Below are 144,179 nucleotides of genomic sequence, written 5' to 3'. Positions count from 1 at the left end.
AGGACAAGCTTTTTGTAATATGCAACATGATTAGCTTCCTTACGTCCCTCAGTGTGATTTTAATACTCATAAGCGGTCTACCTCTGTAATATCCATTCCTTCGTTAAGGACCACTTGATAGGACACTCCATTTAGTATCGACACTTTTTTTTTCCAAAAAAGAAGCCATGAGTTGTTATGCCTTTGGTTGCGCAGACATGAGGTGTGGACAATTCGTTTAAAATAAAGGATTGCTTTTTTTTTTTCGAAAATTAGACTTCCGAGGTGTTTTAAAAAAGGCCTGTGGGAGCTTTTAAGATGTCATTCATATATTCCCCCTATTTCGAATATCTTTTAATACAAAAAAGAAAAAAAAAAGTCGGCACTCTCTTGTTAATATGGCCACTAGATTCCACGTCCTTGGAGGAAGAAAAAAACAGAAATGAGAGAACGAGAAGCTGTTAAGATACTATACACAAGAGTCTTATGGTGGTGGCCGTACTACTGGCTACCATGGCCTTCCAAGTTTGCATGTCCCCACCTGGCGGGGTTCAGCATGATTATATGGAGGGTGGCCAAAATCATATGGCACGTACTGCAGGTATCTCCATCATGGCCCACAAGTTCCCCAATGAGTACAAGCTTTTCGTAATGTGCAACAGAATTAGCTTCCTTGCATGGCTCAGTGTGATTTTAATCCTCATAAGCGGTCTACCTCTGTAATATCCAGGATAGGACAGTCCGCGTAGTATCCACAGTTGTTTTTTTTATTTTCTCAACAGTGAAGCCATGAGTTGTTGAGCCGTTGGTTGCACTGTTAAGGGCATGAAGTGTGGACAGTCCACTTAGAATGGATGGATGTTTTTTATTTTATTTTATAAAATTAGACTTCTCAAGTGCTTATAAAAAGGCGCGCGGGAGCTTTTAAGATGGCACTCGCATATTCCCTCTATCTCGAATCTTTTTCTATACAAAAAGGAAAAAAAATAGTTGACACTCTCCTGTTAATATGGGCATTAGATTCCACGTCCTTTGAGGAAGAAAAAGCAGAAATGAGAGTATGAAAAGCTGGCAAGATACTATACACAAGAGCCTTATGGTGGTAGCCGTACTACTAGCCACCATCGCCTTCCAAGTTAGCATGTCCCCACCAGGCGGGGTTTGGCATGATGATGTGGAGGGTGGCCAAAATCATATGGCACATACTGCGGGTACCTCCTTCACGGCCCACAAGTTCCCCAATGAGTACAAGCTTTTGGTAATGTGAAACACCGTTTGCTTCCTTGCGTCCCTCAACGTGATTTTAATCCACATAAGCGGTCTACCTTTGTAATATCCAGGAGAGGATAGTCCGTTTAGTATCGACAGTTATTTTTTCTTATTTTCACAAAAAAGAAGCCACAAGTCGTTGAGACGTTGGTTGCACCGTTAAGGACATGGTGTGGACAATCCGCTTAGAATGGACAATTGTTTTTATTTTTATTTTATAAACTAAGACTTGTGAGGTGCTTATAAAAAGGCATGCGGGAGCTTTTAAGTTTGCACTCGCATATTCCCCCTATTAAGAATCTATTTCAATACAAAAAAGAAAATAAAAAGTCGGCACTCGCCTGTTAATATGGCCACTAGATTCCACGTCCATGGATGAAGAAAAAACAGAAATGAGAAAATGAGAAGCTGGCAATATTCTATACACAAGAATCTTATGGTAATGGCCGTACTGCTGGCCACCATGGCCTTCCAAATTAGCATGTCCCCACCTGGCGGGGTTTGGAAGGATGATATGGAGGGTGGCCAAAATCATATGGCACGTACTGCGGGTACCTCCGTCACGGCCCACAAATTCCCAAATGAGTACAAGCTTTTGTAATGTGCAACACGATTAGCTTCCTTGCGTCCCTCAGCGTGATTTTAATCCTCATAAGCGGTCTACCTCTATAATATCCATTGTAATATGCATTCCTTCGTTAAGGACCGCTGGACATGCTACTCCGTTTAGTATCGACCCTTGTTTTTTTATTTTCCCAAAAAAGAAGCCATAAGTCGTCAAGCGTTTGGTTACACCGTTAAGGACATGAAGTGTGGACAGTCCGTTTAGAATGGACGATTGTTGTTTTTTTTTTTTCGAAAATTAGACTTTCGAGGTGCTTATAAAAGGCATGCGGGTGCTTTTAAGATGGCACTCGTATATTCCCCATATTCCGAATCACTTTCGATACAAAATAAAAAAGTCGGCACTCTCCTTTTAATATGGCAACTAGATTCCACGTCCTTGGAGGAAGTAAAAAATAGAAATGAGAGAATGAGAAGTTGGAAAAATACTATACACAAGAGTCTTATGGTGGTCGTCGTACTGCTGGTCACCATGGCATTCCAAGTTAGCATGTCCCCACCCGATGGGGTTCGGCATGATGAAGTGGAGGGTGGCCAAAATCATATGGTACGTACTGTGGGTACTTCCGTCACGGCTCACAAATTCCCCTATTAGTACAAGCTTTTCGTAATGTGCGACACGATTAGCTTCCTTGTGTGCCTCAGCGTGATTATGATCCTCATAAGCGTTCTGTCTCTGTAATATCTAGGACAGGACAGTCCATTTAGTATCGATAGTTTTTTTTTTTTTTTTTTCACAAAAGAAGTCATGAGCCGTTGAGCCGTTGGTTGCACCGTTAAAGACATGAGGTGTCAACAGTCCGTTTAGAATGGACAATTATTTTTTTTTTCCAAAATAAGACTTGCGATGTGCTTATAAAAAGTCACGCGGGTGCTTTTAAATTGGTGCTCGCATATTTCCCCTATTTCGAATCTCTTTCAATACAAAAAGGAAAAAAAAATTCGGCACTCGCCTGTTAATATGGCCACTAGATTCCATGTCCTTAGAGGAAGAAAAAACAGAAATGAGATAATGAAAAGCTGGCAAAATACTATACATAAGAGTCTTATGGTGGTAGCCGTACTGCTGGCCACTATGGCCTTTCAAGTTAGCATGTCCCCACTCGGCGGGATTTGGCAGGATGATATAGAGGGTGGCCAAAATCATATGGCACGTATTGCGGGTAACTCCGTCACGGCCCACAAGTTCCCCGAGTACAAGCTTTTTTGTAATGTGCAACACGATTAGTTTCCTTGCGTCCCTCGGCGTGATTTTAATCCTCATAAGAAATCTACCTCTCAAGCGGCGGATTTTCACGAGGATCACGATGGTGACTATGTGGATTGCCTTTATCACATGACCTCAACGAGTTCGTAGGTTGGAGCCCCATTAAAAGTACAATGAAAGATAGTTGTTATGCATGATTTAGAGTTAAAACAACTCGATGTGAATACAATTTTCTTACATGATAAATTTAAAGAGAAAATCTATATGAGTAAACCAGAGGGTTTTCAATTTAAAGATAAGGAAGATTATGTTCGTCTATTGAAAAAGTCTATATATGATTTTAAGCAATCACCTAAACAGTGGTATAAAAGGTTTAACTCGTTTATTTACGGTGCAACTTGTCTATATAGGAGCAAATATGATAGTTGTGTGTATATGTGCAAACTTCCAAGTGGCTCTTTCATTTACCTGTTATTATATGTTGATTGCAACAGATAAATCTGATATGCAGAACTTGAAGGCACGGTTGAGCGCTGAATTTGATACGAAGGATTTAGGTGTAGCAAAGAAAATTTTAGGCATGGAAATTCGACAAGATCGAATAAAGGAAAAAATTGAATCTCTTCCAAAAAAGCTACATTGAAAAGGTGTTAAATCGTTTTGGCATAAAAGATGTCAAATTAGTAAATACTCCTCTTACTGCTCATTTTAGATTTTCAGTTAGTTTATGTCCACAATCAGATAATGATATAACATATATGTCACATGTTCCATATTCTAGTGCCATTGGTAGCCTTATGTATTCCATGGTTTGTACTCGACCCGACATTTCGCATGCTGTCAGCATGGTAGGTAGATATTTATCACGCCGAGGCATACTTCATTGGCAAGCTGTGAAGTGAATTTTGAAATATTTGAAGGGTACTTCTGATTTTGGTTTAGAGTTTGGAAAAACTAGTGACAGGATATATTGATTCTTATTATTTTAATACTTGATAAGAAGAGGTCTTTGACTAATACATTTTTACTATTGGAGGTTGTGTAGTATGTTGGAAAGCTACTTTACAGTATACAATTACTTTGTCTATTGCAAAGGCAAAGTATATGACTATTATAGAGGCTTTTAAAGAGGCTACATGATTAAGAGGCTAATTTAGCGAGTTCAGTGAAGATCATGTGATTATTGTCCATTGTTATAGTGAGAGTCTTACTAAGGATCAGATATATCATGAGAGGACAAAGCACATTAATGTGCGGTATCATTTTATTTAAGACATTCTTGCTAATGACTATATCAAAGTCTTGAATATTGGTACTTAAAACAATTCAACTGATATGTTGACAAAGCTGCTATACATCTTACTAAAGATTAGATATATCATGAGAGGACAAAACACATTGATGTGCGGCATTATTTTATTTGAGAAGGGAAGATTTTTTATTGTTTATGTAGAATTCAAGTCAAGGTAGAGATTTGTTGACTATTGTTGCGACCTACCCCTCGAGGGCCGCCTTAGGAAAGTAGGTTTAGAGGTACTTTACGAGACTCTCCCTAAGTGCATACCTCGTGTGACATTGTTTGTTTAAATCTATATATTCATTAGGAGTCGCCACTAGCCATTGTTAAGGGTCGGCTAGAAACCGTAAAATTGAGACACGAAAGCGTCGTCTCGATCCATGCCCAACCAAAGATTCTTAGGGATCGGGGACTTAATTACGCTAGTTTTTCAACTAATGCCCTTTCGGTAGCTAAACTTGACTATTTGTTAACCACCATATCAAGGCAGTCTTTCACTAATCGAGAATTTTGAATTTTCGTCCTCACCATTCTAAAAGGGGAAAACAATAATAAATGAATTTAAAGTACGCAATCAAATGAAATCAAAATGAATGTGCACAAACAACGACCTATCATTGTTTCTAAAATAAAACAATCAAAATTCCTAAGGTAAAGCCCTAAAGGCCCATTCAATTTTGGAAACAATTTTTGTTTAAACCTAAGTGAATTCCAATTTTTTAGCTTTTTCCACATTTTTATTTTTTTAAAATTTTTTGATTATTTATTTATTTTGGGAAAATGGACTACCCGGTCCAATTGGCCGGTCAGACCCAAACCCTAGCGGTCCGGCCAGACTCGCAATTCAGACCGGTCCTTAGGCCTAGTCCGACTTCGGGTCTCTTCTGACTGGCTATTAACAATTCAAGCCCAAGTTTCCAACTTCCTTTTTTTGTAATTCATTGTAGCCCAACTCTGAGTTCAGCCCGGTCACACCAAAATTAAGCCCATTTACCTGTCCTAGTCTCCGGCCCATTGTGCCTCCGCTCCAACCCAGATCCGTACCCGACCCGGATAACCGGACCCATCCCAACTCAGGTTATATCCGATTTTTCTGTTTATTTTTCTGATTTTTTTATTTGTTTTTCTTTATTCCTTTTTTCTGGTCTTCTTCCTCGATGGCTTTCTTCTTCATGCCTTCACCGAGACTTCCATCCTCCATTGCCGGAGCAATTTTTCTCCGGCCAACGCCGGCAAATCATCATCATGAACTCACTTTTTCCATTGTCCAACTACTCCAAATCACTATTCTACGCATACAAGTTAATCAAGCAAGAAAACTACCGTAAATGAACCCGGTTACAAATCCCGTTGAACATCCATGATCGAGTGACCTGCCTCCGGTTATTCCTCGCCGAAATCAGCCATTGAGTGATACATGAACACACAAAAAACACAGAGCAAAAAGAACAAAGAGAGAGAGAGAGAGAGATCAGATTTATCTTTGATAAGGATGAAAAAATGGCTGAAGTCAAACTTGAACAACGACAAATCAACCGGTAACAATACACCCATGTCAACGCGTCTTTGCATCAAACGAACCGCCAACTATTTTTAAACCGTATTCTCAAAGGCATTTTCTCGAACAAGTCATATGCAATCCGTGGGGGAACGGAACAAAATACAATGACCTCAGGTTGAAGATCTGATTCAAACGAAATCGGCCTGAAAATATCTACAATCGTTACCATTCATTCAAACAGAGTCGATTTCATCTTCATCTATATCTTTTCATATCGGTTCTTTTCTTTTCTTTTCTTTTCTTTTTCATCAAAGCAATGATAATCGGGAGAGAGCGAGACTACCTGGTTTATTAATGTTGTTTAAACCGCAACAGACGCTCGATTTGATGACTGAAATCCTCGCACGTTCGTCTACGAAACAGAACCACAAGGCTCAAGAACACTGAGGAGCTGTGGCAATGACCACTTCAGATGAGCTTTGTACGAGATTCACTTCTTTCAAGCTCCACCGTCGCGGAGTCAAACACGACGAGAGAAGAAAGCTTTTCTCTCCAAGAATCTGTTCTCTTCTTTGGAACCCTGTTCCAATCCGCGTGAACCGTGATCGGAAAAACCGTCGCGATGGCGGTGATGTTGCAGCGGTTTTAGGTGGTGACCAGAGATGGTGAGCAGTGGATTCCAACCGACTGAGAACGACAGGGAAAGAATCCAGATCCCCCCAGGTTCCCTCCTACTGCGTTTTCTTATCCCCCAGTGCATATGCGCGTGAAGTTGAAAAAACTGATTCTGTTAGGATTTATCCAGCTTAGCGTTCTGGAATTTTCTTGACGAAACCCCCTCGAGCTCTTCAGCTTCGTTCTAACGTACGTTCTTTGCTTTTTTGTTTGCAGATGTGTGGGAAAAGAAGAAGACCAAAACCAGATGGTGTAAATGTACTCCAAGAGAATGCTGTATTTTGAGACAAATGGATCAGCTACCAATTCAAACTCAAATACTGAACAGAATAAAAGAAAAATAGCAAGATGTAAAACAAAAAAATTACTGAAAAACTTGGCAAGTAGAGCACAAGCACTAAGTGAAAACATCTACAAGACAGGCTTCAAATCATTTGACCCGAGACCAACTGCAGAACGCACAGTTTTCATCTATTTGACTCAAGAATCATATTACTGATGCAGGTAAGAGCAAACACGACAAATGGCGAGTTCCATGCAAAGAGAAATGAAAGTGCAACCACCATTACCATATATTGGCTAGGCATTACATTTCGTAGTCTGTATCACAAGAAAATCTGCGATACAAGTTCAGACTAGCAAGAGACAGAGACATTCGTCCTTGATGAAGAAACTTTTCATACGCATCACAAAACTTAAGTCAAAATGAACTTCAAACCATCAGCTAAACAAATTGATGCAGCATTTTGGATGCAGGTAGACACTATCAACCCTAGAACAACATTCACATGAAAATACTAAACTCCCCCCCAAAAAAGAAAATGAAATAAATAAAAATGGAAGGCTCACGTGACACAAGATCAAGCCATCATCCGTCAACAGGGAGGTTCGGCCTTCATCACTTGTGAACAGAAAATCAAGAGCACTCAACCAGAGGTAAAGAAAATTATGATCATGCAATGTAGATCAAAGGACCAATAGCTTCAGGCTAACGTGAACTCTCGAAAGAAACAAGGAAGGAAACCAAGGGACGAGGAGTGAAATGCCGGTGACTCCTCAAACATGGAGTGCGACCATTCACATCAGAAGCCATTGATGCATCTTGGGCTGCTCAAACATCATTATTAAGCACATCCCTTCCCTCATTTAAGCTCAACTTCATGTTTATTTTTCACCTCGAAGGGCAGAAAAAAGAAAATATATGACAATTAGAACCTGATATTATTATTACAATAAGATATAATGTGTCCGACCAATATATATGATTCAAGTTGTACACAAGGGCCATCTTCAAAGTAGTAAACAAGAATTGACATGGAGAGAAATCGCAAGTAAACGATAGAACTAACAGGAGGTAGGGCGGATGGCAGAAATGCCTACACCAAAAAAGAAGATGGGGAGCGCAAGGCAATCAAATTAAACCTATTCTAGGCACCATCATGTCTTCATCACAATACCCAAACCTAAGTCAACTCTAATATTAAAAATCAAGCGTGACAAAGCTCAAAGAGGCATAAACCCAAACATGTCAAATGCACCAACAATGAGCATAATTGTACAAACACAAAGCTAATCGGGGAAAAGAACCAGCTGTATAAGGACAATTCAGTAGTGGAATAAGCATAGTGAGAAAGAACAATCGCACCCCACTTCGTAACAAACCAATTACCTTGAACACACACACAGATTGGCATGCTAGGATATGAAACATCAGGAGCGGGTGAAAAATGCTACTGCATGCTCAAACTAAAGGGGGCAGAGAGAGACTTACAGGCGAGTCGGTAAGCGAAACCAACCAGGCCGAGCAATCGGACATTGCCCTTCGTCGTTCCCCGGAGTTCCTCTACCAGAGAGCCTCGCTCATGGCGGCGGGAGGAGAGGGGGGGACGGCGCAAGGACGATGACGGAGAAGCTCGCCGGCTCCGGCTTCGCGGCGTCGAGGGTTGTTCGCAGTTTCCACACAGAGAATAACCGAAAGTGCATTTCCATGCATTCCATGACAAAGTATTGATGGTTGGGCCTACCCAATCAAGCCAGACCTGCCTTGGGCCTCTTTTTGCAAATTAGGGCTTTCAGGGTTTTGAGCCATTGACGGTTTTGCTTGGATTGGGCTTCTGGCAAGGTTAATGAGTATAGAGAAATGATATTACTTAATTTGTACATAAGAAAAATGTAATTTATGGGTACTTTTTTTCTCTCTTTTTGGTTAATCTCTCTTAATAAATATTAATGAAAGATTTGCTCTCCCATTAGTTGAATTGGGTGACTTAGACAAAGAGCCAATGCATGAAGCTGTAAATAGATTACTTAACTCTATGCCATGACAATCAAGAAGGGTAACCCAGGTGATCTCCCAGTCCAGTTTTCTCACATGGTTTGTTTATAAATGATTCATTATTAATTAATTCTAACAAAAAGGTGGACGCATTGCCTGTGATGAAAGTGAGAGGAAACATTAGTGCGTTAAGAAGAAGATGAATGGTTGAAAATTTGATCTATTATAAAAACTTGAGTAAGTCAAATGATATTCAAATCGAATTTGGAAAGTACTGGAGATTTACCATGTGTTTGTAGGGGTGATTAGGGAGGGAAAAGGTAATCAATTGTCCAGATGGATCAAGAGAAAGGGAATGAAAGGATTAGGAGGGATTTATGTTTTCAAGCGGTCGAACTATATAAGGAAGATCTTGGAGATTGATCCGGATGGATAGTATATAGGGTATTTGTACTTTTCATTGGTGCTCTTCTATCATCTCTTGTTCTATTCACATAAAAGGATATTTAGGTCAGAGCAGATTTGTAAAAGCTAACAAATCCCAAAACGGTGCATGATTTGGTCGTGTGACCTACGCGCAATACAGAGATTGTAGCAAAAGATTTTACCACAAACCAATAATACGATGAATATTATAAATTACACTAAGATTATTATCACACTCATGTATGTCAAACCCAAATTAAACTCACAAGCAAATCCTTTGCAAGAATTTTCAAGAAATTGCCGCTTTAATCTCATGAAAAACTCTCTCAAAACCCTCATACGGATCTAACTTTCCATATAATTTCTGTGTTGACGACACAATAACATATGTTTGAACTTGGGCCACATGAACCACGCAAAATGAAGTAAAAAAACTCTCGAGTAAGATCGCTCCATGTGCAACTATCCCATCCAACTAATTAAAAGTCCAAATCAAGTGTCGATTGAGAGATGCGTTTACTTGTTTACTGACAACTCCCCTCCACGACGCTTTCAGACCTCGAAAGGTTGACATTTCAAGGAGCAAAAAAACAAAGGACTTCGAGGAGAAGAGAGCAGGCGTGGAGGTCCACAGGGCGTTCAGTAAGTGGTGTAGCCGTGAGGTTAGTGGTCGCACTGATTGATTCTACAGATGTCTCTAATGAAGTGACAAGAACAAGACCTCTTGTAATGCACACATCGTCCCAATGACCCAGTAAACTTCGAGACGTCTCACCTTAATGGCCATTGTCATTGTATCTTGCACGCAAGAATCTAAGACCGCCAATAATTGCAATCATAGAGGAGAGGAGAGTTTGCTTCTATCTTTTTCTTTCTTCTTCTTTTGTGGTTGATGATGGTGGAAAGCTCTCCGTCCGCTCTAGCGCAGCGCGCGGCCGCGTGCGTTAAATTTGACCACCGTATAATAGATTTAGGACTAAATTGGCATAATTGAAAAGTTTGTGGTTGAATTTGCCGCAGCATAATAGATTTATGACTTTTTAAACAATTATCCCTTATGTGGCATGTTCCTATCAAGTGCTTAAATCGGACCATTAATTGAAATAAACATTTACAGAGTGCCGTAACACTTTATATAAGGATAAGAGCTTGAAAGATCATTTGGGGCGGCAACCAATTATAAGGAAATGAGATGAAATTAGTTTTGCACAAGTTAATGCAAGGTAAGGGTAATTACATCTTACATTATTTAAATTTACTAACTTTTTTGTGTTTTGGGATTTTAGTCATCACTAGACCTACGTGGGTTAATGATCGTCGCTTTGGTGGGGACATCAGTTCTAACATGCCAATCGAGCTTAGTCACGAGATGGATACAGCGACGAACCAAATGTTCTAAGATCAACTCAAGCATTTGCGACCCAAATTGCATTTACGTGTCAAGAAACTAACTGCAGAACAATTCAAGTTGCTATTTCTATACTTCATTTAATTGAATCACAAAATAATCCAAAGAATCAATACGGTTTTATTGTTGTCACTTGGGCTTGTTAGGATCTATTATGGGTAAATTGGTGTTCAATGTTTGGTGGGATCAACGCCCCAAAGGTAGTATCGTTAGATGGACATGCATATATAATTTGTAACTGTCAATAAAAAGATTTGAGAATTGAGTGGGGCAATTGCCTCGATCGGCATAACGTGGCTTCCTAGCTAATCGTAATATTGTAAGTTGGAAATACTTGCCGAGATCATGATCCATGATTAGATCCATTTAAAGCAAGTTGATTATATGTTAATAGTGTTGGGATACACATGATCACAGATTGTGAGGGAAAATTATCAAAAAAATCCTAAATTTATTACACTTGTATTAATTTAGTCCTAAACTTTTCGATTTGGCCAATTTAATCCTAAACATTTTTTATGTTTTACCAATTTAGTCCATCCGGTCAATTTTGGCCGAAAATCGCTGACGTGGACGTCGGCCGTCCTTTGTGGCACAGCCAGCGTTGATGTAAACAATTTTTTTAGAATTTTTATTTATTTTTTCCTTTCTTTTTCCTTTCATTTCATTTTCCTTTTTCTTTTTCTCTTTTTCTTCTTTTCTTTTCTTTTTTTTTTAAACTGTGATCAGCCGGGCTACTAGCAACAGGGCGAGGGCCGCAAAGCCCTCTCCAACTGCTAGCATGGGTCATGGTCCTCACCTAGATCTAGACGAGTTAATTGCGGCCCTGGCCGAGACCGCCTTGTCCAAATCTAGGCAAGGCCAAGCGAGGGCAAAAAAAATAAAAGAAGGAAAAGAAAAGAAAAGGAAAAGGCAAATAAAAAATAAATAAAAACTTTAAATAAATTTAAAAAGTTGTCCACGTTAGCACTAGCCATGCCACGTAGGCTAATGTCCACATCAGTAATTTCCAGGTAAAATTGACCGGATTGACTACATTAGCTAATTGTCAAAAGGTTTAGGACAAAATTGACATAATTGAAAGGTTTAGGACTGAATTGGCATAGATACAATAGATTTATTGACTACATTACAAATTGTCAAAAAATTTAGGGCTACATTGCTCAAAAAGATTTATGACTGATTTGGCACAAATACAATAAATTTAGAACCTTTTTTCGATAATTATTCCCAAATTGTGATTGACCTAGTCCCCAATAGACCACAAGATTTTAACCACGTCGAGAGGCTGGACGAAATTTCTATGATCCTTATACTTACCAATTCTACTTGAGCATATACTTGTATTTACTTCTGCAAAAATAAATAGAAATCAACAAAAAAAAATGTTCTCGGCCAAACTAACCAAGGAAATCGAAGCGGGTCTTTTTGTCCTTAAAAAGCATGGTCATAGCTCGAACAACCAAATCGTAAAACAATTGGGTGCTATCATATAGTTTTGTATTGGCTAAGTTCACAGATTGGAGATAAGCGGACTCAAACTACTGAACATCCACCACCCGGTATTGCCAAACGACTGCTAATACCACATATGCCGAGGAGCAAAAAAATAAACCTCCCAAGTAGGGGCATGCGTCACTATCCTTGACCGGAAACAGCAACGCAAGTTTAATGAAAATAGAGTACTAGATAATTTCTTTGTTCTTTTCCTTGTTGCCTGTCGATGTAAAATCAAGTTGACCAGGTCATTTTCACCGATAAAGGTGTTGAAAACTGCCGTGAATGTGAAACCGGTACGCAATCTCAAGTCCACCACAATCCATCTTCGTCGTTTTCGCCAAAGAGATGTTCGCAATTCGAGTCCTGATTCTAAGTAGATGACCATATCGTTTGAAGTTCTATCGCTATTCCTTCCAACCATCCCTTATAACTCTGCACGGTGGTGCCCCTTATGGTCATATTCATCTCGGAACAAAAGGTGGGATGGTAGACGATTAGCTAGAGCAGCAAGTGCTGTAGCGAAATTAATCGCAAAAGAGGAGAAATCGGTCGCATTCAGGAGGGGTGGACCATAACCCTTAATGGACCGAATCCTCGTCTTTTCCTTAGTACCAAGAGAGTACGAAGCGTTACAATTCATTCCTTAAACAGAACTCACGTCCCTTGTCGGGCAATTCTTTTGATCGCTCCATTTCATGATTGGGCAATTGTCGTTTGTGGTGATATGATTGTTGCTATTTGGAAGACTCACCGGCTGTTTCTTTTGTTTTCATTCTTGTTGGAGATAAGAGAGGAGTCGAAGGAGCGAGGAGTTTTCGTGCATAATACACAATCTGTGAAGAACTAATTCCATCGTTGTTTGATAGTTTCTTGACATGTGTGTGCATGAAATAATTACTAAACACTTAAATTATGCACGCTTATCAAGAGATTATTTCATCTTTCTTGTGTAATTTGTGTTTTGACATAGGTTGTTTCCATAATAAAAGTTCTCAAAAGTTTCGTCTGAAACTGTTAACGTGTCCCACATTAGTACTTATCTCCACCCAATTATTTAAACTTTTGGAGCTGGACAAATTTTAAAATAGCGACAATGCCAAGTTTTTTTTTTTAGGCACGCGTAAGACTCTCTTTTCATCAATTCCATGTTCGCAATTCAGTTTCCACTTGAGAAGGGGTGTTAAATTCGTATTATTTGTATACGAGATTTCTATGGGTCTCATTCCTCTCCTTAATCGGTAATGAACTAACTCGATAATAGTTAAATAGTTTCCCTCCACCTATTAACTTAAACTGTTGGTACTAGACGTTTTAAAATAGTAACAAAGCTAGGTTCGCTACTGACTTATTTCTCACTTGTGAAGCTCCCCATTCATCAATATCACATGCCGTTCACATTCCTAATAAGACCCACATCACATGTCTACAAGGTTTCTATGGGTCTTATATTTGTGTAGTCTCTTTCCACTTCACAACTAAACTTTTTAGGTTTAACATTCTAAATATAAATATATATATATATATACATATATATATAGAATAAAGCTATACATATTTTACAAGAAATATGACTGATTTTTATCAGCTATAAATTATTCGAGTATTTTTAAAACACGTTTTCTACATGTAACGTGAGATTTGGGTACGTATGCCGTTGAAATCTATGATTGGGCATCAACTGTATCCCAATACAAAAAAGGATTGATGCTAAAAAGGATTGATTGATAACAAAAAGGTCAAATTACAAAAATTATGTACTCATTTTGTATTTTTAAATGTTAACTGATGCAAAAAAGGATTGAATAATAAAAAATTCAAAAATAGCACCTTAAATTTCGGTTAATCATCTTTTTATGAGTAACGGACATCATTTCCTTTTATAATTTTACAAATAATTTTATCGATAGTTAATTTTTTACATTATTTAACTCTTTAAATATACATGACGAGTAACCAAAATTTGTCATTTTACCTTTTTTGTTATCGATGCCTTTTCCCCTTTTATTTAACTTGTGTTTGTTCTTTTTCTTGAGATACCTTATTTTACATCGAAGTGGCTATATTTATCAAAATCTTAACAAACTTCAATTGCATAACATCATTATATTAATTTAATATGGTTAAAGGCTGTAACAATGCATATTACAGGATATTGTGTAATAGCTAAAAGTTCTTGGACCCCCGAAATTAAGGCGGGTTTTATTTTCTGCTCAATTCAGCGTGCGGGTCCCTTGTACTGGGGTTACTCGTACTATACCTTTTCATTTCACAACTTTCTGCTAATCATATAGTACCATAATAAATACAGATAGGTCCACCAATCACTAATTTAACTTGTTATGATGTGGAGCTCTCTTAGCCGCTACCACCATATGCTCATGCGCGCCATTTAATCCAGCAACCGTTATCCGGCTTACCTACCGGTTTCGTCTAACACCGGTCCAGAACCATCCATGGGGGTTTACGACGTGGGGCTGCCGTTGGCACCCCCGGTCGTCGGGTGCATGGTGTAATTGTCATTAGGGTTTTGCTGACGAGTGTATTGATGGGTACTGTGAAGTAACAAATTGAGGGAGTTCTTTTGCGTTTGCTCAATGCGTGGACGCTCTCATATTACACGTAATTGATAGTTTGGAAGTCGGGGTATTTCATGTTTGACATGCTTAATCGACGGTCTAAAAGTGCTCGTTACCACTATCCTATTATATATCATGAAATGAGTATAATGTGTTCCTCTCGACCATTTCCATAAGTGCATTATGCCTCGCTCCCTCCCAACATATGATTCTATCTACATCTTTTCACTTGATACTTAGCATAGAATAAAATCCTTGCTTGATAAAAATAGACAGCTAAGGTTAACTAATAATAACCAAGCAAGACCATTCAAACTCAATGCCGGACGGCTGGGCGAAAGATAAAACTCGTATCCTAAACGCGGACATTTCCAAAAAAAAATCTCCGAAAATCGGGGCCTCGAAAAATTATGTCGATTTAGTTACAAACGAATAGATCTTGGTCGTTTAAAAACGTTTGAACCATTTGTTATACGACGTTAGGCATGGGAAGTATGACAAAGTACGATGCGAGGTTTTACGAACGATGTATCGGTTTCTCCGCAAATAATAGAATCACCAATCACATCTACTTTTTCCTACTGATTCTTTGGCAACGTGGACTGTCCGTGTTCAAAAAAATGTTGCGAGGGCTAGCCATCGAACCTACAGAGCTTGAAAGAGAGGCTATCACATTTGTTTCAAAATTATTTCCACCTTATTTTGGGGCCACAGGAGTCATAATCTTGTCGACATTGACACCAGTCCCCCTCCTCTTTCTTTCTAAGTTTTTTGGGTGGATGTCCTCTTTCCTACACAAACCATCAATGACCTAGTAACACACCATCAAGAATTGGGAAGTAGCGCCAATTGAACTTTGAAACTAGCTAATGAACACCACCTCATCAATGACCTAGTAAAACACCATCAAGAAGTGAACATGGCTGACTAGACAATCCAAAAAATAGACATTAACAAAGATAAACGAAGCACATGCTGATTGCCACTTCCTACGAACTAGGCTGCAAGAGAAATGAAAATACATAGAAGGAACGTATCAACACGTAGGCCTTGATTCCCTCCACTTCTTGCTGTTTTTTTCTTTACCTGCTCTTCGTAAACACACCAATATTTTAGCCCAAAAAATAGTGACCTAAGTTTAATGTCCTAACAGATTCGCCCTAGGAAAGCAGCCAAGCCACCATGGCGTTTTGCTTCTCCCGGTCAGCCTCCCCAATGCTTTGACTTTCCCAGTCTCCCACATCGCTCTCCCAGAGCCACGTCAGCATCTCCTGGCCCTGGCCTCCATTCCTCTCCTCCGCCGCCTGATCATGGCCATGTCCTTGAACAACATGGTCCTCCCAATCCCAATTCACACTATCATCCTCCACGCAAGAGAACCAGTCGCTGCCGCCAACGCTGCCCATCCAATCTCCGTCCGCGTTCGCCCTCGGTGGCGACGACTCGAGGCCGACCCCATTCTTTCTCTCCAGCCCGGAGCCCACTGCTGCAGCCTCCTCCTGATCCCCGCTTGTCTCGATGCTCATGTCCATAATCCCACTTGAGTCCTGAAGGAGGGCAAAGTCCACGATGTCATTAAAGCAAGACGACAACTCCACATCAATGCCTTCCAATGGTCCTACTATCATGCCGCCCTCTTTCCCCCTACTTGGGCTCAACATTAATGGATCACTCGGGTCGTAGGACAATGACAGCATCGTCGCACCATCTTCTCCGAGGGAATAAGGAACAATACCAACATTAACACTAGCCAAACTCTCTCTGCCCGTAGTTTCCTCATCCTCGGCACCGGTCTTGGTGGTGGACAATCTCTCTCTCTCTACCGGTGGTGTGGCAGGCGACAAAGGCACGTCGGAGTTAACACTGGTTTCTTTATTAGGGTTTTTCTTCGGCCTGAGCAAGTTCTTGTTCTTCTTCATCTCCCGCCTGCTGGTCCTCCCTTTCCTCTTTGGGGGACTGACTTTGACGAGGTTCATCACCATAGGCAGCGGCTCATCATTGGATGGTCTTCGAAAAGTGTCGATTTTTCTGCTTAAGTGCGAGTTCCAATAATTCTTAATCTCGTTGTCCGTTCTTCCTGGCAAGTGGCTGGCTATCAGAGACCACCTGCTCCCACCAAAAAAAGCCAATCGTTTCAATTGATACTGACATGCAAAAGAGGATCACAAAAAAGAAAAGAAAGAAAATGTTGAAGTTGACTGGAAAGTGGAGAAAACACAAAGGTAGAAGAGAAATCTAGAGAGATACGAGCATCATACGTGAAGCTTCGGCTTTAGCAAGCACTGCCAGCTACAAAAACAAGTTTTCTTTCTCTTTCCTGGCTTCCCACCATGTCATGTAAAAGTGCACGATAAGAACAGCCCCACCGAACTCATTTCCATGACGATCTCTGGGGTCCTACGCATTTTTAATGTACGATGTGATCCTTGCCCATATTAAGAGAAGAGAAAGCGACTCTTGCATGGCGTTTCGCTATCCATCGCTTGCGTGATTAGGCCGTTCTTACGTTCTCGCATCATTGCATGTTGAAAATAACTCTCTTGTCGGACTTCCGTAATTAGAGGAATGACTTCGCTCTTCTTCCTTTTTCCCTAATATTGGGCCAGCGAGGATGTGCGTGTGTATGACAATGCTTTGGCCACGTCCCTCTTAGCACTCGGCACAAAAATAAATGTTGCTTGACTTTATTACTCTAGTACGGTCAGAGTTAGACCACATTGTCACCAAACTTTCAAGACTTTTATTGCGCTTGAAACATGAGAAGAGTTCCCTACGCGAAGCGGTCGCGACAGGTAGGTGCCCTCTTCGAAATGAGAAAAATGTCGACACGGTTGCATTAACAAGCATTCAAAAAGCCTGGGCGTTCATTGTCTAATTGGTGAATTAAAACTTGAATGATAAGCACATTTCAAAAGATAAATGTGAAAGAGAGCTTTCTAGACTAGTTAAGATTTACTTTTTCTAGTTTGAGAACGTTAATATTCCTAATTAACATAGAGGAACGTATAGTATATATATGTACAATATTTATGGGTGTGTGTAGCAAGACATCTTAATCGGTTTTATTAAATGCTACTTCTTCTTAACTTCATTAATAATCTAAAAGGACTAGCTAATAATGCTCATGAAATCATTGCGATTTTCATTGTGTCGCAACGTTGTGATAATCCTTTGATAAGGGACTTTTCTTTTTGTCCTCTTGATAAGCGCTCTAGACATCTATTATGTTGGAATTCTGAGGAAAACATAAAATTTTACCAACAGTTAAATCCATCGGCTCGAAATTATCACCGCCAGGTCCTTTTCAGCACTATCAAAGGCACTGAAGAGAGAAAACACGGCCGGCAAAAAAAAGTTGACGAAGTGAATAGCCAACGGTACACGACAAAATCTCTGTCGTCTTTTTTCTTCTAGGGGAAACGACAGGATTTGTGTCATTTATCACTTTTTTTTTTTGGTGTGAATTGAGATATCACTTTATTTTTGGGCCCCGATATCGTACGGGAATTATTCAGTACGCCTACTAAAATAATAAAATTTCTTTTACACCTGGACATTCTGAACAACGAAGAACGTTTAACTTTTGCGTTCTTATAAATATCTTAAAGGTGACATTTCAAATGTACAAATGAAGCATCGATGACAACATCATTGGAAACGCAAAAATACTGCACTACCTAATTTTTCAGTAAATATTTTATGTGATAGTATTTTACTCAAACGGTCATTGATACGAAACTCAGAATACATTACTTGTGAAAATTTATACAGCTTCTGTCCATTCTTGCCATTAGCGCTGGCATTTACGTTCTCTTCTTCAGATAATATTATTTAGGTGCCTCGGAAGCATCGCTTTGGTCGCGCATTGCGCTTAAGAGGTTATGCGACATGATTGGCTCAGAAGGAAACACAGTTACATCTAATCCTTCTTTTCCGGGTACTGCTGGTTCTTTCCCAAGGTAAGACACTTCACACTCTCCAAGGTAACAACAACGGATGCTTTATATTTAGGGAAAAAACCACCAAAAACCCCAAACTTTACCATTTGTGACACATTTACCACGAACTTTTTTTTGTGTCATGAAAAATCTCAAACTATGCAACTTGTGACACATTTACACCAATATACTATAGCCTAGGGCATTTTAGTCTTTTTCCCTTTTTTCTATTTTTTTTCTGCTTTTTTTTTCTTTTTTCCGATAGGGGCTGCTCCCGGCGACCTCGCCGGCGAGGGCGAGGACCCTCGCCCCGCCCGGGCGAGGCGAAGGCCGCCCGCGCCTGGGCGGGGGCGCACGCGCCCGTCGGGGGCGAGGGCTTCCTCGCCCTTGCCTGGGCGGGCGAGGGCCGCCCTCGCCCAGCGCCGGCGAGGGCAACCCTCGCCTAGGCGGGCGAGGGAAGCCCTCGCCCGACGCCGGCGGGCAACCCACTCCCGCCCGGGCGAGGGCGCCATCACCTCGCCTCGCGGGCGAGGGTCCCTCGCCCGGCGCCGGCGAGGCGAGGGTCCTCGCCCAGACGCCGGCGAGGTCGCCGGAGACCTCGCCGGCGACCTCGCCCCCAGCCGGAAAAAAGAAAAAAAATAGAAAAGGGGAAAAAGACTAAAATGCCCTAGGTTACAGTATATTGGGGTAAATGTGTCACAAGTTACATAGTTTGGGGTTTTTCTTGGCACAAAAAAATTTCGGGGTAAATGTGTCACAAATAATAAAGTTTGGGGTTTTTGGTGATTTTTTCCCTTGTATTTATAATCAATTCGTGAAGCATGACAGATGCGGATGCATGAGGAAGAAGAGACAAAAGAGGACTAGTATCAAATAGAAAGAAGGAAAAATGACACAAATAGTCTTAGAACTTTTGCCCAATATGTAATTTGATTTCTAGACTTTTAATTTGTTCAATGTAGTCGTTGAACTATAACTCAATATTTAATATTATTCATGCACTATTAATTTGTTTAATATCATCCCTGAATTTTTTGTATATGTTCAATTCAGTCTCTAAACTACATAAAAATGTTCAATACAGTTCTTTCCATTAATTCAAGTTTGGGAACTATATTGAACATTTTCATATAGTTCATGAACTGAATTGAACATATATTAAAAGTTCAGGGATGATATTGAATAAATTAAAAGTCATATTGAATATTAGCCTAAAATTCAGGAATTATATTAAATAAATTAAAATTTTAAGGATGAAATTGTACATTAAGTCGAACATTCGGAGACTGTCATTATCCCTAGAAGGAACGAGGATGACTCAGAAATAAAAAAATCAACTCCTACCATTGCGGCCAATCCCCAGCAGCCAACTTATTTCACAGACCCTGACTTGAGACTCTCTCCAGTTGAGGGAGACAGTGAGAGAGAGAAAGAGCATTTGATGTGTAGTGTCTTTTCATATATATTTCACTGTTATATATATATATATATATATATAACCAATCCCCAGCAGCCAACTTATTTCACAGACCCTGACTTGAGACTCTCTCCAGTTGAGGGAGACAGTGAGAGAGAGAAAGAGCATTTGATGTGTAGTGTCTTTTCATATATATTTCACTGTTATATATATATATATACACACACATTATATATCTGTTTTAGGAAAATGTTGGTGGTGTCTTTTTGTGGTTCCGGTTGTTCATCTGAAAACTAGCAATAAAACAGAAAAAAGCAAAAAGAGCGAAAACAAATAAAGAATTTCTGGAACGTAAAAAGAGAAAGAAAGAGCAAGAACTCGAACCTGTTACCCAGAGAAGCATGCAACTTGATGATAACATTCTCCTCCTCAGAGGAGATGTTGCCTCTCTTCACGTCTGTCTTTAAGTAGTTCACCCACCTCAGCCTGCAACTCTTCCCACACCTCAGCAGCCCTATGGCCGTCCCCAGAAAAAGAAAACACAACCCGTCAGTCGGACTCTCTAAGCTGGATTTCTAGTCACTATAGGTTTTTATCGTGTATCAGGAGAAGGAATGTTAGTGTGCACATGTATAGTCAGGCTACTCTCCAGTGAGTTCCTCTTCGTGTCGCGTTCGTTCAAGAATAAAGAAAGAGCGAAATGGACCTGCATTCTTGGGCAAGGACCTCCAGTGACCCTCCCCGTTGGCCTTGATGTAGTTCAACAGGATGGCGTCCTCCTCCGCCGTCCACCGCCCTCTCTTCAACCCCACCTTCTCGCAGCACGGCGCTCTCCCCATCCTCGCTCGCTCCCTCACCAGCTCACTCACTCACTCAGATGCTGACTCACTCTATTGACCGAGTTGGTCGCGAGCGCTATTATCAGCAGCAGAGTTGGGTGAGCGCTGCATGGGTTTGTCGGGTTTTGGTAGACGTCGTACTTTGAACAGGGCGGAGAGAGGGAGGACTCGAACTGGGATACTGAAAAAAAGACCTGCGAATTGTTTTTTTTATAAGGAGGAGTGGGGCGCGCGGGGGTGGGCCCAGGTGGCGTCAGAACCGCCGGTGGCTGTGGATGGCGCCACGTATGAGCGACGGAACAGGGCAGTCGTGGCATCTCCACCGTCGAGAGGGCACTGTCTGCGCCCCTCCATCTCCCACGTCGGACCCCCCCGTACCACCCAAACGGACGACTCCCCCCCCCGGCTTCTTCTCTGCATTTTGCGCTCGCAATTCTTGCATGCATGCTCGAGCGAGTCGAGGGTAATTTACCTTCCATTCTCTTTCCCTTCCTAAGTATTGAGATTTGTTGGGTTTGGTTTTCCTTTCTAACGCCAAGAGCCCGGACTCCGACCCACCTTGCGCCGCCGGCATTCCCGAGAATCAACCGGATCGTTGAACGGTTACAGGATCAATTAAGATTTCCTTTCAACGTGTTAAAAGTCAGGTCACTACACAATCGGCCGGTCGATATGCGACAATCTTCAAGACTATATTCGCCATCGAAGCTACAATCTTGCCCCCTTTGCCCCGAACATCAAAGTTGACATTGTCAACCACCTTATAAAAATCTTAGATTTCTTCCAAGTTACCATCCAAATTTTCTCTCTCCCTCCCGTTTTCTCACAAAGGAGATATGGCCAGGTAGCGACATGTGTACTCGGGATTTTATCCTAGTGACAGTTCAATCGACGATGCATGGATGTCTCGCTACAATCCAACGTTACATGACATTGTCAATTAGGTGAATCACAAGAGGGAATCATTATCGACCACAAGTGACTGTGTTTCTTGTGTTAAAGTTTCTTCTGCACTTTTTATTTTGCACTCCATCGACGATTCTAAACTTGATGGCTCTTTCGTTTACTATATGATCTAGAACGACCGTATGGCAACTTGAAATAAAAAAAGAAGAAGAAGAGATATTACGATTTCTCTAGACTCTAGGATTCCATTTTTCTTTCCTTAAGCGAGCAGTACGTCTCTTGCTTTGCTTTTAATGTGTTCATGTACCCCCTATTAAATTTCTAATGGTACAACACCCACCCTCAAGAACGTTCTGGGCCCCAAAAAACTTGAATTCCTGGAAGCAAAATACTTTTTTTAGCTGTTAAATGATTATAAGAGTATTTCGTGCTCATCTTAACCCTTTAACCAAAAATACATTTGTAGAAGATATCACATAAAACTATGATTTCAATGAAAAATCACCTTAAAGTTCAATGAAATTGGATAACTTGATTTCAACTATAGACATCGATGACAACTCAGTACATTAACAGAATGCAAATACGGTGATGATATATTAGTGTGATCCGCGAGTCGCCCCGTGAAATGTATTCATCTCGTTTGGAAGAGCGGAAAGTGGGATTGGTAGCAAAACTAATATCGTTTTCTAAGGCTTCGTTATTTTCAAGAAGATGAATGGTTTGGACAATATTTTTCTAAAAATTGTCGTTTGCATCACTTATAAAAATGAATAAACAAAAAATATTTTCATCGTCTACGGAAATATTTAGGCATAAATTGTAGTCAATAATGAAAACATCTTATATTGATTAATAATTTCAAGCGATGCAAATCATCATTTTCAGAAAATCGTTTTTCAAATTACTCATTTAATGGAGCTTAAGCGAAGAAAGAAAAGGCGAGGGGGAGTGGAAAGGTAGATGAACGAAGAGAAAAAGACAAGGGAAGGGTGGAAGGGTGGAAGGGCGGATGGACGAAGGGTTTTGCTAGAGATAGGAATCAGACACTAACACTTTCCCAATTGTCGGAGGGTGTGCCGTCAGAGTTCCCCCCATTCTGAATCCAAAGTGATTTCGATTCGTCCGACGGAGGGGAGAAATGCGTTACATTGGATGGACACTTTTCATGTGCGTGTAGTTGGGGACCTAATTGGAAAGGGATTTTACATTGAATCGATATAGTTAGAAGTGCAATTAATTGGACACAAAGTTTGGAGAAATATTTAGTGACTGAAAGTATATGCAATGTGCAATATCCGCACATTCCTTAAATGCCCTAATGTTGAGTCTGCGTCGATTCGGTGCGAAGTAATGGAAAGTCTCATGGTTGACGAAACCTCAAATTGGAGAAGCAACTCCTGCAAGAAATTTATGGTAGTCCCGATTAAAAGTTAATCGCGTCACTTGGAAACAATGAAAGATCAAATCGACCGAAATAAAACGTTCAAAACTCATTCGCCAATCCACTTGATGAGAACTTTTGAAAAACTCAACAAAGTAGGTCGTCCCAAGGATCAATTGGGGGGCATAACAGCTCGGACATCCGTAATGTCTTCAATAATCATCCAAGCTTTTGTTGCAGTCCATGAATTGAATTCGAAAACGACCCCGTCAATTCGACAGAAGCTCTAAAAGCAATAGCTTAGGACAAGTCACATGGCCCTCTCCAAATTGGTCGAAATTTGCCACTTTTAAGAGGGCCCTTGTCCGATTCACGATCATCGGACGCCCCCACCTCACCGATTAAATTTTTGTCTGCGATGAATGAATTGTTTTATTTTCTTATTTTTGATTGACATGTTAGGAAGATCAATATAAAAGCTTGCTCTGTCAGGTGGAGCAATGAAGAGAGATCACATGTATATAAAGAGCTAAAAGCCATTGCAGAATGATGTGAGAACTTCAACCTCCATCTCACGTACAAGTCGAACTAGGGGCGGCACGAGAAATCTGATTAATGGGGGGTAGACGCACACAGTGAAGGGATAAAACTAACTCTACTACCATGATAAGAATAAAGTGAAAATGAGAATTGTGCAATCTTCTGTATAATTTTCTATATGTAATGAAGAATATATAAGTTTATTCATAGGCTTTACAAGATGGCTATCTAAAGCAGCAAAATATTACAATATCAATTACAATCAACCAGAATGATAACAAAATCTCATAAATATCCTACATATCTCTAACACTCCCTCAAACTCAAGGTGACATAGAAGAGGTCAACCAAAGTTTAGAGAAAACATCTTGAAAACGCTCAAGTGAATGTGCCTTTGTGCAGACACCAACAGTCTGCTCGACAAATGAAGTGAAGACGAGTCGTACAGTCCAATGAAGGACGTGATATCATATAACATAAAAGTCTATTTCAATATACTTAGTGCGCTCAGGGAAAATATCATTATGGGCTATTTAAATAATACTCTACTTGTAGTAATTAATTATTGGGTTAATACCACGAAAACCCTTAAATTGGTACACATGTGATAAATTTATCTCAAACTAATTTTTTGATCACCAAAAACCTCCAAATTAGTACATCTGTGATAAATTTACCCTCCGTTAGTTTCCGTTTTTACCGTAAAATGACTTAATTGGATGACACGTGGCAATTGATGTAGCAAGTTCGCGTGAAAATCAGAAGGGTTAATATCATAAAAACCCTAAACTAGTACACTTATGACAAATTTACATCAATGGTCACCAAAAACCCACAAACTAGTACACGCATGACACATTTGCCCTCCGTTAAATAATATGGCAAATCCATGTAGAAATCCATTACATTATTTTTGTGGAAATCCGTAACACCTCTCTCTCTCTCTCTCTCTCTCTCTCTCTCTCTCTCTCTCTCTCTCTCTCTCTCTCTGAACATAAAAAACCTTAGATTGTCTTCCTCTTCATCGAGTCCTTCATTGTCGTCTTTGTCTAAAGTCGCGGAAATTTTGAATACCATTTAGCGAGAACTCTTTAATGACACTTTTCTTGATAAATCTAGGTCAATGAACAAAGCAATCATGCTCAGTTGTGATGTGCAATCAAGTTTCTTTTCCAAATTTCTCTAACGTTGCCTCTATATCATCAATACATGAATTTTTTTTCTTTCTAATTCACTACAAAATTTTACCAAAAAGAAAAAGGCTTTGCTATTAAAATAAAATGAGTACATCCAGCAAAGGCAATATCCTGAGGTAAAGAACAAAAGAGATCCTTGTGATTGTGGAAACATGAGTTTGTAAAGAACAACAGAGATTCTTTACCTCAGGATGTTGCCATGATGAATGGTCACACTGATTAAACAGAAGTAGAAAAGCGAAGATTAGCATATCTATTTCAGCATAAGATTCTTTACCTCACGTGGACTTGCCATGTTAACTAGCTAGCAAAAACTAACATATGGTAAATGTATTACGCGTGTACTAGTTTGGAGTTTTTAATTACTCAAAAATTAATTTTAGGTAAATTTATCATAGGTGTATCAGTTTGAGATTTTTTATGGTATTAACTCAGCAATTTGACGGTAAAATTTAACGGAAATTAACAGAGAGTAAATTGTCACTAGTGTACCGGTTTAGAATTTATTTTTTTTGGTAAATTTGTCACATGTGTACATTTTTAGGATTTTTCACGATATTAACCCTAAATCACTGTTCCACCATTATGATGGACTCCCATGCCTACTAATAACCATTGCAACTATAGTAATTTTGATGTTGTATCAGCAAGAGCACGACATCCACTTCGACCCTGGATCTAGTGACAGCAATATGATTCTTGTTACACCCAAGAGAGGACTGAGTTACCTAGAAAGAAGCAGTAGCCTATAGTGGAACGGCAATCAGGAGGGTCGGAATCAAAATAAGCCCTCAACTCTTAGGCAAAGTAAGCAAAAAAGTGAACACCATGTACTAAGGTACCTTTGACATAGCGACAAATGCGAAAAAAGAAAACGGCAAAGTGAGTCATACGCAGCACGGTCAGAAATCGATTGACAAAGTGAATAACGTAGGTGATATCAAAACGGGTAATAATGAGATATACAAGATTGTCAGTCATCTGTTAATAAAGTGTAGGATTCAGAAGAGGCGTCCGAATTTGACATTAGTTTCAATGGGAGTTGTAGCAATATTGTTATTAGTAAATCCTGCTCAGGAATAAAGATAAGTGGTGTATTTCACTTGAGAAAGATAATACAAAGTGGAATTTGAAGCAACTTTCAAGCCTAGAAAATAATTGAGTCGCCCAAGATCTTTCATTTCAAACTGTTAACTTAATGACGGTATGCACATCGCTAGTAATAATCATATCATTCACATATAAAAGTAGGAGATTATACCTACATGCTCGACGTAATCAACACACTTTGTTTGAAGTATGAGTTTATCCAGGAGGAGGTTCCACACATACTTTCTCAGTAAGATCGCCATTGAAGAATGCATATTATATGGGCAAAAGTACACTATAAGTGCCATAACTTGTGTACGGCGATCACTTTGGTGCCATAACTTTTTTTCGGATCACTTTGGTGCCAAGTCGGAGGAAAATAGATCACTTTAGTGACTCCGGCCAAAATTCCGGCCAAAAAGCTGACCTGGCATTTATATTAAAAAAAAATGGTCTGACTTGTACACGTGGAAATTATGTGGCTTTTTTTCGAATTTTTTAATTTTTAGAAAAATAATAATAAAAAAAAAAGTTGTAGTAGCGGCAAGGGTCGCCGGCCCCTGGCCAGGGCCCGGCGACCCTCGCATCCGGCAAGGCGAGACCTCGCCGTGGCGACCCAGGCGACGGCGAGGTTGGCCTCGCCTGGCGAAGCGAGGCCGGACCTCGCCGTCGCCCGGGTCGAACGACGAGGTCTCGCCTTGCCGGATCCGGCCTCTCGGGCGAGGCGAGGTCGCCGGCCCCCGGCCGGGGCCGGCGACCCTCGCCGACCACTGCGCCCACCACCGCCGGCCCTTCCCGGCGGTGGTGGGTTGGCGGCAGCAGTGGCGAGGGCTCCCTCGCCGCTGCTGCAGCCTTTTTTTTAAATTATTTTTTAATATAATTTAATTATTTTTTAAAAAGTACACATCAGCGGGCTAAACGGCGTCGTTTTTTGTTTTTAATGCTGACTGGACCTCTCTAGCGAGCCGTCTCAGCGCCACATCGGATTTCCGGCGAGCCACGTCAGCATTAGCACTAAAATGATCATTTTTCAAAAAAGTTGACACCAAAGTGATCCGAAAAAAAGTTATGGCACCAAAGTGATCGTCGTACACAAGTTATGACACTTATAGTGTACTTTTGCCATATTATATGTGTGCAAAGAGGATTAGTCAAGCTTCTCTATATGTGTAGGGATCGTAAAAAGAAGCAATAGTAGAATGACAAATAGGAGAAGCGGAAATGACCAAGGATCGTGAATGGCACATATGTTTCAGGAGCTGCCGAAATGGGATCACCACAACTACTACTGCATCAAAAAGTAGGACCGTTTATTTCATATTAGAAAGTTTAACCCAAAAACTTAAATTATTAGTTAGAGGAAGATCACATGAATCTAAAAAAATTATGGAATCTTTTGTCTAGCGAGTTGGATAATATTACAACAAGATGCATGAATTGATTCAGCTTCACCAATCTATCCATTAATTTCCCTCTGCAGAGTGCAAGCCGGCCACCAAGCATAATTTTAGTGGATGCAAAATCTAAAGCATTGAGAATTTTTACTTGAGATCTCGATATATCTAAATCATTTGACTTACTAAACCTTGAACATCAATCTGTTTATAAGTTTATTTGTTCGTAACTGCTCAATTAATTTCATTTTCATATACGAATGAAAAATGCCCGTTTTTTGTGTGCACCAGAAAAGGCAGAGAAGTTTTAATTGTACAAACAATTTTAAATACCATTCAAATAATTTGAATAGTATTAAGAAATTCATGTATTGTAAGACAAGCGATTTAAATTCCATATATGACGTGTTACTAGTTTACGAGTTTATATCGGTGTTACCATAACTATTTCCATATTTCTACTTATCCGTCGTGTACAATCATTTTAGTTAGTATTCATCTGGATGGATAATTAGGTACGGACTCCGATGAAATATTTTTGAGTTATGGAAAACCAAAGTAGAAAAAAAAAAAAGAAACCTGCCTTCTTTTAGATTTGAGCGATTATTTCGAAATTGCCATTTTTTCTGTGATAATATAATACGACCCTTTTTCGACTTGACAAAAGGTATGATTTCGATGAAATTGTATTAGAAAAATTGCAAATTGAAAGCTACCCTTTTGAGCCGGCTTTATTCACTTTTTCTGAATTAACAATCCCATCACTTTTTTTTTTTGGTAAGTTAAGTATTGTATAAACTTTTCATATCCATGCTTATAGGGATGGTAACTGAACACAAAAACCCCGCACATATAGCGACACCTTTATGTGTCCCAACAGGTGCAAAGGTGTTACGGCTAGACAAGGTATGAAAGCAGTACAAGAAGGCTTAAATATCAGCCAACTAACTAAAGAAGTTACAAACAAGGACGCATAAGCAAGTTACTCGAATATGGACGATGAAATGCCCCAATTAGTTTGGATCTTCCTGTTGCGACAAGTGTCTTGAACAGGTTGCATGGATAACCCTCTGTCCCGAGCAACCTTTACAAGGTGATTGCACATGGCTGGTAAAAACAGGGGTTGGTTCCTAAAAAGGATATGATTCCGTTCGGACCAAATAATATGACATAAGGCGCCAAGAGAGAACCGAGCAATCCGATGTTGGAAGTTATCACCACTAATGAACTTGCTTGCCCATCGTAGATTATCTATCCATGGTTTATTCCGCCAGGAGAGATTGCAAGAGTTTGCCCAAAACAATGCAAGGGAACCCGTGCATTGGCACCCAAAAAACAAATGATCTATAGAATCCGGTCTACATTTACAGAATGCACAAAGTCCTTCCGGGATTCTGTTGTAGCTGAGTAAGACAACCTGAGTTGGGAGTCTATTTTTCGAGATGAGCCATAGTAAAAAGGCATACCTTGGTGCAATGCTATGGTCCCAGATAAAGGAACTCCAGAACACTTTTGGACTCTTGGTTCTGATCAACTCCCAAGCCGTTGCTATGGAGAATATCCCAGAAGAATGGCCTTGCCAAACGAACATATCAGGACTATCGACAATAGTGGGGAGCGGGTCTGTCCATGAATTGAAAATTTCCATGAAAGAGGATTCATCCCATGTAGAGCATAGGAAATCATGGACAGATGCATTTCTCGGGATGCCAGAGGAATAGATTTCTCTATTAGAGAAAAAGTCAGAGAGAGGGCCCTTAGGGTGCCAATTATCAAACCAAAACGATACGGATGAGCCATCACCTATACGCCAACGAAATTGTATCCGAAATTGCATACGGATATCCAGTATTTTCTTCCAAGCCCATGAGCAGACAATGGGCTTCAGCACCAACCAGAAGTTTTTGTTCTTGAGGAAGGTAGAATGGATCCACTTGCACCATAGGGACTCATTATCTGTGAATAGAATCCATATGTGCTTTAGCATCGCTGCTCGGTTGCAATCAAGTGGCCTACGAATGCCCAGCCCACCTTCCTCTTTGGGCAAACAGACTTCACTCCAAGGGACTTTAGCCCCCCCGATACCCAGTTCAGGTCCGTTCCACAAAAATTGTCGAAGAATCAATTCTATTCTAGACAGCACAGCTTGAGGGATAGTGAAGACATTAGTCCAATACACTTGGATAGCATGGAGGACGGACTTGATCAATTGCAGTCGACCAGCAAAGGAAAGAAAACGATGGGACCAAGAGCGTGCCCGAGCCGTTATAGAGTTAACTAACGAATTACAGTCCGCTTTAGTCATCCGCAATGCAATGATGGGTACACCGAGGTAACGGAAAGGGAGCAAGCCTTCATTAAATTCCAGGGATAGCCGAATCTGTTCCTTAGTATCTGCCGCCCCACCAGAAAGATAAACTTCACTTTTGTTAGGATTCGGGTAGAGGCCTGACCATTTGGAGAAGAGCTGAATACCTTCTTTAATGAGGGTGGCAGAGGTGGTGTTTCCCTCCATAAAAAGAAGAACATCATCGGCAAAAAACATGTGAGTTAGGCGAGTGGACTTACATCGCCAGTAAAATTTAAAACCCGGGAGCCGAGCTTGTGAATTAAGGATTCCAAAGAATATTTCCATGACAAGTGTGAAAAGGTATGGAGACAGTGCGTCTCCTTGGCGAATACCTCTTCCACTCGCAAAGAAGCCATGTAATTCTCCATTGATAGCTACCGAGAATTTAGGAGAAGTTACACACTCCATAATGAGTTTCGTGGTCATCGTAGGGAATCCGAAGACTTCCAGGATCGTTTTCAAGAAATTCCCGTCTACAGTGTCATATGCCTTTTGGAAATCGACTTTGATGGCACACTTCGGTAGATAGGGGTCATGATGGAAGCCAGCAAATAATTCCTGTGCGAGGAGTATATTATCTCCTATTCTCCTACCCTTTACAAAAGCATTCTGCGGAGAACTTATAATTGACGGCAACACAGCAGCAATTCGGTTAGCCAGAATTTTGGCTATACACTTGTATATTGTATTACAGCATGCAATCGACCTGAAGTCATTCATTCCCGTGGCATTAGATACCTTGGGGACAAGTGTAAGGATAGTGGAATTGATCTCCTTTAGCATGCAGCCCGTTCGGAAGAAATCCTTAATAGCTAAGATAACAGACGGACCAACGACTTGCCAAGATGATATAAAGAAATCAACATTATACCCATCTGGCCCCGGGGCCTTACCTTTGGCAAGGGAGAAGAGAGTGTTGCGTATTTCTGTATATGAGACATCCCTAGATAACAGGTTAATCTGCTCACTACTGAGAGTACGAGCCACCATAGGCTGGATATCATCCCATCACTTTTTATTCCCTTTCAAACATTAAATTCTATTAATGACAATATTCAATATTTTTTGCTAGTATTCATGCGTTATTCTTTGCTCAAGTGTTTAATTGCCACACCCACACTGAAAAAGACGGGTATTCCTACGGTCCCTAAGCGCATCTGCAAAGATACACACAACACTTGAAATAGAAAAACTTCCGGCACACGTGAACCCAACTCACATTCACCGTCGGATCTGATAGGCCCCACACAAGACTCATCTGTATCCGTGGATGCGAACTGAGAACACGTGATCTGGGCGCAGCCAATATCTCCAAAACTCGCAGATCATACGAGAATGTGCTGGAAGGGGGGACCCCATCTTCCTATTTCCCTTTTTGGGCCTTTTTCAGATCAAATTAGAAATTAAATTCATTTTCTTATGTACACAATTTAATAATGTTCACCAATTTATTATAGCCACAGGCGCAAAAAAAAAGTTGCTCAGATATATATGCCTTTACAAGTTGCGGCTAGACTTCTGAAAAATTAAAGTTGGACTTCATGGCTTGCCTTGGACCACAGACAGCCAAATCCGAACAGGATCGGACAATAATTTGAGATGTTCTGGAGAATGTTCTGAATATGAGTATATAAACTTTTGTCTTTTTCGAATTGGCGATTGAAGTTTTATTTATATGAAACTATGTCAAATCACTTTATCTGTTTCATTATCTTTTAAAGTTTTTTTTTTTGGGTCGGATTCATTATATTTTAAAGGCAGAATATGGTTTTTGGCTTTGTGTGGGAGTCAATAAGTAATTCTATGCATTAAGAATACAGCTTTTATTCAGGCTCTACGTTCGGGGAAGATTACCAAAAGTCTTCAACCTTTTAATTCGGCCAATTTACCCATAAGCCTTTTGACGATTTGCCAAATTAGTCATCAACATTTCAATTATATCAATTAAATTCTAAACATTTTGACGATTTGTCATTTTGGTCATTTGAACCATTTTAGCCAAAAATCACTAACATAGTGGTATAATCAATGCTGACCGCCTATGCAGCACGACCAGCGTTGATATGAATAAATTTTTAAATTTTTTTTGAATTTTTTTTCTTTTTTTTTTCCAATCCTAGGTCAACGAGCGCTGGCGATCAAAAAATTTAAAAAATTAAAAGAAAAAGAAAGAAAAAATATTAGATAATAAATTTAGAAAAATTAAAAAATTACAATAATTATCCATACGTAGAATGGTTAATACTGACTAGGCCGCCACGTCAGTAATTTTCGGCTAAAATGAAAATACATAGTGTGCTTCCAATCAACAAGAAAGATCACATTCCATGGCGGAACGTCTTCCTAGTACTGTATTTCAAACTAGATACATTTTCCCATTATAATCCTAAAGCATCGGAGAGTGAAACAAGTTGGGAGCCTGAAGAAGATCTTTGGTAATTCAAGAAACATATCGATGCTTTCCATGCTGAAGACGTGACGAGGGCATTGCCCGAATAGGTGGGGGAGAATGTCACGGCCCGAAGAATTGGATCGTTCTTGAGGTTTTCTGAACGATGGACCGTGACTGACCCATGAACGAGAAGGCAGGCCCCGAGTGTTCTAAGTACTAGTATTTTCTTGATGTGTTCTAGAATACTTCTAGGGGTGGACGATATGGTAATTGTACCCTCATGTAATAAATACGATAGGTGGGGTAGTTGGGGGAGTACGATCTCCACCGTTAGATCAATGAGAGATCTACGGATACGGTCAATCCTGTACTTGTATATAATGGGGTCTCCTCCCCCTCATTTACTCAAAAAGCAATACACTTTCAGAGCTTCTCTCTCCAAAATTTCTCTTTCTAAAGTTCTTGTGAGTGATCGTAGGAAAGCTGACTTGGGGATAAATTCCTAAGGCCGCACAAGTGAGGGAACGCTAGATCAATCGATCCGTAACCCTAGCATCCGTTTGTTATCTTGTTTATTTGGAGATTGGTATTTGAGGCATTCTTACAATATGGGTTTGGTAGTCTTCTAGAACCCTATCATTCTCGATCTCGAAATCATTCGATTCCGTCCAAATTAGCTCCTACTCCTACTCCTTCTTTTCCTTCACCGTCATTGGTCATTCGTTCTTAGTGGTCATTGTTAAAAAAACCCCTCTTTGACATCATATGCATTAAGCATATATCTAGCATCGGGGGTCGTCAAATCATATGGAAAACCCAACAAATCACACAGACTAAAAACACGGAGACAAAGGTCCTCTTTTACTTTGTTTGTCCGCAGCAAGTTCTCTCTTTTTATTTCCAAATCAAGCACCGAAATGAAATTTCATAAGAAATATCAGGCAAATCAATTCGAACCTAAACAGTTCAATCTTATCAAACCATATGGAAAACCCAACAAGTCCACAGACTAAAAACACGGAGATAAAGTATCAAAGCTAAAAGAAGAGAATGGACAGCGGGGAACCTTTCTCTAGTCGATTCTAAAAGAAGAGAATGGACAGCGGGAACCTTTCTCTAGTCGATTCTTACTCTCGAGACAAATACAATGCTATCCGCAATTAGCGGGGCCATCCGGAAGATCTGAAGCTTGATGTTCCATCCACCTTCGGGTGTTCGCTTCACCTAGAAAATCTGAGGGTAGATGAACCATTAGGCAAATGGAGAGGGATAAACGTGTCACAAGATTGGCACTGGCACATACCTCTGTAAAGTAATAGGATGGATGGGAGCCCACATATTGTATTTCGCCGTTGTAGAATGCAATGAAAGCACCACACCGTGATTCCTGCCAGTCCACTCCAGTAATACGGTGCTACGTTGGCACAACCGTACCGAAGAGGGCAGCGATCTGATGCCGACCCTACACTCCTCGACCCTGAAAACTAACCACAGATTGGTCGCCATATAACCCAACCACACTTTGATATTCGCGTCAAAAGCATTGAGAAACTGGTGGATGAAGGGCACCGTCAGCGGTAGGGGTTCAGGCTCCATCTTGTTCCGCTTTCCTGATCTCCTGCTTGAACAATTTCTCTAGGGTTTTGGCTTTGCCGGAGTCGTGGGTCACAAACTACACCGCAAGCAAAAGTCCAATTTCTCTTTCAGAATGAGCGTATTGTGCAATAACAAACCCTAACAGCTCAACAAATTACCTGCTTGGAGACGGTGACGCTAGTCGGCGAACAGAGCTCACAATGGGAATGAAATTATGATCGATGAGCTTGTCTCCTTTCATTGATTGACGCCGAAAACTATCACATTCGTGGATGAGAAAACAAACACGCAAGAGAGCAACGGTAATTCTAATTTTTTGGCACGAGGTTCACCATGCCCTTGCTTTCTCCGTCAACAATACTCACAATCGGAGCAACTCTTTTGTGGATTCAATCGATAAGCTTCACTTTGCGATTTTGCGCACGCTGTGGCTGCCATCAATTTTGGTCCCTGTTATGATCGATAATAGGAGAAACTAGTACTGTCTCGCTTCTGCCAAATCGCTAGTCTCTTTCGTCTCTTCCCTCACTATTTCTCTTATTGCGGTCAAAATTTTAAGCAAACACAATAGTCAATCTTGAGGAATAAACCTTAAGAGCCAGGAGCACCGTATTAAATCCAAGAAATACAATCGGATTATTCACAGCAATGCCACCATCTACGAGGTTGAATTCCACAATTTTTCCGAAGGGTCGATAGTCTCAAAATAGTGGGAGGGGAAGTCACTCGGCATCACAAAAATCAAATCTCATTTAAAATTATTGGATCGTGAGCTTTCATTGATAGAATAATCGAGTGAATTGGGTGAGCTTTTCGTTGATAAAATAATCGAATGAATTGGGCAACCAAAGAAAAGTCATCAATTATCAAATTTTGAATCCCACAAAAAGTTATTCAGAATAAAAAAATAGATAATTTGAAAAAATGCCAGAGCATTGAGTTACGCTATCCCAAAAAGAGCATAAATGAAAAAGGTGTTGTAATGACTTTTTCACACAATTTTGTTTACAATGCATGTGTCGAATGGGAGGGAGGGCATCTCCACTAGGTGACTTCTTTACCTAACTCTCAAGGTTCAAACAATTAATGTCAGATGGAAATAGATGATAATCATGACTTGAAAATATTGAATTCATAATTGAAAAGGAAAAAAGAAGACCTCATGGCTTGAGGAACTGATAGCGTGATTCGACATAACGTGGGAATTAATGGATCTTATCAATTAGAAGTGAAAATCTTGGGCTTTCTTTAGGATAAAACTCCTTAATCACTTTCGCAGTGAATAAAAGGCGTTTTTTTTTTCATTCGGGCAAGTGAAGCAAGTATTGCTGTCATCAGACTGCCTATGTCCATTTTGGCAACTGTGTAGAAGTAGTCGTGATTCTTGCGTTTGGACCATTTAGTTTTTACACAAGTAGGGATCAAATGTAATCAAATCTTTAACGTCCTTGAATCTAAACATAGAAGTCCATGAAAAAGAGAGATTGTTTACGTAGAAAGTTGCTTGACTTATTTGAAGTTTGGAGTCCAAGAAACTAAGAATAACTGCACGGATTATAATCCATCGTCCATCAATGCTCAGAACAGGAATGAAATTTTGACCTAGAGACATCAATGATTCAAGCAGAAAACTAGAACATTCAAGGGTGAGAAAAGAAATCAAAAGTAATTCTAATTTTTCGGCACGAAGATGCTTGTTTGAGTAATAGCAATGAGATTCCCCAATATCATGCTAAGTTGGTGACCTGATGACAGGGGAGCTAGTGACCGAAGCCTCGATGAACGGCGGCCGTAACTATAACGGTCCTAAGAGTTTCGATTGCCATGAGAAGGTTGTGGCCAACCATCACCTTACTTCCTCGGTCAACGATATTCAAAAATATCGATTTTGGTCTCAAATTATTCGTGGCAATGCCACCATCTACGAGGTTGAATTTTGTGATTTTTTCTCGAAGCGTCGACCGTCTCGAAATAGTGGGAGGTGAGGTCACACGGCGTCACAAAAATCGAATCCCATTTCAAAAATATTGGATTGTAAGCTTTCTGTTGATAAAATAATCGAGTGAATTGGGCAACAAACGAAAAGTCATAAATTATCAAATTTAGATACCCACAAAAAGTTATTTACAATCAAAAAACAGATTACTCAAAAAAGATGCCAGAGCAATGACTTACATTATCCTGAAATTTTGCCCAATCGCCCATTTTTTAAAAAGATAAAAAAACGGAAGATGTGTTCTAATGGCTTTTTCACACAATTTTCTTCACAATGCGTGTGTCAGATAGGGTGGAGGGCATGTGATTTCTTTATCTAATCAGCAAGGTCCAAACAATTCATGTTAGATGGAAACAAATGATAATCACGATTTGAAAATATTGAAAACATAATCGAAAACAGAGAAAAAAAATACCTCACGACTTGAGAATATGACAGCGTGATTCAGTTAGATACTTTAAGGTGCTATATTGGGATTTGGGCCAAGCCCGGCCCATTTATTCCAAGTCATAAGCCCATATACACTGGGTACAAAGCAAATTTTTGGGATACATCTGGACCATCTGGTGAAGTCCAGGGCATTGTCCTATTTGTATTGCGCCCGGTAATTTTAGGCTGCGTCATTCCCTAAGTAATGAGAATTGTCATGTGAGATTAATTACTCATGTAGTTACACTTTTGTGTCTCTTTCACCATCGCTGGAAAATCCAACTTTTTGTTGGGTGTTCACCTTTGCTTGTTATGCAAAAAATTATACATCAATATATGTGTTCATATAGATATGTTTTGAATTGAAAGGTTTCAAGTCTCCGACATTAGAAAAAGGTTCTAACCCTATTTAGATATTTGCAGTTAGTCTTATTGCAGTCGAAAGTTTAAGCTTATAAGTAATGAGTTGATTATGTATATATTAATTGTTTCAGACGACAACGATTCTCTCGTGTGTGACTCTTTTGCCAAACACCCTCGGTGCACCTATATGAACGTGTCGTCAACAAGGACGGCAGCTGTCCCTATTTGATTAACTTGGCGCACATCATCAATGAACATGGAATGACCGCATTCAATTTGGGTAGACATACTCTGAGCCTTGGCGTTGTATTAAATTCTGTCTGGATGAGAGGGAATTTTCCAGCGGTTTGATTATACTAGATTCGTGGCTGCAGAGTGCTGCAGGATTTTCCTGCTCCAGGCTCCCTTACACTTCCTATTGGCTCTCCTGACCAACAAAGGAGAAAATTTCACTAGGACAAGAGAATTATCGATCTTCCGTATCAAATTAACTTGATTTGCACATATTCATGTGGCAGAGCATGGGAGCTGACGTCAACCAGAAACTGTTCAGGGGCTATGCCACAACAGCCCCCGTACGAGAGGGTCATATTAAGGTTGCCGAAGTTCTTATGACCGCAGGGGCATCTCGTGATGCATGTGAGGAGGCCTTAGTGGAGGCAAGCTACGCGGGGCAGCCAAGGATTTCCGAAATGCCCATGGGATCCCAAATGATCCGTCCACATGTTGCTGTTCATGCTCTTGTCCTTGCGTGCTGCAGAGGGTTCGTTGCGGTTGTTGATGCACTCATCAAGGTACGACTGATCAGTCACGAGAACAAGTCCTTTTCATCTTCTGTGGACTCTAGTAATTACAGAGATTTACAAGCAGAATCAGGAAACATTAACCCCAATTAAGGCTTAAAGCAGAATTGAATTTTGTGAAATCAAGTCTTCATCCGTCATTTGGTTCATTATTTGGCTCAACATTACCTGAGATGTATATTGCCGGTTTCAAAGTTGCGAGTAAAATGAATAAGTTTTCAACTTTGATAGCCAAGAACTGAGTGCAATAGCCTAGCTATCCATACCAGGGAAAGTTTGCTTGTGCTACTGCAACTTGTCTCTGTCTCTTTGAGCGAATTACCCTTTTCTTCCAAATGAAAGACACCAATCTCGTTCTATTTGAGAAATATGAGATGCCATCTGAGATTGCAATATTGCTGACTGCAGTGCGGTGTGGATGTCAATGGAACTGATAGGACATTGCTTCAATCCTCTAAGCCATCTCTCCACATTAATGTGGATTGCAAGCCACTCATTGCCGCCATCATCAGTAGGCAGGTTTCGGTGGTCTGAAGGCTGCCACAGGTAAGGTTGTTATGGCTACAATAGTAGGACTGAGCTTTCTCTTGTGGTACCAGCAAAAAATAAATGGGGTAGCATGGTGAACTAGTTGTCTATTACCTGCAGATTGTGACCTTTCCGGGTTTGCAATGGAGGCAGACGTTAGAGTAGACATTGAGGTGAAGCTGGGGGATTGGTCCTGGGATGTAAATACAGGAGAAGAATTTAGAGTGGGTGCAGGCCTAGCTGAGCCATATTACGTCACCTGGCGCGCTGTGGAGTACTTTGAATGCAGTGGTGCCATCTTGCGCTTGCTCCTCCAACGGCTCCCCTCTTCTTCTCATCATGGAAGAACTCTTGTCCACCATGCAATCCTATGCAACAACAGCAAAGCATTAGATGTGCTGCTGAAGTGTGGTGTGGATCCAGAATGACCCTTGGAAACCACTCCTAAAACTGGAATACGACCCATTTATTCTGCAGCGCGCCTCGGGTATCCGAAAGTTTTTCAATGCTTGATCTCTGCTGACTGCAATCTGAATTCGCGGACAGAATGTGGAGAGACCGCGTTAATGATTGTTGCAAGACGCCGGAATGAGGACTGTGTGAAGGTTTTGGCTTCAGCTGGCGTAGACATAGCATTGGTTAGTTCAGCTGGTCAGTCGGCAGAATCAATCGCAGAATCAGTTCAATGGACTCTTGGCTTCCAGCAAGCGGTTGTGGATGTCATTCGAGCCGGGAAAGTTCCTCAATCAAGCAATGCCAAGATGTTTTGTCCTTTGATGTTTGTAACTCAAGTGAATGAAGTTGAAGCTTTGAAAAAGCTTGTTGAGCATGCAGGCATTAATCTCGATGGGCAGGATGCCTACGGATATACACCTGCCGTGAGGGCCGCAGCAAATGGTCACATGGAGGCTCTCAGGGTGCTTGTCTTTGCCGGGGCCAATGCAAAAATGAAAAACAAGCAAGGTGATACGGTAAGAAACATATCGGAGTTGACTCAAAATGGTGAAAAATTCGAAGCAATTACGCAAGAGTACGAGCTTCAAAAACGGCTCAATAACTCTGCTGGCGTTAATAGTCTACATCACGCGACATGGGATGGACTGATTGATCTGGTTCGTGTCCTAATGAGCAAAGGTCACGATGTGAATGCCCCTGATGCAGATGGATACACCCCACTGATGTTAGCTGCAAAGGGAGGTCACGGCGCTCTGTGCGAGCTCCTAATCTCGCATGGAGCGAGGTGCAGCTTGGAGAATGCGAGACACGAAACTGGACTCTCACTTTCAAGACTAAACGGTATCGGAAGTGACGTAGAGCGAGTGATCTTAGATGAGCTTGCTAGGAAGCATGTGTCGGAGGGCGCCCCTGTTAAGAAGCACACGGAATGCGGCAGAGGAACTCCGCACGTTAAATCATTGAGGATGGTCGGGGACGCTGCAGTTCTGCGCTGGGGCAAGTCGAGCAAGAGGAACGTGATATGCAAGCGGGCCGAGGTGGGGCCTAGTTCGTCTTTCCGCTGGAACCGGAGGCGGAAGTTCGACACAGATGAGCCGGGGACGGTCCACGTCGTGACGACCAAGAACAAGGAAATCCACTTTGTGTGCGAGGGAGGCAACGAAATGGCTCCGTTGTGGGTGAGGGGAATCAAGCTCGTGACGAGGGAAGCCATTTTCTGCAAGAGCGAACGGGGGGCGTGACTCGTCGGGCTTCGAGGGCTCTATTCGCAGTGTATATGTATTGGAAGCTGAAGAAGATCGCCTGATCTTGATTACATTATTTCTCTAGTCATCCTTGTAAAACCTTTCGGTTTATTTAGCGATCGAGAAAGAGATTTTCCTTGAGGATGGCAAACTAATAAGCTCCATTTCCGCTCTTTTCTCTGCATCATCACAGAAGTTCCTAGACATTGCAATAGCAATAGCTATATGAGCAAGTTCCTACACGAAAGCTTCCGTTGTGATTTCGCTTCTGTGTTCTCACGGTGGAAATTGTTCAGTTCAGGACAAAGTATGAGAATCACGTGCATGCTTGTATCACCTCTGCTCCATGCATATACCTAGTTTTGAGTTAATTAAGCCCAAACCCAACCAACTTTTCTGGGCTGATTTGGGTTTCAATTTCGTTTTACATTTTTAAAAGGTGTTTTCGAACAAAAATAAGAGTCCGTTTGTTTCGCGGAAAATAAACGTTCTGGAAAGCATTTTTCCAAAAATGATCGCTTGTATCTGTTTCAAACGTGATGAACGGAATTTTTTTCATCTTTTACGAATATATTTAGACATAAATTATTATCGATAATGACAAACATTTTTCATTAACTTATTATTTTAAGAGAAAAATTCTAAATAAGGGCCTGAAGTACCTTCATAAACAAATGCTATTCGAACTGTCCATACTTACAATGATCGACTGCCCGCTTCTCCCCTCGAAAGTCACGCTTTGGCTTAAGTTTAGTTTAACTTAATCCTTGTAATAAGCACCTCAACATGCATTAATCCGCACGTGTATGTCTTTATCGGTACATGACACTGCTCAAGTTCATGTTCCATGCGGATCACGAGTCGTGTTCCTGAATCTCCGTCAGATCAGATCACACTCATCAATCCTCCTCACTCTTCCTCACTCTGTAAAGAACAAGTCATAGCTCAACGCTCAAAAGAAGTTCTATAAGTACAGTCTTGACTCTTCCCTGTGGAATTCACTCTGCAAAACGAAAGCTGGAGAAAACAGCAAATGTTTGCTGTCAAACCACTTTCCCCCTTCAAGTCAGAAGTTTCTGGCCCGGTCTTCCGGCTTCCTCTGGTGGCGGGATCGCCAGGAGGCGGTCGAGGGCGGTGGTGGGTCGGTGGTTAAAGGTCAACGGGAGTGGTGGGTGGGTGGGTGAGGGCAGTGGTTAGCGGCCGAGACAACAAGACTCTGGAGGCCAAGAAGCCATTGGATGGGAAGAACTTGAATGGGTCATTGCTATCATCTTCATTGTCATTGTCATCATCTTCTTCTTCGTCTTCTTCAGGGAAGATTGACGTGAGAGTAGTGATTTCAACAAGGAAGAAGATCAGGCAGAAGCTGGTCGACAAAATTGAGGACTCATTGGAGTCTTTCATGAATGGGATCGGTCAGGGCATCATGCTTCAGCTTGTCAGCGAGGAGGTCGATCCTGATCAGTCTATCAACCCAGATTAATCTCTCTATGTTTTAAAGTTTTATCTTTTCCTTACTGGGTTTTGCGTGGCTGAACTTGCACCGTTTGTTATTACGTCTTTGCAAGTGTGAATTGCTGGAAAAAGCAAATGCAACACGGTTTAGATTTCATTTCTTCATTCTTCTTCGTGGTTGTGCTATTACTTCTGCAAGATGGAAATGCCTGAAAAATTTGCGTGGTCTCTTGTTGGGGGTTATTGGTCAAGATTAGTTTCTGGAAAAAGAAGGCCAAAAAAGAGGACCCTTTCTTTTAGAGTTAATACCATGAAAAACTCCAAACTCATATACTTGTGACAAATTTACCCGAAACTATTTTTTTGACTACAAAAAACCCCAAACCGATACACCTATAACAATTTTATACCGAGCTAATTTTTTGACCATCAAAAACCCCAAACTGGTACACCTATGATAATTTTACCCCGAACTAATTTTTTGACCACCAAAAACCTCAAACTGGTACACTTGTGACAAATTTACCATCTATTAGTTTCCGTTAGATTTTACTATCAAATTATTAAGTTTGATGACACGTGGTAGTTGACAGATGTACCAGTTTGGGGTTTTACCCCTCTGTTTGTCACTAATTTACCAATTTGTGATTTTTCGTGATATTAATCCAATTTAACGGACACTAACGGAGGGTAAATTTGTTACAAATGTACCAGTTTGGGATTTTTAGTTGTCAAAAAATTAGTTTAGGGGAAAATTGTTACAGGTGTACCAGTTTGGAGTTTTTGGTGGTCACAAAATTAGTCCGGAGTAAAATTGTCATAAGTATACCAGTGTGGGGTTTTTGGTAGTCAAAAAATTAGTTCGGGGTAAATTTGTCATAGGTGTACCAGTTTGGAGTTTTTGGTGATCAAAAAATTAGTTCGGGGTAAAATTGTCACATGTGTACCAGTTTGTGGTTTTTCGTGGTATTAACCCTTCTTTATTTATGGTGGTGTACGGACAAATATCAGTCAGGCTAAACATAACGCTTCTTGATGATTTTAGCGATGAAGAGTTAGATTGTGCTTGAATTAAAGCAATTGTTATGCTTTGTTTTCTTGTCCTTCTTCCTAGCTTTTTCGTTTTCGTTTTGTTTTTGTCTTCGTTTGATCCCAGTTTACAAAGATTCCTGGATGTCCTTGGAGAGCTGCGATGTTTTCCCTCTCAATAATCGCAGGTAAATTGTCTTTTCTTGGCCAAAGGAGAAGTCCAGGAACCTTACTGGCCCTGTTCCAGGATGCCCTTTTTGTCCCAACCAATCAAGACATACCAAGTAAAGAAAAAGGTTCTTCACATGCTTTGGCCACTAGTTTTTTCTTTGTTTTCTCTCTTGTTTTGTTCTGGATTTGCCCTTCGACGAGTCTCTTAACGCTGCAAACATCAAGTCTGGTCATAATAACGCTACTTTGATCTTCTCTCTCAATGCTAATTTCACTTATTTGCAATTGCAGTGACACGGTCAGGGAAGACCATTGAGTCCAGTGTGAGAGGGTGGTTGCCAAACCCTTCACGACACTCGAACATAGCTGAGTATGCAGCTGATTTGAGGGTGTCCCTCAGGACTTTGGTTGTCAAGGAGCTGTCGACATCACGAATATCCATGGCAACGAGTGTCACTTGCTCGAGATCGTGATGCAAGGTTTCAGCGAAGGTCCGATTCATTTCCCCGCAAACACTCGGATCCACGCTCGGAAGGACAATCCAGAGAGAATCGAAACGTAAAAGCTTTCCATTTCTCTGTTTCCTAAAGACTATATGACATGGGCGACCCAATTCAAACAAGAAGTCCACTTAGATTCTATCGTACCAAACCATATAGAAATCCGTTTCAAATCCAACAAGTCCAGACAAAGACAACTTCAACACAGACTAAAACTCCCTGCCAATAAGTAAGGCCTAAAGAAAAGAAAATTAGGGTACGTATTGGAAACGTCCGGAGGCGGTCCCACAGCTGTTGAATCCAAGATGTCCATCCTGTCTCCTCCATTCAAAGTTCATCCGTAAAAGGTCCTGGGATACATTGAAGCTTCCTTGGGGTGTTGGGATCAAACGGAACATCTGAGGGCAGAATCACAGCAGAGTGTTAAGGCCATCAAAGGGTGGGGCGAAGAAGTAGAAGAAATAACTAGACTACAGACTACACTGACTCGTATCATCAAAATATGCATCAAGCAAAACAATGTGAAAAACGTGACTCCTAGCAAGGCATATTATCCTGCATCAGAAACATCATCATCGGAGCAAGTTTACAAGTGAGGGCATCTGCATAGAATTTCTCCAAGAAGATGACATTAGAAATTTGGAGGGAGGGAGAGAGATTGACAGATTGATTGATTGAGGACGAGGAGTCCGATTTGATAGAGAAGAAATATTAACTTAAAAAGGCAAATTTCTTTGGGCGTTAGCCTTTTCTTGAAACTTCACCGGAGCAGCAACAATTCGGTTCGCTATGAATCTTATAAATAGATACTCAGCTAACAATGAACGAAGGGATCAGATATTCAATCAACTAAATGCCATCTCATCCAAACCATCCTTCGACACTCAAAAGGAATTAAATAATATACAAATGGATCCTTCAACCGAGAGAGAGAGAGATGCCTGGGAGAAATCGAGGGCGTCCTGCTCGCCGTCTAGCCGGATCTTGCCGATGACGAGGATGAACACGTCGCCGTTGAGGCCGTCGGGCAGGCAGTCGATGGTGCCGATGTGGTGCTGGCACTGCTGGAAGGGAAGGGAAGGGAGTTGAGTTTGGCGAGGATACCCTCCTTGCCCTGGATCTCCCGGCCGTCGAAGGTCATCACCGACTCTTCCTGGTACAGGTTCACCAAGTCCGCCCGGTTCGCGTCGAACGTCCTGTAGTAGTTCTCCACGAACCGCTTGGCCTCCGCTATCAGATCCATGGTTTCTCGGTCGAACTCGAACGTCGCCATCTCTCCTGCTGGTTCTGTGCTTCAGACCCACGCCATGCAGACGTACCACAAGAGAGAGAACCCTAGGGGGCAAAAGAAATTTATCTTCGAGGCGTTTCTTTTCGCTTTTTATATGGACGTGTCCCAATAAATAAATAAAGAAAATAACAAACCGAATCCCCACCGACCCATAACAGATTTGAACTTCTCAAGAACGTGGCATATTCGTTTCGGGAAGCAAATTTCAACCACAGATATGAAAATTCTTTCCGGGATAATTCCATACGTCGATACAACATAAGAACTTAATGACCGAGCTTGTTTTTCTTTTTCATACCAACCCCTAGCAGCAAATTAACAATACACAGGCTGCAGATAGACAAAAGCCCCGATAATCTAAGCCCACACAAAATCACAAAGTAAAAAATCGATCATTTAATCTTTTTTTTCAAGAGAACTTTATTTATATGGGATGAAACCCAAATGTAGCGTCTATCATAGTTTAAACGAATGACCCAAAAGATCACCGAAAAAGAGCTCGAGAAAATTGGAATTTTCAACACCCCGTTTCATACCTCCGACAAGAAAGATGGTGTCAAAACGTTTTAGTATCAACCTAGAAAAAGCTTTGTCGCGACCGAACTCCCGAGCCCCTTTTTTATCGAACATGCGAAAAGGGGCTCGCTGATACGTGCTAAGTCTAGGTTCGGGACTTAACTCGGGCTCTCCCAAGCCCATACCATATCGCGACTTAGGGTTTAAGTTTTTAACATTGCAAGTGGTTTATATCAAGGAGTCGCCACTAATCGATTTGGGGTAGGTCGATTAGAAACCCAAATAGGGTGATGGGAGAATCACCTATTCCTACGAACCGAGATTAAATGAGTTCGGGGACTTGGTTACACTAGTTGGATAACTAATGCCTTCTACCATTTTACCTGTTCATTTCTCAAAACATTTGTCGGGCAATTTGGATTGATTTTAGGACCTTTCTCCTAACATGTGAGGTGATCAAGCGAGTGCATAATCGGGAACGATCCGCAATCAGGAACACAACAATTTATGCAGCCTAAGGTTCTAACCTTAACTAAGTCAGATGACATTAAAAAACACAACGCTCATGCAATTGTATTAAAAACATGCATAACAATACAGTGATAATAAACATAACATGCAAAATATTACCGCGCAATCTCAAGTTTGTCTAATTTAAACAAGACAAAAATATGCATAATAATATCACATTAGATTAAACATTTAGAATATATCAATCAAAATTTTAAAATATTTTTTTTTTTTTTAAATTTTTTTTTTTTTCGAAAAAAAAAAAAAAATAAAAAAATAAAAATAAAAATAATAATACAAAATACAAAAGAAAAAGAAAAAAATAATAATAATTTTTTTTAAAATTTTTAAAATTTTTTTTAAAAAATTTTTTTTTTTAAAAATAAAATAAAATAATAATATAATATTAACCGGTCGGGCGGATCTGGTCGAACCGACCCAGGTCAACGATCCGACCGGGCATTGACCCTGGTCGATCGTCAATCCGGATCGGCTCAGTCGAAATTTCGACCCGAGTCAATTGATCCGACCGGGCGTTGATTCCCGGCACGGATCCATGATTAGCCCGGCCGAATCCGACCCGAACAAACAGATCCGCGGGGAGGGGGCGCGGCGAGGCCAAAATTGGCCGTCCGCCGCCGACCCAGCTGCCGCCCTAGTCGCCCAGACCAGACCGCCTCGGCCGTGCCACTCCCCGAACCGCCGTCGAATGACCAGATTCACGGCCGCGGAGAACAAAACCGTGGTTGAGGCATTTCGTGAACGCTGGCGGCGCGGAAAACGTGGGGATTCAGGCCTCACTCCGCGATCGGCGGCTCCGGCGCTTGGGTTCGCTTCCTGTGGACGGTGAGCGGTGGAATACGGGACCAGGCAGCTCTCGTATGGGCGGATTCGAGCGAAAACGGCTCGCGCGAGTCCGCCAAACCGAGCAAAAACAGGGGAAAACTGTAAGGAGAAAAGGAGAAGAAGGAGGAGGAGCGGGCGGGCCCGCATGGGGAAAAAACGAAAAGAAAAAGGGCCGGGCCCGGGGAAAAAGGAAAAAGGAAATGGGCCGGGTGGCCCAACTCTGCTACGGCCCGACTCGAATTTTTTTTTTTTTTTTTTTTTAATTTTTGTTTAAAATATAAGAAAATATGCTCTAATAGGCCCTATTAATGCACATATGCCTAATGTCTATATGCAATGCATTTAAATAGAAATATTTTTTTGTTTTAGGAATTAAAGAAAATTAATTCCTAAATTTTGTGTAATTAATTTTGGGCAAATCAAAAATAGGTGTCAACAAACAGCTCTTTGAAGGTGAGCTCGCGAGAGATTGAGCTCGCGAGAGGTTACGTTCAAAGATAAAAACGGCACCTAAATTTGGCCCATGCATGCTCAATGAATGTTATTTTGGCGAGACCGAGTCCCATTTTTATGATGCGATATAAGATGATGCATGCTAAAGCAAATAAAAACATACACAGGGCTACTTACCTTGCCGAAGGGTAGAGTAATTCCGGATGGTTGATATTGTGTGTCGAGGACCCGAACCTGTCTTCGGTCGCCTTGTGACGGAAAAATGGTTTGTCTAGGACTCGAACCTTTCTTCTAGTCGCCTTGACGGGGATTGTTTTTGTCTAGACCCGAACCTTTCTTGATCGCCTTGATGGGAAATCGTCTGTTTAGGACCCGAACCTTTCTTCGGTCGCCTTGACTACCGGATTTTGTTGTCAAAGTACACAGGGTCGTCGCCGAGGGTTTGACGTTCGCACAGTGGGTCCTCGCCCAGGCTTGGTCTTGAAAAGGCTCAAACGATGAGCACCGGGGTCTCGCCCAGGATTTGATTGTTCGCCCAGTGGGTCCTCGCGACGGGTCTTGAAAGGCTCAAACGATGAGCACTTTGGGGTCCTCGCCAGGGATTTGATTGTTCGCTGGTGGGTCCTCGCCGAGGGTCTTGAAAAGGCTCAAAGCGATGAGCACCTGGGGGTCCTCGCCAGGATTTGATTGTTCGCACAGGTGGGTCCTCGCAGTGGTCTTGAAAAGGCTGAAACGATGAGCACACAGGGTCCTCGCCCAGGGATTTGATTGTTCGCCCGGTGGGTCCTCGCCGTAGCGAGGTCTTGAAAAGGCTCAAACGATGAGCACCTGGGGTCTCGCCAGAGATTTGATGTGAACATGGGGTCGGTCCATGCTGGCTAGGGTGAACAACTGAGTCAATCCGATGTTCAAAGGTACCATAACAATCGTAGGTACCTGGATTTTTGGAACCTAGGCATGGGTAAAATGTACTTACCTGGGCACGTTCACGCTCTTAAGGCGTGTCTCTGTCGAGACAAGTTTTTTTTTTTTTTTTTTTTTTTTGCAAAGACATACGTATTCATCGGAGAAATAGACAACGAGGCTATTCTTGAATATCGTATGAAATATCTTGACCAACTAGTCAAGATGCTTTTCTTTTTCAAAGAAACACCCCGTTTACCTTCCGGTAGTTTGAAAAGAATTCGATAAAATACACCGGGATTTCTTACCCGGAGGTTTGATGTATCATCTCGCGAATACCCGACCTTTTCAGGGGCATCTCTTTGTGATGATAATGAGGGCTTCTCCAATAGCCCGAATTTTCGTGTTCTATCACTTGGGGATTAGAACTACGAGCGAGCAAAAAAGCATCTTTGTGTCAATTCCACTTGGGGAACGGAAAAAAAATTTTGTGACATCTTTGGAGACGCTCCAAAGGTCATATGTTCTTTAGTCTTTGAAGATATTTTACATCAAAGAGTTAGCGCAAACATGCATGCATTCATCAAGGATAGACAAGCTTAGGCTATCCCCGCAATGTATATTTGAAAGTTCATGCATGATGATTTCGCCATGTTTGCATCACCAAACATCCACCGAGGGTCAATCAAGATAATATTTACTCGGGAGGTGGACTTCTCAAGATGCTTTGAACGAGGATTCTCGGTCGAAAGGACTTTCCACTCGCTCTCGTTGAAAAGGGTTATTTGTCCCGTCCATTAATGCGGGAACATCGAAAACACTCAATCGACCACTATCACATCCGCCAGGAGTCACGAGTTTTCTCGCAAGCGGTGCAGCTGACGCCAACTACGAGAGGTCTTCTTCAGGGTCGTAATGTAGGCTTGGTCAATGGCTTAACGAAGGAAACCTGCTAAGTCAAGGCCATGAAAGAAAATATTCTGCAATCATCTCCGGGTTTACAAGTCAAGAACCTGCAAAACGAGATAGAAATAATCTTGCTCGCACTTCCTCGAGCGTTGTTTATAAACATTTGAAATTTCACGTTACTTCAAGTGTCCTAGTCGAAGAGACTTCACGAGGGACGTAATGTGGGCTCGGTTCACGGAGTTGAGAAACGAAAGGATCGTTAGGCTCAAAAATGTGTGTAAGGGTGAGAGTTGGTGATCATCTTGGCATTGTCACCAGCCTTTTCTCCACCGTCGGGACTCTTTTGGAAAACTCCCTGGGTAATCCCTTGTTTTAGCTTCTTTGACAACTTTTTCTTGAGAAGCTTGCGTCAACATTTTCCTGGATACCATTCTATCTCTGTGAGATCTTTGTCAAGACAGAGTTCCTAAAGTAGGAATTTGTATCGAAGAAGAACTCAAGCTTAACCCTTTGGGGTCGTCTTTCATCGTTTTCTTCTTCTCCTTTTTCTTTTTCTTTGTTTTTTATTCATGGGCATTGGCCTTGCTTTTACCAGCACACTTGCTTTTCATGCCTAGTTTTCGCATTTTTTTAGGCATTTGCTCTTTTGGTATTGTCAGGACTAGCCTAAACAAGTTTGAGCGAGAACAATGTTATTAGGCTCTTGGAGTCTTCATCTTGATTCGGTACTTTAGACCCGATGCTCAGGCGTGGTGACTTTTGCCTTGCCCGGTGTAGGGGATGATCACCAACCGGGTTGGTACGAAATGAAATCGCCGGCTCAATTGGGCTAGCAAGGGATATAAGTGTATGGGATAGAAGAAGAACCGCTCTTCGTCATCCTAGGGCACTTAAATTATTGTGAGAGTTCATCCGCAATAAAAACACTCAAAGATTAATGCAAATGAGAGCAAGAAAATTCCTATTCATCTTTGTCACCTTGTGAGAGCTACATTTGCGGTGATGATCATAGAAAATTTTAGATATTACAAACTCCTCATCCTTTCTGTCTTGCTCGTTGACAACATCACCATTATCAATAAGATGTTGGCATTTTGGACAAGCTTTAGTTTCTTCTTCTCTCTTGACAAAGCCCTCTTAGCCTCGACTTGTTCAGCCGTCGATGGTGTGCTTGTCTTGGAGGACTACGTCGAGGACCGCCGGATCCGTAAGGACGACAAGGCCGAAACCACGGGAGTAGTGATCGAAAGGGGAGGGACGCTCCTCTTGCTCCCTCGAATTTGAATTCTCCCCGTGATCTTTGATTTACCTCAAGCCTGATGTGGGGTGGTTCTTGACAGGGTGATTTAAAAGAACCTCCAAGTGTATGGGCTCAAATGGTTAAGCAAAGGATTAATGGTAGTGTATGGGGGCGGAGAAATGAACCGCCTCTCGTCATTTCGCTACCGTACCTTATGCGAGAAATCTCTTTACCTTGTAGAAGTGAAACCTTTTTGCTCATCTTGCAAGGGTTTGGTACTTGAGAATGTGTTTAGGCTAAGGATTGCCTCTCATCATCCGAGACACCTCGTTCAATACATCGGAGCAGTTCGACACCATTCGTCGAATTGTCCAGTTTTCACTGAGGGAATTGGTGAATTAAACGAGGTAAAATTACCATGCGAAATTCTTTCCAATAGACATGCAATGCACTTGGGGAAGGTTAAACATTTGTTTGCTTTAACATGTTTCCTCCTCCTTTGTTTCTTTGTACTCGTATGAGAGAATTTTTAGAAAAGAGATACTTACCTATCTTGAATGGAGCAAACCCGCAAGGTAATGAGAAAGACCGTGTTAATGAACGGCTCTTTGAGGGACAGAATTGGGAACGATACCACATTACCCCGTGATTCCCTTCATTTGAAATTAAATTGGCAACTCCTTGAGTTTCCTCGGATGTTGAGAATTCCCTCCTAACAAAAAGGGAGCTTATGTTAGAAATGAGAGGATTGAGGGTAAATTGAGAACGATACAAATTACCCTTCTTCCATTTTGCCTTCAAAGCTAGCGAGTCTTTTCTCCTCTTTACTTTGTTCGGCCTTCTCGACTCGATCTTGCTCCTCCATACTCTTGGTCTCGAAGCTCGAATGAAATCCTCTATAATCGGGGTGCTCCCGAATAGGGTTCTATTGTCGGTGATCTTTGTGTCAATGCGGCTCCGTACGTCGGGAGTTTCTTGGGAATCATATGATTCCCGACATGCACGGGGTATGTGCAATTGCTTGCATGGGAATCTTCGCACAAAGCTAATCTCTACTTTAAAGGTCTTTGACGAACATGGGCATGACTACCATCGAAACCTGTGGTTGTCGGGATCTGCCCTATGACGCCATTTTGTCATATGCAAAGTCCTTTCCAGTACTTTGTACCATGAGTGTTCTTTACTCAATTTTGTCCTATGTAAAGGAAGAAATATGTCATTTCTATGCTAAAGTAGATGAACTTTAGGAACGAAATACACCCTTTTGATGGATTGGGAGATCGCATGCCCCTAGTCTACTCTTCCAATTAAGCACTTCTTCGTCATGTTTCATTCGAGAGGTCCGGCATTGGTGCTCTATCAGGCTCGCTAAGCACGTCGATCATGTTCCCAGGTTCATTATCTTGCAAAAAAAAAGGGAATGAATGTCATTTCCAAACTTTGTTAAGGAATAAGACATACCTTTTTCTTTCAAAAGGGTAATCTTTTCTTGATCTCATCCGACTTTTGTGCAAAATGATGTTCCGCTCATCATGGAGTCAAGGAATGCTTAGCATTCTCTTTGACTTTCTGGGCGATATCACCCACCTAGTAGTAATGAAATTTGCCCCATGTTTCATTTGAAGGTTGGATGATCTTTGCTTGATTGCTCCTATCGGATGAGTTGTCCGCGATCATTACCGGGCTGATGTGCTCTTCGGTTTGTGTCATTTCCAAATGTCCCTTTCGTAATAATAAATCAAAAAGGAGTATGCTCGAGACACGAAGTGAACGAGTTAGAAAGACAAACAGTGCAGTGAGCATGCATGCTTTTTCACCACCGTTCTTTTTCGCCCTTTTGAAAAATGATAAAACGTTTGTTTTATTTTCAAAAGTTTAGAAACGAGGAGCATGAGGAAGCAGGGCCTCGTAACACTTTCCTTTACATGGTGGATATCATCAACGGGCCGGTTTGGGATACTTCCTCAGGCCCTCAAAACAAAACATTTGTAATTCTTTTGAATAGTTCGAGCGAATTACATTTGTTGGAATGGAAATTGCAATACTAAAATTCCAAGCATAATTACAAATTGAAAAGCGGGAATTCTAGAAAACAAGCCGAGACTTTAGAAAGCAAGAAAAGTTCCTACATAGGAGGATTCAAACTATTAAATATGCCTCTATTCTAAAGGAGGAAAATTGAGTCTTCGGTTTACTCAATGATGACATCCGCGCCTTACGCTTGATTGGGTGGTGCGTTGCGGAATGAAAACATCTTTGCATCCAGCAATTTCGGACCTTATTTTTCGGACAGCCACGAGTCATTGACGGAATGTCCCATTTCGCCCAAATGATAGTCACATGCCTTGGAGGGTCGTAGTTGGGGAAACGCTCGGGATTTTCACGCTTTGGCTCTTTAGCAAGCAACCTCTTTCCAAGAGAATAGGCGGGATCGAGACATAGGCAAAGGAGTGGCGTGAATCGCTTTTTGTTATTTCCCCTTTGGGGCGGCTTGCGGCTTGAGGCCGGTTGCTGTCCACTCGCTCATTTGAATCATTAGGGAAGGACGAACGGCAGGGTGTATGCAACATCCGCATCTGTTAGAGGTTCTTTCTCCTTCTTCATATCGAGTTTCTTGCTTGTGGGAAGTGGGGTCCGTAAACCACCCCCTCACGTAATCCCATTTCGATTCGTTCACCCACAGAACTAGACGATTAAGGGATTCAAGCGGTGGCACCAACCAGGCGGTGTCCGTATTCATATGGAAGAGACTTTATGAACAATTTCACTTGTTCATGATCGTGAGCGTGGGGGTAACCCGGGCGGCCAAGTTTCTCCATCTAGTGGCGTACTCTTTGAAGGACTCACTCTTCTTCTTCTCGGCGCGTTCGGATCGTCACGAGTAAAGGTGACGTCGAGGTTGAATTGATAATGCTTGAGGAATGCATCGGCGGCATCATCCCAAGACTTAAAAGTATCCACATCCTTCGACATATACCATGTTAAAAATGGTCCCAAGTCAAACTCGCTTGAAAGGTCGAATCATGAGGGTTCATTATCAACGTCTTGAGTCATCCGCACATGATACATGTGCGATGATGTCTGGGCATGAGGTGCCATCATACTTCTCGAATTAGGCATCTTGAACTTTTCCGGTACTTTGACCCGTTTGATATAGACAGGTCAAGTGGGACTGACATTTTGCGGGCCTTGTAGAGCTCGTTTTTCAAAGATCTCTTCGACCTTTGCAAGGCGTTTGTCCTGTTCTGTCATTGGTACGGCTTCAAGTTCAAAGCTTCTTGACGACAAGTGGAAGCGGATCGTCCTCCAAAGAGCGGGCATTTTGTCCACCGGCAGAGGCTTTGTCTTTTCCAAGTAGGCGGTTGGTGGTAACACCACTTCAATCGCCGAGCGTAGGTGTGAGCTTGCCATGAATGGATTCCACCCGCTTGTGAGATTTTGGATCGCATTGATGACCATTTTCATCTCATCTTCCATGTTATTGAGGCGGACATTTTCTTCGGCCATTTTTTGTAACTACCCGCAGCAACGTATGAATGAGTATAATGCCCAATAAAGAATCATTCTATGACTTAGTCATATTATTATTGCATATTTTCTTTATTTGCAAAGAAAAAATAAGCAAAAAGGGTTTTTATTAATATTAACATTACAACGGCGTCCCGGGTTCGAACCCTGTTACGCTTCCGTTCGACGCTCATCCCGGATACCACCGGGCCGAAGGCCACGGGTGGGTGTCATTAGGCGCAAAAATTTTATTTAAAGCATAAAAAAATGGCCCGAGCTATATTAACATTTGTACAACCCAAAAACATTTTTACAGAGATAACCAAAATCCCGAACATAATTACTAGGAAATATAAAAACAGAGGCTTTTAACAAAGGGTGCCCTTCCCGAATACTCATTTTATAAACGATGGGGAAATCACGGTCTCGGAGGCGCTTATTTTTACGGACAAGCTCCGCATAAAAGCGTATCCCCGGTATATAGATTTGCAATCAACTAAGGTGGCTAACAAGAACAAATCAATTGAATAAGTAGACCGTATATATAAAAAAATGAGAAGGGATAGAATATATACCTTTCCTTGAACCATGGCAATCGCAACAACATGCACATGAGAGTGAGGTTCGATTTCTATCTAGGCTCGGCTCAAAGCAACATGAAGTTAAAAGGGTGCACGACCGACCGTCGCAGCCTCGCGTTGGTGTCAAGTCCTTTTAACCTCGGCCAAATCGAAAGGAATATCTTATAGTCACGCGAATAGCGGCTAAAGATACTTCTTTACGATTTTTAGAAATAAATTTCGGGGAAAGAAAGGCAACCTCTACATCGCGGACTCGCGTTCGAGGTCGTATCTTTCTTAACACCATCCTAAGATGCCCTATCGCGCCCAGTCCGGCAAATGCGTGGTTGTGTGTGCAACGTGTAGTGCTAAATCATTAAAGCATGCACAACAAATTATAAACAATCAATTCGAACCCGCAAGACAAATAACACCTTAATGTCGGGATCATACCAAGTCCTTCTTTGTCAAACAAAAATTATTTTGAACAGGATAAAAATTTTGGCTTAAGTCCACTTTGAAAAAAACAAGTCCCAGGCGGAGTCGCCAGGTCTTGTCGCGACCGAACTCCCGAGCCCCTTTTTATCGAACATGCGAAAAGGGAGGGGGCTCGCTACAGTACGTGCTAAGTCTAGGTTCGGGACTTAACTGGGCTCTCCCAAGCCCATACCATATCGCGACTTAGGGTTTAAGTTTTTAACATGCAAGTGGTTTATATCAAGGAGTCGCCACTAATCGATTTGGGGTAGGTCGATTAGAAACCCAAATAGGGTGATGGGAGAATCACCCTATTCCTACGAACCGAAGATTAAATGAGTTCGGGGACTTGTTACACTAGTTGATAACTAATGCCCTTTCGGTACCATTTCTACCCTTCATTTCTCAAAACATTTGTCGGGCAATTTGGATTGATTTTAGGACCTTTCTCCTAACATGTGAGGTGATCAAGCGAGTGCATAATCAGGGAACGATCGGCGATCGGGAACACAACAATTTATGCGGCCTAAGGTTCTAACCTTAACTAAGTCGAGATGACATTCAAAAACACAACGCTCATGCAATTGTATTAAAAACATGCATAACAATACGATAATAAACATAACATGCAAAATATTACCGCGCAATCTCAAGTTTGTCTAATTTAAACAAGACAAAAATATGCATAATAATATCACATTAGATTAAACATTTAGAATATATCAATCAAATTTTTAAAATTTTTTTTTTTAAAATTTTTTTTTTTTTCGAAAAAATAAAAAAATAAAAATAAAAATAAGAATACAAAAGAAAAGAAAAAGAAAAAAAAATAATAATTTTTTTTAAAATTTTTTTTAAAATTTTTTTTAAAATAAAATAAAATAATAATATAATATTAACCGGGTCGGGCGGATCCGGTCGGGCCGACCCGGGTCAACGGATCCGACCGGGCGTTGACCGGGTCGGATCGGTCTGTCCGGATCGGGTCGGAGGCAGACCGAGGTCAGCCCACTGATCCTAGCTCGGTCGTTGACCGGGTCGGATCGGTCAATTCGGATCGGGTCGGAGCAGACAGGGTCCAACGATCCGACCCGTCGTTGACCGAGTCGGAGCTGATATCCGGGTCCGGTGGCCAACCGACCCGAGTCAACGGATCCGACCGGGCGTTGATTCCAGTCGGATCATTGATTCGGGTCCGAATCCGACCAACAAACAGATCCACGCTGGGGAGAATGGCGTAGGCGAGGTGTAAACCGTTGGCCGTCCGCCCACCCACCGCCCACCAGATCGCCCCCACCGAACCGCCGTCGGACCACTGTTCGCCGGCGATAGAACAAAACCGGCGTGGTTGAGGCATTTCGTCGAACGCTGGCGGGCGCGTGGAAAACGGGGGATTCAGGCCTCCTCGCGATCCGGTCGGCCAGGCTGGTTCGCTCGAGCAAACGGCGCGCGAGTCCGCCAAACCGAGGCAAAACAGGGAAAACGGGAGCTTCTCGGCAGGGGGCTACCGTGGCGCGGTCTGGATGGCTTCGGGGGCGCGCGCGACGCCCGCTTTCCCCGTCTCTCTCTCTCTCTCTCTCTCGTGTTCGCCGCTCTCTCTCCTCCAGTCGCTCGGCGCGGGGATGGATGACGAGGCGCGGTGCGGGCGCCGGAAGAGCTCTCGGTCCTCGTCTGCTGCCTCCGTCTGTTTTTTGGAAAGTGGCCGAAAGGTTCTTGTCGGCTTCTTTGGTGAACGAGGCCTTGGGACCACGCAAGACCTTAACGCTCTCAAAAAAACGACCCTCTCTTTCTCTCTCTTTATTGGCTTTTATAGACAGTATGGTGCGATGGTGGAGGAGTGGAGGACGGGGCACCATTAATGCCCGCGTCCATCCGCCTGCTTCCGACTAGAAGGGAAAGGAGAGCGGGCCGGGCCCATGGGAAAAAAAAAGAGACAAACGCCAATTTTTAAAGAAATGGCGTGCCCATTTTGTTTAAAATATTAAAAAATATGCTTTCTAATAAGGCCCTATTGAAATGCACATATGCCTAATGTCTATATGCAATGCATTTAAATAGAAATATTTTTTTGTTTTAGGAATTAAAGAAAATTAATTCCTAAATTTTGTGTAATTAATTTTAGGCAAATCAAAAATAGGTGTCAACAAGCTTCTTACCCACTCTGATGAGGATTATCAGCAGAGAAAGACTTTAGATTTAAACGGGATTTCTCCGAATATAACCGGAAAGATAATGATAACAATAATTATAAAAAAAAAAAAAAAGAAGACGAAGAAAGAAAGTAAAAATTTCTGCACCTGGCAATGATGGGATTTATGCTCGGGAGGTCATCGACAATCCGAGAGTGAAATCCTCTAATTCTTCCCGCGATTAAGAACTCTTTAACGACATCGAAGTTTGAAAGGGCCCACTTGCGATCTTTCCTCGTTTTTTGTGTCCTTGGATCAGGAGGGTCTTGTGGGAGTTAAAAACGAATCGTCTACTGATGCATGCAGATAAGTACACCTTTTTGTTCAGGGAGAACCGAATCTCAAGCTCCCGAAACCCAAAAAGGAGCTTGGAAAAGGGGCTTTTTCTTTTTCTCTTTTCCCTCTCGTGACCATCGCCGATGACCTCCGCCAGAGCTAGCGAGGGTGTTCCTCTCCAGTCCAGCAAGGGCCGCCCTCGGCCTCGCCAACCCAGGCAAGGGCGAGGGCGAGGGCGTTCCTCGCCAGATCCGGCGAGGGCAACCCTCGCCCTCGACCTCACTAGCCCGGGCGAGGGGCGTTCCTTGCCAGATCCGGCAAGGGCCACCCTCGCCAGCGTTGGGCGAGGGTGGCCCTCACCTAAGCGGCCGAGGTTCGGCGACCAGCAAAGGAAAGAGATAAAAAAAAAAAAAAGGAAAAGGGGAAAAAAATTCCAAAAAAAGGATAAGTGACGAAAATGGCCTTCAGCCAGCAAGGTGAGGCCCTTATTTGAGATTAATAAGTCACTTCAGGCCCTTATTTGAGAAAACGATGGCACTTCAAGCCCTCGTTTGAAACGAGATCCACTTCAGGTTCTTATTTGATCAAACGAGAGCACTTCATGTCCTTATTTGGAATTTTCCCTTAATAAAAGTTTTCCTCCTTTATTACTAAATCACAAAAGGAATATTAGCTAAGTGAGTGATTATCATCTAACTTTATGTTGATTCTAATTATTTAATATAAAGGTTAATTTATTTCATGTTATGTACCTATTGAGCCGTGGTATAGTTATACTTTTTTTAAACCAATTAATAAATTGACTGCATCAAACTTGGACCCCCAACTTATTCATGCCCCACATGAAATGCAAAACAACAGGGTCAATAATGCATTGTGCTTACTTGAATGATGAATCTAACGCATCTTATAATTCTTCATGTATTTATTTATTTCAATTTTTTCTAAATAGAAGTTACTTACTTTCCTTTTCGTTGAAATCATTCAAATTATTACACTAAAAGAATTGCGAAAAGATTTTAAAGGTTTGCAAATGACTAAAAGGCCCATAGACAAATTATAAAGATTGAGGATATGTTCACTAAATGAAGTCATACATTGATAAAGAAAAAATTTCGAACATAACGGTCAATTCACTTGAATGCTCAAAAACCAATATTTGGCGCTCGTGAAAGCATCTCAACCGTTGAATTATGTGACATGTACTAAAAACGATTAAGAGTATGGTACTAAGGCTGCGAATGATAACCATTATGTTTATCTGTTTTTCTATTTTTTTTGTTTATGGAATTGTTTGGAACAGAAATCCGTTTGGTAAGACAATTTCATTTTTCTATTTTGGAACAAATTTTGATTCCAGAAATAGGTTTGGAACAGAAATGAGAAGTAAAAATTTTCTACTTTTCTATTTCTGGAACAAAAATGAGGAATAAAAATTCTTCTCATCGCTCGCCCTCTCTACTAGTCGGTTGCCCACCCACCGCCCACCACTATCCACTTGCCGTCCGCCGCCTCTCGCCGTCCGCTGCCCGCTGTCTCCCGCCGTTGTCCGCCTCCCGACGTCAGTGGCGTCCCGTCGCCGCCCGACACCGGCAGCCTCCTGCCGCCGTCCTTCGCACTGGCCACGCCGACGTTCGCCGCCCCTCCCGTCGCCATTCACCGTCCGCTGCCCACCCGCTGTCCACTCGCCGGCCACTTGGGAGGGAGAAATTTTGTGCTGTTATCAAATAAAATTTTGTTTCGGGAATAGAATTTTGTATCATTATAAAACATGTACTTTTCTCAAAAACTCATCCTTGGAATAGAAATAGAAAAATCTATTTCTAGCTAGAAATTGATTTCTGAAACAGAAAGATTGTTATTCGCGCCCTAAATGTGATGTTGGATGGGGAGGCCCCTAGATGAGCTCATGTCTGATTAGGCTTAGTCGGCCTGAAAACACAAAATGGACTAATTTGGACGTGTAATTCCATCATCTTGCTTGACCCTTCTACCTTAGCCCTGGACTCGATTGATTTTATAAAGTACGTTCGATAAGTTTTATTCTTTATTTTTTATCAATGAAAGCTTGGATATGAATTTTTCAGGGTCGCAACTGCTAGCACAGTAGAACTCGTGTTAGCCTGTCCTTTCACTTACTGCTTTTCTGAGACGAACATAAAATGTTTACTTTGATGCAAAGATTCATCTCTTTGAGTGCCGACTCGTTTAAGCATCCGAAATTACGACGCATTGCCCTTAGAAGTAGACGAACCTCGCATTTAAATTCGCAAATGATGTACTATGATCGTTAGGTGATAAGATTTGATCGGTTTACCTTTCTTTAAGTCAAGGGGATCTCAGAAAGCCCAACATAGAAGCATGGTGATTTGACAAGACAAACGAGAAATCCAAGCTTTCTCGAATACCATTGAGAAGGAAAGAGGAATGTGTATTCTAGGGTGACGATCCTCACTAGAAGTAAAGATCTCAATATTTTGAACAAACCTTGTTTCAGGGCAACCTAATCCACTTCATCAAGTCCAGTCCAAGCCAATCATACACAAAAAATTAAAACACTGTTGGTGTTGCGAACACATTAGTAAGGATGAAGTACATTGTCCTATGGCTATGCCTTCGGTTGAGCAGTTTCAAAGAAGTTCGGACAATAGTCACTGATATATTTGGTGCCCGAAAAAAGTAGTTCCTGCGACCTAGCTTTTGCCGAGACAAGGGACAGGAGAGAATTCGAGATGCTAATTTCATCGGCGACCATGAGCTCACTGGACACCTACAGACTAGCTGCCCATGCACCCACAGCCTCCATTTCAGACAAAAAGACAGAAATCAGGACTCAACAGACAAGGTCAAAGGACAGAGACCTTCGAAGCAGCCGACAAGTTGAGTCAGGCGGAGCTCATACTTGAAATTCACCAAGCGTGTGGTGCGTGGATGTGTTTCCATTCTCAAATTCAAGATACTGGACAGGCCGCACAATAATACTGTCTCAAAGGAATGCTTTCCCACGTCTACTTACAAACAAGCAAAATCACCCAAAGAGGACAACATATAAAGATTCATTGACAAACTTTCAGGAAAATGTGAGCTAGTTAGAGTTCCCATAATACATGAAATGACAATACATAACTTCGGTCCAGATATTTGAGAGAGAGAATAAGTTTCCTCGGCAGTGAATAAACTCACTGTGCAGCTTAGCAAGAAATAGAAATGCAAAAGATCCAGAAGCCAGATCCATCCATCAACCCAAATTTTGGGTAGTTGTTCCTGTTATTCCGACATTATCCATCAACAAAGGGATTTACCTATGAAGAAAAAAGGACCAAAATAGGTCCCAATAAGAAATATCAGTAGTAACTTCACAATCACGGCTAAAAAATACAACCATGTTCGTACAAGTAGGACCATAGGAATAAATGTCCGCATAGCAGATTCAAATTCTCCCCTGAGCTCAGCAATATGTCATATTCAATCCCCTCTGCGTCACCATTTGCCAAATGCTAGCAAGGAATATTGAAATATAAGCAATGACTATTCCCTTTTTGAATATTTCAACTTGCAACCACACTAAAGCAAACATTTAGTCCTTCCGCACCCCGCATTTCTCATCTCGCTGGTTTAAATTTACAGTTATTTGATCCATCCATCATAATCTCACCAGCCACTCAATAATCTAACAGAGTCTAGTTACGGACAGAAAGAAAAAGAAAAAAAGAAAAAACAGAGAGTGAGAGCGCATGAGTATGTATAAACATGTGAGCCATAAATGTTTTCCACTTATTTATACGATAGCACAAGAAATAATTTGAGAAGAGATTGGAGAAGAGACCTGAGTATAAAAACTAAGCAGCAGCCTCCAGCAACTGTCTCTCGGCACGCTCCCTAATCCTTCTCTCAAGTTCTGGCCTAAAATGCCGAATGAGACCCTGGACAGGCCGAGCGGCTGCATCACCTAAAGCACGTATTGTATGCCCTCCAATCTGCTTGGTCACCTCCTGCAGCATATCAATCTCCTCCAACTTTGCATACCCAATTTTCAACCTTCCATAATCATCCAGAACCATCCCGTGCCTTCCCTGCAGGGTGTGCACTGCCCACAGCTCTCATGCTTATAGAAATAAGAAAGCCTCGCGATTGCATCGACAACATAGGTGGATTGATCCATCACTATAACAGCTGCTGTTCCTAGACCAGACTGGACAGCCTTAAGAGCATCATAGTCCATCAGCACATCATCGCATATGTCCTTTGGGAGAAGTGGTAAAGATGAACCACCGGGTATTACTGCAACTAAGTTGTCCCATCCACCCCTAACGCCGCCGCAGTGTCTTTCGATCAGCTCCTTTAATGGTATACTCATTTCCTCCTCGACTGTGCAAGGCTGGTTTACATGACCCGACACGCAAAACAATTTAGTCCCCGAATTGTTTTTCCTTCCAAAACTGGCAAACCAATCTGGACCACGCCTGAGAATCGTAGGAGAAACAGCCACAGTTTCAACATTGGTAACAGTGGTAGGACAGCCATATAAGCTGGCATTAGCTGGGAAAGGCGGCTTTAACCTTGGCTTCCCTTGTTTCCCTCGAGACTTTCCAACAGTGCAGTCTCTTCACCACAAATATAAGCTCCAGCGCCATAATGGATGTGGACGTCAAAATCGTAGCCGGATCCACATGCATTCTTTCCCAACAGTCCAGCTTCATAAGCATCTTTTCTGGCCCGTTCCAGATTTTTACGTTCATTTACGTATTCACCCCTCATATAAATATGGGCAGCAGATGCCCTCATTCCCACACCAGCAATTAAGCAACCTTCGCGAAGCTTGTGAGGATCATGACGCATAATTTCCCTATCTTTACATGTTCCTGGTTCACTTTCATCGGCGTTGACTACAAGATAGCAAGGACGGCCATTTGATTCTTTTGGGATGAAAGACCACTTCAGGCCAGATGGGAAACCAGCACCACCACGACCTCGGAGACCAGAACTCTTCATCTCATTCACAATCCAATCAGTGCCCTTCAATACCAAATCTTTTGTCCTGTACCAGTCACCACGTTTCATGGCACCTTTCAGAAAAGGATCATGCGATCCGTACAAGTCGGTGAAAATTCGACCCTCGTCCTTTAGTCCACCAAAATGGGTTTATCTCTGGAGGAGGAGGTGGTGGTGGTGGTGGTGGTGGTGAAGGCGGTGCAGGGGTACTAGCAGTTTTGGCACCTTCAGTGCCGAATGACCTAACACCTATACCCCACCTGTCAGCCTGCCCCTGAAGCAAAATCGTCTTTCGAAGAGAAAGTAGGCCCCTCATCGGTGCCTGCTAGAAGTAAGAAAACGCGAATGACTCGACCTGAAGTAAATCATGCAGATGAAGCTATGCAACGAGATTACAAAAATCACTCCTGCGTAACCATACAGCCTCATATATTAGAGCACAGCAGGTCATATTCAGGTAATTCTGCTGATATTCATGAATCCAACTTGCGCAGTGACAGCACATGACAGCATAATCGTTTATTTACTTTAAATAGATGAGTCAATAACTGCTTATTTTGGAAACATGGAGTGAAAACAAAAGCCTAGAGGACGGTTCGAAGACGACTTTGCATTCCAACGAGTCAACTTTTGGGGATGAAACCGGATCAGAGTTCCTAAAACAAATAAGACATGTAACCCAAAAGTTCAGATAACAGACTACTTAGAATTAGACGATAACCTAAGAGAAACGGGGCTCAGCTCGTGATGAATTTAACCCAGGATTACATTGAGCTACTCAGCGTGAAAATGCCAATTCGAATACATATCCTAGGCCTCCTCTTTCGATAAATCTCAAGGATTTAAACCCTGAACGATCAAGAGAAAATGATGCTACCTCCTGACTAAACCTTAAAAAAATGAAAATGTCCCCAAAGAAGGGGAGAAGAAGGAACATCGAATCCCTTTCACTCGTCTAAAACAACACTTCGCAAAAAACCCAGAACAGCGCAACGACCTTAAACTCAAACCCTCGAATCAAATTTGATCCTTCACAATCCACCCCCCCTAAAGCTCGTCAAAAGTACACATCCACAGATCCAGGTTCGACAAACATTTCCCGCGAGCTTCTAATTCAGTCCTAACGCGAGCAATTGCGCAGTCGTAATCGACGAATAGCGAACGCGACCGAGAGTGCGAAAGTCACGGGGAAGAGATGAAGACGACGCGGTTCGCATACCATGGCACGGAACGTCGTCGAGGAGCGAAGCGAGACCACAACGAAGCGGCAGATGAATAAAATGATTCCACGGCGAGGAACGGGTAGTGGGCCTAGAATGAGAGCGGTCAACGGCCCACGGCCTGTGCACAAACGTGGGCCTTTTCCCCTCCTTTTGTTTGCGGGCTTCACTGCAAATGTCTGCGGTATTTTATATATTCAATTAATACGTGCAAAATAAGCAAAACATATATATTCAAGATTTTTTTTTTCTTAATTTCGTCATCTAATAATTCCTGGATTAGCTTTTGCGGAAAATCAAATTCGAGAATTGATGCCTTCTTTTGAAATTCGACCCACGATAGAGTTGCATGGTAATCAATGCCTTATTAGGAAAGTCCAGATTACATTCTTTCCAGCGGAATCGTGGGTGAAAATTAATTTCCCACGACACTTCTATTTCCTAGTTGAAAATGAAGTCCATGTTGACGTCGGAGGATATGTAATCCAACTGGAACTCTTTTGTGATGCTACCGGGGTTCGCGGCCGTGGAGGGATTGGATTGGAAAAGAGAGATTCTTTTTTGCATGTACGTATTCTATTTTTGAGTTTTGCTCCCAAGTGCAGGGTGAGCGTGCTTAATTTATGTAAAAATTTGCGAGAGACATACAGAGCATCGAGAGTAATTGATTCTCGCGGGTTCAAATTCATTCTAGGATTCGGGCAACACCTTTTGAGCGAGTGTTATTCTGATTTCTGTGGAACCATCTCATCGATTTCTTCTCAGGGATTAGGCACGTCACCGAACCACTTAAATCCATCGTGTTCGGGTTCCATTTCTGCCATCTATTTATTATTCAAGTCGTTTCATTTGTCTGCGCTTCCACATTAGCCGTAACATGAATCGATGCACTACACGCCACGTGCGAGCACGGCCTCTCGTTGGGCCGTTTCTTATCAGGTGGGCCTTCTGGCCTCGTGCTTCAGTTAGGGTGTCCTGTCCCTTTTGACCTCAATCCTGTTTAAGCTTACGCTCTTGTTCATGGTTTTTTTATTTCCCTAATGGCACCGATATTCATTTTGCTCATGCTTGCCGATTTATTTGTGTACTCATTTTGACTAAGAATACGATCTTTATTTCTTTAACGGAAAAAAAAGAGAAAAGAGAGTACTGCCAAATCACATGCAAAAAGTAGACCGTTGTTCCGCTTCCACGCCACATGATGAATCTATCATTGTCCAAAATCTCCCACGTAGAAAGGAGGTAACGATATATACGTGCTACGAGATTACTGTCAATCATTTAAAAAATTTAAAACTATTAGGTTAAGGTACTTTTTACTTATCTGAAAAATGGCAATGCCATCTTACTTACGTGCGATGTAAAAGCTACCCTAAACAAAGGTTATCATATTCGTAATTAGAAACTATATGAAATGCAGATGATATTTTTGGTATTTTTATTAAAATTCGTAATTAGAAATTAATAAAATAAAAATTACTCTAAACAAAGGTTATCATATTCACACTAGGAATTAATTTAGATTAAGTCCTATATCAATTAGGAAAAACTTTGTCCTATCAACTAGATATTACCTAAACATGTAAACTTTATCTATAACATGTAATGTTATCTAAATAGGTTTATGACTTTTTGGACAATTTTTCTCAAATCCTCCGATGTGAGATTTCTTTTACACAACTCATACGTGCATCCTAATTCTTTCGGCTTTCCCTTCTCAAATCTCACCAATCAGATTCTCTCTTCATCTTTAACTCAACATAAGTTCTTTTTTATTATTTATCTCACTCAAGCTCTATTTTCTTTCGAATTCTCTTTTCCCTTACTGAACCCATCATCTATATTTCCTGTGGATGCTCCCCCTTCAGTTCAATCTCTTGCTTCTTCACACCACTTCTTAAGATTCGGCCAAATCTCCACTCACGAAACCGTGGACTTTCCTGAACTTGATCCAAGTTCACATAGGCGTGCCACAATGACGAGCATGAGATGGCCGAGCTTCCAGAGTTCCTACAGCTATTATTGATTTTTGTATCTCATCACGTGCAACAACTCCATCAGTGGTCCAGCAAATAGAAGTTCAGCAAAGAGATTCAGATTCGGAACAACAATAAAGCCCTGAAAATCGTGTGAACTGGTTATATCATTGCAACGACGACATCGTTGTATCAACTTTCTTATACACATATTCATATGAACTCACCAATCACAGTTATGTGATTTTCTTATTTTAGGACAGACGTTCTCTACATAGTCTATAGGTTCGAATATAAGAATGAAAGTTGTAGATCTCAGCATGACAAGATATGAACAAGTATGGTCTACTTCCATTTTTGTAGCATGATCACTGATTGCCCCGTTTCGACTTGCTGAGTTTCCGAGTTCACAAGTAATACATCGTCTCTGACTTAAAAGAGTTCTGAAAATATCATCACAAATAGAAGTTCGACCATCATTTGAATGATGAGCGGACACTCTTCACAATTCGTTGTGATATCATGCAAAATCAGCATAAATTGAAATCACGTAATAGCCTTTGTGAATTTCAAATTTCTAAAAAACAAGTTCTGTCAAGATTCTCATTGCGCGCGATTGGCTAAATAATAAATATTCAATACCAGTAGACGTGTCTAGATTGATTTCTACTTTTTTACTTTATTCAAATCTTGCGGCATAAGCATTTTTATTTTTTTCTTTTAAATCCAAAATAGCTGAAAGTTAGATAATATATTAACGTGGACATATAGATTCAACGCCATAAGGAAAAAAAAATCCTTACCCAAAAAAAAGGAAAAAAAAATACTAAAATGTAAAATCATCAAAGTTGAACACGACATACATAGGATATCCTATCCAATAGGTTTCCTTATACGATAATTCCAAAAAAGAAACAGAGAAAAATAAACAAAGCCATAATTGTCTAATATCAGCAACTCTTTACCCTGGGAGGGTGCTCTCTCTCTCTCTTCAGTACCGTCTTGGACAATCCGAACAAGACACCTCTTGAATCCAAGATGTCCATCCTGTCTCCATTCAAAGTTCGTCCGAATGTCCTGGGATACAGAAAAGCTTCCTTGTGGTGTTGGTTTCAAACCCAACATCTGAGGGGCAAAATCACGGCAGGGTGTTAGGCAACTAAAGAGTGGGACGAAGGGGTAGAAGAAATAACTAGACAAACTTGAGACAAACATGGTACACTGACTCATATCATCAAAATGGGGAAAAGGCACACCACATGTGCCATAAATTTTTCTTCGGTGACTTAATTGCTGTCATAACTTATGTCCGACGCTCACTTGAGTAACGCAACCTTTCCTTCGATCACTTGAGTGCCATAAATTTTTGAAAAACTTCTGGCATAGCACTTGTGGTAAGCATAGGCACTTAAGTGATCTGAAAAAAGTTATAGCACTAAGTGCGCAGCGCCGTACAGAACTTGTGATGTCTCTATCCTATCAAATTGGAATCCACCAAATGCATCAAGCAGCAACAAATGTGAAACAGGTGAAAAGCATGAGGAAGTAACTCCTAGAGTACCAAAAAGGGAGCCAAAAGGTCGTATCTGCATGTTATATTTATCAAAATCAGGAATGTATCATCGGAGCAAGTTTACAAGGAGGGCACTTCCAAGGACAGGTAACATAAATTTGGAGGGAGGGGGAGAGATTGACTAAGTGATCGATTGAGGGCGACCAGTCCGATCTGATAGCGAAGAAATATTAACTTTAAAAAAGGTAAATTTCTTTAGGCATCATCTCCCAAAAGTTAGCTTTTTCTGAAACTTAATCGGAGCAACGATAATTCGGTTTCGCTATAAATCTTTAGATACGTGATCTGCTAACAGGCGATGTACAATAAACTAAATTCGACACTTAAAAAAAGAATTAAATAGAGAGAGAGAGAGAGAGAGAGAGAGAGAGAGAGAGAGAGAGAGAGAGAGGCCTGGGAGAAATCGAGGTCGTCCTGCTTGCCGTCTAGCCGGATGGTGCCGTTGACGACGACGGACACGTCGCCGTTGAGGCCGTCGGGCAGGCAGTCGATGGTGCCGATGTGGTGCTGGCACTGCTGGAAGGGAAGGGAAGGGAGTTGAGTTTGGCGAGGATACCCTCCTTGCCCTGGATCTCCCGGCCGTCGAAGGTCATCACCGACTCTTCCTGGTACATGTTCACCAAGTCCGCCCGGTTCGCGTCGAACGTCCTGTAGTAGTTCTCCACGAACCGCTTGGCCTCCGCTATCAGATCCATGGTTTCTCGGTCGAACTCGAACGTCGTCATCTCTCCTTCTGGTTCTCGATCTTGAGCCTGTTCTGGAAAATCAAAAGAGGAAGGGGTACCACAAGAGAGAAACCCTAGTAGGGGCTTCGAGAGTTTTCTCTTTATTTGGAATTGTCGCGTCCACGTGTCTCTTAACAAAAACCCGGTCGACCCGAAACCGGTCCGTCGGGTATAGAAAGACTAAACAGACCCTCTTTTTTCCTTTTTCCCAAAAAAAAGTTCAAAAAAAAATCTTTAAAATTCCTTTTTAAAAAAATTTGGTAAAAAAGAGGTTTTTTTGAAAAAAATTTTTTAAAATGTAATTTTATAAAATTATTAATTAAAAAAAGGTTTTAAATTAAAATAATGGTTTGTAATTTGTCTAAAATATCCTTATATAGAAATAACTTTCCGTTTATTGTAGGTTTGGTTTTTTTTTTTTTTTTTTTGTTTCTTTCGTTGATATATTTACCCCTGCGCCGCCCCCCCCGGGCCTGGGGCGTGTCCGCAGGGGGGCCCCCCGGCGCCCACCCGGCCCTCCGGGCGGGGCGGCCCGGTCCGGCCCGCGCCCCGATCGGACCCGGCGGGCGCCGGGCCCAGGCGCCGACGCCGACCTCGGGCGGCGCCGGCCGCGCGACCCGTCCGGGCGCGCGACCGTGACCCCGTCGGCCCGGCTCCTTGGAAAACCAAAACTTCCTCCACGCTCCGTTATTGATATTTGTCGATGGACTTCATCTACAGAAAGTTGCCGCTTCGCTGGACCGATTGAATGCATGGTTTTAAGTTGAAAAGGCCAAATCAGAATAAAAAAACACTAGTTTCGGCCCATAGATAAAGGACAAGTATTAAAGGGCTTGCGCCATTTTTATCCATTTATCAATTTTCAGTATCTACAGAGGTGGCCATGTTGGGTTTTCTCAACCAACTTTTGCATGAGGAAAATTGTTGAGATACAAAATACATGCTTCGAACTGTAAAGCTTTTACATTAATATTTTCAAAATCAACAATTGAAAAAACCGTACTCAACTTTTCTCTCCATATCTAATGTCCTCATCAACATTTCAAAATGCAAATTTTGAACCTAGCCGAGCTCCGCTTGAACCCGACGCTCGCGGTCGGAGGCCGACCCGATGCTCGCAAACTGCACAAGTTTCTGCAGTCGAGCTCAGCCATGGCGGCATGAAAACTCGATCCGGCCTTGAGCTTGTACGGCAACCGTTGCCGACTCATATTTGAGGGCAGCGATGGCCTCCGAAGGTGAGTAGGACTGAGCTTCCCTCTCGGTGTGGGGTGGAGAGTGTGGGCGGATTTGGGTTCTTGCGGGGTGGAAGTAATTGGAAAATGAATTGTCACTATAGTAAACTATGTATGGTGCAAGACGCAACTTACAATTCATTATAAAAAAAAGTGACGATGATAATCGTGAATTTTCAAAACGTAAAAAGTCGGGAGGCCGTATCGAGCATTGAAGTAGCTTGCTGATTATGTTAAACAACTATACTCATAAATTATTATGCATAATGTATACCAGCTGATAGGTTAAAACAAGGCTGGGCCAAAAAGTTTGGGCATTGCTAATTTAGGTAAAGCATCACCAGAGAAGCTAACTAGGAAGCTGGTGATAATTGGCAGGTTTGAAACGAGCATTAGGACAGCCTGATGGCTGCAAAAGGATTTCCACTTGGACTTGTCACGTCACCATACCACGTCACCATGTGTCATCCAGATCATCAAATTTAATAATAAAATTTGATAGAAGCTAATTGAGGGTAAATTTGTCACGGGTGTAACAGTTTAAGGTTTTTAGTGGTTAAAACATTAGTTTGGGGTAAATTTGTCACAGGTATACCAGTTTGGGGTTTTTTGGTAGTCAAAAAATTAATTTGGGGTAAATTTGTCATATGTATATCAGTTTGAGATTTTTCTTGGTATTACCCAAGAGCTAAACACTTAGAGTAATCTAAACAAAGTGCTCTGAATTATCCTCAATGAGCAGAAGTTCTCTCACACTCAATATGCATTTAGCGTCGTGGAAAGAGAGTCGCTCAATGTCATGAATTAGAGTTATATTGACTAAGTAAGGAACGAACCTCGATAAAATTTAGAGGCATGCCAGTATAATAACTGAACGAGTGGGAATGCTTAGTTTGAATTCTTGATCCAACTTCTCACTCTTATTGAGTTCTTTGCAAGTGATGAGGTGGTCCGCGATTAACCAAACTTGTGAAACTGCTCTTATCAGCTCAGTATTTCAGGTCATCATTTTCGACTGCGTGTCATTTTCCTAGCTCAAAAGTAAAAAACTTATACTATTGAACAGGCTTTGACAGTATCGAAAATGAGTGCGGGCACTTTTTTTGTGGGTCAAACAGAGTGAAGGTATCCACCAAATTATTGGCTTTTCCGCTAACAATTACATGTTACATTATATACTGTTGATACAACGCTATGTACTGTTATAGACCAAATTTCTTTGGTCTGAGGTAAGTAGCAGTACCCTGCTTCAACCCAGGCAACGAGACTTGCTGTTGTTGCTTCGCCCTCTTCTCCCTCTCCTTCGCCTTAATCTCTACCTCTGCGTCAGCCTGGGATCTCCTCAGGTTCTCCATTTCTTCCTCCATGGCCGTCTTCTCTTCCTTCTGCTTCTTCTTGTGCTCCAGCAGGGACGTACCTGAGTCCTTAACGGAGAAAAACCTGGGACCCAGTTCGGCCAACCACCGTGGCTCCACAGCGGTGGCGCATTGCATGTACTCTTTCGCTATCAGAATCAGCTCGTGGTAGACCACGTACTGGAGCGTGTCCCATGCCATAGAGAGCGCTGCTCGGGTGCAAATGGCAGGGCATCCCTGTCCGGCACTTCACGTATTCGCCGACGCCCTTTAGTCTCGCTGCATTGTGGAAGTATGCAGAACAGATGGCTTTCCTCACGATATCGGTGTTGGGCCAACTCGAAGTTAATGAAATTCTCAACGTCTTGAGAATATCCAGCACTCGAGACCTCACTTCTCGAGCCTTCGGCAAGCCCTTGACATGCAAAAAGTGATCATTACACCAATCCCCTCTGTACTGTTTACTTTTCCACTGCTGATAGACATTGTACAGCGTTAAATGGTCAGATTCCGGAACGAAAAACTTCTCCCTCGCAGCATCGCTCTCCTCCGCTCTATCTTTTGGCCGGAAAAAGACAGACGGCACAGAGAGCAGACAATTGTCAAAACCTCATCTAGGCAACCTAACCGTTCGCCCATCAAGAGCATCTTTACAAGAGGAGGATCCAATGGGAATTCCACCATTTTCCAACCCAACTCTGTTAAACCCCCGACATTGTTAAGTGCACCTAAGACCCACAATCGGCACATTGAATTGAGAATGTTATCCTGCGGATGTGGGTCCATGAAATCAAAATCCAGCAGGTTCTCAACTTCAGGGGACTTGAGCAATAAGACCACATTCCCAAGGATGGACCTCTGGATTTCCAGCACGGGACTTGGGAGCATTTCATTCAAATATGCACTCTCTGTGTAAAGTCGATAACATGTACCCGGTCCTGTTCTGCCTGCACAACCAGCACGCTGGTCTGCAGCAGTGCGGCCTCCTGGGAACACTTGGAGTGCATCCATACCCATTTTGGGATTGTAGACTTTCATCTTATCGTAGCCTGTATCTATGACGAAATATATTCCATCTACCGTCAAAGAAGTCTCTGCAATGTTGGTCGCCAAGATGCACTTGCGAGCCCCGTCTTCAGCCTTTCGAAATATCTTTGCTTGCAAATCTGCCAGCAGTTGAGAGTATATGGGCAGAATCAAGAGCTTACCAACACGTTGCTTCGCGGAGGATACAAGCTGTTCCATGCGCTCTGCTAGAGCATAGCATGCTGTTTCAATTTCATCTTGGCCAGTCATGAAGATGAGGATGTCGCCTGGACGACTGGTAATATGGATAGCCATAGCCTGCTTCACTGCAGCTTCGACATAATCTGCACATGGGGTTTTACTCCACAAGATGTTGACTGGAAATGTCCATCCAGGTATGTGAAAAATCGGTACACTGTAACCAATAGAAGTTAAATTTAGTCCTGCATCAACAGACATTCGGATTGGATAAGCTTCTGACAAATATGACTATTACCTGCCAAAGGAAGTTCGAAAATTTTTGCGCATTCAGAGTTGCAGATGTTACGATGAGCTTAAAATCACGACGGCGAGCTACCACCTTTTTTAATATCCCAAAGAGAACATCAGTGCTCAGTGATCTCTCATGTGCTTCATCCATCACGATGACCCTGAAAAAGGTAAAAACAGAAAAAAGTCAGGTTCTGCTTGAGGAACCTTTATCTCTTGTCTGCATAAAATATTCTCAATGCACGTACAAATCCATTCCAACACAGTTTACATAAAAGAGAAATAATAGATCAGAGCACAGAAGACTTTTCATACCGGTACTTATCAAGGTCAGAATCTTTCAGTCTCTCACACAGGAGTACTCCATCCGTCATGTACTGCAATAGCAAGTGACAAACAAAGAGACAATGATACATGATGGAGTGTAAAATCAAAACGAAAAAGCAGGGATTCAAATTTATCGGGTAACCAACAAATTTTAGAGATGTCCTAGACTAACAGCAACAGCATGAAGAAGAATTCAAAAACAACACAGAAAAGTCAGAATTAACCAAAACATAAAGTATCCTAAAGAATTTGCTCTTGACAATAAAAAAAAGTCTACCTTAATTACTGTTTTTGGCCTAGTCACATCCTCAAAACGAATGGCATACCCCACTTTTTCGCCCAACTCAGTTTCCATCTCTTCACTCACTCTCTTTGCCACACTCATCACCGCAACACGCCTTGGTTGTACCCAACCAATGATGCCGTTCACAGTGTAGCCATCTTCATGCAGATACTGTCACAGTATATAACAAGAAAGAGGTCATAATAGATTCGAATTGCTCATAGAAACCTAACAACAGATTTTCAGAACAATTAATGACATCAATCATGAAGAGAACCTGTGTTAGTTGAGTTGTTTTCCCTGAACCAGTCTCTCCCACAATGACCACCACCTGATTCTCACGGATGACCTATTGTATTAAATATTAAGACACAGTAAAAGCAAGTTACAACAAACACCCAAAAGAGTCATGACATTCGTAACAAACAATAGACTAAGAAGAAGGCCTCTAGACAAATGTAGGAAATCTCACGATGCATACAGAAAGCAGTAGAAAATGTGATTGTTCCCACATCGCCTTTCTTGGGTAAAACTTGTTCCCACACTTATTAAGGACAAAACATGGTGGGCTTTGTCTAGCAAGAATGCAACAATTGCGATTTGCAAGCAATATTTTTTGGCCATGCAACATGCACAGTTAGCTGATGAATTTCTTCACAGAAAGAAAACTGTTAGTGATACCATTTTCTTTAATGAACAAAGTGAACAGATTATCAAGACACAATAGGTCAATTTTCTTAACCATAGCCCATCTCCCACAATCACCACCTCACCCCCTCTAAAAAACCGACATGCTAGGACAACCAAGAAAGAGAAAAGGAAACATAACCACTATTAATTCCTTAAACAATATTTCAGCTATATTTATTTCCATCTCCATTTTTCAACAACTGACTACTAATATGTATTGTTAGCGGGATTGCATTGTCTGTCAATCGACAATGTCAAAGCATATCCTCATTAATCTCATAACTATATTCCATCACCAAACGAAATAAACCCAGCCTGCAATAACTATAAGAGAGCTCAAACAAGCCATAATTGCAAAATTTGTACGTCCCCAGCTTCAATTTGTTCAACTAAGCAAAGAAACTACAGCTCCAGTCAGAGTAAGTTTAGGTCCTGACTTCAATATTAACCCCATGCCTCATTACCCAATACTAGCCCTAAAAGACTACCTAGTTTAGAAACATATAAACCCAAGACTCTTACAGCACGAGATATTATCCAAAACTAACCACAACTACATTGAACTCATTATATATTCGAAGATTAAAAGTCCAACCTGCAATAACTCATCACACACTGAATAAATGGGGAGATACTGCCGTTGCTGTGCCATAGTTTTTGACTTCGCAAAATCACTCACTGCTTCACCCTTTTTCATGTGCTGTGCAAACTTTGCCTCTTCTTTAAAATCTACCTCGCCTTGTTCCCCCACTACAGCAGTATCCGCATCAATCTAGATTTCAAGAAAAACAAGCTTTCAGGAATGGGCATTACTACAGCAACTTTTATAAAGAAAGAGAACATCGTCATTCAAAGTCGCAAAACACATTACCTCGGCTTCCGATTTCTCAACACCGAGAATATCTCCAAGTTTTGAGCCAGCGAGCTCCCAAAAGCGTTGGTGAGATTTATTCATACTCTGTTTTTCATGGATCTCCCTGACCAGAGCAGAACCTTTTTGTGAGATTATAGCCATATCTGACGTTGGATCTTTGAGCGGCATCATAGGCTCAGCTTGTTTAGTAAAAACTACTCTTCCATCCAAGAAAGGAGGTTTTGTATCTGTGACAAAATACAACCAGAGCAACCAATTATGGATATGCGGCAATTCACATAACCTGTGCCGCTGGGACTTTAAGCCCACACTAATGCTTACCATGTACAAGAAGAATAACCTTGCATTCTTCCTCCTCATCAAATTCAGTCTGCACCTCTGTACCTCTAATAGCTCCCAATCTCAGGAGTTGTCGTTCTTCCCACTGAGAGTTATCAGCAGTAAGCTGTGACAATTTTCTGCTCTAAGCAAGGGTCATCTTAGTACCATCCCTTCGAACCTGCAATTGAAGAAGCCAGATATCCTTAACAATGAGTATTAAGTAACACCAGGCTTGGATTCCATCCATTTTCAAAACTTATAACCATATAAAGACTCAGATTATGCATGAACTAAAATCAGGATACCGAAGTCAATTTACTATCATTATCGTCAGAAGGAGCTTATTACCCAATCAAGCAACATCACTTGAAGAAACTTAAGATTATTGATACAATGGCTTAATTAATGTCAAAGGAACCAGTCAGCATGCTTTTCTCACATGATGCACGCTGATGACAGGCATACAAGCTGATTGCAGGCATGATTTTCGACAAATGTAGAGGCAAGCTTAAATCAAACAGATTTGGGGAGAAAATTAGAAGCGCATTTATAAAAGGAATAATAAACTTAACAGGACATTTCAAATATTTGAAACAACATACCACTAGAACAGGGTGTATAACCACCCGACCAAGGTGAAACTAATCTGGCATCTGGTGAGGCCCCGACAAACATCGGTGATGGTGAAGGTTGATGTCGCCCTCTAGAGCTAGAGTTTCCATCCCGGCGTGGCGTGTCTTGCCATTCCCATCTTCCATCATCCCATTCAGTTCTACCTGCAATTTCCAGATTTCATGACAATTCCACAATTACGTTAGGATTATAGCTAGGGATACAGTAAATCTTAGACTACTTCAGTACACACTCAGAGAAATTCAAACATCAAATAATCATCAAATGAAAAATTGTTGACTTCTGAATTTATGTTTTGGAAAATAACTGCATTAAGTCTAAATGGTAAGATCTCCAGATACTTGGCCCTTGACAGAAAAAACAGCTGACCCAAAAAGAGCTTCTACATGTATATTTGACAGGAAAAACTGCCAATTTCCTCATCTCTGTATCCAGTAGAAGAAAAGAGATTGCAGAAACAAAAACATCCACATAGGAGAACAAAACATACCAGCTGTCCTCCTGCCATCGTATCTACTTCTTTCTTTCCATAATCTCCCCTGTGACTATGGGGATATCGATCCCGTACTTCTCTTCCATGATATCTGTCTTCACTATCCATGCTATATGTCTGTCTTGACCGCCTCCTTTCAGTTCCATCATCTTTGGAATCCCGCAGCTCATGGCGATGGTGCCCTTCATCAGACAGGGGACTCCCCCTACTACTCCGAGAGGTGAGAGTTGAAACCTTACACAAAAATGAAGCGAGCGGAATTTTAGTGAATATTCAGATTCGCAGATATCAACTCAGCATCACAAGAATTTCAGAACCAACAGAAAACGAGCAACATTCAAATGATGCAGTTGGTCCCCTTATCTCTCCAGCCCCTCAAGTTTGTTTTATAAATAGATAAACTAAGAGGTTGTGGTGAATCGATGCGGAGAGTGTGGCACTCAAATAGTTGAGGTTGTTGGAAGAGAGATCTTAAGTTTTAAAAGTAGCATCGTTCAACTTTAAAAATTACTAGAATATTTAGATATAATTCAACTGTCTTGTGTCTACGTCGTCAATGGTATCAAGTGTTTTGTAATGAATAAAAGTTAAATTACTAAATGTTAGCAAAATGAAAAAAGAAGAACAAACAAATATCTAAATTTAAATAATGTCCAGATCACATGTCATTACGGACTAAGAAATAACGAATATAAAGTTTCAGCTTTCTTTCTTAATAAGAAACAACTTTACCAAATAAGTAAATTTCAAACTCACGCAATGCCCTATTAGTACATAAAAGTGTTTGGCTAGATTCTTTGTTTAGATGTCCATGATAACCACACTTGCCAATTCTCTTGATTATCCACATTAGTGTTTTTATGTTTTGTCCGACTAATTTGCCAAAACACTTGAATATTACATGTCTAATGTATTTTATATGACTTAGTTACAATGAAACTCCAACTTACATTGCATTCAAGAAATTAAGATCTTAATATTTTCATAAAATTTATAAAGTAGTATATTCTGCTGTAGTTTTAAGTTTTCACTTATCATAAATTGCAAGGCCCTCAAACTAGTAATATGAAAGAGCTGAATTCTGAACTATAAAGTACAGAGAACAGAAATCATAGCTACATCTTCTCCACTATGCTTCCTCCCAACTTCCACGTTTCCTAGAAACTGCCCCTACTTAAAATTCCAATTGCAATTGCCGAAAGATTGTCTTTATGCTAACATTAACTTAAAGTTGTATCCTCCTATTAATGCACTTTCCTGATAAGAGGACCTTACAAAAGAACAAGCACAAAGCATTTCCTGACTCTTAAGAAGAAAAAAATGAAGCTAAATTTTCTTTTGTAAAATTAAACTAAATAAGAAGATAGAGATACAAGGATGATGAAAAGAGCAGTTAAAAATTGCATAAATGACAAAGTTAAGCAATTTAAACTAAAAGCCAAATGTTGTTGTCAGAAACATCAAGCCAAATACAAACTATAAATAGAGGACATGACAAGTAAAGTAAATTCCTAAGAAGCTTAAACCTTGCTCATAAATTCCTTAACTAAATAAGTTGTCTCAAATTAATATGCCATGTATTAGAAGCATTGATAAAACATCTAATAAAGATAAGAATGTCACTTGTTATTTAAAAGATTCCACTGAGGAAAAACATACCATAACTTCAATTTCAATGATCAAAGAGAGGCTTATGCAACGAGGCACATTGAGAAAACTAGATAAAAAAACACATGATTATGTAACCCTTAATTTGCTAATATCTTCATCAATCTATGAGAACGGTGTTTGGACTAGCAAAGGCGGTAATTCTAATGAACAGGCATATGCACCAATTGTCAAATTCGCAAGAAACTACTTGCAGCAGCCGATCAGTATATAGCAAAGAAATATTAGAAAGGAGAACACTCACTTCTGAACGTATCGAATCACTTGGGCGACGATTTCTGGGTGTAAAGGTCTCCCTTTTTGCACCAGAGACAGTACTTTCTGCTCAAAGAAAAGAAGAAGAAGATAATCACACAAAACTTCTTCGAACTGGCGAAATAACCTTCTAAAGACTTTTACGCCAACGGCACAGGAGCTATTTGATAGTTTACATCCCAAAAGATAGCCTACAAAAATGAAAGCTATTTCCAGTGCCAACATTTCTAAGAATTATTGAACAAATCCACAACCCATGGAGTAAGGCTAACAAGACTATGGACACATCAAATCCATTGATTCCAACCTGTTTAACCACTATAGACCAGCTTCGATGATTGTTTGAGATCAACTTACTTCTACAAGTAATTACCAGTAATTAATTTCACCCACCATATACACCTCAAAGATAGCTATTCGGCTATCTGCTGCTTTTCCTTTTCCAAGATAAAATAAAAGGGACTAGAGCATGCAGCAGCAAAAACATACCAGCTTATAAATATCTTCATTCCTACATTAGTTATTATTTTGCAAATAAGGCATCTATATCCCACTTCCAACCAGACACCGTGAAGAGGTTCAAAAATTGGAAGTCCTCTCCTCCTCGGCACTGGGAATACCCCTACACAGAGAGGGCTCTTTTTTGCCTGATTGTTGACCCAAAACAGCTAAGAGAATGTAGTCAATGCTCAACCACATTGTAAAAAACTTATTTTTAAACTTCCAACAGATAGCCTAACATTGAACGCATGTTACTCCATCTGGGCGAAGTCAATTCCTGTTCTGAGATTGAAAGCATATCTTTTATAATATTTAGAGATCTAGTTGACTAACTGAAGATCTCGTCCACGTCAGATCAATGGCCTCTCAACATATGAGGAACAATAGAAGGGCAAGCTTATCATTGAAACAGACTGATTAATTATTTTCTAACCTAGTTGCAACTACTAATTCAACTCAAATAAATGCGTATAAAAACCATTTAGGATGTGCGAACCTGGATCAGAATTTTTGCTTGCAGTTGTCTCACGATACCTCCGATTAGTATTGCGAGCGCCATTAACCATATCGCTTTCTTTATCATCTTTTCTTGATAACTTAGATTTCCCTTCCTCATCGAAAGATGAAACAACAGAAGTAACTCTTTCTTTAGGAACCTTAAATCCATCATCAACCTTAGATCCTCCCCGCTTTGCATTTGCAAGAACATCCAACCCTATCCATACATGAAGTTGTACAGTGACTTCACAAGTACTATAGACATTCAAAGCTGGTGACCATTGATAGACAGGACAGGGCAAAAAATTGCATAACTACACCAAATGAAGGAGACAAACCACCAAAACATAATTTCAATTATCAACAAACACAAGTAAAAATGACATTGCCGAACTAACTCTTCAATCTAGGTAACTTCCTCTAGAGAATCACATCAAGAATTACATAGACACACCTAAGCAAACATCGAATTAGCCCTTCATAATCAGTAGCAGCTTAGCTTCACATGTAATGGGGATGACCAAGCAGAATACATTTTGTTTTTGTAAGACAAGCTCTGGCTTTGCAAGCAACAAAATCCTTTTACTGTCCTCCCTAAAAACACATACTTTAACCAAAGTTCTTACTCAGTAACATTGAGTCTCCCAAACAGATGTTTAATAACTACCTCTTAGGACATGTCCAGAATACTTGACTGAATTTCAAAATGATTCACCAATAGCAGTCACGAGTAATACTGTCTCAGCAGTATAGATTGCGCAGTATAATACACACGTAAAAAGTTTAGTTCAGTTATGATAGACCGGGAAATAATCAGCTCATGACAGTGGGCAAGAGTTATTAATTCTTAAAAATCCGCCAAAAGACTCATTTTGCCTAACAACGATTTTCTATGAGAGGGTCTAAAGACTACTCTCTCCTTCCAAGGAATATATAATCGGGCAGCATCACTCTTCTCCGGTTCCGATGTAACCTTATCCTACCCGAAAGCATCCAAACATCACAAACTGAAAACTTCTCGAATACCAATTCATCAAAGGATTAACACAATTCACGAACATAATGAAATCAACTGTGCTTTTAAGCTGTTAAGCATCACGTACCTCCATCTCAACTTTAATATATATGAACGACGCACCAGGTGCCTAGGGCACTCGATCGCGAAAACCGAATCGCTCCCTGCTCAGAAACCTGAACCAGAGATGACGCAGCTGAAACGACGCGACGAGAGAGAAGCGGAGAGGGGAACACGAAGGGAAGACAGCTGCTCGCGGACGCACCGCCAGGTGCTGCAGATTTTGGAGCGAAGTGCGGATGCCGGCGGCGGTTGGCGGCGGCAGCGCCGGAGCAGGAGGCGGAGCTTCTACACTGATGCGTCAGTAGAGATCGAGCGAGAGAGAGAGAGAGAAAAGGAGAGTCGGGGACAGAAGCGTTGACGGTTGAGAGAATAAAACGAAGTGCGATGGAAGAAAGAGACGGGGGGATTTTCCGACCGGGGCGTGATGGGCTTTTGGTAGAACTGGGCCTCTCACCGGTCCCTTTTCCTCTGAGATTCTAGTTGTTCCCCATGGAATTATACTTGGGTTAATGATGTGGTTGTATCATTAACTCTTCTTCTTTTTACAGATAACTGGGTTAAAAATATCATTCAGGGGCGGAACGAGTATTTAAGTAAATGGGAATGTTTGTCGAATGCAATTTCTAGGCAATTACTGAGGGGTAAGAGGTGAAATGAGAAGAGATCGATTGAGCGAGAGAGAGAGAAAGAGAGGCCACGTTGGCCGGAGCGAGCGAGCAAGAGAGAAAGAGAGAGTCGAACAAAGAAGCAGGAGCTGGCATGAAAGAGCCGATTTTGTCCCGCAGAGTGTGCTTCTATTTGTACCGGCCCATGGATCGGCCCGCTCGGGAAGAACTTGCGACGGGTATGACATTTTTCGATGCTCGGCCCATTACCGATACCCACATATCCCTTGTTTTCACCGCTAATCACCATTAACAACCATGGCCAACCTCACACGCAAAATGCCGTCGTCGTCGCAAACCGCCATTTAACTTGTCGCAAAGAATATAGCGTTGGTCGCTTTTGAACTGTGACCTCACCTTAGGGTGTACTACCTAGAGGTTTGGCTAATGAATTATTAAGTCTAAACCTAATTCGGGCCCTCCCATGCCCTACCAATTCGCGACTTAGGGTTTGACTTCTTAACATACAAATGTTTTCGTGCTGGAGTCGCCACTAATCTATTTGCGGTAGGTCGATTAGAAACCCAAATAAAATATATGGAGATATGTTTTACTTCTACAGACCAGATATTTTGAGTTCGAGGACTTGGTTACGCCAGATTTAATCTAACATCATTTTAGTACATTTTCTTTTCAAAAAAAATGTTTAAGCAAGCAGTTTTGATCTATTTTATTACCTAGTTGCTAACATGTGGGATGACCATGCGGGTGCGCAATCCACCAAGTTAACACCCAATAAAGAAAGCAGTAAATAAATTACTAGCTTATGAGAACAACGTACCTTTTAGCAGCGTAAGAATCTACATTGTTAGCTAGAAAATCACACAGACGGTCATATTATGATTTCTAATTAACATGCACTTCAATCAATGTGTTCTTTAGGGTTTTCTCTTTATTTAAATGAAAACTAACCTACATGCAATGACGTGCGAAATATGACATGCGATTAATGAAACCTAACATGCAAACTATATGTCTTGCGATGAAATGAACTAATTCTAGGGAGGGGCATTGGTATTTTTCATTAAAATTCGGAATAATAAAAAAATGTCCAAAATAACATGCAATCTATTCTAGAAAGACACTTTAACTTATCCTAAAATGACTTCTTTTTGGGTATTTTTATGAAAATTCGAAATTCTAAAATGCCCTAAATAATCTATTAGGACTAGAATAAGCCCTAATTTAAACTAGGAAATAAATTACCCTAAATCTCAATTTAAATTAAGCAATTATCCTATCTTCTAGATATATTCAGGATTTCCTAAACATGCAAAATTTCTAATTTAAATTCTAACTAATATTTTTGGATTTTCTTTTTTAAAGGGCAAATAAATTAAATAAAGATAGCAATCACACGCCAACCACCCAAGCGATCCGCAAAATCCATTTATCATGTTCAAATTAGGAAAACGACTCGAGATAGCGATCATATCCACAGGGTCATGGATATCGATAGAAAGCCGACCGTTTGAATTTGAAAAACGAATAAAATATGTTATCGTATCCAAGTGGTTATGGATAGAATAACGATTTTCATACCATTGCGTATCGTACCTTAGAGTCAAGGTCAGATAGTCGTCTAGGTACGTTACTAAATTAGGAAAACCTCCTAAATTGGGATATTTTAAATATTGCGGATATCTCACACATTATCCCTAAGATTTCTAACAATCCACCAAAGATACTCACGAAACATTCAAACACCGAAAAAATTAGGAAATCAAATATTCTAAGAATATCGGATGATAATTTTACCTAATTTCGCGAATAATTTCCGAATTTGATTCGCCGGTGTATCGGGATCGCGGATCGCAGGACGGCCGACGGTGGCGGACTTGAGGGAGAGGAGGGAGAGGCCGTCGGGAGTGAGGGAGAGGGCGAGGTCGGAGGTGAGGACGAGGACGAGAAGGGTGACCAAGCTCAACAAGAGAGAGTGGACTTTAATGAAAAAATACATATTGAAGATACTAAATGAGATATACTTCACAGACTCTAGTGTCACGGCCCAGAGAATTGGATCGTTCTCAAGGTTTTCTGGACGATAGACCGTGACCATCCCCTGAATGTGAAAGCGGGTCCTGAGCGTTCTAAGTACTAGTATTTTCTTGATGTGTTCTAGAATACTCCTAGGGACGAGCGATACGGTAATTAGACACTCCTGTAATAAATGCGGTAGGTGAGGTAGTTGGGGGAGTACGATCTCCACCATTAGATCGAGGAGAGATCTACGGATACGGTCAGTCTTGTACTTGTATATAATGGGGTCTCCTCCCCTCATTTACTCATATCTCATTTTCAAGAAACAATACACTTTCAGAGCTTTTCTCTCTGAAGCTTCTCTCTCTAAAGTTCTTGTAAGTGATCGTGGGAGGCTGACTTGGGGAGAAATTCCTAAGGCCTCACGGGTGAGGAAATGCTAGATCGATCAACCTGTGACACTAGCATCCATTTGTTATCTTGTTTATTTGGAGATTGGTATTTGAGGCATTCTTACGATTTGGGTTTGGTAGTCTCCTAGAACCCTATCATTCTCGATCTCGAAATCATTCGATTCCGTCCGAATTAGCTCCTACTCCTACTCCTTCTTTCCTTCAACGTCGTTGGTCATTCGTTCGTAGTGGTCATTGTTAAAAAAATCCCTCTTTGACATCACATGCGGTAAGCATATATCTAGCATCGGGGGCCGTCAAACCATATGGAAAACCCAACAAGTCACACGGACTAAAAACACGGAGATAAAGGTGTTCAATCTTATCAAACCATATGAAACCCAACAAGTCCACAGACTAAAAACACGGAGATAAAGCACCGGAATGAAATGCATATCAATTCGAACCTGAACTGGAAAACCTAACAAAGTAACAAGTCCCCGGACTAAAACACGGAGATAAAGGAAAAAAAAACTATTCTCAAGAAGTGTATCATAGCTAAAAGAAGAGAATGAAACCCAAATCAATTCGAACCTGAACTGGTGTTGACACCTATAATTAATTAGGTTGTCAACAACTGAAATAAATAAAATAGTAAAAGATGTCAGAGGATGACGTCAGCCCATACGAGATGGCTCACGAAAGCAAACATTTGAAAGCAACTGGGACATACAGGCGGGAATTTGAAATTGAAAGAGCTTGAGAGCACAAAGTTGTCAACAAAAGATTGTCATCGAGGCCGTTGACAAGGAAAAGGATAGGTGTCAAGCTAGGAAGAGCTCGACAACCGTTCTTGCTTCGGGAAGACAGGGTGGAGCCAGGAAAAGGATAGGTGTCAAGCTAGGAAGACCTCTGTAAAGTAATAGGATCGCTGGGAGATTGCATACTGTATTTCGCCGTTGCAAAATGCAATGAAAGCACCGGACCGTGATTCCTGCCAGTCCATTTCGGTCATACGGTGCCACGTTGGCACAACCGTACTCGAAGAGGGCAATGATATGATACCGACCCTGCGTTCCCTGACCCTGAAAACTAACCACAGATCAGTCGCCATATAACCCAACCACACTCTGATGATTCGCGTCAAAAGCATTGAGAAACTGGTGGATGAAGGCCACCGTCGGCGGTAGGGGTTCAGGCTCCATCTTGTTCCGCTTTCCTGATCTCCTGCTCGAACAATTTCTCTATGGTTTTGGCTTCGCCGAAGTCGCGGGTCACAAACTACACCGCAAGCAAAAGTCCAATTTCTCTTTCAGAATGAGCGTATCATGAAGTAACAAACCCTAACAGCTCAACAGATTACCTACTTGGAGACGGTGACGATAGTCGGCGAACAGAGGGAGACGAGAGCGTGCGCAGCATGGAGTGATAACAGACTTCTCGAAATGGTTATATACTTTAAAGTACGTTATTGGGATTTGGGCCAAGCCCGGCCCATTTAGTCCAAGTCATAAGCCCATATACACTAGGTACAAAGCAAATTTTTGGGATACATCTGGCTAAGTCGGGGGATTGTCCTATCTGTATTGCACCCGGTAATTTTAGGCTGCGTCATTCCCTAAGTAATGAGAATTGTCATATGAGATTTATTACTCATGTAGTTACACTTTTGTGTCTCTTTCGCCATCTCTAGAAAGTCCAACTTTTGGTTGGGTGTTCACCTTTGCTTGTTATGCAAAAAATTATGCACCAATATACGTGTTCATATAAATATATTTTGAATTGAAAGGTTTAAGTCTCCCACGTTAGAAAAAGTTCTAACCCTATTTACATATTTGCAGTTAGTCTTATTGCAGTCGAAAGTTTAAGCTTATAAGTAACGAGTTGATTATGTATATATTAATTGTTTTAGACCACAACGATTCTCTCGTGTGTGACTCTTTCGCCAAACACCCTCGGTGCACCTATATGAACATGTCTTCAACAAGGATGGTGGCTGTCCCTATTTGATTAACTTGGCGCACATCATCAATGAAAGTGGAATGACCGCATTCAATTTGGGTAGACATACTCTGAGCCTTGGCGTTGTATTAAATTCTGTCTGGATTAGAGAGAATTGTCCAGCGGTTTGATTATACTAGATTCATGGCTGCAGAGTGCTGCAGGATTTTCCTGCTCCAAGCTCCCTTGCACTTCCTATTGGCTCTCCTTACCAACAAAGGAGAAAATTTTAGAAGGACAAGAGAATTATCGATCTTCCGTATCAAATTAACTTGATTTGCACATATTCATGTGGCAGAGCATGAGAGCTGACGTCAACCAGAACTGTTCAGGGGCTATGCCACAACGGCCCCCGTACGAGAGGGTCATATTAAGGTTGCCAAAGCTCTTATGACCGCAGGGGCATCTCGTGATGCATGTGAGGAGGCCTTAGTGGAGGCAAGCTACGCGGGGCAGCCAAGGATTTCCGAAATGCTCATGGGATCCAAATGATCCGTCCACATGTTGCTGTTCATGCTCTTGTTCTTGCGTGCTGCAGAGGGTTCGTTGCGGTTGTTGATGCGCTCATCAAGGTACGGCTGATCCGTCGCGAGAACAAGTCCTTTTCATCTTCTATGGACTCTAGTAATTACAGAGATTTACAAGCAGAATCAGGAAACATTAACCCCAATTAAGGCTTCAAGCAGAATTGAATTTTGTGAAATCAAGTCTTCATCCGTCATTTGGTTCATTATTTGGCTCAACAATTACCTGAGATGTATATTGCCGGTTTCAAAGTCGCGAGTAAAATGAATAAGTTTTCAACTTTGATAGCCAAGAACTGAGTGCAATAGCCTAGCTATCCATACCAAGGAAAGTTTGCTTGTGCTACTGCAACTTGTCTCTGTCTCTTTGAGCTAATTACTCTTTTCTTCCAAATGAAAGACACCAATCTCATTCTATTTGATAAATATGAGATGCCATCTGAGATTGCAATATTGTTTACTGCGGTGCGGTGTGGATGTCAATGGAACTGATAGGGCATTGCTTCAATCCTCTAAGCCATCTCTCCACATTAATGTGGATTGCAATCCACTCATTGCCGCCATCATCAGCAGGCAAGTTTCGGTGGTCTGAAGGCTGCCACAGGTAAGGTTGTTACGGCTACAATAGTAGGAATGACCTTTCCCTTGTGGTACCAGCAAAAAATAAATGGGGTAGCATGGCGAACTAGTTGTCTGTTACCTGCAGATTGTGACCTTTCCGGGTTTGCAATGCAGGCAGACGTTAGAGTAGACATTGAGGTGAAGCTGGGGGATTGGTCCTGGGATGTAAATACAGGAGAAGAATTTAGAGTGGGTGCAGGCCTAGCTGAGCCACATTACGTCACCTGGTGCGCTGTGGAGTACTTTGAATGCAGTGGTGCCATCTTGTGCTTGCTCCTCCAACAGTTCCCCCCTTCTTCTCATCGTGGAAAAACTCTTGTCCACCGTGCAATCCTATGCAACAGCAGCAAAGCATTAGATGTGCCGCTGAAGTATGGTGTTGATCCAGAATGTCCCTTGGAAACCACTCCTAAAACTGGAATACGACCCATTCATTCGGCAGCGCGCCTCGGGTATCCGAAAGTTCTTCAATGCTTGATCTCTGCTGGCTACAATCTGAATTCGCGGACAGAATGTGGAGAGACCGCGTTAATGATTGCTGCAAGACGCGGGAATGAGGAATGTATACTGAGAGCGACTAAAACATGATCTTTGAGCGACACAAGCTAAACTTAATTCTTGCACCATCGAATTTTGGCCATTGCAGAAAAATTGCCCAAATTGCATATCTATCTGTCACGAATTACGCGATAAACTCTCTTTTGTCCACAATTACGACGGTTTTTTGCCAAAAGACCAATCACAAGACTCACATACAATGTCTCCCAAATCTAGTGTTTTATCCCTAATCTACTAACAAAGTCTAACCACTGTATTCTAGAAATGAAATCAATAATTTATATACTTATGTATCTCGGTCTACTTATTATTGTGGTAGATTGCTCATTTTTTGCAAGAGTCGAAGCTAAGACGTCAAGTTAGCGGGTTCAAAAGATATAATGATGGTATACAAAAAAGCATGTCGTATCGAGGCGGGTAAAGAGCAGATAAGGTGTCTAAATGGGGGGAAGGACTCTAGAAGTGCCAAAAGTTGTGTACGGCGCTCACTTTGATGCCAAAAGTTTCATTTGGATCACTTAAGTGCCAAAAGTTTACGCCGGCGATCACTTAAGTGCCAAATCGGAGAAAAAACGATCACTTAAGTGCCAACGGCGAGAAATTCCGACCAAATTTAATACGTGGCTTTTATATTTAAATTTTAATGACACGTGGCATTTTCACGTGTATAATTCAATTTTTTAAATACTTTTTTCTGATTTTTTTTCTTTCTTTTCTTTTTTCTTTTCTTTCTTCTTCTTCTTCTTCTACCATGGCCTGTGGCCGAAGGCCAGCCACCGGCCAGGGCCGGCCTCGCCGGGCGTTGCCTTCCTCCGGGCGAGGCCCGGCGAGGCAGTCGTGGCCTCGGCGAGGCGAGCCTCGCCAAGGCCACGGCGGCCTCGCCGAGGGGTCGCCTTCCTCCGGGCGAGGGCCGGTGAGGCCGCCGTGGCCTCGGCGAGGGTCGGCCTAGCCGGATCGGGCGAGGCGAGCCCTCGCCAAGGCCACGGTGGCCTCGCCGAGGCGTCGCCTTCCTCCGGGCGAGGGCCGGCCTCGCAGGATCTGGCGAGGCGAGCCCTCGCCGGGGCTCGCCCTGCCCAGGCAAGGGTCGACGCCCGGCGAGGCCGGTCATGGTCGGTGGCCGGACGCCGGCCATCGGAAATAAGAAGAAAGAAAAGGAAAAAAAAAAGAAAAGAAATGCCACATCAGCCTCCGGCGAGCCACATCAGCTTGAGAAATTAATAAAAAAAATGCCACGTCGGATTTCCGGCAAAGTGGCATTTAAGTGATCGTTTTTCACAACTTTTGGCACTTAAGTGATCCGTTTGAAACTTTTTGCACCAAAGTGAGCGCCGTACACAATTTTTGGCACTTCTAGTGTTCTTCCCCCTATCTAAATGGCAGTATCTAACTTCATATTCAACAAAATGAAGAAGTCTAAGTTCAGGTCAGTAGACCCACCAACCAAAATAAGCTCGAGTAAGAGTAATAAAGCATACTCTGTACTCAGAGCGACTAAAACACAAGCTCTTAGGATCGAACTAGAGACGATACAGCATCTTTGCTGCATCCAGAAAGAATACAATAACTAGACAAGAACAGACAAGCATACTCCAATATCAAAGAACTTGCATTATCACTTCTGCTCGCACTCTTAGGGTTTTATATTGCTCGTCACAACTAGAGACAATATAGCATCTCTGTTGCACCCAGAAAGAATACAATAACTAGACAAAAACCTACAACAGACTCCGATATCAAAGGACTTGCATGATCACTTCTGCTTGTGCTCTTAGGGTTCATATTGCTAGTCACAGCTAGAGACAATATATAGCATCTCTGTTGCATCCATAAAGAATACAATAACTAGACAAGAAGCCTACATGCAGGCTCGGATATCTCATAATCTGCACGGTCACTCATGCTCGCGCTCTCCTTGTTGGGACACACTGGGCCTTCTTGCCAGCATCAATGTGGAAACCGTAGTTGGAAGGGTCGGGTCCAAGAAAGAGAAGGGGCTTTGTCCTAAGCTCTCCTGCCGTGCACTTTGGACCGACCGAGCTTGAGCGGGCCAAGCGAAGGCCCGTTCATCATCTCATGCTTCTGGTGCAGCTCTCCATTGTCAATCTGAGTCGACGTGTGCTTCGGGGAACAAAAAAAATCCCATGTTCCCCCCACACAACCTCCACCAACTTGGGAGACCTTGAATTCAACATCATAAGCTGTCTTAATCTTCATTTCCTACCTATAACTATAGAAAATGGGTGACGTGAGGCTATTCATTCTCCTATGGATTCATTTTCCACTTAATTTAATGTGGACACACCCTTTTTGCCAAATATTTTTAAAGCCTCTAACTACAAACCGTATTGCCAAAGGCATCTATGTGGGTCCGCTTCACAACTTTCGCAATAAAATCCCGGCCAGTGCAAGAATTTAGTCTTAGGTTGCGTTTGGTTGGGTTTTTGGGGAAAGCCTTTGGAGAAATATAAAGGACTTTAGGTTAAATGGGTCCTTCAAAATGCAAAAGTGTTTGGCAAAGTGTGATTTGAAAGTGCAATGGCAAGTATCGCTATTTGAAAAAATAAACCAAACTCAAACCCTTCGTCGGACACCGACGAGCCAAATCCGGCATTGTCAATCATCGCCTGACGTCTCGCGAGTGGCAATGGGTCGGTGATGCTAGATCTGGCTTGCTGGCGATCTAATCTGGCCTCGCTGACAACATCGCATAAGATTGAAAATAGAGAGGGTATTTCCAGAATTTCGAAAATTTAGCGAGAGCAATATTGAAAGTAAAAAAAGATGTATTAGCATTCTATAAATGCTAACCCCAAAGCTCCTACGAACCTGCCTTGGGATAAGAGACTTTAGAAGACTTTGGAAATGCAATGAATTTCTCCAAAACTCTCCAAAAAAATTTGCCAAATGTCTTAGATTTGGCCAAGGGTCTCTAGAGGCTAAAAAACTTTCGGCAAAGCGATTGCCAAATGTAGCCTAAAATGTAGATAGCGCTATAATGACTTTTGTGATCGTTTATCGACGAAAGTCATGTTAATCGCGCTGTTGGAAAGGACTTGATCACTTACACGGGTCTTCCTACTCGCATCATGCTTTAAGCATGTACTCTTTTTCTCTCTCTATCTCCGTCTCGATGAGCAAGCGCAAGTGCTTAAGTCGAATTCCTAACTCGAGTTAGGAAATCAGTCTTGATCAGGGGGGATAAATTAAACTCGAAAAGACAGCCCAAAACGTAACGCTAGAAAGACGTAGAGAGCTCTTATATGATCTATCTTTAGATTTGAATCTGACGTTTGAAAGAGTAAGAATGAATGACCGTGATTCGCTAAGACCGCCTCTTTTGTCCCGTTTAGAGGTCCAATTAATTGCAAAGAGTATAAATTGCATTACCAATTTATGTGATCTTTGAGCCAAAAATGCAAAAATCCATCTGTCTTTAGAAACAAACTAGTATGAGAGGGCGATGGTCCCTCCTATGTATTACCCACCATGAGAGTATCATATGTCAAATCTCACCGAACATGTAATTCAAGTTGAATTCTAACCATAGATCTATGATGAGAGATAGAAACAGTGCTCACACAAGTAGTAAGAAAATCTAGGGTGCCTCTTTTTTCTGTTGTATCACAGTACGAAAATTAAAGATGTTAAAACGAAAAGATGTAGCATGGGATGTAATTACGTGAAACGAAGAGCATTGTTATGCTGTGTCTGACTTGAACTATGTTTAATCTCCATATTGTGAGTAGATGAATAGAGATAAAACACTAGATTTGGGAGACATTGTATGTTAGTCTTACGATTGGTCTTTTGGCAAAAAAACCGTCGTACTTGTGGACAAAGGAGAGTTTATTATCGCGTAATTCGTGACAGATCGATATGCAATTCGGGTGAATTTTCTAGAATGGCCAAAATTCGATGGCGCTACAATTAAGTTTAGCTTGTGCGGCGCAAAGATCATGCTATGTTGGTGATATAGGGGTTGGACATTGCGCTATTGCCATCATTGAAGGCACATCACAAGTCCGTCTTGATGGAAAGAGGTTCATAACATCTACTCTCAGTTTGATACTTATGAAAGATTCCACACGAGACCCTCTTGCAATTGCTGTCCAGACGGAGTCGGTGGCAGCTCGGGGCCGCCGTGGCATGTCGCATACGAAGAAACGAGTCGATTGTCTTCGGAAATACGGTATCAGCGATCGACACGCGAAAGAAAAGAAAAGCTCAATCAGCACAAATCGGGGGCGTTCAAAAGCCCAACGCAAAAAGGGGGAAGAAATTAGAGAGCGAGGTCACGCAAACGGCATTCTTCGCGTGTCCATCGACACGAATGTGCCGTGACGAAACTGACCAATCCCATTCGGAGCCGTGTAAACTTCCTCTCGTATCGATAAGTATCTCCACGTGTGTTAGGTATTGCAATTCCTTCAGAAAAAAATTTCCGCTTTAAGATAAATGGGAATTTGTCTCGTATTGTCACGAGAAGGATTGGCTCGGGGAAACGTATATCGACAAACCAAAAAGAGGGTAGAGATTGGAACGGAGAGCCCCGGCCCGGGGTGACACGTCATCGAAAGGCCTTCCTTCGTTTCCTTCGCTGGTTCATCTGCACCGGCTGACGTGGGCGCCGCGTGGCGACCGCCATCCAATCCATTTCCCCCCCTGAAAAACTTTTGAATTCTAATCTCGGCCGTCGGTGCGCGCCCCACACGCGCTTTCGTACGAAAGCAGAAGCCGCCTGTACACACGGGCCCGCCCGCCCGCACGCACGCGCGCCCCCCGAAACGGCGCCGTTCCGCGCAAAGCTATTTCCCGTTGCTGCTGGCACAGCAACGCGGGTCGCACGCGCCGTCGTTTCCGGGATTCTCCAGCTAGTAATTATTTTTTTATTATTTCCTTTTGAAAAAATTTTCTCGACGCACGGCTCCTCCGGCGGCAGACGAAAGCGTCAAGAAAGAGAAATACAGCGTTCCAGGAAAAAAAAAAATGCTAACGACCGAAAGGTGAAATTAATAACATAATCATATTTTATTTACCAGAAGGGTCCTTACTCTTTTTTTGATGAGAAAAAGGGACCCCTACAAATTACGGCCGCGCGATTTTAAAATTCCCCTTTATTAAGGGCGCTCGACAATTTACCTCTCTATGGGGAAAACACCCAATGACGTGAACCACAAAGAGGTAAATTGTGAGTAATGTATATTGTCGGTTTCAAAGTTGTGAGTAAAATGAATAAGTTTTCAACTTTGATAGCCGAGAACTGAGTGCACTATAGCCTAGCTATCCATACCAGGGAAAGTTTGCTTGTGCTACTCCAACTTGTCTCTATCTCTTTGAGCGAATTACCCTTTTCTTCCAAATGAAAAACACCAATCTCGTTCTATTTGATAAACATGAGATGTCATCTGAGATTGCAATATTGCTTACTGCAGTGCAGTGTGGATGTCAATTGAACTGATAGGGCATTGCTTCAATCCTCTAAGCCATCTCTCCACATTAATGTGGATTGCAATCCACTCATTGCTGTGACAACCTTCAGACCACAGGTAAGGTTGTTACGGTTACAGTAGTAGGACTGAGCTTTCTCTTGTGGTACCGGCAAAAAATAAATGGGGTAGCATGGTGAACTAGTTGTCTGTTACCTGCAGATTGTGACCTTTCCGGGTTTGCAATGCAGGCAGACGTTAGAGTAGACATTGAGGTGAAGCTGGGGGATTGGTCCTGGGATGTAAATACAGGAGAAGAATTTAGAGTGGGTGCAGGCCTAGCTGAGCCATATTACGTCGCCTGGTGCACTGTGGAGTACTTTGAATGCAGTGGTGCCATCTTGCGCTTGCTCCTCCAACGGCTCCCCTCTTCTTCTCATTGTGGAAGAACTCTTGTCCACCGTGCAATCCTATGCAACAACAGCAAAGCATTAGATGTGCTGCTGAAGTATGGTGTGGATCCAGAATGTCCCTTGGAAACCAGTCCTAAAACTGGAATACGACCCATTCATTCAGCAGCGCGCCTCGGGTATCCGAAAGTTCTTCAATGCTTGATCTCTGCTGGCCGCAATCTGAGTTCGCGGACAGAATGTGGAGAGACCGCGTTAATGATTGCCGCAAGACGTGGGAATAAGGAATGTGTACTGAGAGCGACTAAAACATGATCTTTGCGCGACACAAGCTAAACTTAATTCTTGCACCATCGAATTTTGGCCATTGCAGAAAAATCGCCCAAATTGCATATCTATCTGTCACGAATTACCCGATAAACTCTCTTTTGTCCACAATTACGACGGTTTTTTTGCCAACAGACCAATCATAAGACTAACACACAATGTCTCCCAAAATCTAGTGTTTTATCCCTAATCTACTAACAAAGTCTAACCATTGTATTCTAGAAATGAAATCAATAATTTATATACTTATGTATCTCGGTCTACTTATTATTGTGGTAGATTGCTCATTTTTTGCAAGAGTCGAAACTAAGACGTCAAGTTAGTGGGTTCAAAAGATATAATGACGGTATACAAAAAAGCATGTCGTATCGAGGCGGGTAAAGAGCAGATAAGGTGTCTAAATGGCTGTAGCTAACTTCATATTCAACAAAATGAAGAAGTCTTAAGTTCAGGTCAGTAGACCCACCAACCAAAATAAGCTCGAGTAAGAGTAATAAAGCATACTCTGTACTCAGAGCGACTAAAACACAAGCTCTTAGGATCAAACTAGAGACGATACAACATCTTTGCTGCATCCAGAAATAATACAATAACTACACATGAACCGACAAGCATACTCCAATATCAAAGAACTTGCATTATCACTTCTGCTCGCACTCTTAGGGTTTTATATTGCTCGTCACAACTAGAGACAATATAGCATCTCTGTTGCACCCAGAAAGAATACAATAACTAGACAAAAACCTACAACAGACTCCGATATCGAAGGACTTGCATGATCACTTCTGCTTGCACTCTTAGGGTTCATATTGCTAGTCACAGCTAGAGACAATATATAGCATCTCTGTTGCATCCATAAAGAATACAATAACTAGACAAGAAGCCTACATGCAGGCTCCGATATCTCATAATCTGCACGGTCACTCATGCTCGCGCTCTCCTTGTTGGAACACACTGGGCCTTCTTGCCAGCATCAATGTGGAAACCCTAGTTGGAAGGGTCGGGTCCAAGAAAGAGAAGGGACATTGTCCTAAGCTCTCCTGCCGTGCACTTTGGACCGACCGAGCTTGAGCGGGCCAAGCGAAGGCCCGTTCATCATCTCATGCTTCTGGTGCAGCTCTCCATTGTCAATCTGAGTCGACGTGTGCTTCGGGGAACAAAAAAAATCCCATGTTCCCCCCACACAACCTCCACCAACTTGGGAGACCTTGAATTCAACATCATAAGCTGTCTTAATCTTCATTTCCTACCTATAACTATAGAAAATGGGTGACGTGAGGCTATTCATTCTCCTATGGATTCATTTTCCACTTAATTTAATGTGGACACACCCTTTTTGCCAAATATTTTTAAAGCCTCTAACTACAAACCGTATTGCCAAAGGCCTCTATGTGGGTCCGCTTCACAACTTTCGCAATAAAATCCCGGCCAGTGCAAGAATTTAGTCTTAGATTGCGTTTGGTTGGGTTTTTGGGGAAAGCCTTTGGAGAAATATAAAGGACTTTAGGTTAAAGGGGTCCTTCAAAATGCAAAAGTGTTTGGTAAAGTGTGATTTGAAAGTGCAATAGCAAGTAACTTTAGTTTAAAGAACTTTCGCTATTTGAAAAAATAAACCAAACTCAAACCCTTCGTCGGACACCGACGAGCCAAATTCGGCATTGTCAATCATCGCCTGAGGTCTCGCGAGTGGCAATGGGTCGGTGATGCTAGATCTGGCTTGCTGGTGATCTAATATGGCCTCGCTAACAACATCGCATAAGATTGAAAATAGAGAGGGTATTTCCAGAATTTCGAAAATTTAGCGAGAGCAATATTGAAAGTAAAAAAGATGTATTAGCATTCTATAAATGCTAACCCCAAAGCTCCTACGAACCTGCCTTGGGATAAGAGACTTTAGAAGACTTTGGAAATGCAATGAATTTCTCCAAAACTCTCCAAAAAAATTTGCCAAATGTCTTAGATTTGGCCAAGGGTCTCTAGAGGCTAAAAAACTTTCGGCAAAGCGATTGCCAAATGTAGCCTAAAATGTAGATAGCGCTATAATGACTTTTGTGATCGTTTATCGACGAAAGTCATGTTAATCGCGCTATTGGAAAGGACTTGATCACTTACACGGGTCTTCCTACTCGCGTCATGCTTTAAGCATGTACTCTTTTTCTCTCTCTATCTCCGTCTCGATGAGCAAGTGCAAGTGCTTAAGTCGAATTCCTAACTCGAGTTAGGGAATCAGTCTTGATCAGGGGGGATAAATTAAACTCGAAAAGACAACCCAAAACGTAACGCTAGAAAGACGTAGAGAGCTCTTATATGATCTATCTTTAGATTTGAATCTGACATTTGAAAGAGTAAGAATGAATGACCCGTTATTCACTAAGACCGCCTCTTTTGTCACGTTTAGAGGTCCAATTAATTGCAAAGAGTATAAATTGCATTACCAATTTATGTGATCTTCGAGTCAAAAATGCAAAAATCCATCTGTCTTTAGAAACAAACTAGTATGAGAGGGCGATGGTCCCTCCTATGTATTACCCACCATGAGAGTATCATATGTCAAATCTCACCGAACATGTAATTCAAGTTGAATTCTAACGATAGATCTATGATGAGAGATAGAAACAGTGCTCACACAAGTAGTAGGAAAATCTAGGGTGCCTCTTTTTCCTGTTGTATCACAGTACGAAAATTAAAGATGTTAAGACGAAAAGATGTAGCATGGGATGTAATTACGTGAAACGAAGAGGATTGTTATGCTGTGTCTGACTTGAACTACGTTTAATCTCCATATTGTGAGTAGATGATTAGGGATAAAAAACTAGATTTGGGAGACATTGTATGTTAGTCTTACGATTGGTCTTTTGGCAAAAAAAAACCGTCGTACTTGTGGACAAAGGAGAGTTTATTATCGCGTAATTCGTGACAGATCGATATGCAATTTGGGTGAATTTTCTGGAATGGCCAAAATTTGATAGCGCAAGAATTGAGTTTAGCTTGTGTGGCGCAAAGATCATGCTATGTTGGTGATATAAGGGGTTGGACATTGCGCTATGGCCATCATTGAAGGCACATCACAAGTCCGTCTTGATGGAAAGAGGTTCATAACATCAACTCTGAGTTTGATACTTATGAAAGATTCCACACGAGACCCTTTTGCAATTGTTGTCCAGACGGAGTCGGTGGTAGCTTGGGGCCGCCGTGGCATGTTGCATACGAAGAAACGAATCGATTGTCTTCAGGAAAGCGGTATCAGCGATCGACACACGAAAGAAAAGAAAAGCTCGATCGGCAAAAACCGGGGGCGTTCAAAAGTCCAACGCAAAAAGGGGGAAGAAATTAGAGAGCGAGACAACGCAAACGGCATTCTTCACGTGTCCATCGACACGAATGCAGTGACGAAACCGACCAATCGCATTCCGAGCCATGTAAAGTTCCTCTCGTATCGATAAGTATCTCCACGTGTGTTAGTATTGCAATTCCTTCAGAAACTTTGCCGCTTTAAGATAAATGGGAATTTGTCTCGTATTGTCACGAGAAGGATTGGCTCGGGGAAACGTATATCGACAAACCAAAAAGAGGGTAGAGATTGAAACGGAGAGCCCCGGACCGGGGTGACACGTCATCGAAAGGCCTTCCTCGTTCTTCTGCACCGGCTGACGTGGCCGCCGCGTGGCGACCGCCATCCAATCCATTTCCCCCCCTGAAAAACTTTTGAATTCTAAATCTCGGCCGTCGGTGCGCGCCCCACACGCGCTTTCGTACGAAAGCAGAAGCCACCTGTACACACGGGCCCGCACGCCCGCCCCCCCCCCCCGCCCCCCGGGAAACGGCGCCGTTCCGAGCAAAGCTATTAGCCTATTTCCCGTTGCTGCTGGCACACCAACGCGGGTCGCACACGCCGTCGTTTCCGGGATTCTCCAGCTAGTTATTATTTTATTATTATTTCCTTTTGAAAAAAAAAATTCTCGACGCACGGCTCCTCCGGCAGACGAAAGCGTCAAGAAAGAGAAACACAGCGTTCCAGAAAAAAAAAACAAAATGCTAACGACCGAAAGGTGGAATTAATAACATAATCATATTTTATTTACCAGAAGGGTCTTCACTCTTTTTTTGATGAGAAAAAAAGACCCCTACTAATTACGGCCGCGCGACTTTAAAATTCCCCTTTATTAAGGACGCTCGACGATTTACCGACACCCATCGACGTGAAAAAAAAAGGGCCTTTTCAATGCGCCGCGAATGCGAGACTTCCGCACGCTCAGATCCATCACAGCACGAGAAGGATTTCTTTTCAATCAAATCTAATGGCTTAAAATGGCGGGCATCTCCGTCGTTCCTCAGGCACGGTTTTGTCCCTTTAATTTAGCAAGAGGCCCTGATATAACAACGCGATTCTTCTTCTCCTCCTTCTTCTACTTCGGGAGATTTACTTAAGCACGAAGAGAAGAGCTAACGACGCGATTTTTCTTCCCATTTGGTTGCTCCATAAATTACAGAGGAGATAAAAACCAGTAATCTCTAATATGAAATGCGCGATATATAAGAAAGAAAAGAGAGAGAGAGAGAGGGAGAGAGAGCAAAAAGGGAAAGCGGGGGGGGGGGAAAAGATCTCGTTACAAAAACGGGGCGTCACGGTTGGTCACCCGTTCGCGTACAAAAACGCATTCCAGACTTTTCTCTCTCTTCCTTCCTCCTCCTTCCCTCCCTCTCTCTCTCTCTCCCTCTCTTCTGTGACAAAGAGTTGATTTTCCGCATTGTTGAACAACAACGAGCAAATTTAGGAAGGAGAAGAAGGGAGGAAGAGAAGGCCCGTAAGTTTTTTTCCGGAGATTGCTCGCACGTCAGCACCTTCAGGGGGGAGGCCGCCACGGGCCTCGCATTCTCTCGCCAGGAAGTCGGGGACCGTCCATTATTAAAGCCCTGTTTGAATTTCTGGGTGCACGCGAGACGAGAGAAAAACCAGAGCACGGCAACGTAAACCCGCGAAACGACGAGGGCCAAAAAAATGGATGCTCTGTGCCTGAAGACAGGGATCCACGCGATCCCTCCTTCGATCTCGGTCGCCGGGTCGCTCGACGCCCGGCCGAGCCCGGCACAGGTGAGCACCTTGGGGCGGTCCCCCCTCGACAAATCATCGTCGGCGGCGGCTTCTTCTTCGTCTTCGTCTTCGTCTTCGAGGTTCTCTTTCGGGTACCCTCTGAAGTCCCTGTGGTTCGGGGGCGGCGGCGGGGGAGCCAAGAAGAAGCACAATGGGATCGCCCTCGACGACGCCGTTCTTGCCGACGGCGGGGAGCGAGCGGCCGAGGGGGCGGGCGGGGCCGGTCCCGAGGGGCAAAGTGGGAACTGGGTCTTGAAGATACTGCATGTCAGGTCCCTGTGGAAGGAGGAGGAGGAGGGAGAGCAGCAGGGGAAGGTGATTGAGGACGAGGGAATGGCCAATGATGGTGGCGGAGCCGAAGAAGAAGGAGAGAGGGGGTCTCGTGACGTGGTGGTTGAAGGGAAAGAAGATGGTGTTGATGTTGAAGACGAAGACGAAGAGGAGTGCGATGCATGTAGGATTGGTGATCATGATGAAAAAGAAATAGACTTTGATAGGGATTCGTTTTCTAGGTTGCTGAGGAAGGTGCCTCTGCGTCAAGCCAAGCTCTGTGCTCAAATGTCTTATTTGGGGAACTTGGCTTATGCCATACCCAAAATCAAGGTACAACTCCTTTCTTTGCCTTTTTTCCCTGGATTCTTGATGGTAAGCAATTTAAGATTTTCTCAGGATTTTCGTAATGATTTTTTTCTTGATCTCCCGAGTCCTGAGGAGTCTGATCTGAGTTTTGCTAGCAATGATTGATTTAATTAGATGGGTGATTTTGCAATCCTGCCCCTTCAATGTACCTCTGTGTTTAATTGTTTGAGATTCCAGAGGTCATCATCTTCATGGATTTACTAGAGAATTAGGCATATACGTTGTAAGATCAGGCAGGCTAATAATACACATTACACAGTGGATGGGAATTGAGATCCTGATAGCAGTAGGTTTCGAAGAAGAGTTTAAGGCTTTGAAGAATTTTCGAGATCGTATGTATTATGGCCAATAGGCAATAGCTGGCATCTTAAAACTGTGCACGAGTTGGTTCGATCAGAATCCTAAAAAAGCTTGCACCGGAAGGCTTTTGTTCATTCCAAGATAATATAGCTCACAAGTATATGCTCTCGGGAGTCGTAATCTCGAAGCAGAGCTTTTTTGAGGATTCTAAAAGGCCATCCGTCATGGTTTAGTATAACGGTGTCTTCCCTGCACAGGAAATATGCATCTATTTAACTGCACTTTTCATGCATGAAAAACCCATTAATTAAAATAAACCTCAATACACATTATATTGTACTCCTGCTGTTTGTACATATCTCCAATGAAAAAGGTGAATCAACGAATGCGTTGCCCTGTTTGATCAAGGAATTTCGAGTCTAACTTACGGAAGATGCTAATATTCGCTCTTTGCTTCTTTTAGTTGGGAAACCTCCTAAAAAACCGCGGATTGCGTTTAATAACGTCATCTATAGAGAAGAGGGAATCAGCAGCAAAAGTCGAGAAGGATCAGACGCTAGAGGAGATTCAAGAGGAAGCAGTGCCGTTGGTAGATGATGTTCAAGGTCAGGAGCAGAAGATCAGTGGGAACCAACTAAGTGCATCCGCTGCTTACCAAATCGCTGCTTCTGCAGCTTCTTATCTGCACTCTCATGCTAAGAGCATTATTCCATTTAATTCCTCGAAATCAGCAGAAGTATCTGGTAATGATTCCCCTGGGGGGGATGGTGAAAGAAGCGACGGCGTTGACGCAATGAACCCAGATATGGCTTCTCTCATGGCAACTACCGACTCTGTGACTGCTGTGGTCGCTGCAAAAGAGGAAGTGAAGCAAGCAGTGGCAGATGATCTGAAGTCCACTCACTCATCACCTTGCGAGTGGTTCATATGCGACGAAGATCAGGGCACTACGAGGCTCTTCGTGATTCAGGTTCGCTTTCTCTATATGCACTCGTGCCTATATTCATTTTTTTTCAGGACAATTTGATTTGTCTACCTGTGACTATTATAAAGTTCACTGTGAAATCATGGATGATTTGTAGCTCAAAAGGCTGAACTCAAACCGTTCATATGCAGGGTTCTGAGTCGCTGGCATCGTGGCAAGCAAATCTACTGTTTGAGCCTATCCAGTTTGAGGTAACCTCTAGAAATCTCCTGCATCCTTTTTTGTATCTTCCAATGTGGTTATATTTACTCACAATGATTGCATGTGGTTTATTGCCTTTTTTTTTTTTTCCAGGGCCTTGATGTGCTTGTGCACAGAGGTATATACGAGGCCGCCAAAGGGATCTATGAGCAGATGTTGCCTGAAGTTCGTGACCACCTAAAATCCCGTGGGGAGAGGGCTACTTTCCGTTTCACTGGGCATTCTCTTGGAGGAAGTTTGTCATTAGTCATAAATTTAATGCTGCTGATTCGGGGCGAAGTGCCCGCTTCTTCCTTGCTTCCTGTGATCACATTCGGTGCCCCGTCCATCACGTGTGGAGGCGACCATCTTCTTCGAAAGCTTGGATTACCTCGAAGTCATGTTCAGGCAGTCATGATGCACAGAGACATTGTACCCCGAGCCTTCTCTTGCAATTATCCTAATCACGTTGCAGAGATTCTCAAGGCTGTTAATGGGTCGTTCAGGCATCATCCTTGTCTGAATAATGAGGTAAATACTTGCTTGCTGAAGCATGAAATCTCGGTAGTATGAAAAATTATAGGCTTTGTTTTTAAAGCCTCTACTTATTTGTAATTTAACATGCGGGAAATCCATCGCTAGACAAATTAAAATGGTTACAATTCTTATTCTCCTGTGATTAATAGGTTTGAATCACTATCTAATTAGTTTTGTGTACATTAACAACTGTTCTTGCTGGTTTCTAAGAATTTGCTCCATTTTTATGCAGAAACTGTTGTATGCGCCAATGGGGGAGCTTTTGATTTTACAGCCAGACGAAAAGTTCTCGCCACACCACCATCTCCTCCCTTCAGGTAGTGGTCTCTACATTTTGAGCTGCGAGTTATCGGATGTCGTCATAGCAGAGAAGCAACTCCGAGCGGCGCAGAAGGTTTTCTTGAACACGCCACATCCACTCGAGATTTTAAGTGATCGCGCTGCTTATGGTTCAGGGGGTACTATCCAAAGGGACCACGACATGAATTCCTATTTGAAGTCCGTGAGGTCTGTGATCCGCCAAGAGCTGAGCCACTTGAGGAAGGCCGAGAGAGAGCAGCGCCGCAAGTTCTGGTGGCCCCTCGTCCTGTCTCGCGGCAGAGTCGATGTCGACCTAGCTTTGAGCAGGTCAATCGGGTCGATCAGTGTGGATCACGAGCAGCTCAACTTCTCGGGCATCTTGCAAACGGGCAAGGAGTCTCTGAAACGGTTCAGCAGGCTTGTCGCGTCGCAGCACATGCATTTGCTCATCGTGATCCTGTTCCCTGCTCGATTGCTACTGCTCGGCATCTACGGCACGAGGATTAATTGATCCTTGGCAACCATGAGATGGCAAGATTATTAGCAAATTATTTATTCAATGTTTTTCTCTTTCCACTCAAAAGGCAATCTATGTCCTCCCCTTTCATGCTGGGGAAGAAAATTACACAAAAAGGTTATCTGTAGGAAGAAACATTTGCTCATGAGCAGGAAAATTAAAAGAAAAAGGGAAATATGAATTACAGGAGTGCATTTTTCGGTGCAAAATCTTTTCGTCAATACATTTTCCCAATCCTTGCGGTTGAACGACTTCCCAACAATTTTGGGTGAGCAGGACTTGCAAGTTTCAAATGCATCGGCATATTTTTGTCATATATTTGCATGATATGGGGATACAAGAAAAGGGTTTTGGCAGTTTGTATTGTGATTGAAGAATGCAAAACCCGTGATTGAAAGCGAGGTCTTTCGTCAGTGTCAAGTGCTCTTTATGAGGACGATATTCACTATTCCGTCGCCCAAAAAGAAGAAAAATCTCGATCAGTGCAACAACAATTTGGGCTCATGCAAAAAATGTTTCTTGCACGGATCAGGCTGACATTTGAATCCAAAAGGGGGGTTTTCTTCCCATGAATTGACAGCAAACCCTTCTTGCAATATCTTTGTTTTCTCTTCTTTGATTTTCGTAGACAAAAATCTAAACATTTTAAAAAGGTTTTCCATCAATTTTGCGTAGGGACGAATAGAGAATATGCAAATGGGTCCACTTTGGTCGACCCAGACTTTTCTTTTTGGGGGCCACATGCAAATAATTCACGTCAAACTTGGCAAAGTCGACGAGCCAGTCGGGTGTTTGTCTAGTATCTTGTCCAGTTCTGCGAAGTGTACGTGAGAGCTCGATTCCAGAAAAGAACTACGGAGAAAGCTGGCGTCCCCAGTCCAAAAGGGCTGTGCTCGTAATTCCTATCCATCCAACGAGGCACTCTTTTGGACGATGAGATTAGCAATCATTTGGATCTTGAATCCAATGTTTGCTAACTTTCTCCTCCAAACTTTGGTCTTAGAGGGATTTATATGCTTCTCACAATTGAATTCAAATTTTCTGCGAGCCGGTGATTATTTCCTGCTTAGACCGCATCTCGATTGAGTCCTAGACTCTCTACTCGGGTTCCATTTCTTGTCCCTCCTTTTTGATCCCGTGCGACTTCTATTGCAATGGTTTCGATTCGCAAGAGCGGGCTTTTTGCATGACAAAATCAGTGGCGAGAGAGTCGCTTTCGATCTTGCTTAACACGGAAGCGAATAGTTTAGTTAGTAGGAGCTCTCTTTTAATGAGGCTGAAATTGAGGAAATGGTAGGAAATCAGAGGAATGGGGGGTCAAGGCCGAAAGGTTGTGAATAAGGGTTTTACGTTGCCGGTTGTTCTAGCAAATTTATGGGGCCGGCAAAGTTGATTATAGAAATCCGACTTTAATACCTTGGCCAGCAAATGCTTGAAAGATGTGGACCAACCAACTACACCCAATCATGGGAGGCGTTAGGAACACTTTGCAAAGGCAGATATTGGGGTCAACCATCAATTTTCCCTAAGTGAGAGGACAACCGAATCACTTAGATTTAGGATGGAAGATCGAAAAATTTGACATTCAACAGGAAAAAGTGTTAAAAGATAAGCATTAATACGAGAAGAGAGCGTCTAAAAGAGTTTTGATTAGCAGTCTATTTTTGCTTTGAAAGATTGCAAGAGAGGAGAGATTTTAACATCTAATAAGTGTCCCCTCAACATTTAGTTGGGAATTTGTTGTGGAGATGGCAAATCTAGTTGCTATTTAGCAGGCTGTTGACCTTGAACTTTTGAATATCAGGTAGTTGGACCGAGCATGAGGTTCAGTTGTTTCAGGAACGTGGGTCTCTGCTTATGTCCGGTCCAAAGTTATTGGCCCAAATATGTTTTGCAATCCAGCCCATAATCTCCTCGAGTAGTGGGTTCTATCTAGGGCTATCAAAATGGGGTCACAAACCCGTATTTTGGCCCAAATTTATTGAAGGGAGGTTATGTATGGTCGCCTCAAATTTTAAATTTAGGTTATAACGGGTTCCAAATAGAAAAGCAAAAATAGATGGATTTTAGTGGATCTATTATAAATCTGCTTTCAATCCACTTGATCATAATAGTAAAGTTAAGAAAACACGTCGCGATCCTTCTTCCATCTTTGCTTCTCTCTTTACTTCTACGATTTCACTGATCGCAACTCGCGAGCTCTCTCCCTCTCCTCTTCGATCCCAACTAATCGGCATCGTAGCTGCTGCCCATCTCTAATGGCACTCCGGAGAATCAAACTTACCTGTCTCCGATGTTGCTGGCCTCCCTTGCTTTCTGGTTGATTTGGCTTCGCACACCCGCAGTGAATAACTCTAATAATGTTGCTTCTACGTCCTCCCTCTCCCTCTCTCTCGTGTGTTTGCTCACTCATCACCACTAGAGTTGCCGTCGAAAGGGGTCGTTCATGATCTAATCAAATTCGATGGGTCCATAGCTGAGACTGAAAGTGTAATTCCCTTTTCACTTGAAAGTGTAGAGGCCGCGTTCAATATCAGAGATTGGTTATTTGGAATTGCTCCCGAGGAAACACAAGTTTGTACCAAGAACAAAATGACGATTATCGCTAGGCTGCTCATTTGTGTATGAGTTGACATGTGATGCAGGATCCTGAGTTTGCTACAATTTGTCAACTCCATAACATCTGAGAAAGTCGTAAAACCTTTATGGATGTAGATCCAAGAAACTGTGTAAACTCTTTCCCGAGTTTGTAAAGCAAATCGATGGTGAAGAAATGGCTCTTGCAAGACTTTTTGGAGGTAGGGCAAGATAATGAGAGCTTCTGTCTTCTTGTCATACTTCTTCGAAATTTTCAACAGTCTTGTTTGAAACTGTTAGATATAATTTAGGGTTTACTGTTCATAGGGTTTACTATTCATTTTTGCCCTGTATAAAGGGACTTGTAGTTCTCATTCAAGCAAGGTAAAATATATAAATTCACTTATCTCAACTTGGTATCAGAGCTATTATTACCTAAGGAGCGCCCATCGAGTCTGCCACACTGTGGCCACCACGACGCCAGCCGCACCGGCCGCGCCGCCTCGGTTCTCCGACAAGACCGAAGCTTTTCGTCACTGCTTGGCATACTTCCGCTAGTCATTTCGGAAAACCGAGACCACCAGTAGACTCGCCGCCCTTAGACGACCCACGTCCTAAAATTTCAACACCAACAGTCGCCTGACGCCGCTACACGCACCGCCACGCGCCAGCGCGCCCCGGACCCGGGTAGCCCACCGCTGTGCAGTGGTGATTTGGACATCCTCCGCCGTGTTTTTCCAAAAACCAACACCAACCCACCACTCGCCGCCCACAGTCGAGTCAGCCAGTCAAGTTTCGCCCCATTCCTCCACCAGAAGCGCCCTCACGCGCCGCTCAAAGTTCTACCCGTGAGATCCACGCGCCTCCCCCAGCTGCACGCGCCAACGGGTCCGGAGTTGCTGACGTCACTTTGCCACGTCAACCGACACGTCATTTGCCACGTCATTTGCCACGTCCCCGCAACGTCATCCGTTTGATCGATCGTTGACCGGCGTTGACTGACCGTTGACCGATTCAGACCAAACCGGTTTTGTCACTTTTCTAGCCGATTCAACCATTTCCTAACAGGTTTTCGGTGTTCTCCGACCGGTTCTTGAGGTATTCCGACGTCTTGAGTTCGTTTTTGGTGTTATTTTTTCCATATCTGCTCTTAGTATACTAGATTCTGCTGATTCTATAGTAGTAAAGTGCCTATCATGGCTAGAATGGAAATCTCAATGCCAATTCAGACTGTTCTGAATAGTTTTAATTATATTTTAGGGACAAGTGCATTACAAATCCTAAAACTTGTCATAAAAATGCATTTGAGTCCTAAAACTTGTAAAAAGTGCAATCGAGTCTTAAAACTTGTCAAATTAGTTTAATCGAGTCCTAAACTTAATACCGTTAAATTTACTAACGGAAAACGCTGACGTGTAATATTTTATTACTTTCTTAAGACACGTGGCAATGATGTGGCATCTAACAAGCGCCACGTCAGCAAAATAAAAATAAAAATTAAATTAGAAAAAAGCTATAAAAAAATCAACCAGCAGCTGTGGCGATGCCCAAGCCCTCGCTGGCGGCCGCCGACCGCCACCACAGCCGCCATAGCCACCGGGAAGGGCCGGCGGAGGCCATCTGGGCCTTCCCGAAGCCCGGCGACCCTTGCTGGCCCCGGACGAGTCCCCAGCGAGGGCCAATAGCCTTCGATCTGGGGGAGGGCACGGCCCTCGCTCAGATTTGCAGCAAGGATCGCACCCTCCCCCAGATCGGGGGTTGCAAGCCCTCACTGGGGACTCGCCCGGGGCCGGCGAGGGTCGCCGGGCTTCTGGAAGGCCCAGGCGACCTCCGCCGGTCCTTCTCAGCGACTGTGGCGGCGGCCACCGGTGAGGGCTTGGCCACCGCCACAGCTGCTGGTCCTTGGTTTTCTTTCCTTTTTTTATTTTTATTTTTTATAGCTTTTTCTAATTTAATTTACATTTTTTTCAATTTTTCTAACGTGGCACTTGTTGGACACCATTCGTAAGTGAGTTTTATTTCAATTTTGTTCAATTTTTCTAATTTAATTTTTCAATTTTTTTCAATTTTTCTCAAAATGGTACTCCATTCGATGTCTTGACATATCTCATCCATTGGAATAAAACTCATTTCCATTTCTCGACTTTTGAAACTCATTGTGGCATTTTAAGGAGTATAAGAGAACCCACGTCCGGATTTTGTGGCTTAAGTTATCTCTTTCGTAGTAAAATAGAAAGATAATAGAAAGAAGTCAAATTCCCAGGTTTATCGAGTATTCCAATTCGAGAGTCAACATGTTAGTCAAGAGGAAAAATCGAGAGCTTACACTTCGACATATGTGTAAGTGAATTGTAATGGCTTTATAATGAATATGATAATATTATGAAGGGTGACAGATGTAGATATAAAGCTCAGAAGAGTGAGAAAAAAAAATAAGGATCACATTTTCATTTTGTTCATGACTGGAAGTTAATTCCTCTAATCAGTCCTTTTAATAAGTGGTCAATATGATATGGCCATCATCCATGACTACTGTAAGAATGTAGCCCTAAAAGTAATTTGCAATACCTAACTCGATGGTTTCATCGATAATAATTGGGTAAAAAATAATACCAAGTACTGTTATAGAAATTTTAGATGAAGAGAAAAACACGAAGTAAAATTTAAGATTCTATTTGTGAAGTAACAATGCTCTCAAAATTTTGAATTTGATGTAATAAATGTTGCAGTTTTATAATTAATAAACTTCAAGAATTAAATAAAAATTAAAGAAATTTGAGACAACAAATGTGCAGACGCAATTACTAGATAGCCAAATCATCTCCCAGCTAAAGCTCGATTCTCCGATAAGATTGCACTACTCTTCAAAATATTTTTTTCGGCCCCCGGGCACAGCAGACCCGCCACCACGCGTCGCAGAATCCCTAGCCGCTGGGATTGAACTCCTACCCTCGTGGGGGAGGGGCGGGCGCGAGGGCGGTGGTGCCTCTTCAAGAATATTTGTTCTTACTTCTTATGCAATGTCTAAAAATATATTTGAAAATGGCACATACCAAGTATGAACTTGCGTCATTATAAAACATATCAAGTCCTTTGCTCTATCATAACAAATACACTGTCTTCGTAAGGAAACTAAGGGCATATCTTCCATCTCCTTGATAAGAAGAATGAATCGTGCATTCCAACCTCTTCACTCTTCGTGATCCTTTTCCACATCATCTTCCATCGTGTCCACTCCGCGAACGACATCGCTTAGGACACTTGCAAGAAGCTTGCGGCCAGGGATCCGGTCTTGAACTTGGGATTCGACATGAAGTCTGGGGTCAGACCCCGAGAGCCACGAGGCGGATCTCAAAAGACTAGAACTGATTGGGCTCAATCTGGTTCTAGCCAATTTGATTGGCACGACGGAGTACATTAAGCATCTACTGAAGCAAATAAGTACGTGGACTCCTGATGTAGTAGTATTCATAAGGTAACTTACACGCCCGAGGAGGAAACTAGTGGATTGGCCATCGTGCAGTGCCATCCTTGTTGCAGCTGAGATGGTCTGCCTCAACTAGTTGGGTTATTGCTTGCTACTGGATGGTTTTAAGGGACCGCCGGCTTCAATCCATCGGGTTAGTGCAACCTAATGGGTTCGAGCAGCTCTTTACTCAATGTTTGTTCATCCTCTTCGTACGCCAGACCGAGGGATTAAAATACTTAGCCCATGCGCTCGAGTACGTGTCTCGCCCATTGGGATATGGGCATCTGAATCAACCCGTTGCCTCAAGGATCTAAACGATTTTCTATTAGTATCATGTCCAAAGACTTATCGTAAGGTTCATTGGTCCAAATGACTTACCACATGACTTCCTCTCCCTGCATGACTTCGTGTATTTTGTGCGTATCGCAACCTGACAAGGGCAGCCTCAAACCGTCGGGTTAGTGCAATCCGATGGATTCAAGCGGCCTCTATCATCCTCTTCGTGCTTTAGCCCGATAGATTGGGAGAAATAATTAGCTCATCGAACACACAAGTGGAATCTTGGGCGTCTGGAGTGGGGACTAACGAAGACTTATGGGACACTCGAGAATCGCAGAAGAAAGGCATGGTTCCATCTTTGACAAAGTGTAACGCCGACATTTTTCAATTGTCTATTGTAGTAGGCTACATTCTCGGTATTTTGGGAGGGTGGGCATAAGGGACGTGATGAAGAGCGTATTAGCCAATAAACTAATGCACGATCAATGAATCTCCATGATTCTCAAGAGTCTTCTTTATTTTCTATTTTTTCCTATAATATCTATATCTTGCTAACGGAATCCTATGGATGGAGATCCTCTATCTTATACGGTACTTCTCTTGGTGTCTCAACAAATCTTAACCATCGAAATAAAACTCATTTTCATAAATCAAGTACCGCGTGGGTAGAGAATTCACGTCCGGATAAATTATGCCTTACTTAGTAAGAAAAACAAAAACAATAGAAAGAAGTTGAATCCCTATGTCATTATAAAAACAAGAATTATATTCCTAGGTTAACCACGGTGGAGATCGGTAGAATTTGCATCCACGGTGCCTCATGATTATGAATATCAAGAATTCCATATGGAGAGTCAACATGGTATTCAAGAAATTAAAGAATCGAGAGCCTACACTTGACATGTGTGCAAGTGAAGTATAATGGTTTTATGGATATCTGTCAATGAATATAGCAATAATGTGCACGGTGGCAGATGTAGAAAGATAGCTAGTAAGGGCGAGATAAAAAGAAGGAACAAGCAATGACAGCTTAGCCAAATATAATAGATGCGACCGGGAGTGGAATGTTGAACGGAAAGATGGAAAGTGACGTACAGATTAGATTGAGATGTTTTCATTGATTCCCGAAAATTGGAAGTCACTTCTTTCGATCAGTATTTTGATTAGTGAATTACAAGATGTGGATCATCTACTAATATGGTGTAAAAATATACCCTAAAAGTATTTTGCAATACCTAACTAAATGGGCAAAATATAGGAATTTTATATGACTTTGTTTGTGAACGAAAATTGTTCAAAAAATCATAAACATATTCCATTTTTACCAATTGAGTACTAAATCTTTCAATTTTACCAATTGAGTCATAAATCTTTTTGCGTTTTGCTAATTGAGTCTATTCGGCCAATATTAAATTGAAATCGCTGACATGGACGATGATAGTGCCACGTAGAATGATTGGCGTAGACATTGACATTTTTTCTTTTTTTTTTTTCTTTCTTTCTTTTCCTTTTTTTACCAAGTCCGACGAGGGTCGTCGGCCAACCCTCGCCGGTCACAGGCGAGGGCCAGCAGACCCTCATCGACCACAAGCGAGGTCCGACGACCCTTGTAGACCACCGGCGAGGGCCACTGGCGACGGCGAAGACCTTCGTGCACGGCCCCATGGTCGGTGAGGGCTTTGGAGCCCTCGTCGGCTGCGGGCAAGGGCCATGGTCCTTATTGGCCACGGGTGAGGGTCGGCTAGCCCTCGCCTTTACTGATGAGGGTTGGCCTTGGAAGAAAAATAAAAGAAAAAGAAAAGGAAAGAAAGAAAAAATAAAGAAGAAAATAATCACGAATTTCAAAAAATATTAAAATATTATTAAAAATTGTTCATGTCAGCGCAGATTGTGTCACGTAGGACGATCGACGTTTACATCAGTGATTTCCGATTAAAGTTGACCGGAGGGACTCAATTGGTAAAACGTGAAAAATGCTGATGACTTAATTGGAAAAATTGAAAGGTTTAGAATTAAATTGGCAAAAGTGTAATAGGTTTAGGACTCTTTAGACAATTTTTCCAAGCGAAACAGCTATTCTTAGAATGTTTAATCCGCCGTTGTAAATGTTTTACGTTGTTATGAGAAATAAGCTTCGGTTTAAGATAACTACAAGAAATTTCAAACACCAAATTTTTAAATTTCTCATAATACTTCTACGAAATTTTAAGAACCAAAAGAAGTAAGTCATGCAATCATTCGGAACAAATAAATTAGAGTTCTGAGGAGGTTAATATCGAAAGTCATGACCGTCGGACTCGGAGAGAGAATGGGAAAGTGTTCGGGTTTTTTGAGGTCCGATCCGAATATTTTTGTGCAGACCTTCATTAAGTGAGGGCAATAAGGTCATTTAGGGGGTTCCTTTAATCAACTTTATAGCACTACGGAATGGCTAATATCAAGCCTTCATCCAATTAAAACAATCGGAGCAATCAAGTTGCAATGCACAAACAATCTCCAACCCATCCAATCGATCCAACAAACGAAGCGGCGCATCATCAACCCAATCCACAAAGATTGCCAGATTAAAAGCAACCAAAACCCTAATCTCGAGAAGAAGCTCGCTTTCCTCCTTGACGAGCATGGGCCTTGTTGAAATTCTTGGAGGGATACTTGGCGATGACGCCGCCAACCTCGAAGACCAAGTTCTCGCCGCTCAACTTAATTCCGGTGATCGACCACCACTTGAAGAAGGCTTTGACCTAGATTCCCTCCAGCTCTGCAATTCGGCCCCTCACGATCCTCCCCGTGACCTTCCCTGAGGGCGGTGGTGAGGGTGGTGGTGAATCAGACCATAGCTGAATAGAGAGTCTTGAAATCAGAAGTCGCGAGTCACGGAGTTAGTGAAGTGATGAACAGAAAAAGAAGAAGAAGACGGCTGTGAGAGTGAGGTAGGCTTTTTATTATAAATAGGTTAGGTGAGTTGTAAATGAGTTCATTACAAGTTTAGTATAATACGAAAAGTTAATCCATGCCCACTTTAACTGGCCCACTCCGTTCAAACTCGACAATCCTATAAATGATAAATTAATTTTTTTATATTGAGATGAATTTGGATAAGGACTTCAACCTCAATGCAAGACCCAACCAGTCCAACCCCGTTTATCTATTAGGTCCTCTCATCGATAGGCATGGTGGATTGGAGCTTGATCATTTTCCTAATGAAGTTATATGGATGTCGATTCTTTGAGGTTATTTCAACCGTCGCAATCGAGACGAGAACAAGATATCTCTTGAGACCTTCTAGGCCATGACTTTCTTATTATAATTTATTAGCATCGCTCTTTCTGTTTTTTTTTTTTTTTTTTCCGAAGCGCCTTACCGCCGGCAATGTTCTTTTTACCCTTTCAGTTTCTGAGCAACATATAATAAGGGACTTAAGGAAATTTGTCAGCATCTCAAGGTTTTGCCGTTCGTGTCACTCCCACGATTTACATCCTAAGTCTCAATAAAAGCGAAAGTGAAAACGAAAGCCGACATTGAATGCTCCATTTTCTGACAAAAAAAAAAAAAGAATGCTCCATTTAAACCTTGTAGGCTCTACTCAAAACGTTAGCGTTTGGCTCATAATTGAATCCCAAAATCAAGATTTGATGTCCTGATTGTCGTGGCTCATGCCCGTCTCTGTTTCCGATCGTTTTCATGGACAATATATTAATCAATGCACACCCGACAATCGATATGGAGAAATGAATGTTCTTAGTTTATTTTTATATTAATCAATGCACGCCCGACAATCGATATGGAGAAATGAATGTTCTTAGTTTATTTTTATACATTCAATCCATCATAACTTATTGTACGAATGTCAATTCGATCATAAATATTTCAATTTTGTTAATTCAGTCGTAAATTTTGGCACAAAATTTCCAATCCAACCTTCCGTTCAAACTTCATTGAAAATTGCTGAGATGACGGTTCAATAGTCATTGGCCGTCTTACGCATGTCAGCGATTTCCAGCAAAAATTGATCGGAATGACTACGTTGGAATTTCGCGAAAATACTACAAAAAAACACCGGATGAACGACGAAATTTGCGACGGAAAGAATTCCGTCGCTACTAGGTCGTCGCAAAATTTTGCGACGGAAAATTCACAAGTTTGTCGCAAATTTGCGACGAAAAAAAATTTGTCGCAAAATTCGTCGCAAATTTGCGACGGCACATAGTCCGTCGCAAAATTTGTCGCAAATATTCCGTCGCAAATTTGCGACGAACTTTGTCCGTCGCAAAATTCGTCGCAAATATCCGTCGCAATTTCGTCGCAAATTTGCGACGAACTCGATCCGTCGCAAAAATCCGTCGCAAATTCGTCGCAAATTTCGTCGCAAATTTGCGACGAACTCGATCCGTCGCAAAATTCGTCGCAAAAATCCGTCGCAAATTTGCGACGAAATTTGCGACGAACTCGATCCGTCGCAAAATTCGTCGGAGAACTCGATCCGTCGCAAAATTCGTCGCAAAAATCCGTCGCAAATTCGTCGCAAATTTCGTCGCAAATTGGCGACGAACTCAATCCGTCGCAAAATTCGTCGCAAAAATCCGTCGCAAATTCGTCGCAAATTTCGTCGCAAATTTGCGACGCACGTTTGTCCGTCGCAAAATTCGTCGCAAAAATCCGTCGCAATTTCGTCGCAAATTTGCCACGAACGTTTGTTCGTCGCAAAATTCGTCGCAAAAATCCGTCGAAAATTCGTCGCAAATTTCGTCGCAAATTTGTGACGAACTCAATCCGTCGCAAAATTCGTCGCAAAAATCCGTCGCAATTTCGTCGCAAATTTGCGACGACTGCATCCGTCGCAAAATTCGTCGCAAAAATCCGTCGCAATTTTGTTGCAATTTTCGCAAATGTCATAAAAATCGTCGTAAAATTTGTCGCGAATTTCGTCGGAAAATTCATCAAATTAAATCGCAAATTAGCGACAAACTTTAATGATAGCAAAATTCGGCTTAAAATATTCGTCGCTATTTTTATATCATTTCGGCCATAAATTCTTGTCCATATCAATCAAAGGAGACAATGATATATAATTGAAACAGAAAAATGAACAAACCATAAATTCTGACAAACCAGCCACGATGACATATAATTGAAACAAATAACAGAAGGAAAGTTGTAGAGTCTGACATGATACTATTTGATATCCAATCTTACAATACAGTCAAAACATGAACTAAGAGACGGGACAACCATAGAAGACGCAAAAAAACCATACAGAAGAAGACGCGGCTTTGGTACGATGGCAGGACACCAAAAGTAGTCACTTTTGTCGAGACCTGAGGAAATGTCGATACATAAATCAGTCCAGAATATAAAAAAAGCGTTTATGCATGGATGTGGAACTAGGTGTAAAATAACAAAAGGGTTAACAAAAATACGTTTCGGGACAAACATAAATGTTCTTACATATGAATATGAGTGAAATTATGAAAAACCAAGATTATGAAGCAAGCTTACCCCCGATTTTGAGAATTTTAACTAGAAAGACCGGAGAAAATCTTCATCATCATCATCATCATCAGCAGCATTCTCGGCATCAATGTCTTGGTCATCATTGTACCCATCACCTACTGGATTGGCTGGAGGTACAGGAGGATCGTCATAGCGATTGATGTTAAGGTGTTGCATAACGATTCTCATTTGTTGTTCCAAGTTATGTATTCGTTCATCCTTCTTAACAAGTAAATTATTCAGACGATTCACTTCTTGGGTCAATTGCTCGTCTGCTCGTGACCTCCTTCGACCAGTCCCAGTGGATGATGAACTTCCAGGACTATTCGGCATGTACATCCTTGATAATGATCTCATCCCAAATATTTTCCCTTTTTTCGCCCCACCCATTGCCTCCATCCATAATGCCATATTATCAACTGGTGGCCGGGACTCAGGACAATCATCACTACCACTAGCACTGCTCATTAAAAGTTCGTCATATTTTTCCTACATTAACAATGTAGATGAAAATAAAATCACTATATATATATTTACCAAAAATATTGAAAGCATTCACGGTTTTCATTATAGTTTACATATAAGTCAAAGTATAACCTTACATACCTTAACAGCTTTTGCTCGATCGCCAGTCCATGTCTTATCTTTCTTTTGAAATGTGCGTTCAAATATAGCTGCAAATGTCGGTTCCGTCCCCAATTCATGTGCCTACAAAATGTAAACATGAGTAATTGAATTAAATTAACTTATAACTCATTTAACAGACTTACCAGTCGTTTGCGATGCTCCGCAATGTTGATAGAGCCCCCAGCATATGTGGCCGACCCATCACTAGAACTAGAAAATCGATTCTTCTTATTCTCGCTCACGAGTTGCTGCCGACTGCTCGGATGCCCAAAATGTGTTAATTGCCTCCCAATTGTCAGCTGAAAAGAAAGACGGCTTCGCTTGCTTGCTCTTCGCTCTATTCATGACATTTCGCATAAAATCACTTATTTTCTTATCGAAAATTCTTCTCACTTCATTGTCTTCCGCTTCCTCCCACTTGAACTTCCGCTGCAATGAATAAAAACACAAATTGAAAATTATTATGATGATTACATATCCATAACCATGCACTGATAAATATAGACAGATTTTGTAAAGTTCATGTCGGGGAAAATATCCGGGTCCTTTAGGTATCGAAAACTACAGAGTTGTTACGGTCCCTTTACATCATTCTTGACCATCAATATACTACACCACACTTAATTGGTGAGAAAATAAAATATGTAAAACTTACCTTGAACTCATTCCACCACATTTCTTTCACTTCTTGTGGAACATTTCTGTAAGTAATATACTCTCCCATCCAAAAGTTTCTTACTATTTTGTTCAATTCCCTCACAACAGACGGAGCATCCGTGAATCTGCATTCATATGAATATTATGCAACATGGACAATTCAATTGACATCAATATCTAAAGCCCTAAATATTACATATACTAAAATAAAAATGAAGTACTTACGAATCTCCAAATGGGCATATGAAGAATCGGTTATCTTCTTGACCTCTGTTTCCGTTAATATTCGATTGTTCCGCCGAATAATGGGGTGGAACGGAAGGAGAGGGAGCTAAACGTGTAACATCCTGAATTTTGACCCGTTATCGGGACCAATAAAGCGTATATTAATTCTCGTGTGATTTTAGTGAGTCTCGCCCGGACTTGATCAATCACGGGATACTAACCAAATGGGAAAGGCTAAATAGGAACAGTACGTGGACCGAGAAACCGATCGCGATTGGACACCGATTTCGAAACGTCGAGAGAATATCTTGAGCCGATATGGGCCGATCTTAGGAAGATAACGGATTTGATATAGTTAGTAACATACGATTGGATCGCGGGTGATTCCGCACGACCGAAAGTACGCCTGACAAACAAATCCCAAATTTTATCCGAACGATCGCGACCCCCGGTACTAGTGATAATCTCTTACCTTCTCTCGAGATTTGAGACTATCGAGACTCGGACAGTTTTAGGTCGATACGCGTAACACCTAAATAGCCACCCGTTAGTGAGAGATCCTAAGATTTCAAAACGAGCTATTTTGATCGCGATATTGAGCCGAACTCCGATATCAAAATTTCAAGGGTAATTATGACTATTTTGTAGGACGGACGTCATTTTATAGTGGCCAAGTAAGTTTGGGACAAGAACGGCTGAAAATAGGAATTTTGACAAAAATTGGGAAAATTACGGTTTTGCCCCCGTGGGCACCGGGGCAAGATTCGGAGGCCGTTTGAGGTTATTTTTCACGGCCAAGGTCATTTTGGAGTGGCCACGTACATTTAGAGTGGTTTTGGACAAAAACGGGAATTTCGGCAAAAATTGGAAAAATAATATTATTTTATTCCCGGGACTTCGCAGGGCGATTTTCGAAGGCGTAGAAAGTGAATTTCGCGAATCCGACACCGTATTATGTCTCCCATGAGCATATAGGATCGGTATGGACAAAAATTGAAATTTCGGTCCGGGATCGGAAAATTACGAAAATGCCCCTAAGCCATTTTAATTTATTCCGAAATTTGGATAAATTTAGGGACTAACTAAGGTTAAGTGGACCAAACCAGACTTGGTCAGCCTTGGTTAGGGGCATTTGACCTTCTCACCCTTGAATTATTGGAGAGAAGTGAACCTAAGCCATTGGATTCAAGGGCAAATTGTCCAAACCCTTGGATTGTTGACACTTGGACTCCACTCACCCAAGTTTGACCACTTTTGACCTGCTTCTTCTCTCTCCTCAGTCTCTCTCAGCTCACGTTCTCTCTCTCCCGAGCAGCCTCACGATCGTCCTCTTCACGCCGTTCTCTGCCCGTATGCTCACGGCCATCGTTATTCACGCCGGAACACCAGCGCCACGGAGCCGCTTTGACCTCGAGCCGCCGCAGACAAGACCCCCTGCACCGCCCCACTCCGTCGACCAGCCCCACCCTTCCGCATTGTCCGCCTCTACGCGAGCTGCTCCTGTGCGAGAGAGAGAGAAACACCGCTGTCTTCACCTTGCCGCACCGCGCCGCCGATCCACCGCCGTGCGCCGCCCTCGTCGACCATCTCGCCTCACCGTCTCTCTCTCCCACTGTCCTCGCCCCTCAAGCCTGGCCCCTCGTTTTGGCCGAGGTGACCGTGAGCCACGCCGGCGAAGGCCGCCGTGACTGGGCACGGGCTTGCCCCCGGAGCGCCGTAGTCGATTCTCACTGCGTGTCGGTAATCGACCGCCCGCTCCCGTCGCCTCGAGTCGATTTTAGGCGAGTATAAACCTCTAAACCCTTAATTAGTTTATTTGTGCATTTTAGAGGGTAATTAGGGGGTTAATTAAGCCTAATCATGATCTAGATATGCCTAATGTTGTGTGGGGTGATTAGGGGACCTAATTAGTGCTTAATGAAATGGTTTAGAGGTGAATTAAGGCCTAATTAGTTCTACAACTGCCCTGGTATTGTTCATCGATGCACTGAAATTTGCATAAATTTGTCTAAGTGTGGCACTAATTAAGTTCAAGTACTAATGACTTGGAAGTGGACATTTTGGGGATTATTTAGGCTTATTTGAACCTTAATCAAGTGGATTTGGTTGTTGGGTGATTGGGGTTTAAGATTAGAGCCTAATGAGGGTGTTTAATTGTGGTTTAGTGGGCAAAATGTGTCCTCCCCTGGTACTGTTCATTGAGTACCGAATTTGTGCAATTTATCCAAGTTGAATACTTAGTTGAGTCATTGGTTGATGGCAAGGAATTAGGCATTCTTAGAGGTTACTTAGGACTTATATAAATCCTATCTTGTGACCCCGTACCAATGAGAATGAGGACTAAGTTTGATTTACCCAAGGCGGGCCTTAGGTGCATTACATTGAATTGTAATAAATGTGCGAATCAATGTCGAGTGGATTGGGTGAGAACGGAAGTAAATTGATTGTCTTGAGGATGAGTTGAATGCGTCTAAGTCGAGAATGAGTATGCTTTGTATATTAGTGTGGGCGATTAACCTTGAGTGCCTTGGCTTGTATTCATCTCTCGTGACGTTGATTGATCAATATTGGACGCATTGATGTACATGTTTGAAGTGATTGTAATTGTGGCCTTCGGGTCGGGCCTTCGGGTCGGGAGGAATTGTGGCCTTCGGGTCGGGCCTTCGGGTCGGGAGGAATTGTGGCCTTCGGGTCGGGCCTTCGGGTCGGGAGGAATTGTGGCCTTCGGGTCGGGCCTTCGGGTCGGGAGGAATTGTGGCCTTCGGGTCGGGCCTTCGGGTCGGGAGGAATTGTGGCCTTCGGGTCGGGCCTTCGGGTCGGGAGAAATTGAATATGTTTTATATTGATATTAAAAGTCTAACCTGCATGGCGGAGTAGTGAATTGGGCTATGGGCCCGGGTGAACTTGTATTGATTGTTATACTGGTTTATCTATTTATGTGTTTTATTTACCCTCTGGAGGTGCACATTAGCCTAGTTTAGGATTAGTGATTTTTACTTGCTGAGTTTTCTCACGGTTGTAGTAAAACCGACTTTTCAGATCTCCCGCCATGAACTTCGACGATGCACCGTTACGCTTTGGGATTCCCCACCATATAGAGCGTACGACCGTGCACCCGTGGGGAACGGGGAGAAGTACTATAGACACAATGCTTTAGTATGGGTAGACGTAGGCTTAGCTCACTTTGAGACTCACGAGTACCTAGCCTGGTGTTTCCGGGATCGTTTTGGAATAGAATTCGGTCCCATCAGGTCCGCCGACGTCCCGTTTGTGGGAGAGGGTCAGATAGATATTCAGTGTCCAAACGGTGATGTAGTAGATGTTGATATGGAGGGCAATCCTGATTCTGAGGTTGAGTACGAGATTGTGGAAGAAGAGGAAGAGCACGAGGAGCTTGGTGGATTAGCCTTCGAGCCGGAGATAGTCGATCCAGCCCAGAGCAGCGGACGCAGGCCCCGAGCCTATGGACATAGACGAGTACGAGAGCAAGACCCCGAGCCGTAGACAGAGTTGGAGGCCATGAGTTCCGAGGAGGATCAAGAGCAATTCGAGAGTTCTTCGGAGTAGTCGGGTTCCGATCCCTTGGGACTGGGCACCGTGAGGTTAGATATCGCATAGGAGCTGAGGGTCTGACACTTTTTGACCGTACCCCTCCGGTAGTTAGTTGACACCCCTAGGTCACCGATCCCTTTTTGTTCGTGGCCTTTTGATGTACCTTTTTGTTTTTTGTAAATGGATAATGTATATGGGGGGTTTAATCGATCGTATTTGGTATCTCTTGTCACTCATGGTTGCTTTTAAATTGTCTGGGTGTATATATATATTTATTATATATACGACGTCTCCGCATGTGGCGTGTTTTCTCTGATTTGGATTTCGGGTCGGTGACGTAACCTGGGAGCGTCGCACCACTATTTCGACCTATAAGCGGGATGCTCATGCTTCGTGGGGTACGGGGCGTGACAAAACGAGATTGAACTGGAGAACGTTCAGTTCGCATGTGGCCAAGTCCCGTAACATGTTGTTGAGTGTTGGAGGAAGGGCCAACGTGTCCATATTGTAACGGACCATACTGTGGTTGAGGGTTAGATGCCGGGACAGGGGAAGAGGAAAGGGACGGGGACGAGGAAGAGGAAGAATCTTGTCTTCTAGGCATGTGACCTCCACGTTTATACTGACAAGTAGGAAGGTTATGCGAATATGTAAAGAACTATTGACACGTATTACGAACACATAATGATGTACATGACGAAACATACCATTTTGATGGAAAGACTGAGAAAATGTTTCCTTAAAATGAGCCAATGTCGAGTGTTTATGACGTGCAATTTCTTACAAACAAATATACTATGAATCCCATTTATTTTTATATGAAACATCAATGTATGAGCACGATTTGGGTGGCTACAGGTATTAAACATCACTATATGAATCGCATTCATTTTGATTAAACTTTTTTTGACAACGTACAAAAATTTAAATTTCACTGAAAGTGGGTGGCCACAGTATTCTAAGTCATTCTGTACGCTTTTGTAAGAAAAAAATTATTATTATTGCAAAAAAATTTTGGGCCCTAAAAAAAAATTTCACTAAAAGTTAGTGGCCACCGATATTCTAAGACATTTTGTAAAGTTTTAAAATTTTAAAATTTTAAGCATTTTTAAATTATTATTTTTTAATATAAATTTTTTTCGTGAAATAAAAAAATTTGTCCATACTAAAATTGGGTGGCCACAGGTAGTCTAAGCTATTAAGTAAAGTTTCCAAAATTTTTGTCCTTTTTTATTTTAATAATTTTTAGGGCACGTTAAAAAAATTAAATATAACTAAAAGTGGGTGGCCACAGGTATTATAAGTCATTCCGTGAAGTTTTGAAAATTTTAAAATTCTAATTTTCTTTTGGCCATCTAAAGAAATTTACATTTCACTGCAAGTTGATGGCCACATGTTTTCTAGGCAATTCTATGCAATATTGAAATTTTATATTTTTTTAATTTTTTTTTAACCCAAAAAAAATAAAAATTTCCCTCACAATGGGTGACCACATTTATGTTAAGCCATTTTATAAGGTTATGGAAATTTTTAATTTTTTAATATTTTTTTCCCCGGAACGTTAAAAAATCTAAATTTCATTGAAAATGGGTGGTCACTATTAATTTTTGCCATTTTGTGATATTATGAAATTTTTTTTTTTAAAAGTTTAAAAAACTTTTACGGTCAAATTTCATATTTGTTGCCAACATATACAGTTGTTTTAATTTTCCGTAATTTTCCTTGATTTTTTATAGAATTGTTCAATTTTCAAGCATTTTCTGTGAAAACGCTTAATCAATCACCTTATCGTCATTTAACGCTTAATCATCCACATAATAGACAAATTAACCAGTCGACCATCGATCAAAGCCACATGCAATCCTGAAATCGACCCGTAACTTAGCCAACGAAAAGTGATCCTAAATAATCCTTAAACAAGTCCGACTAATTACATAATTATACTAACTAGGGTTTAGAGAGTTGCTTACTTGGTTCAAGGACAATAAAAATCTGCCGATAGAACAGTGGCGGTACCGGCACAAGCATGAGCTCAAATGGTGACTAGTCGGCCGGAGTGCTCGGCCACGACCGAGGCGAACGACGGCGGAGCTCGGCGACAACAGCGTCAGGAAGTGCAGCCAGCCGGATGTCTGGGCGGCGGCCAGGCGGGCGGCGGCGGGTCCTGGGCGACACCTCGGCCTGACGATCGGGAGGCGGGTGGCGGTGTCGGGTAGGCGCGGCACGGCGGCGGGCGGCGGCGACAGCTGGACGATGGCGTCGCCATACCGGGCCGTATCCCCGGGCGAGCGGGCGACGGTGGCGAGGGCCGGGCGGCGACGGCGGGCCGGCCTCGCTTGGGACGTGACCTGGCGGGGGCGGGCGACAAGGCGGAGCTTAGAGGGGCGATCGGCGGGTGGGCGGGCGACTGGGCGCGGGGTGGCGGCAAGGCGGGGGGCGGGCGACGAGGCGGGGGGCGCCGAGGCGGGGAGGGCGGCGCGACCGGCGGGAAGGGCGACGGGCGACGGGCGGGGGGGCTGACCGCGACCTACGGCCCGGGCGACCGGGCGACGAGCGGGCGACGGCTATGGGCGGCGACGGCGACTGGCCGCGACGGCGACGGCTGCGACGGCGACGGGTGGGGGGGAATGCGCAGATCGGGCGGGGGGCGGCGTCGGGGAAGGGAGAGGGGTAATAACGATGTAATTTGCGACGGACCAAGACGCGTTCAATCGCAAATTTGCGACGAAACGGCCGACGTCCGTCGCAAATTCGCAGCGATGACCGCACATTCCGTCGCAAATTAGCGACGGACAAGCAGGTCCGTCGCAAATTCGCGACGGACTTGCTCGGTCCGTCGTAAATTCGCGACAGACTTGCTCGGTCCGTCGTCAATTTGCGACGGACCTGCTCGGTCCGTCGCAAATTTTCCACCGACAAAAATTCCCGACGAAAACAAAAATTCGTCGCAAATTTGCGACGGAAAAATTTTTCCGTCGCAAATTTGAATGGCAAAATTTCCCTCCTAAAATTTGCGACGGACTGTGGTTGTCCGTCGCAAATTTGCGACGGACTCTAGCTATCCGTCGCAAACTTGCGACGGACAGTTTAGTCCGTCGCAAATTTGCGACTGATTAATTTTTCCGTCGCAAATTTGCGACGGATTAATTTTTCTGTCGCAAATTTGAACGGCAAATTTGCGACGGACAGATTAGTCCGTCGCAAATTTTGCGACGAAAATTTTAGTCCGTCGCAAAATTTGCGACGGACAACTACAGTCCGTTGCAAATTTGCGACGGACAGCTGAGTCCGTCGCAAATTTGCGACGGACAGATTAGTCCGTTGCAAATTTTGCGACGGAAATTTTAGTCCGTCGCAAATTTACAATGGATTTTTTTTACGCCGAAAATTTCGAGCGGTAAAAAATTTCCAGCAGAAATAAAAATCCGTCGCAAATTTGCGACGTAAAAAAAATTCCGTTGCAAATTTGCGACGGATTAAATTATCCGTCGCAAATTTCGAACGGTACAAATTCTCTCGCAAAATTTACGACGGACAGCTTGAGTCTGGCGCAAATATGCACATACTACATGAACGTTGTAAATTTGTGACTTTTTTTTTTCTGTAAAAAATTTTGTATCTCATTTATTTGGGTCCTAAATTTGGTACATCTTTTTTTCAATCCAAAATTTTGGCATCTCAAATGTTGCAATAGAAATTAGAATATCGGAAATGTTATGGCACGTTAATAATATTAGACTTGTCGGCATTTAGGGACAAAATTTCGGACGATCAATTAAAATAAAAAGAATAATCGACAATAACAATAATAAAAAAGCACAATAACAATAATAACAAGAACAATAATGATAACAACCAAAATAGCACTTGTAGCATTAATAATTACACATCTGTAGTGTTTTGTGACAAAAATTTTAATCTTCATCTTCGTCTTCGTCCTCGTCCTCGTCCTCGTCTTCGTCATCTGTCTGAAAATCAGATTCTGAACATTCTTGTACATTTAACTCGCAAATTTCAGTTGGATCCACATCTGTCATTGCTCCACACGGATCTCGTAAAGTTGGTATGTTATATTCCTCAATTTCAACCGTGTTAGACACTTCCTCCTGTTGGTAGGCTCTATCCTTCCAATGTTCCTCGATTTTCCTCCGTGCTTTGATTTTACATACAGCCCACCAATCAGCTTTGTCACGTTTCAAACTAGGATATGATGCATAATATACTTAAATTGCTTGTTGTGCCAAGACAAATGGTTCATACTTCATATACCTTTTCTTGTGATTTATTTCAACCAAATTGAACTTCGTATGCACCTACATTCCTTTGACGGGGTCGAACCACGTGCACTTAAATAACACAACCCGCATCATTAATGGTCCAAGGTACTCTATCTCTATGATTTCATCCAACAAGCCATAAAAATCATCTTTCGAACTGTCACCATTGGATGACCGAACAGACACACCACTATTCATTGTGGATTTTCCCATTCCATATTCTTGAGTATGAAAATTATATCCATTTATGAAATATGCTGGCCAACTTGGAACTCTTAACTGTGGATCCCATGACAGATAATATAGCAATCATTGCCCTCCAATTTCATCATAATTACTGTGAACCTAAGGTTACACATGCAAAGTTAATAATATATATTTAACTAAATGATGTATATAATTTTAATAACTTGGTTTTGATCCATAGGCAACTTACATATGTCTTGAACCATGCTGCAAATTGTTCATCGCACAAACGGTCAAACTCATTTGGTTGTAGTCCAAACATTGAAGTTTGGAAAATCCTAATATTAAAAACCATATCATTATTAGCAAATATTTGACACGCAAAACATATATTTACAAATTTACACTTACTTGAAGTATGGCTCGACTTCTGGACAGTTCAGTAAAATATAAGTATGGGCTACATGAAGTTCTTTGCCTGATAAGTAACGAAACTGACATGCGCCGCTTGGTCGACCCAGATAATTGAAAATAGAGAATGCTGTGCAATTGGGATCAATGGGGCCCTCATCATTTCTGCCTGCTCTCCGCCTCTTGCATTGAACGTGCGGCTCAAAATAGTATGATGCAAATGTCGTCACTTCTTCCACAATATATGCATTACAAATTGAAGCTTCAACATGTGCCTTATTCTTCACTTTTTTCTTCAAATGATATAAGAATCTAGTTGAAATAGAAAGAAGCTTATCGGGATATATTATATGATAAACTTATTTGAACTGTATTTTAAAGAAAACATTACCTCTCAAATGAATACATCCATCGAAATTGGACGGGACCTGCAACTTTGGCCTCATAAGGCAAGTGAACTAAGAGATGCTCCATCGAATCAAAAAACGCTGGAAGAAATATCCTTTCTAAGTTGCAAAGAATAATTGGAATATCTCTCTCTAGTTTTTCCATGTGCGATGCTTTTAACACTGTCGAGCAAATATCATGGAGGAAATTGCTTAATTCTGTAATGGCGCCCCATACAAAGTTCGGTAAAACTTCCTTCAAAGCTATTGGAATTAGTCTTTCCATCGGGATGTGACAATCATGACTCTTCAAACCTGTCAACTTGCATTCATTCAAATCAACACATCTCCCGAGGTTCAAAGCATATCCATCGAAAACCGCATGATTTCAACCATTGACAAACAACTCGCCTCTGCTCCTTATCCAATGTATAAACTGCTTTCGGTTTTGGTCCCCTGCTGCTTGCATCCACAGCTAGTATTGGCCGATCGCAAATATCTCTCATATCTTTTCTTGCATTCAAGTTGTCTTTTATTTTTCCGGCGACATCCATCACAGTATTTATGACATTGTCGAAAACATTCTTTTCTATGTGCATGACGTCAAGATTATGATGAATAAGATGGGCCTTCCAATATGGTAGATCCCAAAATATACTGCGTTTTGTCCACTTATGTGTACTTCCGTACGCAAAAGTCGTGCCGTGCGGGTTCTCAACAACAGTTGGAAAGTCCTGCACACGCTCCCAAATTTGATCGCCAGTCAACCTCAATGGTGGACGCGTTCTTTCAGTCCTATTCTTGATGAACTCTTTCTTATTCCTTCTGAAAGGATGACTTGGCGGTAAAAATTGTCTGTGACAGTCAAAATAGCTAGGCTTCTTTCCATGTTTTAATCTAAATGACTTTGACCTCTCCAAACATATCGGACATCCTAAGATCCCAGCTGTACCCCATCCAGATAACATTCCGTAAGCTGGAAAGTCATTTATCGTCCAAAGAAGGACATCCTTCATAACAAATGTTTGATCGGTAGAAACGTCATACGTAGGGACACCTTCAACCCATAGCCGTTGTAACTCCTCAATCAATGGTTGCATATAAACATCTATCAACTTTTTCGGATTTTGCCGCCTGTCACGATCAATGTCAAAAACATATAAGGTGTCTTCATGCACATACTGTGGAAGATTGTACGGCGTTAAGATAACCTGGCCAGCATGAATAACTTTTTCCCGTTTTCCCAAATGGAGCAAATCCATCGGCACGTAAACCTAACCCGATGTTCCGAGGCTCCATTGCAAACTCGTGGTATGTTCTATCAAAATGTTGCCATGCCTCTCGCATCCGAAGGATGACACATTAGACCCTCTTCTGTTTCATGATTTGCATGCCAAGTCATGTGTTCAAGCAAAGGGCTTTAGACGCATAAAGCCTTTGCAATCTGGGGGATTAAGGGCAGATAAAACATTTGCTTGCATGGTCTACGCCACGATTACGACCCGGCCTCCCGTTAATCTTGTACCTAGGTTGGCTCAGTGCAATTTGCAAGATTCTGCATTTTTATCATCTCTCCAATATATCATACAACCCCTACTACATACATCAATCCTTACAACCGGAAGATCTAAGTTATCCACTAGCTTTTTCATATCATAAAAATCACTTGGCATGTTGTTCTCACGAGGCAATAATTCCCACATTACTTCAACAAAAGAGTTGAAGCAATCTGCAGACACATTATGCTCTGCCTTGATATTTAATAGTCGGGCTGTCACCGATAACTTAGTTTGGTCCTCACAACCTGCCCATAGAGGTTCATCTGCTGCTTTCAAGACATCCCAGAACTGATTAGATTGAAAAGTTTCATTATACACATTCTCCTCAAAACCCGTTACTCCTATATCTTCCAATTGTGAAGCATGACTAGTACCCACTTATTCACGTGTAGGAGTAAAACTAGTACTTGCATGATTTGATTCTGTGACAAAATTATAACTAGCTGCATCAATCACCATCCTCTCGTATGGGTTCAATTGCTCATAATAGCCACATTCTTCCCTAACTGAAAATTGGTCACTTCTTCCATATCCTTCATCAGATATAAATGGTTCACCATGGGAAGTCCAATTATAATAGTTCGGAGTAAACCCAAATCTAATAAGGTGTTCTCTAACTTGATTACACACAAGAAATTTACCATTACCGCACTTTTTACACGGACACCTTAACTTATTTCCATCCATAAACTCATATTTACTACTAGCAAAGTCTAAAAATAGTTCCAACCCAAGATTTAAACTCATCCGTCAATCCTTGACGTCCGTAAGTTCTTATTATACATCCAAGCCCTTTCTCTTTGCATTGTGTCTCGTATTAAAATAAAAATTCTGGTAAAATATTTAAAATATCATATCTATTGTTCTTAATTAAAACCATAAAATTTTGGAAATTATAATTTTTGTTATTCACGCAACAATTAATATGAAATTGCAAAAATAGAAAAAATTACAATGTAAAGAAGACTTACTCAAATATTTGACTGAAATATTTGTAGGAGAAAGTGATCAATTTGATGAGAATTGCAACGTCCACTTGGATTGCGAGACCTTCAATTAGGCACATACCCAAAAAAGAATAATCACTTAAGAATCATTTTTTAATAATTTTTAATGTGCGATCGAAACGGAATGTATCCGTCGCAAATTTGCGACGGAACATAGTATCCATCGCAATTTTGTGACGGATACTATGTTCCGTCGCAAATTTGCGACGGATACTCAACTCCGTCGCAAATTTTGCGACGAAATTTTCATTTATTCGTCGCAAATTTGCGACGAAATCAGGTATCCGTCGCAAATTTGCGACGGCACATAGTATCCGTCGCAAATTTGCAACAGAATTTTCATTTATTCGTCAGTAAATTTGCGACGGAAACTATTTCCGTCGCAAACGGCGTGGCCGTTCGGCCTCATCTCAAAGGCCGGCGAGGTGTCGCGGGTCGCCGGTCGTTAAACCGGTGATGCAGATACAAAAAAAAAACAAACATAAACATATATTAAAAAAAAAGAAATTACAATGCAACGACGAATAGTCACGAAGCTAGCTATGACACTTACCGGTACAAAAGCTTTACCGAGATTAATATGTGCGTGCGCGGATTTTGCTGATTTCAGACATATGAAAGAAGGAGAAAAACGAGAGAGAGCGAGAGAGAGCGAGACAGAGAGATAGGGTTGGAATATCACGGGCTGTTAAACTACGAATTTGCGACGGACGTTTGTTTTCGTCGCAAATTTGCGACGGACTTACAATGTAGTCGCAAATTTACGACGGATTTTGCGACGGTTTTATTTTTCGTCGGAAATTTGCGACGAATGTTTGCGACGGAATTTGCGACGGATTATATTTTCCGTCGCAAATTTGCGACGGATTACATTTTCCGTCGCAAATTTCCGACGGAAAATAAAACCGTCGCAAATTTGCGACGGATTACATTTTCCGTCGCAAATTTGCGACGGAAAAATGTTCGTCGCAAATTTCGTGTTTTTTTGTAGTGAAAGGTTTAGGAAAAAATTGGCAAAATTTGAAAGTTTAGGACTGAATTGACATCCGTGCATTGGATTTAGAACTAATTAAACAATTTTTCCTATATGCTTCTATGCCAAGTAGTGGATGCTCAAATTGATTATTCCAAGGGGGGTGAAAATTGAGTGACAAAACAGCCTTATTATACATTTAAACTTGACCCATAATTGAGAATTTAGTTGGAATGTGGTCTATGCTAATAAAAAAATAATTATTAACCAATATTCCCCTTTGTGATCCATAATGAGTAACTGTTCTATCAATTGAATTGTGGAGAAAGGGCATGAGGAAGGATGTAAAACCCAAGCAAATGAATTGTAGTTGTATCTAGCGGGGTTGAATTGATCAAAGCAGCAAAATACATTTAACAATATCACCTTCTCTTGAGGTACACTGAAGTGATTGACTCTCTTTATGGATTGAGGTGTAAGTCGTATGAAGTTTCCTGTCTTTTTCTCTCTTCTTTCATTTTCTTTTTTTGGTTGGTTGGTGGACTCTTTGGGCTTCCACTTGTTGACTCAGTCTCTATAAGCCTAGGATTTAAATTCTTCGTATTAAATTTCAAGGACCAGAATAGAAACTGGCGAAATTGGCTTTTGAAGGAAGATTATATAATGGGAAGGTCAGTCTAATTAGGAGATAGATGCAGCAAGCGCAAATTTCTCTTCTTATTTGGGGGGGTTTAGTGGTCGGGTGGTGTCCGGGCCGACTTTAACGTGATTCGACCGATCCACTTACCCGAGCGATTCTAAGATGCACTCCCCCACGTCGGATTACCTGAACCGTAACAACGCGGCTGATCTTCAAGCTGTAAACTATGCAAATCGTTACCTCTTTTGTTTGATGACGTGCCCATACCATCTGTAACTAGAGCCTAAAACTGGTGGAAGCCTTCGGTGACTTATGTGTGAAAGAGTTTCGAATGGCCGATGATTGCTTGTCAACATATGTTATCGATTTGTTTACTAGAGCCTCACTTGGAATCTTCCTTTATTCTGTCTATTTTCGATCTTAGTGTCTCATTTCTACCTCTTCTTCTCCTTCTAAATCTTTTCTGCATTACATATTTGTTTCTATTTTGTATTTCCCTAAACATCTTCCGCAAATTATCGTTCGTCTTGTCTCCGCGTTCATCAAAGGCAAAGTATGGGGTAAATTTCGGCAATTGCAATCCAAACTAATCGTTGAGATTGATGAAGACGATGAGGGAAATCTGAAGGGCATAGTCTAGAAGAGAGACGCCGGTCCCTCTTTTATTTATTACATTGAAAATTTAGGGGTTAGGGTAGCCAGTTTCCCTTGTTCGACTCCGCTCATGGAACCTACAGCCGGATTGGTTTCCTCCAATTCCACATTATGGGAATCGGGAACCACCCCGAACCAGTCACTCTGGTCCGGTTCGGTTTGCGAATTGGATCAGGACTGTGTCCACGGTAGATGGTTGCTAGACCCTTTGCCGGAGATGGCAGGGTGTTGCCACTCTCAACCCATTCTTCCTTTGCTAGAAATGACAAATGGTAGAGGTTAAATTTCATGCCGGTGCCACGTGCACACCACGTTAGCATTTGGTCATAAAATTAATCGGATCCTGGTCACGGTGTGGCAATCACAAAAGAAAAACAAAAAGTTTAGTGCTTTGTGTGATTGAAATCAATATACAATGTTTGAATCAAGCACCCCTAAGTTTAGCGGATTTCTATGGTCCCTCGAGGATTTCTATGGCACCCTAATGCATTTTATCATACTTCTTACAGGTGCCATACCATTACAAACATTTCAAAGGCTTTCAACCGAGATCTATTCATCGATCTCAACAACTATAAATCCCTAATCCTTTCCTCAGTCAAATTCGACTCCCCCAATACTACATTTCACACATCACTTCCGGAAACATTATTACTGTCACGTAATGCCCCGAAATTATAAAAAATGAGCACGAGCATCTCTGATTTAACGTGTCTATGTGCATCACTCGAATAACAGAGTGTTCAATATGTCTTGAATTTTATGTACTCGGTCCGGCTTATCACCTGACTCGACATATTTTTTGTGCGACCCGAAAGTGGAGAAAAAATTGAGATTTAGTTCGCGACGCGGAGGGTTGGGCCGATAGGCCCAACTCGTAGCAAGCAAACAAATCTCTATAGCTGTCCGCTCGAGCTGGAGAAAGCGAACAAATGTCTTGGGGGGTTCGGGGGCGTAGCCCTCAAGAAAAAAAAATTTGGGAGCACTATTTATACTGCGGCTAGGGTTTTCATTGGATAGTGAGAGAATTTTGTTTTCGGAGAGTTTTGTGAGCCGTGAGCTTTTGTCGTTGTTTCGACTTATAAAAACTGTACTCTCTTTGATTATAGTGGAATCTTGTCTTGCCTCGCCCGTGGACGTAGATCACCTTGTGATCGAACCACGTAAATCCCTGTGTTCTGTAGTTGTTTTTTCCGCGTCTGTTACTAACACATAGGTTGTAGCAGATTTTGTGAAGAAAAACAAAATCCACATTGTCGTATTCACTTGAAAAATTCAACTAGAGATAGAGAGAGTTATGACCTTGATCTATATATGTCTGGAATGATGGAGACTATGGTGACACATGCACACGCTTTCCTGTGATTAGCTGGTCTTTCGCTTCTTCCTTCGATCCTAGGAATTAATTCCAGGAAAATCACCTTCCATTATGTTGTGCTATGCTTAAAAATATCACGTTACAGAAAATTCCTGCTTTCTATAATAAGTTGTAACAATCGAACATTAATTGAAAGCTCTTTCCCCGGTTCCTTCTAGGGCATGTATTAAGATAATACACGCATGAAATAGACCTAAATAGAATATAATGATAAAGTTTGAACCGCTTATTCTTTCCCAAAATATACCACTTCATCAATTTGATCTCGTCGCCATATTTATCAAGTCTCACCACCCAAAAATGACGGTATGGAAGTGGGGAACCTACCGGATCGCGATCAACTTAAACATGAAATCAAGGGAGAAGAATCATTAGAAAAACGAAGAAGAAGAGAGCAGAAATTGGGTTCGCAAACCGTATAGAGCAGGCAGTGTTGGGATCGACCACTACGGTGAGTTCTGTCTTCAATCTTCTTCATTTTCGCTTCTATCACTTGGACGCCCTCATCTAGCACTACAGATTCATGAGTTTGAGTTTGAATGGGCTTGGTTGCTTGTGTTCTTTCAATCTGGTGGGCGGATTCGTGCGTTTCATGTGATGTTTATTCTTCGTTTACTCTTGATGACTGCTGGTACTTGTGAATAGGTCTAGCTTGTGGGTAGGTTTACTGTGTAATCTTATCGATCATGGTGTTGCGAGACCCTGGTACTCTTCCACTCTGGTCATTTCGGTCTTGTGCAGCTACTCTGCAAGTTTTGCCAGTATCATCTAGTCTGTAATCAATAATTGATTATTCACGGCCGTGCTCATGGTAGAAGGCTTTTAATGGTTTTGCGGCGAATGCCTCATCATGTACCTGCTGGGTTACTATAAGATGAATTCGGCAGTCGTGTGTTGGATGGCTTGGGGGTGATATGGGAGACAATAGCGCATGTCTTCTACTACTTTGGTAATGCAAAGGCTTTAGTCATAACTGGGAAATTAACTAGAAACATATTGCATTGTATTGCTACCAAACTGGACCTGATGCAATCTAACTTTTTGACGATTTAGTCAAGATATAATGCTGCTTTCCTGTGGCTCAATCTTGCCCATTTCTATGCCCATTTCTATGCGTTGTTTTGCGACGATGAGAATGTTAAATTCGTTTGAAAAGTTAAGGAAGATATGGAAAAATAACAGTCAATGCGTTGAAAATTATAATATTTTTGTAGTTAGCTACTTAACAAGTACCCCTAAAGCAATCATTCATTGTTTATACTTGTATTAACGATACACGTACGGTACGTATCTCCTTGTGTTTTTTGCCAACAATGGAGGCGGTGAGTCGTGTTCGCAGTTGTGTCAACATAATGGTAATTACGAATAGGTCAACCCGACCGCGACACTATTAGCTGATTTTTACATTAAAGATGTAGTTACCTTGGAATATGTGAATTAGAGGATTTATGATATATCTCTTACTGCTAGCACTTTTCCTTGTAGACTATAATTGTTAATTAGAGGATTTATGATATATCTCTCTAACATAATGCTCTTGTAATATGAATACAGGAACTAGATCAATACGTACCAAACACAGTTAGCCATGTCCACGTTGAAAGTATACCTCCCGATCACTGTTTTTTTCATTCTCTCGCTGTTGCCCAACCTCATCGCCACCACAACTCCCCGCGGCCGCCTCCAAGCCACTCGCTCCACATCCCAAGGCGCTCCCTACCCAGACCTCCGGAAAATGTTTGATCTTGTGGTAGCAAAGGACGGCTCCGGAAATTTCACGTCTATCAATGATGCTGTGGCTGCGGCTCCGAGCAATAGCAAGATCAGGTATTTTTGTACCTTTTGCACATTTAGCTAATCTCATTTTCTCTTTTTTTTCCTTTCAGATAACAAATGACATTGTCCGCTTGGAATAAAAAGGGGAAATGAAACCTCATTCCTCTCCATTTTGGTGTTGGCAAATTCGAATAAAATGGAACGGAAATATTGGAATGAAAAGGCTTCCTTACTATGTTTTTATTAATGTAGGGAGAGGTGTGTATGAATAAGAAGGAATAAGTATAACTAATAAAAGAACACTAAATCAACAAAGATGAAATTGTATTTCTCTCATTACTTTGTTCACTTTCCTTTTACTGGCAACTTTGAAAATGAATTTCTATTAATCTCTTTGTTGTTATGTTAAATTTTAATTATATTTCAAATTATGAAACCTTCACCTTCCTTGTTTACCAATTTTCGTGTTTTGTACAGGTTTGTCATCTATATTAAGGAGGGCGTATATTTGGAGTATGTCATGGTCAATACTACGAAGACCAACCATATGTTCGTAGGTGATGGAATTGGGAAGACTTGGATCAAGGGCAATCGAAACTATGTTGATGGATGGAACACTTACCGATCAGCCACCGTCAGTAAGTTCTTAAATCTCAGTATCTAATCAACTAGGAAAAATATATATTTATTCTAAATCAAAAGACAAATTGCTCTACTTAATGATCGGCCACCGTTTGTACTTTGGTAAGTAACTTTATGACTTTGCTCCTAATTTGTATGTCTCCTACATTCACTATGTTTCTTGTTATTTTGTTTACTATATTTTTCAGTTGTCACTACGTTTACATTATTAATATACTGTTTTTCAACACTAAGGTGTTTCTTATAGTTTGGTAAAACTGAAAAAAAATTTACTCTAAAATAGGAAATCTTTATTGATTATGCAAATCTTTACCTTACTATTTAACTTCTTATTGGCAAATAACATTTATGTCATGTAGCATTCGTACCTAAAAAGAAAATAAATAAAAGCCGAGAATATATCAACCTGAGTGGATGACTCAATACTCAAAAGTTCATCATGTACTTCATAATGTCGGTCTCTAATTCAGAACTCTATTCTATTACATGCTTTTTTAAATACGTCCACGCCTAAATTTACCATATCTCACCCAATTTTCAAGTTCAAAAGATTTTTCTTGCAAATCCTTTTAAGTTATAGCATGTGATGGCTCTGTAAAATTTTTACTTTGTATTATGCATTTACTTGTGAAATTTATGCACTTGGAATGGATCAAATGTTCAAGTTTTGGTTTTAACTTGTAGTTGTATGAGAAAGATTAATTTGGACTATCGCTTTGTAACTCTCCGCGCTTGTCAGTGAGAAATTTGTAGCCGGTGCTTAAATATGGGAAAGGGTAATTGGCTGACAGATCAATCTTAAATGTCTTTTGTGCAAGCTGCTCTCAAGTAGGTTAACCTAATTAAATCAACGACATTTAATGTCATTTTCATCGCTTCGCGGCTGTCGAGGGCAATGGATTTCTGGCTAAGGGGATCACAATTGAAAATTTTTCGGGGTCAAGCAAGCAGCAGGCCGTGGCTTTCCGGAGCAACTCAGATAAGTCAGCATTCTTCCAGTGTAGCTTCTTGGGATACCAAGATACGCTCTGTGAGGACGGTGGTCACCAGTTTTATCGCGACTGCGACATATACGGGACGGTCGATTTTGTATTTGGAGATGCGACGGTAGTATTCCAAAATTGCAACCTGTTCGCACGCAAGCCAGACGAGAAACAGAAGAATGTGTTCACCGCCCAGGGCCGACAAAAGTTGAACGTGCTTACCGGGATGTCGTTCCTCGGCTGCAACTTCACAGCCGCACCAGACCTTATCCCTGTACAGTCGTCCTTTCAGACATTCCTGGGCCGTCCATGGAAGGAGTTCTCGACAACGGTGATAATGCAATCGTACATCGACGACCTGGTCGACCCAGCGGGGTGGTTGGAGTACAACGGCACGGTTGGGCTGAACACGCTCTACTATGGGGAGTACCAGAACAGAGGCCCGGGTTCAAACACGAGCGGCCGAGTGAAATGGGCCGGGTACCATGTTATTAGCAACTCGACAGTGGCAAGACAGTTCACTGTGGACTCTTTCATTCAAGGTAGCCAGTGGCTCAACGACACCGGTTTTCCTTATTATCCAGGTCTGGATTAGTGTAAATACTATGTAATGTCGAACTTTGATGATAGAGAACATAGCTCTAGGTTCTGGGTTTTTAATTGTGGATTGGACAGAGACTCTAGAAGCGAAAGAAGGAAAAGGAAAAGGACAGAGACTTGGCTATAGCTTTAGGTTCTGAAATCTAATGTCGTATTTCTGTGAAAATTGGCATCGATTGAGGCTTTTTTGATGATATGAAATTACTGTGTTGCCTTTGTGATGATATGGAAGTGAGTTGTCGATAGAATCCTGCATATAGATCGTTCTACTGATATGTATACCATGTGTTTTTTTATCAGTGTGCAAATTTGAGGAATGTTCCTGTATATGTGCTGCGCGATTAAACTATAAGTTCGTTTTGCCTAAATCATCTAAGTAGTATATTTGTGAATTAAATCTGTAATCACCATGGATCATCATATCGTTAAGATCTCCCCTGAATTGGTATTGCTGCGTATCTTCCTTGTTGTCGTTGGTAGCCGATCCGATAACGTGCTGGATCTGCGAGAGGTTCTGTTTGTAAGGAAGTAGGGGGTCTACGATCATGTTCTAGTCATGTGACATTTGGCTCTGAGGTTCTGTTTGCTAGTTATGTAAAACATAAATGTCGCGACCTCCCCGAACCGGCTTCGCCACCTAAGGGGTTTGGCTAATGGATTACTAAGTTAAACCTAGCTCGAGTTCTTCCAAACTCATACCAATTCGCGACTTAGGTTTAGATTGTTAATATGCAAATCAATTTCATCTAGGAGTCGCCACTAATCAGTTTTTGGTGGGTCGATTAGACACCCAAGTAAAGCACGGGAGAAATATTTCACTTCTACGAACCAGAGATTCAATGGGCACGGGGACTTGATTACACTAATTGACCAGTTAGTGCCATTTCGGTACCTAATCCTGTTTAATTACCACCTAACATGTTCATACTAACTAGGAGTCTCAAGAATTCATTCCTAACCAAGCTAAAGGAAGCAACAACCAATACCTGAACCTAACGTGCATAATCAACCACATGCGAGGTTAAATTAAATGCGCAATTCAAAGCGCGCGAATCAAACGAGGTGCAATCAAACATAAGCTAATCACACAAAAAGGGAGAGAAAACCAATTTTAAAACCTAATTTCCAATTTTTGATTTTCGAAATTTTTCTAATTTTTTTTTTATTTTTTTAAAAATAATATTTTTTTTTAATATTAAAATAATAATATAATATTTAAAAAAAAAAATTAAACGGACCCGGGTCGGATCTCCACATCCGAACCGGATAAGGACTTACCCGAGCACGTCGGCCCGGGTCCGCAATCGAACTGGGCTCATTTATTGAGCCCGGTCTAATTTTTTTAAAAAAAAATTAGAAAGGGCCCGGCCCAAAATTCTTTTTTAAAAACAAGAGCCCAACAAGAAAATAAAACCTAAATAACACTCCAGCCCAAATTGACCAATCCGACCCACTCACGAAATGGCCCAAGACCTAAAAAACTATTCTAATTCTAAACTAAAAAAAGCCCAAGACCTAATAAACCCTAAAACCAAGCCCAAACACCACACAAAAACCCTACCCGGTTGTGACCCGCTTCCCCGACTAGGTTACCGGCTGCCGAACCGACTTGCTGGAAACCCTAGTGCCCATGACCCGACTCGCCTAACCCGGTTCGCGGCTGCCTCCGCATGCGTCGCCACCCCGACGAGGCCGGCCCTAAAGCCGGCGACCGGCGGCGGGTGGCTCCTTGCCACGCAGCCGCCGCCCCGACTTGCTACCGCCCGACATCGCGCCTACCGTCTCGCCTTCGCCGGCCGGTTGGAACGCCGGCTTCTCCGAGCCCCGGCCTCTACAGCCGGGGTCTCTATTCCGGTAGCCGAGCCAGTGCTCAGCCGCTGCGCGACGTGCCCTGACCGGGGAGGCCAGGGCTCATGGCTCCACGGCCGAGCCCGTGCTTGGCTGCTGTTAGACACGCCCTGACCGGAGAGGTCAGGGCTCGCGACGCCGCAGCCGAGCCCGTGCTCGGCCGCTGTTGGACACGCCTTGACCGAGGAGGCCAGGGCTCACAGCTCCGTGGCCGAGCCCTTGCTCGGCCGCCGAACGAGGACCATTCTCGTTCGTCGGCGACACACCGGATCTTCCGCCCTAAGCCCGGATGCAACTAAGACACCGCCAATGAAGGGAGAAACACAGAACGCATCACGCTCAAAGGAAAACAACGCGCAGATCTCATTTCGACAAAGCATCAAATAGCTTGAGTGCATGGCAAAAACCAGAAATTTCCGACTCGATCAAGGTTCAAATGTGTCCGGGATTCACACAGAAAGAAGCATAAACAAGCAGGATCGAGCACGGGTATCACTGGCAGGAACTCGCGCGAGCCGGACGGCCGCGTGCTCTGGCCAGTGAGCCCAAGAAAACAGAGGATGAAGGCTAGAACAGGGAAAGGAGAGGCGGCCGTTTGCGGCGCTCCCTATCCGGCTCGGGGGTGACGAACGTCGGTGAACATAGTAGATCAGACTCCGTCTGGTCACCTCGCATGCCCCCGAGCTAGAATCCTCGGGAAATCGACCTCGAATCTAACAAAAGTAAAACACGACGAGAATTCGAGCAGGGACCTACCGCGGGAAACAGAGTGTGTCGGAGCTTCGCTGGCCGTGGTTAGGGCGTGACGGTCACCAACGAGAGGTCCTCCGACCTTAGGTTACACTCGCGACCTCGCTATCTCTCTCGGTTGTTGACACCTAATTTTTAGCTCATTTTTGTCATATTTTCAAAAATTTCAAAATTAGGTCTAGGGATCTTGGCCAAGCCTAGAAACCTATTTCTAAACCAAAAAATAATTTTTTAAGCATTTTTCTGCATTTTTTTTAATTTCTTTTAGTCAAAATAAGCAAGAAAATCAAGAAAAATAGTAAATGGCATCAGAAAATTCCATAAAAATATTCATTAGTCTTATTTTAAATCCAATTTCATAAATACACTGTAAATTTTATAAAATCTCAATCGGGTATATGTTTTTCCCAAAATTGGGCAAAACTAAACTCGAATTGAACAAAAAATTAAATTAAATTTTTTCTAGACATTTTTAAGTCATAGTATCTTCACAAAAATTGATTCTGGGACCTTTAATTGCATAATGGTCTGTCCAATTGCACAATTTGACATAAAAATAAAAAATCCCCAAAATTTGATTGAAAATTAAGAATTTTGAACCCAAATTGGGAATCGTGCCCAAAATGAAATTTTTGAAATGTGAGACTATCATTTCTAGGGTTAATCATGGGTGGGTAAATCAATTTTGTCATCAATTTTGCCTAATCAGGTCATTAGGACCTCAAATTGAACAAAACCCTATTAACCCGAATATAAAAATGAGAAAATCGTGGGCACAATTATAATAAAAATTGGGGAAAATTATATGTTTGGGTTCGGAATATGATGGGAATTCAATTTTGAGGTTTAATTTCAAAAATTTGGTGGAAATTGGGTTTAATTCTCGAATTAATGCAAAACCGGAACTTCCGGGTCAGGTGGGTCGACCCGACCCGAACAGTTCATCTTCTTCACCCGGCCACCCAACCCGCGATAAACCCAGAAAAAACCAACTCAGACCCGCGACTTCGTCAAACATTTCTAGCTATTTTAGCACGTTTTGATCGATTTGAACAGCTGGAAAATGTCCAACTGACACGGTTTAATGACCCCAACCGATTGGGAGTCGGTTTCAACCAATTTTGAGCGGGAAATCGAAGAAGAAAAATGATAAAAAACTGAAGAAGAAGAGGGGAACCCGTTCGACGATTTTCCCGAGAGAGAGAAAGGGGCGAAATCAAAGAGAGAGAATTAGAGAGAGAGGGTCAGAGGTCCCTCCGCGAGTTTTCGGCGCCACCCTAGACGGCGGGGCGCCGGCGAATCGCGAGTAGGCCGTGACCTCCCCTCGCGGTGCCAGCCGGGAAAATCTGACCGTGATGGCCTGAAACTGAGCGTTGTCCCGTCGATTAGGACCTGTTCCAGCGAGACAGAGACCACCAAGGTGAAGAATGAGAGTCAAGGAACAATTCTTGGAGCCCCAATAAGTTCAAAAAAAATTTTTGATCGTCGAACGAACCAGGTGAAAATCGTTCCCAATCAGTTTTATCAAAAAATTTCCAGAATTCGGTTTTGTCTTCGATGTGCATGTTTGAGTGATTTTGTTGTCGAATCTTGGTATTTTGATGCTCATTATTAGTTTTTACTCATTGTTGCTGTGATTTGATTGCATTTTGGGCATCAAAAACACTTGAACCGAGTCGGTCCGTGCATTAAACCCACCTCGCCGGAAAACTTGAAGCTTCGCCGGAGCATCACCGTGGCCTCAGGCCATTCAAGTCAGTCTCTCTGAACTTTTTTTGTTGGTTTGTTAGTTATTAGACTCGATCTAGACGGCTAGGGCGAGTAGGATATCCATTCTAAGTTCTGGAAAATGAAGATTTTAACGGATGGAAGTCAGGGATTTTGGACCGGTTTTTCACCGGCCGGTGAACGTCCACCGGCGTACCGAATAGGTTAGATTGAAAATAGGATGTGTGGAAATCACCATGGTGCAATCAGAATGGTCAAAAGGTCGCCGGAGGCTCGTCGGCGATGAGCCCGAACCAGCGGTCTTGAGAACAAAAAACCATAAATGTTGCACACCAACTGTTTGTGGAAATGTCACCATGAATAAGGAGTAAAACGGTGCCGTTTTGGCACCGCGCCTGCCAGAGAAGACAATCGGAGCCGGCATCGGCTACGGCCGGTTCGGTCTCGGCCGAACCGGTCTGAACCGATCCGTTCCGGTTCGTCCCTCTCGGGAAAATTCAAAAAATTAAAAATTAAAAAATCAATAAAAAATTAAAAAATTTAGAAAATTCTAAAAAAATCACAAAAATCATGAAAAATTAGATTTTCTTAAAAAATTCAAAAAATTACAGAAAATTCAGAAAAATACAAAAATTTTCAGAAAATCCATAAAAATTTCGAAAATTCAGAAAATACAAATAAAAAAAAATTTGAACTTTTTTTAAAATCAATAAAAATTGGAAAATTGGAAAATTCACAAAAATTTCCAGAAAATAAAAAAAAATCATTTCTCGGTTTAAAAAAAATTTTCCAAAAAAAAATAAAAAAAAATTCAAAAATTTTGAAAATTCACAGAAAGGTCCAAAATCATCGTGGCCAGCCATAAAAGATGAAATTTGAATTTTTGAAGTGTCCAAATGGCACTTAAAAAAAATCAAAAATTTTGAAAATCCATATAATGATTCAAAATCATTGTGGCCAGTCATAAAAAGTAAAATTTGAATTTTTCGAAATGCCTAAGTGGCATTTTTTGGAAAATTCCAAATTTAGGGATAAGAACCCTAAAAAACCATAAACCCTAAAAATGTGTAAATCATGAAATGAACAAGCTATTAGAGCTTCGTTAGGGTTTGGGTGTTCTGCTGGATTTTCATTTTTAGTAGCCAAATTAGAGTTGATATGATTGATTTGCCATTGGATGTGCATTTGATTCTTGGGTGCTTAACTGTCTGTTCATGATTAGATTAGTGAATTGACCTTAGAGATCCGTGTGATACGTTAGACATGCCATATCGTTCTTAGGTACCGAAAGGGCGTTAATGGTCTCAATTTGGGATCGTTAACGTAACCAAGTCCCTTATTCAGAATCTCTAGTTCGTAGGATTGCGGTACTTCTCCCGTACCTCAATTAGGTTTCTAGTCAACCTACCGTAAATGACTAATGGCGACTTCAAGTTTAAATTTAGATCAAATAAACCCCGCTGTCACGTGAGGTATGGTCTGGGAGAGGCCCGTATAGAAATATACCTCCATTCTAGCATGCGAGAGCATGGCGCGACATCGGTCTCACCCACTCTCTCTCTCTCTCTCTCTCTCTCTCTCTCTCTCTCTCTCTCTCTCTCTCTCTCTCTCTCTCTCTCTCTCTCTCTCTCTCTCTCTCTCTCTCTCTCTCTCTCTCTCGGATATCTCATTCCGATCTCTCTCTCTCTCCGCTCTCTCCTCGCTTTAAGGACGATCGGCTAGCCAGCAGGCGCGCGTGGCCCCTGCCATCGCCAGCCTGCCGCTGCCGGCCCGTGGATCACGCTGACCCCTGCACCCCGCACCTCTACCCTGTTTTGCCTATGTTCCGGCTTCTGGCTTCTGCTTCCTCCCTCGTATGCCCAGAAAGGTTGACTGGGGGAGGAAGTTGAACAGTGTGCGGGCCAGGTCGAAGGGAAAAGGGCCGGCTCGTGCAAAAAATAAAAAAGGAACACAAAGATGGGCCGCACAAAAAATAAAAGGGAAAGAAAAAGAATGGGCCGATTGACTTGGCCCGAATTTTTTTTTTTTTTGCACTAATATGTCCTAATAGGCACTATTGATGCAAATGTGCCTAATGTCTATATGCCATGCAATTTAATGAAAATATTTTTGGTTTAGAGGTTAAAAATCAAACTCTAATTTTTATGCAATAGAACCGTAAATGGACTAGACAAAATTTATGTGTCAACAATAAATAAAGATTTTGAAGGCATCAATAGCTCTCATGACATGATATAAGAGGATCGCTATTGATGGTAATGAAATACGCCTTCTGTGAGTTTGTAATTGCATTATTCACAAAAATTTTAAAGGCATCAATTGCGCTTATGTAATTTTGTGGGGAAGAAGAAATGCGCAAACCTAAATAACAAAGTCTTTTGTGCGTCGGAGCTCGAGCTAAAGTTTCCTACCAACTAGGTGGTCGGTCCAATGATTCAAGATTTGATTTGCAAGCCAAAAGTCACGGGTTTGATTCCTTAGTCTATTCTCAATTTTAGGAAAGCTTTATTATTCTATGAAGTACGAGCTTAGGCTTAGGTGTGTTGCCGATCACAGGCTCTCTCTCTTTTTTGGCACCTAGTAGGGGCATTTAGTACTTTATTGATGCCTTAAATCAAGCATTATAGCAAGATGACGTGGATTACTATTTTCGAAAAAAAAAAAAAAAAAAAAAAAAAAAAAAAAAAAAAAGCCAAATTTTCCTTTCATTCATTTAAATTAGAGATGTAACCATTTTTTTGAGGGAAAATTCCAAATATGGACCTGAAGTGCCCTCATTTTCTCAAATAAAGGTCTGAAGTTGACTTTGTGTCAAATAAGATCCTGAAATGCTCTTCTTTACTCAAATAAGGGTTTAAAGTGAATTTTTTTTAATTAAGGGCCTGAAGTGGCTATATCTATTTCAAAATGGGTTTAACAAAATAAGGGTTTAACTTTCCAAATGATAAGGGCATTTTTCTTTTTTTTCTTTCTTTTTTCCTTTCTTTTCTTTTTTTCTTTTTTCCTTTCTTTTTTTTCCTTTTTTTGGTTTTCTCTTTGTCTTTGCGCCGGCTGCCGGAACTGGCCATCGCCAAAGACAAAGAGAAAACCAGAAAAAAGAAAAGAAAGGAAAAAAGAAAGAAAAGAGAAAAAGAGAAAAAAAAGGAAAAAGAAAAAATAATTCAGAATTAAAATTATTTTTGGACGAAAATGCCCTTGACCAGCCGGAATATTTCGTTGGCCGGCAACCGGCGAGGTGAGGCCCTTATCTGAAACTATTATGGCCACTTCAGGCCCTTATTTGATAAAATAATGGCACTTTAGGTCTTTATTTGACACAAAGTCTATTTTATGCCTTTATTTGATAAAATGATAGCACTTTAGGTCCTTATTTGGAATTTTCCCTTTTTCTGATTATGAAATATAAGAATTTTGTGCTATCAAAATAATGAAATATGTTGTTCACTATTTTTGAAATAATTACTTTATCTAGGTATTGTTTAACTTGTTTTTCATTTATTTGAACGAACTTTAATAAAAAGCAATGTTTGGTTACGCCTAATAACAAATGTTCTCTTAACGTGATTTCCATCAAACAAAGTTTATTATGTCTAGCTGCTAGTTATATTACATTCTTATTTTATTGTTCCATAATACAATTCACTTACAAACTATCCAGTTAAAATAATTTAGCAACTAATCAAATAATAAAAGAGTCGTGTTTTAATGTAGATATTTTAGTATCAAAAGTACGATGAATATGCAAAATGTATGATTTTTAAATAGAAGAGATTTGCGGTCTTTTCGCACAAATAGTTCCTTTTATTAATCATAATTGTAGACATAGAGAATCAGTTTTTCGATTGTGACAAACAAACTGTTTCTGCTTTCAAGATTAATAGATTGTATTGCTTCTTGAGGGACTAGGCCTGATGGGGATCAAGCTATAGCAAGACAACTTGACCGGCATGATTGAGTACATTAAGCAATTGTTGAAGCAAAAATTGGAACCGCGTCTCCTCGAAGCTCTCTCGCTTTGCTTGGATACTTACTCATCGAGTGCGGGCGAAGACATGATCCCAATTTTACAAGGCGAAGCGTTATACCGATGTGATTAGTTGGGGTTCTGGAGCGGCGACTAGTGAAGATACTTGAGATGCTTGAGAATTGCAGGAGAAAGATATGGTTCCACCTTTGACAAAACGTAATGTTGACATTTTTCAATTGTCTATCATTGTATTTTGGATTGTTGAAATTTTGGGAGTGAGAGCACGAGGGATGTGATGAAGAGCGTATTAGCCAATAAAGTAGGGCATGGTCCACGAATCTCCATGATTCTTTGAGTCTTTTTTATGTACTCTTTCTTTCTTGAGGAAAAGTGTCAAAAAAGATAAACTTATTGCATTGGTGTCAATTAGTCCTAAACCTTTTTTCGGTACCTATTTAGTTTTTAACCTTTGATATCATGCAAATTCAATCCTTTTGACTAATTTTGGCCGAATATTGCTGATGTCGACACCAGCCGGCCTACATGGCACGGATAGCGCTGACTTGGATAACTTTTAATAATATTTAATATTTTTCCAATTTTTTTCCTCCCCTAGTCGTTGGACCTCGACGACCTACCAGAGGCCAAGGTGGACGAGGTCGACCTCGCTGCCAACTAGTGAGGCTCACCCTCGCCGGATCCGGCGAGGGTTCATGATCGTGCCTTGTCTAGCCGCTGGCGAGGTTCACTAGAAACCCTGGCCTCTAGCCGATCACCAAGGTCCGGTGACGAGCAGGAGGAAGAATGGAGGGGAGGAAAAAAAAAGGGAAAGGAAAAAATAATAAAGAATAAAAATTCAAAAAAATAGTAAAATATTATTAAAAGTTGTCAACGTCAACGCTGGTCATGCCACATAGGCCAGTCGGCGTCCACATTAGTAATATCTGGTTAAAATTAGCCAGAAGAACTGAATTGGCACTATATCAAAAGGTTTAGGAATAAATTGACACCAAAAAAAGGGGGAAAATTGTCCAAAACGTCCTAAACCTATTGCAATTTTGCCAATTTAGTCATAAACCTTTCAACATTACCAATTGAGTCCTAAACCTTTTCATTTCTTGCCAATTGAGTCCATCCAGCTAATTTTGGCCGGAAGTCGCTGATGTGGACTCCGGACGGCCACCAAGCGCCTTGCCTGGGACCGACGAGGGCCGCCAAGCCCTCACCTAGCCAGATCCGGCAAGGGTGTCGCAACCCTCGCCAGATTTGGGCGAGGGCTTGCGCGCCCTCGCTTTGGCCAGCGAGGGCCGTGATGCCCTCGCCCAGACCTGGCTAGGGTAGCCAGCCCTCGTCCATGGCCAACGAGGGTCGGCCGGCCACCCTCGCCGACCCTAACTTCAAAACATAGAAAAAAAAAACAGAGAAAAGTAAAAAAAAGAAAAGAAAAAAATCATAAATTATTAAAATATTATTTAAAAATGTCCACGTCAGCGCCACATGGCCGTCCGACATCCATGTCAGTGATTTCCAGCCAAAATTGGCTGAATGGACTCAATTGGTAAGAAATGAAAAAGTTTAAGACTCAATTGGCAAAGTTGAAAGGTTTATGACTAAATTGGCAAAAGTGCAATAGGTTTATGACTTTTTGGACAATTTTTTCCAAAAAAAGGTTTAGAACTGAATTGACATCAATACAATAGGTTTAGGACTTTTCTGACAGTTTTCCCTTCTATCTTGCTATTGGGATACAATGGATTGAGATCCTCTACCCTACCCTGGGTGGTACTACTCCTCTTGGTTTCTCTAAAAATCTCGACCACTTGAATGAAACTCATTTTCAGGCATTAAAAGAAGTCATGTGCATGGTAGAATCCTACAACTTAAGTTATCTATCACTTAGTAAAAAAGAAAAAGATTTTAAGTTCCTACGTAATTATTAAAAAAAAGAAAAGTCCTAGCTTTCTCGGTGATAATCTCAATCTCTTATCGTCAATCTCTTTCTCTCTTCCAATGAGGAATTTGGTGGAGTTTGTTTTCCAACCACAGTGCCCCGACTCTTCGGTACATGAATGTCTAGCATTCCAATTCGCGAGTCAGCATGTTAGTTAAAAAGAAAAATCGAGAGCCTACACTTGGCATGTGTGTAAATGAAGTATAATGGTTTCATTTCATGGATATCTATAAGTAAATATGCAACTTTTATTGATGGTGGCAAATGTAGAAATATTGCTCGGGAGAAGGAGATAAAGATAAGGATCATGTTTTCGTTTGTTTCCAATTGGAAGATACTTCCTCCAATCATTCTTTTAATTAGTAGAATGCGAGACACGCGTATCATCCATGAATATGCCTAAAAATAATTTGCAATACGTTAATCAATGGTTGAGATTTACAAATTCTATATGTTTTTCATGGATTATAATACATACCGGGTAAAAATAATACCAATCCTTATTAGAAAAAATTTTGATGAAGAGAAAAACAAGAAGCGAAATTTATGACTTAATTTGTGAACAAAGCTGTTCTTAAAATCTTCAATTCGCGGCCGTAAATGTTGCAGATATGAGATCTGCAGATTATAGTGTGGATTGGAATTCAAATAACAATGCAGCAAAAAAAAAACATCCGTAAAGAGTTGTACAACAAAATGAGAAAAAAAAAATCTGGCAACCATCCCACACTTGAGGCTAATTTGGTTACTCCAGTTTCATTGGTTATGTTAGGCAGTGTCTCCAACCTATGGAACACCGCATTGTTGTCAATTCGCCACAGCTAAACGAAGTCGCAAAATTGATGAATGAAATTATATTAGAGAGAGCTCGCTTTTTACTTTTTAATGTTGGATTAGATGAAGATTTTTGGGCTAAAGCACTAAATACCAATTGGAAAACTCCTGAAGAAACGTGATCAGATAAGTCAGCTGTTTACACGTGCACTCACGAGTTCGACCTCTACACAAATAATTTGAATCTCGGGGACAGCATGAAGGATAGGCTCTTGAGCGCCTCACGCCGCGTAAGCAATTCACTATTCCTCCTGACAATGATGCGTGGTATCAAGAACCCTTCTGGACATTGTACGAGAGAGAGGTTCCCGACACAGATGTCTTAAGAAGATAGCCTATCGTTGCAAACCCTGACGAATGCGACAAAGTTTGATCTCGTGGTGGCAAAGCATGGGTATGGTAATTTTAACTCCATCAATGATGATGTGGCCGTCGCTCCGAACAATAGTAAGACTAGATATTTTTGTAACTTTTGCACATTTAGCTTATCTTATTGGTATTGTTTTTCCAATTTCGTTTTTGGTACAGCAACTAGGGCTAATAGCTATTCTTAGGGTGCTGTGTTCTTGAGGATTAGTTGACTAATATATACGTTGCATTAACTTGAAATCGAAAGTATAAGATACACCATTTGAATGCCCGATGAAATGTTGCATAA

At 41.8% G+C, this 144,179-nt stretch overlaps 5 protein-coding genes, 1 long non-coding RNA gene and 4 pseudogenes across 7 annotated transcripts; 4 read left to right on the top strand and 6 right to left on the bottom strand.

Annotated features, from left to right (window-relative positions):
• Positions 1-15,669: 15,669 nt before the first annotated feature.
• LOC115675989 (transcription factor MYB11-like) lies at positions 15,670-21,108 on the bottom strand. The gene is made up of 3 exons (XM_056303132.1): positions 20,799-21,108; positions 20,477-20,606; positions 15,670-16,843 (listed from the first exon to the last, which is right to left on the bottom strand). The coding sequence occupies exons 1-3, from the start codon at positions 20,929-20,931 to the stop codon at positions 15,898-15,900; spliced, it is 1,209 nt and encodes a 402-aa protein (XP_056159107.1). The 5' UTR covers positions 20,932-21,108; the 3' UTR covers positions 15,670-15,897.
• A 15,933-nt stretch (positions 21,109-37,041) lies between these two features.
• LOC130140474 (uncharacterized) lies at positions 37,042-37,730 on the bottom strand. The gene is made up of 2 exons (XR_008818456.1): positions 37,636-37,730; positions 37,042-37,409 (listed from the first exon to the last, which is right to left on the bottom strand). It is a non-coding gene; the product is annotated as an uncharacterized LOC130140474 (long non-coding RNA).
• Positions 37,731-38,263: 533 nt separating this feature from the next.
• Positions 38,264-39,884, top strand: LOC115667020 (uncharacterized). The gene has a single exon (XM_056319898.1). The coding sequence runs from the start codon at positions 38,464-38,466 to the stop codon at positions 39,592-39,594; it is 1,131 nt and encodes a 376-aa protein (XP_056175873.1). The 5' UTR covers positions 38,264-38,463; the 3' UTR covers positions 39,595-39,884.
• A 2,981-nt stretch (positions 39,885-42,865) lies between these two features.
• LOC130138680 (nuclear transport factor 2B-like) lies at positions 42,866-59,322 on the bottom strand (annotated as a pseudogene).
• Positions 59,323-59,457: 135 nt separating this feature from the next.
• On the bottom strand, positions 59,458-62,652 carry LOC115664923 (NADH dehydrogenase [ubiquinone] flavoprotein 1, mitochondrial-like; annotated as a pseudogene).
• On the top strand, positions 62,652-100,304 carry LOC115676175 (phospholipase A1 PLIP2, chloroplastic). 2 transcript variants are annotated; one of them, XM_056313502.1, is made up of 6 exons: positions 62,652-62,656; positions 96,535-97,240; positions 98,040-98,546; positions 98,693-98,752; positions 98,856-99,272; positions 99,511-100,304. In XM_056313502.1, the coding sequence occupies exons 2-6, from the start codon at positions 96,545-96,547 to the stop codon at positions 100,087-100,089; spliced, it is 2,259 nt and encodes a 752-aa protein (XP_056169477.1). In that variant the 5' UTR covers positions 62,652-62,656; positions 96,535-96,544; the 3' UTR covers positions 100,090-100,304. The 2 variants fall into 2 exon arrangements, with proteins under 2 accessions (XP_056169477.1, XP_030454918.2); XM_030599058.2 differs by lacking the exon at positions 62,652-62,656 and having other exon boundaries at positions 96,141-97,240.
• LOC130137371 (nuclear transport factor 2A-like) lies at positions 66,045-66,930 on the bottom strand (annotated as a pseudogene).
• Positions 69,225-77,845, bottom strand: LOC115676195 (pre-mRNA-splicing factor ATP-dependent RNA helicase DEAH7-like; annotated as a pseudogene).
• A 28,463-nt stretch (positions 100,305-128,767) lies between the features above and the next one.
• Positions 128,768-130,938, top strand: LOC115663237 (pectinesterase-like). The gene is made up of 3 exons (XM_056320719.1): positions 128,768-128,893; positions 129,997-130,269; positions 130,696-130,938. Exons 2-3 carry the CDS (start codon positions 130,031-130,033, stop codon positions 130,880-130,882), a joined length of 426 nt encoding a protein of 141 aa, XP_056176694.1. The 5' UTR covers positions 128,768-128,893; positions 129,997-130,030; the 3' UTR covers positions 130,883-130,938.
• A 795-nt stretch (positions 130,939-131,733) lies between these two features.
• On the top strand, positions 131,734-132,619 carry LOC130137369 (pectinesterase-like; the record flags this gene model as incomplete). Its single annotated transcript, XM_056308312.1, has 1 exon — positions 131,734-132,619. A coding segment is annotated over one exon (705 nt), but the record flags the coding sequence as incomplete, so codon positions are not given.
• Between the last annotated feature and the right edge of the window lie 11,560 nt (positions 132,620-144,179).

Source organism: Syzygium oleosum, unplaced genomic scaffold (assembly GCF_021117445.2).
Source record: "Syzygium oleosum isolate NSW1041296 unplaced genomic scaffold, Sole_v2.1 Sole_v2.01, whole genome shotgun sequence".
In the NCBI taxonomy this organism is placed as follows: Eukaryota; Viridiplantae; Streptophyta; class Magnoliopsida; order Myrtales; family Myrtaceae; genus Syzygium; species Syzygium oleosum.
This window is presented reverse-complemented; position numbering and strand designations above follow the sequence as displayed.

What these genes read in the sequence shown, in the direction of transcription:
- LOC115675989 (XM_056303132.1), bottom strand. Translation starts at nt 20,931, where the DNA reads ATGGGGAGAGCGCCGTGCTGCGAGAAGGTGGGGTTGAAGAGAGGGCGG. An exon ending in GTCCTTGCCCAAGAATGCAG is followed by an intron (nt 20,607 to 20,798) that starts GTCCATTTCGCT and finishes GGACGGCCATAG; the next exon opens with GGCTGCTGAGGTGTGGGAAG. An exon ending in CATGCTTCTCTGGGTAACAG is followed by an intron (nt 16,844 to 20,476) that starts GTTCGAGTTCTT and finishes TGGTGGGAGCAG; the next exon opens with GTGGTCTCTGATAGCCAGCC.
- LOC115667020 (XM_056319898.1), top strand. Translation starts at nt 38,464, where the DNA reads ATGATTGTTGCAAGACGCCGGAATGAGGACTGTGTGAAGGTTTTGGCT.
- LOC115676175 (XM_056313502.1), top strand. Translation starts at nt 96,545, where the DNA reads ATGGATGCTCTGTGCCTGAAGACAGGGATCCACGCGATCCCTCCTTCG. An exon ending in TTGAGCCTATCCAGTTTGAG is followed by an intron (nt 98,753 to 98,855) that starts GTAACCTCTAGA and finishes TTTTTTTTCCAG; the next exon opens with GGCCTTGATGTGCTTGTGCA. An exon ending in ATCCTTGTCTGAATAATGAG is followed by an intron (nt 99,273 to 99,510) that starts GTAAATACTTGC and finishes ATTTTTATGCAG; the next exon opens with AAACTGTTGTATGCGCCAAT.
- LOC115663237 (XM_056320719.1), top strand. Translation starts at nt 130,031, where the DNA reads ATGTCCACGTTGAAAGTATACCTCCCGATCACTGTTTTTTTCATTCTC. An exon ending in CCGAGCAATAGCAAGATCAG is followed by an intron (nt 130,270 to 130,695) that starts GTATTTTTGTAC and finishes TGTTTTGTACAG; the next exon opens with GTTTGTCATCTATATTAAGG.